Source organism: Bidens hawaiensis, unplaced genomic scaffold, assembly GCF_021521415.1.
Source record: "Bidens hawaiensis isolate Kalapana, Puna unplaced genomic scaffold, B.hawaiensis_p1.1 tig00039908_1, whole genome shotgun sequence".
NCBI classification, from domain to species: Eukaryota; Viridiplantae; Streptophyta; class Magnoliopsida; order Asterales; family Asteraceae; genus Bidens; species Bidens hawaiensis.
The window spans coordinates 8,202-152,380 of record NW_027497017.1 but is presented as its reverse complement, the minus strand read 5'-3'; the positions used below and the strand labels follow the sequence as shown (position 1 = coordinate 152,380).

Here is a 144,179-nt window from a genome sequence, read left to right as displayed (position 1 = left end):
CTGTGACGGGAACTTGATTGGTTTTGGCTTGGCTCATTAAAGGTACTTAAAAAAATATTTTGAGACAAAAGTTGAAAGTTAAATGACAAAAGTTTTGATGGTGATTTTTTTAATTTTAGTGATCAAAGTTTGAAAGACATAAAGTTTGATGGCCAAAGTTTAAAAGGTAAAACTAAGTCTGGTTGTTAATGTATAAAAAACCAAAGTTGGTGAGTAAAGTGTATGACAAAGTATAGAATCTGAAACTTATCAAGTTGATTTTTAATATGCACAAACTTATGTGGCAAAAGTTTGGAATAACAAATTCAGTTGGCAAAAGTCTAAAGGAAAGAACTTGCCAACTTGCATTTTAGGGTATGTTTGACAAGGAGTTTTTAGAGCTTCAAGCTTCAAGCTTTTAATAAAAAACTCATACTCAACTAAAAGCCTTGTTTGGTTGGAGGAGTTTGAAGCTTTTAGGTCATGAGAAAAAGCTCCTTTTTAAACGCTACTACTAGCGTTTGAGAACAAGCTACAAGCTTTTGAGACCAAATTAGCGTCAGAACGAACTTGGGTCAAATCGAGTCAGACGAGCTTGGGTCAAATCGAGTCAGACGAGCTTCGGTTATGATTGACAACAAATCGAGTCAGACGAGCTTGGGTCATGTGTAAGACCAAATTAGGTTCGGAACGAGTCGACACAAAAAGGGTTAATTTAGTTCGATTCGTGTTGGTACGGTTTTGAGTCGAAAGGGGCCAGGACATAACATGTTTTAGATTAAAACGGTGCCAGGCCAGAAAGGGTTTCAGATCAAAAGAGGTTGGTTTAAAAAATTATCTATTTGAAATTACTGTATATTTCAGTTTTGTTTCTTGATTTTCGCCATCGGTTACACGCTTACTGCCTTCGCACGAATTAAGCGTCTGGATTCGGGTTATGTGTGCACTATTATCAAGTGAATCACATACCTACACTGGTTATGTGGTTGATATTAGGTTGTGCGCGCACTCGGCTGCACCGCGCGGGCGCCCAACTAGTTTTATTAAAAGCTCTAGCTACTCTGCCAAACACCTAAATATATCTAAAAAGCTACCACCTTCCACCTACCAGCTAGTTTTGGCAAACATAGAGTATAAATTATTATGAGCTTATTGGGTCTTAAACCAAAAATTTCCGCTCATTTTCCCCGTCAACCACCACGCTTGGGGTGAGAAAAAGTCCACTTTCTGACTTTCTGCTTATCTCATAAATATTACGCGTTATGTATGCATTTATATTCCATGATGCATCAACGATGTTGAATATGCTACAGCAACAATGCCCGGAAACAACCAAGGTAAGTTCAAAGTTAATAATCTGTATTATGCTATAAGATTTTGTATCATTTTTATTCCAGCGATTATTTGAATAATTGAATTGCCCAAAAAAGAATTGAATCTAGTATATATAGAAGGAACTAAATGCCAGCATAATTATGCAATCATTTGGTTGATATTCAAGAAGAACGAATTGATATAACCATCAAAACGTAAAAAACGACGAATTTGACTGGATAACACTCATTCCTGTAACCAAAATAATATAACTTTACAAACTCATAACCATAATCACAGGTTTGATTAGTATTATATATTGACCGTATGACTCGACACAATAGAGACAAACATAATAACCGGTTTAGAACCTAAAACGGTACCAACCTAATTGCCTGAAACCGGTTTGGGACAAACAAGTTTCCAAACCGACCCAGCCCGGCGGTTCGTATAGCGGTTCGGACATTGAATAACCAAACCGGTTTTAAAACCGTCCCGATTTGGAAAAAAAAGGTTTTTTTTGCATCAAACCGGATTTTTAACAGTTAACGGTTTATAAACCGAACCGAACCGAACCGAACCGGTTTGATCGGTTTGAGCAATTTTACTCATAAATCGGTTTCTAAACTGAATTGGTTTGAGTCAAACGGCTAATTAGACAATAAATTAACCCACATGTTTATCTACCAATCTAATTAGATATCAGAAATCAAATACAACTCATTTAATTTATCTCTAAAAGATTTTATTAATTAACGCAATTTCCATACTCGGAAATTACGTTCAACATTAACTCTATATTATGATCTGTAGACGAAACGAAAAAGAAAGATTACCGGCTTCTATATAGAGCTGCATTGGGTGGCCACTGGGAGCTTGCTGAAAACTATATATTTCCACAAAATCCAGAAGCATATAATGCTCCAATTACAGGAGATTCAAAGACAGTGCTTCATGTAGCTGTTGGAACCGGGACAGCGAATGGAAACCATTTTGTAAGCGAGCTGTTGAAAAAGATGAGCACGGATGCTATTGTTCTGTGTGATGATAAAGGTGAAACAGCTCTTTCGATTGCGGCTGAAATTGGGAATTTGAAAGCAGCTGAGATGATGATTGGTAGGAACAGTAATTTGCCTTACATTTGTGGGGAAGATGGTTACTTTCCGATTCATCGAGCTGCTCAGTATGTTCAGAAAAAGATGGTTGAGTATCTTCTAGATCGTCCCACCCCTAATAATATCGGGATACAAGAAAGTCCTTATGAAGGAGAGTCTGATTTTATACTTTTAAAGCTTGTGATCTCTGCAGGATTCTACAGTTAGTAATGTTTGGATGTTGTAATAATCTGATAACTAGTGGTTTGAGTGTTTAATGAATTATGGTTATTAAGAATCGGAAACATAAATTTTTTTAATACTTTGGATTAGGATCAAAGATAAAAGGAGAGGACCGATTTTGTGAAGACAAATATTTAGGTTCGAACAAATAGATTAGTTAGATTTTGATTGGTTTGATTAATGTTCATCTGTTTAAATTTGTTTATTGGTGTAATAAGTATTAGAGTGATGGTAGGATTAGTAATGAGTTAGTATAAATAGTCATTTAATGCAAAGGAATAGGCGGGTCGTGTCGAGTTGAGTTTATTTAATAAAAACGAGTCGAATCCGATTGTTGTAATCAAAACCTTGTGTCTTACAATTAACCAAAAAGGACATTTTTTTTGTTAAAAAGGAAAAAAAAAATCATTCAACTGTTGTTTTATATGTTGTGATATTGCTTTGAAATTAGTTGGAAAATATGGTGAGTTGTTGAGTTTGAAGTACTTGGATCGTGAAGATTCTCCTTTGGCTTTAGTAGCTGGAAAGCCGGAAGCCTTCTTAAGCGGAATCACCTTCAACTTTTGGCAAAGTTGGGTATATTATTTTTGTAAGTAATTTATAACTTACTAGCAAGAAGGGCTTTTTACATTTTATTAAAGTTTGAAAAATCTAAATTTGAGTTTTTATTCGAAAGTTTATACAAAAATAACTGATCCTGCACAAGAACAACAAAATGACACAAGGGGAAAAGAAATGCAAGGCATGAGAGGTACTTAATGAAATATTTTGTAATACTCGATACTCGTTTTCAGATGTTAATTATGCATAACTTTTGACAGCTGGTGCTGAAGATAAACATGACGAAACCACTATTCTAGTTCGAGCTGATAAATAGTTCAGTAGGTGAGAGGGACTTGGAGGATGATAAAGATGGAGGTAATTTATAATTATACATAATATATGTAGTCAATTATTGTTGTTAACATTATTGGCTTGCAATGTTTGTATATGGAGCTTATTGATTCTTTCTATCATTTATATTTTTACTCTTAAACAATGATTTTGTATCATTACTTTGAGCCACTAAATATGTCCACTCTAATTTAAATACATGAATTCTATCTAAATATGGCTTATAATATTGGTAGAGTTAGAATATTGGCCCATAGTATCTAGAATTTTTATGCAAAAATAAGAAAAATCTTCTATGTCACTATTAAATATGTTTGTATTATTTATGTGTAGCTAGTATACCATGGCATAACATGCAAGGAAAGATTCAGGGACTCATTGACAGCATAGGTACCATATAACCACTTTTAACATCAACGAAATCACGTTTTCAAGTCGTTTCATTGATGATTAATTTTTCCAGTCTCTGGTTTTTCACAGCACTGAGAAACATTCGCAACACAAAGTTGAATCATGGTCATCTCTTGTTACTTATAGAGAAATTCTGTAACATAATAAATGCTTTGGATCACAATGAAGTTGCGAAAGCAGTCACTAAACCTTTCTTTTTAGCAACCAAATTGGGAATAAATGAGCTAGTAGAAACTATTATCATGGAACTCCCTACTGCAATTTGGTTAACAGACGAAGAAAATAGGAATGCGTTACAAGTGGCGATTTTAAACCGTCATGAGAAAGTGTTCAGCCTCATATATCACATGAGTCATTATAGGCAATTGGTTACCAAACATAAAGATGTCAATAATAACAATATACTGCATTTGGCTGGAAAGCTAGCACCCATGGATAGGCTGAATCTTTTTCCAGGGCCTGCTCTACAGATGCAACGGGAATTACAATGGTTTAAGGTAAATTTTCTCTAACATAACAACTTGTTTACCAAATAGGGGTTAGCTAATTATTTACTGAATGGGTGTTTTTAAAACACTTATTTACCAACACATTATACTTCTATTTTTGTTTTTTTCTTTGATCAATTCGTTATTTTATTCTTTTTACCAACCCATTACATCTATCTGATACATATATTTAAAAGTACACCAGTTTGGTTAATGAGTTTTCCACTAATATCCGTTTGGAAAGAAATAAAAATTGATCAGTTATTTGCTAGATTTAATTATTACAAGTAGACTATTTCAACTCGAGTTAAGATTTTTCTAATGACAACTTGTCATATTGTTTAGCGTTTAAACACTTAAATAAAAAGGAATGGCTGAGGCGGATCAAATCACTATAATAAGCATTAAGAGAAGCGTGTATAATGGGTCAAAGCTATACGAAGTGTTTTTTCAATGGCTACAACTTACAACCTCCAAAATATTAATTTTCTTGTGAAAATAAATAGATTATTATTGTAACGTTGTTTTTTATCACATTAAACACAATAACTATATGTACAGAAGGAAATTGTTTTTTTTGATTGGTCAGTCCAACCCAAACCCGTTTTTAAAAGAATATTTACCTGAGTTGCTAATTGTTAGCATATGATCATGTGCAGGCAGTAGAGACATGTGTAGAGCCGAGTTACAAATACATGAAGAACAATGCTGGTAAGACCCCTTTAATGGTGTTCACTGAAGAGCATAAACAACTAGTGAAAGATGGTGAAAAATGGATGAAAGAAACAGCTTCATCATGCACATTTGTTGCATCACTCATAGCCACTGTAGTTTTTGCAGCAGGCATCACTGTGCCAGGTGGCACCAACGACACCGGTTTTCCAATCTTCACCAACCAAAAAGCATTCACAATCTTCATAATAGCAACCGCGGTTTCACTCTTCTCGTCTATATCTTCTGTTTTAATGTTCTTGTCTATCCTCACTACGCGATACACCATTAATAACTTTCTTTACACCCTACCAAATAAGCTAATACTCGGTCTTTTTACCTTGTTTCTCTCGGTGACGGCAATGCTGATTGCATTCAGTGCTTCCCTTTACCTTGTAATCGCCACTAACAGAATGATAACTATTGTTCCGCTTTACGTGTTGGCCGGATTAACAGTTATGTTGTTTGTGTTCTCACAGTGTCCATTATTATGGAGAATGTTAAATTCAACATATTATAGTTGTAATATAGTGAGCAAGAAAAAGATAGCAAAATTAAGTGACATTCATGGGTGAATTTGTATTATTTTGTAAGGCACACGCTCTTATTTTTTGTTTACTGGCTTTGAAACTTTTGTTGATATAACTTCTGAATTGCTCATATGTTGCGGGAGATGCGATCAGTTATGTTTGAAAGTTAATCTTGAATTAGTAATAAAGTTAATTAGAGGTTTATTTTGATATGCTTTATTTTAGTTAATTGAATTGTAATAGGTTTAGAAAATGTTTTGTCTTTGAGAGAAGGTTTAATAATTGTCTTGGAGAGGAAGCTAAGCAGATCTAATGTTTTTAATTAAATCTCTTTCTTTGTAAGTTCGTTTGATTATAATTAAAGAGTTGCGGGTCATCACCTCAATATCTTGTGTTTGTTTGTTTGATCCGTCTGGGCCAACAATGTTTGATACTTATAACTTATTCCTATATAGAAGCAACAATTTTTAAAGTTGGGTCTGTCTCTTTTGAGTCTAATGGACTGATTCTAGCCTTTCCCGAGCCTAGATCCAACATTGAGAAACTTTGTTGGAAGGAGTCTCGAGGGTGTAGCACGCAGACCACTTCTGAGTTCTGACGATCAAATCTGTATTTATAATATAAGGACGTATCTTAAATGAAGGAAGTTTAAAGAGAATATAGTGAAGAGGAGAGTAGGTGATGGCAAGCCTCTTGGCAGGTAAGGTTATTCTCACTTTCTCATATATATGAAAGCTGTTGAGGGTTAAGTTGCGCGTAATGAGTCGGAAGTTCGGAACGTACCTTCCTAGACTAGATTGATGTAGTAAGAGCATGTTTGGGATTGAGTTTGAAAAATGCTTATTTGCTTATTGGTTTTTTCAAAAAGCCATTTTAAAAAGCCAGGATTTGAGGCTTTTAGAAAACTACTTTTTAACCCTTTCAAAAAGCTAAAATAAGAAGGATTTTTGTAATTGCCAAACATATTTTAATTTATTGGCTTTTTGAAAATACCAATAAACCAATAAATATTTTTCAAACTCAATCCCAAACATGCTCTAAGTAGTGGCAGTCGTAACATAGAGAAATGGTAAATCAACCTCCCGAGTTATTGAGGATTTAGTAGGGTGTATATATATACAAGGTAACAACAATCAACTCCTAAAATTAAAGAGTTTAAACTAAATTAAAGATTATACAAAATATATTCCAATATTATCTAATATCCCCTTTCAATCAAAAGGGTGGCGTTTCAAGTCGAAGCATAGTGCGAAGTTTGTCGAATTGAGCACACAGGATATTTTTGATGAAGATATGTAGTTAACAGTTGAAAACCAATCGATCATAAACTGATCAAACTGCATGAATCGATTTTACAAAACATGTGAAATTACAAAAGACAATGTGTGGCATGTGGGGTACAAGTGATGATTATACATATAAGTTATAACTATTGCTGTATATGTGATTGATGAACTGCAGATGTTCATAATTTGCATAAGTTGGTGGAATAACAACAAAAGAAATAAACAGCTTGGATCATATCTGAGAACTGAAACAATTTGATTTGAAGGGAGTTCGGTGGGAGGACTAGTACACGATAGTTGTTATGAAGCCCCAAAATTTGAGACAAATCATCATTTGGATTGGAAGGCACAAGTCAATAAAGAATCGCAATACCAATATTCAATTAAAGTTTATTGTTATAAGGTCATATTACAAGTTAGGTTAATTTTTCTTTAAAACTTGCAAGTTGTATTTTTTTGGTAAATTCGGAATGCGTGAGTGGATATGTTGCATATGTTATTGAGCACATATGCTATGCGTTATTAACATATGCGCCGCATATGTTGACGTATATGTATTGTTTGTTTGTTTTCATTGTTTTATAACTTCTGATTCCGAAGCAATAAAAAATTCTCTGTCTTCTTTATTTCTATTTTCCTTTCGTGCCATCATTTTATATGATTACATGGTATCAGAACACTTTTGCGTGATTTGGCTAATAAGAAGTGATCCATTCCCATTAATCTTACTTCATGCCCACCGTTAAAAACCATACACACGCACATTTAGGCTTCTTTCATGTTTGTAGTTTATGGGAGCGATCAATCTTTCTTTCTTTATTTTGCTAATGTTATATAACTTTTTTGTACCGTAAGCTATACCGAATATAAAATTTGTTATAGCAAATACCTGTGCCATACTCAACCGAACTGTTACCGACCAAATCTCATTGCGTCCCCGCCGCACGCTTGGGCTCTTTCACTGGTAACTAAACTGAAAGCTACAAATAAATATAAAATCTTGAGTGTTACATCAAATGGACTTTTCGAAGACTGGCTAGCCATATATTTACTATATTCATTTGGGAAGAAAAGATTTGGTTAGAGTTAACTTTAAAAAGTTCTCACAATTAATGGAGTTATCAACGATTCTTATCGATCTATTTACATAATCGAAAATACAATAGCCTTTAACAACTGTATGCATTACATCTTATACATAAAAACGACTAGGTTTCGCGTACCACCTCCTTTTGAAGTAGTGGGTCACCTGAAACCATATGGTAAGAACGATAACACATAACACAACTAACGCCCAATAAAATAGGTCTAACCGACTATTCTCCGTGTCATGTTGGAACCAACTTGGTCTCCCACCCATCTGGCTAATCTTTCCAACTAAACACACAACCAACGCGCTATTTATGATTCCAATGCCAATGAAACCCTCAAACACAAATACTTTAAAGTTTCTCATGGGAAAAGGCATATCTTCATCACTAAAGATCTGAAGAATTGGACCTAAACTTGAGTTAAAATAACCAACCATCAAAAATTGTGGAATCATCCAAAAACTTGACATTGGATGATCTCACCAGCTTTGTTAGCTAGACCATGTTCTCTTATCACGCCTAATCTTGATGTCTCGACTAGTGCTGCTATTACACAACACACTATTGCATTGATCATAGCGTCTATCACGAGTGTACCCAACATTTCCTTGTTTTTGTACGTATAGCTGTATTTGAATTTGTTTCTTACTTCTTCATTAAGATAAAACCATGCAATGTATGAGAAATTAAATAATAGAATTCCCAAAAAAACTCATCAGTTTTAGGCGCTTGGCTTGTTGAAGAAAGTAGGTGTTAAAGATTGTACTTATTAGCACAAGGAATGCATAAATAACTGATCCTGCACAAGAACAACAAGATGACACAAGGGAAAAAGAAATGCAAGGCATGAAAGGTACTTAATCAAAAATTCTGTAATACTTGATACTCGTTTTCAGATGTTAATTATGCATAACTTTTGACAGCTGGTGCTGAGGATAAACATGATGAAACCACTATTCTAGTTCGAGCTGATCATCAAAATAGTTCAGTAGGTGAGAGGGACTTGGAGGATGATAAACATGGAGGTAATATATAATTACACATAATATATGCAGTCAATTATTGTTGTTAAATCATTATTGGCTTGGCTTATTGATTCTTTCTATCATTTCTATTTTTACTCTTAAACAATGATTTTGCTTCTATAATATATGATTGTTTATTGGATTACATCAAAACAGAAGGCAAGCGGGCAACAAGCTGCGCCGCTACTCCTTTTTGATTGTAATGATTTTGTATCATTACTTTGAGCCACTAAATATGCCCATTCTAATTTAAATACATGAATTCTATCTAAATATGGCTTATAATAACTTAAAAGGGCTTTTTTTTGTATAAGCAAGATATGGCTTATAACGACGAAAATTCCTTTAAATTAGCAACAGGCCTATTTTGTTTTGAAGTAGCAGCATTTTACTTGATTACTAGTTTAGGAGGTTATTCCAGTCTTACTCTATTTTTGCTTCTTCTGTGTAATTCTTTCTAAATTTTATAATATGCACAGACAGACAATTGCTAGAGTTAGAATATTGGTCCATAGTATCTAGCATTTTTATCCAAAAAGAAGAAAAATCTTCTGTGTCACTACTAAATATGTTTGTATTTGTTAATTTGTAGCTAATATGCCATGGCATAACATGCAAGGAAAGATCCAGGGACTCATTGATAGCATAGGTACCATATAACCACTTTTAACATCAACGAAATCACGTTTTCAAGTCGGTTCATTGATGATTTTTTTTTCCGGTCTCTGGATTATCACAGCACTGAGAAACATTCGCAACACAAAGATGAATCATGGTCATCTCTTGTTGCTTATAGAGAAATTCTGTGATATAATAAATGCTTTGGATTACAATGAAGTCGCGGAAGCAGTTACTAAACCATTCTTTTTAGCAACCAAATGGGGAATAAATGAGCTAGTAGAAACTATTATCATGGAACTCCCTACTGCAATTTGGTTAACAGACGAAGAAAATAGGAATGCATTACAAGTGGCGATTTTAAAAATCGCCATGAGAAAGTGTTCGGCCTCATATATCACATGAGTCATTATAGGCAATTGGTTACCAAACATAAAGATGTCAATAATAACAATATATTGCATTTGGCTGGAAAGCTAGCACCCATGGATAGACTGAACCTTTTTCCAGGGCCCGCTCTACAGATGCAACGGGAATTACAATGGTTTAAGGTAAATTTTCTCTAACTTATTTACCAAATAGGGGTTAGCTAATTATTTACTAAATTGGTGTTTTTAAAAAACTTCTACCAACATACTTATTGTTAGCATATCATGTGCAGGCAGTAGAGACATGTGTAGAGCCGAGTTACAAATACATGAAGAACAATGCAGGCAAGACCCCTTTAATGGTATTCACTGAAGAACATAAACAGCTAGTGAAAGACGGTGAAAAATGGATGAAAGAAACAGCTTCATCATGCACATTTGTTGCATCACTCATAGCCACTGTAGTTTTTGCAGCAGCAATCACTGTGCCAGGTGGCACCAACGACACCGGTCTTCCAGTCTTCACCAACCAAAAAGCATTCACAATCTTCATAATAGCAACCGCAGTTTCACTCTTCTCATCTATATCTTCAGTTTTAATGTTCTTGTCTATCCTTACTATGCGATACACCATTAGCAACTTTCTTTACACCCTACCAAATAAGCTAATAATCGGTCTTTTTACCTTGTTTCTCTCGGTGACGGCAATGTTGATTGCATTCAGTGCTTCCCTTTACCTTGCAATCGCCGCTAACAGAATGATAACTATTGTTCCACTTTACGCGTTGGCCGGATTAACGGTTATGTTGTTTTTGTTCTCACAGTGCCCATTATTATGGAGAATGTTAAAGTCAATATATTATAGTTGTAATGTAGTGAGCAAGAAAAAGGTAGCAAAATTAAGTGACATTCATGGGTGAATTTGTATTATTTTGTAAGGCACACGCTCTTATTTTTTGTTTACTGGCTTTGAAACTTTTGTTGATATAACTTCTGAATTGCTCATACATTGCTGGAGATGCGATCGGTTATGTTTGAAGGTTAATCTTGAATTAGCTAGTAATAAAGTTAGAGGCTTATTTTGTTATGTTTTATTTTAGTTAATTGAATTGTAATAGGTTTCGAAAAGGTTTTGCCTTTGAGAGAAGGTTTAATAATTGTCTTGAAGAGGAAGTTAAGTAGATCTAATGTTTTTAATTAAGTCTCTTTCTTTGTAAGTTCGTTTGATTATAATCAAAGAGTTGCGGGTTGTCACCCCAATATCTCGTGTTTGTTTCTTTAATCCGTCTGCCTAAGAACTGAAACAATTTGATTTGAAGGGAGTTCGGTGGGAAGACTAGTACACGATAGTTGTTATGAAGCCCCTTTTGATAAGACGTTAAGATGTTATGAAGCACCGAGAGAAATCCTTATTTGGATTGGAAGACACAAGTCAATGAAGAATCACTATATCAATATTTAATTAAAGTTTATTGTTAAGGGTCATATACAAGTTAGGTTAAGTTTTCTTTAAGACTTGCAAGTTGTATTTTTTTGGTAAATTCAGAATGTGTGAGCGCATATGTTGCATATGTTATGCGGCACATATCTCGTGTGTTGCTTAACATATGCGCCGCAAATGTTGATGTGTGTGTAGTTTGTTTGTTATTGTTGTTTTGTAATTTTTGATTCTGGAGCAATAAAATTATCTTTCATCTTCATTTCTATTTTCCTTTCGTGTCATCATTTTATATGATTTCATGGAATCAGAGCACTTTGCGTGGTTTGGCTAATAAGAAGTGATCCATTCCCATTAATCTTACTTCATGCTCAACGTTAAAAACCATATACACACGCACATTCAGGCTTCTTTCATGTTTCTAGTTTATGGGAGCGATCAATCTTTCATTATTTATTTTGCTAATGTTGTTACATAACTTTTTTGTATCATAAGTTATACTAAATATAAATTTTGTTATAGCAAATGCCCGTACCATACTCAACCGAATTGTTACCGACCAAAATCTCATTGTGTCCCTGCCGCACGCCTGGCCTCTTTGACTAGTAAATAACTAAACTAAAAGCTACAAATAAAAATAAAATCTTGAGTGTTACATCAAACGGACTTTTCAAACACTGGCCAGCCATATATTTACTATATTCATTTGGGAAGAAAAGATTTGGTTGGAGTTAATTTTAAAAAGTTCTCACAATTAATGGAGTTATCAACGATTCTTATTGATCTATTTACAAAATCGATCATACAATAGCCTTCAACAACTGTATACACGTTACATCTTATACATTAAAACGTCTAGGTTTCGCATACCACCTCCTTTTGAAGTAGTGGGTCACATGAAACCATATGGTAAGAACGATAACACATAACACAGCTAATGCCCAATAAAACAAGTCTAACCGACTATTCTCCGTGTCATGTTGGAACCAACTTGGTCTCCCACCCATCTGGCTAATCTTTCCAACTAAACACACAACGAACGCGCTACTTATGATTCCAACGCCAATGAAAGCCTCAAACACAAATACTTTAAAGTTTCTCATGGGAAAAGGCATATCTTCATCACTAAAGATCTGAAGAATTGGACCTAAACTTGAGTTAAAATAACCAACCATCAAAAATTGTGGAATCATCCAAAAACTTGACATTGGGATGATCTCACCAGGATTGTTAGCTAGACCATGTTCTCTTATCACGCCTAATCTTGATGTCTCGACTAGTGCTGCTATTACACAACACACTATTGCATTGATCATAGCGTCTATCACGAGTGTACCCAACATTTCCTTGTTTTTGTACGTATAGCTGTATTTGAATTTGTTTCTTACTTCTTCATTAAGATAAAACAATGCAATGTATGAGAAATTAAATAATGGAAGTCCCAAAAAACTCATCGGTTTTAGACGCTTGGCTTGTTGAAGAAAGTAGGTGCTGAAGAGTGTACTTATTAGCACAAGGAATGCATAAATAAAACCTACAGGTAACATCCTTACAAAGGTTTTCGCATCTTCAATTTCTTGGACGCTACAATGTGTCCACCTATTTTGCATACCTTTGTCATTTGCTGGTCGAATTGCAGAGCTGCTACGTAATGGCGAGGCAAGTCTTTTGAGTTCCTTGGGTATCCTTAAAATAGTGGCCACAAATACCCTTAAAACCCTTGTAACCGGACTTCTTTCAGGATCATTTATGTATATTCTTTGTGACCATGATTTCCCCTTCAAGAGATAAGCGGCCATGAAGCTATACACCGCTGAAAACCCGAAAATAAATGACCATGGTGTTAGAAGAAGAAAACTAGCTTGCACAGCTGTGAAATTACTCCCAGATGTTACAAAATTGAACATCAACTCTTGTTCAACAGCATTGCCTTTAAAATCAAGTGTTTCAATGATAATGTCACAACCGGATCTTCCAATCATTATCAACACTAATGCAAAATAGAAAAAAGATTGTTGTGTTTCACTAATGCATTTCATTTTGTATTCGCTACATGATCCAGTAATGAGACTGTAAAGCCAAGATGGTGTTGAAATCGAAAGCATTCCCATTCCCTATCCAAGAATTAAACCATAACATTATTAGATATAATACATTTTACATAATTAGGATAGGATTCAAATGAAATTATACTAATCCACATATCGTTAATTATTATGGTAAAGATACTTATATATAACCATAACTAATATGTTATCTATCCGGGAGTAACAATATTGTAGAATAGCAAACCAAATTTCAAGCTTGTTTCAATTAAGTCAATCAAACTTATTTATTTATTTTTTCTTCTTAGTTAGGTTACTCAACCCTCAATTTTGTTTCAACTAGGTCACTCATTTACAATTTGTTTCACTTAAGTCACTTAACTTTTAATGAATATTCTAATACTATCTTTTCTACCTTCTTCTTATATGTTTATAAATAACTAAAGCATCATTAAAACCAACAATCTTTTTTATCTCTAAATATATCACTTATGATAATATAGTAGTCGTCCCCTTGTTTTAAAACACAAATTATAAATTGAGTGATCTAAAGACAAACTAAAAATTGAGTGGCATAATTGAGACAAATATATACATATTTATGAGTGACTTAAGTAAAACAAACTTAAAACTTGGTTACTATTCAATAACAATATGACTAACCAATGCAGAGGCTGCGGTGGAGAACACAAGAGTCGAGTAGGTGTCGACGTAGTTATCCATAATAAAGAGAAAGACCAATGGCATGATCTTTGTTATGCCGGCCCAAATGTTTATTAAACAAGCAGCATGGGTGATTCCAAGACCCCAAACGTTGGTTAAATAGACCATCAACATCAGCAGAGCATAAGTCTGAACTATTGTAGCATTATGTATCACTGTTGTTCCAAACACAAGATCAGAAAGTTTTGAATATTAATTAATGTACGTATAGTGACACGTATAAAATTGAAAGGAATTGAAGTGGCTTACTATTTAGTGCATCCAAGAAATTCACCATTTTCGTTTTCAAGTTTACAGCCGTAGGAGCTAAACAAAGAGGAAGAAAGTAAATATGGTACCGAGTATTCGTAGACGTGGTTTCGTTGAAAATGCATGCCAGAAAAACGCGTTTGACTTCTTGAAGGGTGTTATCAATGTAGTAATGTGAACATATAATAACAAGTGGGGATATATAATAATTGAGTTTAGTACCACCATATTTCTTCTTTATTTTAACGGAAAGAAAAAACCCTAGCAAGGAGTTATTTATTTCCAACAAAAAATACACCTTGTTAACATCAGTTTATAGTAAAAGGTTAAAGTTATGTCACTACTAGAAAACAAGTTATGTTCCTACGAAATTTCCAACAAATTTCCAACGACAAGTAATTTAACAAATTTCAAGTGAATTTTCAACAAAAATAACTAGTTCTAAGTTTTCAAAAGATATAAACAAAAGAAAAAATATGCATAGCAATCCAATCTAGTGGGTTTTTGTGGTCCAGCAGAGTAGAACCGAGTAACGTATATCGTGGACCTCTCCTTTGCTTCAACACCATATATTGGAGTGGACTCCTTCGGTTGGAAAATCGTGTCTATTTGAGGTTGTCTTCGTTTAATTATATTTTGACTCATATCCTTATTTCGATCTAAGTTCTGGTCATCTTTTCGGGCTATATTTTACATCAATCGACTCGTGTATTTCTTCTGATCAAAGCCTAAAAAAATCATTTTGAAATACGGAAAAAAGTGAGCGTCGTTAGGTTTTTTTTAACGAGGGGCCACTGATAGCCAATATTTTTAAAATTAGGGGTTAAGACCACCAATAACAATAAACTAAATTAAAATTATTATTGATCAATAACATTTAGTTGTGATTATTAAAATCCAATAAATCTTTAATATATCTCCTTTCTTGCGCAAAGTCAAATAATGCATCCAAGATGCTCGTTGTCACCATTATTAAATTAAGTTAGTTTATGTTTAATGAACTTTTCATCTTTTGTTTACAAAACAAATACTTACGTTTTACAAAAAAAATATATGTAAAAGTTAGTAAAACCATCTTCATTAAACAAACTGTAAGGCCAAAATATAACTTGCTATATCAAAGTACGAAACCGGTTATATATTTATGATCAAGATAATATTTAATGTCGGCGAGCAAAACTGAACACGAAACGAGAGCTTCAGGACGCGCGTTTAGCTTCAACGGGGAGTAGATTTTCTAGAATATTTATAATAGGCTATAAATAGGACTTCATATGTCATGTTTATGTGTGTGTTTTTAATGGTGTAAGTCATCCACCCAAGGACTTCATATGTCACTTTTTCGCATTCCTTAGTTATATTATCTTTATATTATGTTCGGTCGTTTGTTTCACCGCACCCGTCTCGAGCGTTTATCAAAAACAAAGTCGTTCGTTGTCGGATCCGGTTTCGGGACCTACAATTGGTATCAGAGCGGATCGAATCTTATGATTCACCTTTGTTCTTGATATTCGGGTTCTATTTCCTCTATTATCCGAACCGAGACGTTAAAATCCGTTGAAGTTAGAAAATAAAGTTTCTAGATCTAGAAACAAAGTTGGAAATAAAGTGGGAAATAAGCGTGTTTGAAGCATTCTCCTTGTAGATCCGGATGTTTGGGATCTATAAGTGCCCGATCCGAGCATTTCGGGAACCGTTTCATCATACGCCGAAAATCCGACGAGCCGGGTACCTTCTCCGGCGGCGATTCTAAAGATTGAAGATGTATATCAAACTCCGATATTCAGTTTGCTTTCGGTGAGTGTCGGTTATCTCTGATTGTTGTGGGAGCATGGTTTTCCGGTAGCGGAGTCACCGTGGTTGTCGGAAACGGTTTTCCAGCTAAAGAACCGCCAGTGGTTCATATTGTGACGGTGGTTGGGAGTGGGTTCCAGGAGGCTGTCGAAGATCCGGCTCGACATTCCGGTACGAAGCGGCGCCGGTGACGATGGACGGTGATGGCTCGTTTTTCTGGTGGCTGTTAACGGCGGTTGGTTGTGACGGTTTTAGTTGGTTGGAGTGGCAGTGGTAGGATGAAGAAGGTGGTTTCTTGGAGCTGTCGGAATACGTTTTCTGGTTGGATGTGGCGGCCATTGTTGTGTATGTGTGGAGCTTACTGGTGGAAACCATTTTGGTTTGGTGGGTTTGGAAAAAGTTGATTTTTGTTTAATGATAACTAATGTGGTGACGTAGCTCTCATCTCTGGCAAAATGTTGCTGGCCGGAAAATGCTTTTCAGCAGAGGCCGACCGTTTTCCGGTCATCGGTTATCCGGTGATAGTCTGATGTTGATGGCGGCTAGATTGGTGCACAACATAATTTTTTAAATGCCCTAATGAAGTAAAAGAAACTGGGTTGGGCCAATATTGCCATTTGGGTTAACAACTTTATGGCCCACATGCAAATTAATTTTCAATCAGATTTTTGGACCATGTAAGTCGTTTACTTATGTTCGGGTTGACCAAACTGAAGAAAGTCAAATTTGTTCGGGTTTCGTCTTGTTTAACCGTGTTCAAAGCTCGTTATTTCTAAGGCATTCGAGAAGTTGGATCCGAAAGGTGAACTTCGAACGAAATAATAAGTTTTGTTCATTTGATCGATGAAGCCGGTAATTCGAGATTGATTTATGGAAATTCGAGCTCATCTCATGCCTATATACAAGCGAGAACTACTTTAATATTAAATATAGGTGGGTCATACCTTGAGGGGGTGAATTGAAACAAAGAGGCTTCGATTTATCGGGTGACTTGTGAAGATGCGAGACATGGTTTGACAAAGTTTTGATATCACAAGTCAAGGGGGTGATTGTAAGGCCAAAATGTGACTTGCGATATCAAAGTACGAAACCGGTTATATATTTATGGTCAAGATAATATTTAATGTCGGTGAGCAAAACCGGACACGAAACGAGAGCTTCGGGACGCGCGTTTAGATTCAACGGAGGAGAGCTTCTAGAATGTTAGTTGTTTGGCTATAAATAGAGCCTTATGTTGTTAGTTTTAGTGTGTGTTTGTATGGTGTAAACATCCACCCAAAGGGAGCTCACCTTGGGTGGGTCAGTTCGTATTTAATATACTAAATCTTTCAACCGATAACGAGATCGTTCATTTATTTTATCTTTATATCATTTATGTTCGGTCGTTTGTTTATACCGCACCCGTCTCGAGCACTTATCAAGAACAAAGCCGTTCGTTGTCGGATCCGGTTTCGGAACCTACAATTGGTATCAGAGCTTCGGCTCACTAGTTGAGGGTTTTTGGATCACAACCTTGGGTTTTGATCTTGAGAAGAAGAAAAGAAGTGTTCTTGACAAGAAAATCCACAAAAATACAAAAGAATTGGCTTCTAGTTGATGAACATGACTTAGATTGTGTTCTTGGTGGAAATAAACAAAGTACTTGCTTTAGATCCAAAAGTTGTGGGTTGAAAAAGTGTTAAAGTTGGTGTTACATGGTTGAAAATCCGTTAAAACATGTTAACTTTTTCGCTTCGCATGGCATAAAAGTTAGTGTACCAACCTTCGATCTAGTACTGACAAGTTTGGTGGAACAGATCCCAATAAAGATTTCTTCTAGAAAAACTGAACTTTTTCGCATTTCTTAGTTTTTCGCTTCGCTTGGGATTTCGCATCGCCTGGATTTTCGCTTCGCCCATTTTTTCGCTTCGCCAACTTTTTCGCTTCGCCTACTTTTTTGCTTCGCATCATTGTTCATTTGCACAACTTTTTCACATCGCTTGAATTTACTTTTTCGCTTCGCTTGGAAAAGGTTTTTCGCTTCGCTGAAGGCTTTTTCGCGCGAAACAGTTGACTGTTTCTGAAATTTGAACTGTTTGAAGGTTGTTAAGTATTTGAGACTGCTAAGACCATGGCTAGCACTGATTCTGAGTTATTAAAGGGGTATTTACTGTTGGAAAACCAAGTGGGAACACCTCAAAAATTCATGACCTTAGAAGATAATTTTGCCCACTTCAAATGGAGATTCATGAATTTTATCTCATTGACTGATTCTGACTTAATGAGATGCTTTGTACAAGGTCCTCATGTTCCCGTGACTGTCACTCAGGCTGGGGAACAACTAAAAACTCCTGAAAATTATGACGATAATGATAGGACCTTGCTGGATCAAGACAAGAAGGCATATCTTACCTTAACATTTTGTCTTTCAAATGAGATTACTGAGACCCTATAAGAACATACAACTTCCAAGGGTTTGTGGGATGCTCTTTTTGAGAAGGTGGAGGGAAATGCTGAAATTAGGAAAAACAAGAAAGCCCTATTGAAAGAAGAATTCAACATGTTCAATCATCGTCAAGGTGAAAATGTGTTGGATTTGGTGAAGAGGTTTGAGAAGTTAATGGTAAGAGTCAGAGCTGCAAGTGTCAACATCACCAACTCTGAAGTCAATCACAAGTTGATAAACTCTCTGCCATACAGCTGGAGTACCAACACAATTACAATCAAGAGAACCACAAATTTGAATGCCATGACAAACTCCGATTTGATCTCAACCATCAAGTCATTTGAAATGGACGAGCAGATGAGAATGAATAATCATCTGAGTTCTCTGAATCAAGCTGAGATGAGCAATGCATCAACAATTCCAACCGCTTTCATAAGCAAAACCCAGCAGAATGTGTACCCTGTGAACACTCCGAAGTACTCCTCAAGTGTTCCTCCACAAATGACTGCCTTTATCTCAACGGGAAATCAATCTGGATCATCTGAGTCTAGCTCATTTCAGAAGGCAGTCGATAGTGCTGTTGAGCAAGCTTTGAAAGCCCACGGAATTTCATCATCTTCAAAACCTCAATCTAGCAAACCTTCAAGCTACTGTGAAGCTCTCCCGTTGTTGAATGATTCAAATGTCTCAATAGTTCAGGCCTTACTATCAAGCCATGAAGAGTTGTTGCAAGGAAATCTATTGCCACCACAATTTGATATTGGGGATATGAGAGATATTAATCAAAAGGATCTTGAAAAGATGGATATCAAGTACCAAATGGCAATGGCTGTGCAAAGAGCTACAAACTTCATGAAGATGTATGGAAAAGACAGCTTCAAAGATTCAGACAGGAAGAGGATCGGGTTTGACAAGTTAAAGCTACGGTGCTACAATTGCGGTGAGATGGGTCATTTTTCATGAGAATACACGAATCCGTCAAAGCCAGCTAACGATATTTGTGTGACTGAGGTGACTGAGGAGGAAAACAATAAAGCTGCCAGAAAGAGGCATGAGGTGCAGAAGCCAAGCAGCTCAGCTCAAAGAATTGGGAATCATCCACACAAGGGCAATTCAAGTACAAGCACAAAGGCCATTGTCTCCCAAACGGAGGTCCAAGTTGGTATGGATTGGGATGATCAATTTCAAGAGCTACAGAATCGTCTCAACATGGCAGGCACGGCCTTCACCTCAAACAGTGAAGCATCCTCATCCACAGCTGCAAGTTCTGATGAATCACCCATTGATGAGGTAAATCATAATCTTTGCACTCAAGCTTGCATAAATAAGGTTACGTATTATAGATATCTTCAGGACGAAGTTTTGAAAGAAAATGCAAAACTTCGTCAATTAAATGCTGAATATGTTAAAGCGGACAAGATTTATGTTGAAAAGATAAAAACTCACCATGATGATGTAGCAAATCTTAAACTTAAAAATTTTGTTAAGGAGCAAGATGTCATCTATTATAAAAATATAATTAATGAGTTGAAAGATGAAATTGAAAAGTTGAAACTTGATGCTTCTAATAAAAGAGAAAAGGAAAAACAAGTTGGAAGATTTGAAGCATCATCTGAGCAATTGGATGATATTATCGGTGCACAAAGAAGTACTAAAGTTAAATCGGGGCTAGGATATGATTATTCAGTGGTGCCTCCACCAATGAATGATAATTATACTAGTTTGCCCCACTTTAGCTATAATACTTCTCCTGATGAAGAGATGGCTTATGGGATTGGTAAAGTACCAAAACCAGTGAAATTTGTTCCTGCTGCCTCTCCATCAAATGCTCCAATTCCATCATCTGATAAGTCTAACGTCAACGTGTCTTGTGTAGCAGGTGATGTAAGTAGTGATTGTGGGAAGGTTAACCAGGGTTGTAAGCCAAAAGAAGAGTTAGAACCCCGTTTTGAATCTTGTGTGGGTCTAACAAAAACGATTAACAATCTTGTCTGTAATAAAGTGTGTGAGTCAATGTTAAGAAGCTTAATGTCAGGATCAAAAGCTTTATTTTGTGAAACTTCCAGTGATGACAGTTGTACAAATATTTGTAATGAAAGTGAATTCTCTTCTTCTTATTCAGAATGTGAAACTGTTTTGATGAAACCATTGAAGTCAAGGTTAATGAACAGACTAGCTAGAGTTGCTCATCAACTGATCATAATGTTGAGAATTTAGTGAAAGAGAAATTAAGTTCTGTAAATGAAAAACCAAGCACTTCTTGTAAATACGTGCCACCGAAGAAAACCTCATTTTCCCAATATACAAATTTAAACAATAGTTCTCAATATTATGATTAGGTTGATAGTAACTGTTATTATTCTCAACATAAACCTAGACATTCAAACTATTTTACTTCAAAATTTTCAAATGATCATCATTATCAGACAGATGCAAGTTATAGACATGTTAACCCAACTGCATCACCCTATACCACATATCTCAATGACCAAGATATCTATAATTGCAACTAGAGAAAATGTTGTTTTGTATGTGGCATTGCAAGAGCTGGCATAAGCAACAAAGAGACTTCAACAGTAAGTTTGGTCAGACATTTTCTAAGTGTAATGCTCAAACCAAGAAAATGCCTAAACAAACTTACACTTCAGCTAGTGAGATAGATTTAAGACCCAAAAGAACTGAAAAACCCAAGAAGCCGTTCTGGCTAACCCAAAGGGAACGAAAGCGGTTAGCGAAGGGGTCTGAAGCTGAAAAGCCCAAGAACCCTTCAAAAGTTTTCACCAAGGCTAACCAAGAAGATTTTGTAGTTAAGCCTAAACTGAAACGGAGGCAATCCAGAAAACCATTTCAAAACCGAGGAAATCATAATTCAAGTTCCTCGAGAGATTGCTCTTCAGATTCTGACTCACCAAGAGATTACATTTTCAGAAATCGTAAAATTAAACTTGGTGATTTTGTGTTTAATTTCCGGAGACAAGTACGTCTCGGGAAACCCTCCACAAACTGGTTGTTCGTGTGTGTAGGGTCAGCCTGGATGGCCTGTCAACAGTATTTGGTACTTAGACAGTGGCTGCACCCGACACATGACAGGAGACGAGTTGCTGTTGTTCGACATTAAACCATTCGACGGTGGACATGTTTCCTTTGCCGGTGACATTGGAGGAGAAATAACCAAACAAGGGAAGGTCTCAAATGGTACTTTGACCTTTGATGAGGACAACCTGGTGGAACAGATCAACCACAACCTGCTCAGCGTATCTCAAATTTGTGATAAGAAATTCTCAACCCTATTTACAGAAAATGAATGTTTTATATTGAAACTAGGTTTCAAAGTCCCTGAAGAGTGGATCATGTTGCGTACTCCGAGGCACAACGATGCATACATTCTGGACATGAGAAGTAATTATTCCATGCGTTCTGCTTCTTGCTTGATGTCCAAGGCCTCGGAGAACGATTCATCATTATGGCATCGACGTTTGGGTCACGTCAACTTTAAGAACTTGAATAAGTTGGTTAAAGGTGACCATGTGAGGGGCTTACCTGTAAAATCTTTCCATTGTGCTGAAAAATGTTTATCTTGCTCTAAATGCAAACAGCCCAAACTCCCTCACATACCCAAGACCGTCAATTTCATAACCTCCACTCTCCAGCTGTTGCACATGGACCTCTTTGGTCCAATTCAACCAATGGCAATAGGTCGAAAAGCCTATTGTCTGGTTATTACTGATGATTTCTCGCGTTTCAGTTGGACATTTCTGTTAAGACACAAAGATGAGACATCGCAGTTTCTGCTCAGGTTCATTGTGTTGGTAGAAAATCAAACTGACAAGAAAGTAAAGTGTATCAGGAGTGACAATAGTACGGAATTCTGAAACAAAGTGGTGAATGAATTCTGTCACAACAAGGGAATTATTCATCAACTCAGCGCACCTTACACTCCCGAACAAAATGGGGTGGCTGAACGAAGAAACCGTACGTTGGTTGAAGCCGCTAGAACAATGCTGTCATATTCCAAACTGCCATTGATTTTCTGGGGTGAAGCTATTAACGCTGCATGCTTTACCCAAAATCGTGTGCTTCTGAACAAAAGATTGAACAAGACTTCTTATGAAGTCTTCTATGGTACAAAGCCAAGGGTAAATTTCTTTAGAACGTTTGGATATCCCTGTACCATACTCCAAACCTATGCTGGAACAACCTCCAAGTTTGCTGAAAAGGCGGGTGAGTGCTATTTGGTTGGTTACTCTGCTGACAAATGTGCTTATCGGGTCTACAACAAGAAAACAAGAGTAATCTTGGAGTCTTTCAATATTGACTGGCAAGAACTGAACCCAACTGTCATACCCCGACTATAGGGCCTGGGTACGACGCCCGTTAGTTGATATCTAGTTTTGAAAATATATCAGAGTTGCGGGTTATTAGCGGAAGTCTTTTAAAATATAATATTCATTTATAAAATGTCGGGTCAGAATACCTGTTTGATATTTCAATTAACTGTCTTTTGACAATATAATTTAAAATATCTGAGCCATCAGATCACCTCTAATGACTATGTCTCCAATCTTCTATCAGTCTTGCCTTTTAGTTCTATTCTTTACAGTTTTCCTAAAATGTGGGGGAAAAATACGTCAGCACACAGCCAGTGAATGACGCTGACTCAATAATACCAGTGTGTAAACAATAACAATACCTTTGTGACAATACTCATTAGGCACCCAACTCAATTGGGTTACAATTACCCTAAGTACATGTACAATTAATCATATACACAATATCATTTCTCTGATCAGTCCCGTAGACTACCAGAGGCGTGTTTGATGATATGCATGGCCTCGGGGAACTCCGAGTCACCATGTATGTATGGATCCAGACACATGTATACTCTTAATTTGAGTATGCCCGTTTCTCATTATTGTAACACAAAGTTTTAAGGATTCGTAAATCCCATGCAAACAGTTCAGACTCTAAAAGAGTTGTAAAAGTTTAGGGCGTATTCACCTTTTATGATTGTAATCAGTTTCTGACACTGATTCCTGTATATTGATCAGTTTCAGTTACTGACCCCTGTCTGTAATTCAGTTTCTGTTACTGATTCCTGTTTCTGTTTTCAGCTTTCAGATTGATTGATTGGCTGCTATCTCGGACCTATAGTACAAGTATAACATTTGTATAAATATCTAGATCAACGATCTAGCTTCAGACCTCGTAGACTGTTTTGTATAGATGTAACCTTGATAATTTATTTGTTTGTATAAAACATGTGGACCTTTAGTCCTTTTATTTAATAATTATATGTCAGGTTTCTTCTTCAGGAAGAAACATCTATACCAGGTTTCTTTTTCAAGAAAAAACATTTTAATTATAACCTGTGTGAATGAATAGTATATTTCTTAATCATTAAGAAATACTATTTAACTATTCCCTTTGCATGTAAATGATTGCGTTTCTTAATCATGAAGAGACAATAATTAACTATAACCTTTGCTTATGAAAAGCTATATTATATTTAACAGTGATCAAGGTTTGGGCTATACCCCCGACTATGGTCTAAGCTATTATAATAATAATATAATAATATTTAAACAGAAGCCCTACCTCACACGGGTATTTGGAGTTATATGCCTATTACTGACCGAACGACACTTCTACTCTATATCGCGTTCTACAGCTGAACCCTTTGGAGCTTCGGCGTTTGGCACATTCCACGAGGTCGGCACGTAAACCGAGGCTAGTGTGTGTAAAATGTGTGTTGAGGTGTGAGTTGGGAAGTGCCGTGAGCCTCCCCTTTTATAGCCAAAATTGGGTATCATCGCGTAGCGCGATGGTCCCTTAGCTCAGGGCATCGCATAGCGCGACGCCGCAACGTTGAGATACTACCACGTATTGACACGTGGCTGGACACGTGGCACCGGTTGCTTAATGAGGTCATCGCGTAGCGCGGCGCCCCTTATCCCTTGATCATCGCGCAGCGCGGCGCCCCCTTTTTCTGATTTCTGGGGAAGAGCATCGCTTAGCGCGATGATGCTGTTCCTGGGCTCATCGCGTAACGCGATGGGTCCTCGAATCAGATTTTTCACTTTTGATCCTTTGTCTTTAATAACTTGCCACTTCTTGGTTATATTTCCATTTTCCAAAAATACTAAAGCGGCCCTTATGCGGCTCGCGGCGAAGCGAGCGTGCGAAGTGCGCCATCAAAACGCCACATTACGCCCATCGCCCGAGTCCGTGTCCGAGTCCGTGCGCATGCGCGTCGGGTGCTTCGCACCCTCCGCTAGGACCGTCGGGTGCTTCGCACCGTCCGTGCGCATGGTGATAACCGTCGTTTGAGTCATGCAAAAACCTAATTAACCTAAGCAGCTAAGGTAAGTCAGGTATCGTATCCACCAGGAGTATATGGTCAGTGTGAAGTGAAATCAATTTCTAAACTTATGAAGTAATTCAATTAAAGTGCTGATCACACTAGCAAATGGTTTATATGTTGTAACAAGCAAGCAAGTAATCACGTGTTCAATCAATTAACAAAGATAAATCACACCCGGGAATACAAGTAATTAACCTAACAGCAAACTCATGCAACTTAACAGATTAACAATCACAGATTAACACCGATTGACTAACTAGACAAACCTTAGGCATCAACGCTTACTAACACACGGCACTGGTAATCAAACAGTCCCTGCCAGTGTGACTCAACTAAGGGAAGTGTATGCTTCATCACATTCAACTAGTCAAAACAATCCTATAAGCAATTATAATAGCAACTAGCACAATAATCGTTCTGATCGAAATAAACCTAAACCAACTGAGTGCACAATAATACTAGACATCAATACTCATAGATTAATCAAAGATCATTACAATCAATTCATTCTAAATACATGAGAAAAACTGAAAGATACAATACTCTACATCCCGGGTATGACTCGAAGAAACTAGCCGCGCATCAGCATCTCTCGGGCCTTGGTTATGATCTGGTAGGCCATGTATGATGCTTAGAGATGATTGGAAGTGATGGGGGCTCTCTCTTCTGCTCTGAAAATCGCCTGGAAGGTGGAGAATGGCATCTAGGGTCGTCAAAACGAATATAACATAAAACCCTAAATTTCCTGTCTGTGCGGACCATCGCGTAGCGCGATGGTCATATGACCATACCATCGCGCAACGCGATGGTAAGTAACCTCATTTTTGGATTCCTCTCGTCGAGAAACCTGAAATTCATATATTTTGGATTCCGTGACTCATTTTCTAGCCCAGGATATGCTCGTTTTACTTCCTGGTCGCTTTTTGTGAACCCATCTTGTTCAGTTTTAGCATCGGATTTAGGTTTCTCATCCAAACTCCTCCCGAATCCTTCTAACACTTCCTAAGACTTCAATTTATGCTCCGGTCTTCCCGAGATATCATTCCATGCTCGTAAAAGTCTCCAATTTAGCATCTTTAACGATCAATTACCTGAAACACACAAGCACGTATGAAGTACCAAAGTTCTAACAATATACTAAACAATACTACATAATTAACACACCAATATATGTACAAAATACCCGAACATCATATCCCCACACTTATCTTTTGCTTTCTCTCAAGCATAACTCTAAAGCAAACATCAACAGCCATCATAGTTTAATCAATTATCACCATTAATACTAGCAAGGTTTAAGGTCATACCCAGTTTCCCAGACTGACACTTTCTAAATTGAGAAACCACAAATAAAGTTAATGCTACCATAAAACTATAGAATCGCCCAGACAAGTGTACTTAGTTTCCGGTTAGAGCATACATGTTCACACCCCTCACAGTATCAACACTCCTCTCGGTTTAATATCTGGACTGACAAAAGATGTGCCAGTATATCTCTCTGCCCTCAATATACCTAATATGAGTTACAACTTAATATGCTTGCAGGTCAGTCTTATCTCCACCCATTAACCACCGGTTGCATAAAGACTCGGACTAAGGTTTTGCTGAGGCTTAGGTTTGATGCGGATTAGGCTTATTTAGTGACTCAGATGGATGAAACCCAGTTAAACAACCCAATATACAGACTCACAAATACAAACGAACTAGATACAAAATCAACAGCTAATAACAACTGCAATACTGAAATGATAACTTCTTTTTGTCTTTTTGTTGATTTTTTTTTTTTTTGCATCAATAACTGATATTTACAACTCTGAACTTTACAACTCATCTGACTAAGTACAACTCGAAATATATACAACTCGATAACAAACTGGATTTCATCACACGGGTAAATATAAAATAAAGGCCAAGGCTGAAATGGTGTGTAATGTTCAGTTTAACAAACGAAAACGGAATATGGTCCAAACGGGCTCCTAGGGGATAATGTCGGGTAAGGAATTTATTTAGTGAGGAAAATATGTATGGAATGGGTTTTCTAAAGTCCTAATCTCCATACAGGTGGTGGTATTAAGATCTCGAAAAGCATGTGACAAGCAAGTTCTAATTCTGTAAAACATACCGGTTTCCCTCAATAAATGACAAGACATGTTTTATATCTATTATATAATATGTGTATTAAGTATAGGGGCTAATCTCACAATATGTCTGGAAATATGGGCTGCCGATATGAAACATGTATACCCGTCCCCTTGACTCGTTATCCCGGCCTAAACGATTCCATTTTCAACTTCTCATTTTAAAAACATTTGTCGAGAAAACTATCGAGAAGCTGAAAAACCAACCATGACCAAAAACCTCTAACTTGGCATTAATAGCAATAAGTGACAGTTAACAACTTAAGTTTTTGAATACTTTTCGAGGTACTATCGGGCTAAAAACTTTCAATTTTCCCCCATCCCCACACTTGAGGTTGACATTGTCCTCAATGTTAAAATAATAAAACAATTAATAATCATTTGGGGGACGGGGTTGAACTGACAGTTTGACCACTTAAAAACTCGGGGAACAAATGTGATGAACTAAAGCAAAATATACAATTACATTTCTACCAACAAAACTAAAAAAATAAAAAATACAACTACAAAATAGTTTATGAAACCGAAATCACCTGATAATAATGACAATGCAATGCTAACTCGGCCCACAACTCTCAACACACTCGTAACACACGTCTCCACCACTGACCAATTATGTGTAACCAAATCTGCACAAATCTCGAGACATGTATAAGTAACCACTCACAAGTATAAGACTTAGGTCTTTCGAGAGTTAATATTATTATTATATTATAAAAATCATTACCGAGCCGAGTTAGTCAATTTCATAAAAAATTTTGTTAATTAATTAAAAATAATAAAAGACCTAACTCACTTTTGTAGGAATCACGGTTGTATTTAGCGTATGCAACAAGCCCTTTAAACCCCACGGTAGCCTGGGTGGACGAGTGAGGTCTCGTGAGGGTTTATAGTGAACACACCCACAAAGTTGCAAAGTAACACAAACAAAAATACAAATATATACAAGTATACATATCAAATACAGCAGACAAAGTGGGAGCGCTGTTATTTATAATTATTATTATATTATTATTACTTATTTATTTTAAATATTTTTTTTCGTTTTTTTAGAGATCCGAGGACCCATCGCGTAGCGCGATGGGTCTGGTAAGCACACGTTGCGCTATGCGACCCAATTAATTCAAATTAGGGTTTGGATCCCATCACGTAGCGCGATGGGATTGGCCATGGCGTCATCGCGCTATGCAATGACGTCAGATGTCTGGGAAGTCCCAGCCACCATCGCGTAGCGCGATGGTGAGCTGTCCAAGGCCATCGCGTAGCGCGATGGTCCCCAGTGAACAGAAAGTTTTTGCCGAATTGGGGTCGGGCATTTTCCGACCCAGTCACTTTTCGACATCCCGACAACACCCTGAACATGCTTCCGAAGTTGGAATTTGCAATACTTACCTGGAAAGCCATGAAATTAACCAATTACTTACCAAACCTCCAAGACGCACACTACATCAAAAGCCTCCCCACACTTGAGATATGCTGCACAGAACTCGAGACCAAAGTCAAACAATGACACAACAAAAAGAAATTAAAATGGAACACACTTACAAACCCCGGGTTGTCTCCCGGTCAGCGCTGAATTGCGTGTCTACAGCTCGACAATGCCTCGAATGCTTCAAGTAGCTTCATAAACCGGTGAGGTCACCATAGAACTCACCGATTTCTTTCCTCTCATTCCTTTCCTCTCACTGCTACCCTTCAGGTCGTTCCTGTCAGTTACAAAACGTCCCTCTCGTGTATGATTTGTGCACGATGGTACGCACTTGTCAACAAGAGGGTTAGTAACATTTTTAAACAATAATAACCGCTTAACACGGTTCCCACACTTAATGCCCAAAAATCCCTCAGCACAATCAATTACCGCATGTGCTGTGGCAAGGAACGGCCTGCCCAGTATGACTTCAGATTGTTTAATATTACCTTTAGCATAATCAACTACCAGGAAGTCAACTGGGTAGCTAAAATCATCCACTTGAACCATTACATTAGTGATCATGCCCCGGGGGTGTGTATGAGTTTGATTCGCCAACACCACGGTGGTGTTTACACTCTCTAACGGGCCAAACTCATACTGATCATATAAACTGCCGGGCATGACACTAACACAAGCTCCAAGATCTAGAAGTGCCCGATCAGTTTTAAAATCACCAATTTGAATTGATAAAAATGGCACTCCCGGGTCTTGGAGTTTACTTGAAGTGGTATTATCCTCCACCTCCTCATATTCCGTATTGATCAATTTGACATTTAAACATTTTTCACAAGTGCAGTTTTCACAAAAAATTAATTCATCTGTTTTTAATTTCACTTCATTTTGGAAAACCATTTCATTTTGACCAACACCTTCATTCTCATCACTAACATCATTCACCACTGCTTCAACAAACTGCGGTGGCGACTCAACTTCAACACAAGTAATTTCAAAATGAGGTAAAAGACTTACCGGTTGATGTGCACATTATTTCCTTTCTTAGAGCTTGAGCTAGCATGTTGCGGGTTTACTGTAGTATCGCTTGGTAGTTGACCCGCGTTCTTCTGAAATCTTGCCATGTCTGCTGCGAGCTGACCAATCTGCTTTGACATTGCTTCTGCTGACTTGTCTCTCAACTCGAACTGTCTCTGAGTTTCCTTCTGATTATCTGTCACAAGCTTCAACAATGCATCGAGTTTTGAATGAATTGACTCGTCTGAATTTCCCGAACTACCCTTCTGCTGGTCCTGATTCTGATAACTCGACGAACTGTTACCCAGGTAACCATCTCCGTTATATCCCCGACTATTATATTGACTGTTCAAACCACCCTGACGGTAGCTGCTCTGCTGTCGGTTCTGACTGGACCCCTGAAAGTTTGGGTTCGACTGGTTCGACGCATTCCCGTATTTGAAATTCGGGTGATTCCTTAGGCCCGGGTGATAAGTGTTCGAATTGAACCCTTGGCCCTTGGACTCCCCGTACGCGTAACTGACTTCCTCCTCATTGGTATACTCGTCATCATCGAACCTGGGGCAATCTTCAACCTTATGCCCCAATCCACCACAATCTGAACAAACCGGGAATTTCACCCCGACTTTACCAACCTCCTTCTTTTTCTCTTTCCGATAACCCGCGAGTTCCCGTTCCAACTCTGCAATTCTGTCTGACTCGCTCGAGGCTGATTTAACTGTTCGGGTGACCCCGACTTTTCGTCTTCAATCAGTTGCTGCTTCTGACTTGGAATCCTCACACATAAACTCAAGGAAATCCCAATCATCCTCTTCTGGTTGGTTCAATAACATTCCATTACATAACGATTTCAAATACTTTCGATCCTCATAAGTCAACCCGTCAACGAAACATTTCACTAACTCCCACAACTCAATCTGGTGGTGCGGGCATTTCCTGATCATCTCCTTATAACGAATAAATGCCTCATGAAATAACTCACCCGGTGATCGTGCAAAATGTCTAATCTCCATCCGGGCTTCATTAGTCTTCGACTGCGAATAATACTCGTTAAGGAAAACCTGCTGCATCTCGGCCCAGCTCTCAATACTGTGCATCGGTAGCGAGTTGAACCAGTGTTTTGCTTTGTCTTTTAATGAAAACTGGAACAACCGCAACCGAACCTCATCTTGATCATAAGTACCATCACCAATAGACCCGCAAATAGCTGAAAAATCTGACAAGTCAGAATACGGGTCTTCTGATCCCAGTCCGTGAAAATCGGGAACTATGTTGATGTAGGACAGACGGGATTTAAATGTCAGCTGTCCCTGCACACGCACCTGTGGGACAATCGGTGATGCACCATCTGAAATAGCCGGTCTGAACCGACTGTTAACACCCTAAACCGAAGGCCTGTAATTCCTTTGTCTAGCCTTCGGTTCCTCAAAACCTCCCCAATTATCCTGAATCGGCTGTCTCTGTTCCTCAAAACCATCTGAAATAGCCGGTCTGAACCGACTGTTAACACCCTAAACCGGAGTCCTGTAATTCCTTTGTCTAGCCTTCGGTTCCTCAAAACCTCCCCGATTATCCTGAATCGGCTGTCTCTGTTCCTCCCGATACCTGCCTATACCACCTCGATCAAGATTTCTGTTCCTCCACCTGTTACCTCTCACCCTAACTGGTTCCTCAACCTCATCAACCTCTTCAACACGCAAACCCGCATTTTCATTTCTCAGGCCAAATTCCTCCCCATCTCCCTCTTCTTCATCATCAGTGTGAATACTGACATGGTCAAACTCTAGAATAATCGTCTGTCGGTGACGAGGGGTATTGTTCGGGGCTGATGGCCCAGGTCTGTCATGGTTTCGGTTTCGGTTTCTAGAGTGTCGGGCTGAATTTTGGGGTTATTGATTGGTGTTTATTGGTGGTGGTGGATCATTTTTTGGTGGATTCAGTTCAGATTGGAAAACGTTAATTTCGGGTGGTGGGTCTTGATTTTGGTTTTGGTTCTGACCTTCCATATCTGGCTGTCTGATCTGAGCTAGGTTCAACCGAGCTAACCGTTTGATTTCTGGCTCGTAAATCAGTGGAGAATTTCTTCCTGAATGGCGGGTGTGTATAAACCTGTTACCTGCACAAATAACACACCCCGCGTAAAATGGGAAAATAAAACTAAACTAAAAATAAAAATAAAAATAACAACTAAATTAAACTAAATTAAACTAAGAAATCAATTAACACAAAAACACTAAGCGCACTAACTCCCCGGCAACGGCGCCATTTTGATGACCGTCGTTTGAGTCATGCAAAAACCTAATTAACCTAAGCAGCTAGGGTAAGTCAGGTATCATATCCACCAGGAGTATGTGGTCAGTGTGAAGTGAAATCAATTTCTAAAATTATGAAGTAATTCAATTAAAGTGCTGATCACACTAACAAATGGTTTATATGTTGTAACAAGCAAGCAAGTAATCACGTGTTTAATCAATTAACAAAGGCAAATCACACCCGGGAATCCAAGTAACTAACCTAACAGCAAACTCATGCAACTTAATAGATTAACAATCACTGATTAACACCGATTGACTAACTAGACAAACCTTATGCATCAACGCTTACTAACACATGGCACTGGTTATCAAACAGTCCCTGCCAGTGTGACTCAACTAAGGGAAAGCGTATGCTTCATCACATTCAACTAGTCAAAACAATCCTATAAGCAATTATCATAGCAACTCGAACAATAATCGTTTTGATAACCTAAACCGACTGAGTGCACAATAATACTAGACATCAATACTCATAGATTAATCAAAGATCATTACAATCAATTCATTCTAAATACATGAGAAAAAACTGAAAGATACAATACTCTACATCCCGGGTATGACTCGAAGAAACTAGCCGCGCATCGGCATCTCTCGGGCCTCGGTTATGATCTGGTAGGCCATGTATGATGCTTAGAGATGATTGGAAGTGATGGGGGCTCTCTCTTCTACTCTAAAAATCGCCTGGAAGGTGGACAATGGCATCTAGGGTCGTCAAAACGAATATAACATAAAACCCTAAATTTCCCGTCTTTGTGATACCATCGCGCAACGCGATGGTAGGTAACCTCATTTTTGGATTCCTCTCGTTGAGAAACCCGAAATTCATATATTATGGATTCCGTAACTCACTTTCTATCCCAGGATATGCTCGTTTTACTTCCTGGTCGGTTTTTGTGAACCCATCTTGTTCAGTTTTAGCACCGGCTTTAGGTTTCTCATCCAAACTCCTCCCGAATCCTTCTAACACTTCCTATGACTTTAATTTATGCTTCGGTCTTCCCGAGATATCATTCCATGCTCGTAAAAGTCTCCAATTTAGCATCTTTAACGATCAATGACCTGAAACACACAAGCACGTATGAAGTACCAAAGTTCTAACAATATACTAAACAATACTACATAATTAACACACCAATATATGTACAAAATACCCGAACATCAAATGGTTAGCCACATTAAAACATTTCTATGAAAACTTGCTTCCTTATAAAGAGCTTCCATTTTTTTGTTTGTTTCCATGTGGGATAAAAGTATCTTTTCCTTATTTATACCCATGTGGAATGCTTCCACTTTCTCCATCTTTCCATGTGTGATGGATTTTTCTTATTTCCTTAACATAAGAATGCTTTGTTTATCTCATTCTTCCCATTACCTGCCTTTGAAATTATGTTTTTAATCCTTCAACTTTCAAATTTGGCAACTTTAACCCAAAATAAATATGGGTTTTTCCTAGATGTTACACCTACCGATGCACACAATGGTCCAGACTGGATGTTTGATTATGAAAGATTGTTCAAACAGCTTCATGGGATGTATATGACTCCCGTTGTACCAACGTTTCTCCTGTTGTTTCTCCACTGGTTCAACCTGCGGATGATCAATCTATTCTGATGCATGCTGTATTGAGAGATCTTGGAGATTTTAATATAGTTACTGCTGCACCCATACTCAATGTACAACCCGTGGCAAATCAACCAGCCCCGGTAAATAATGAGCAGCCCTCTACGGACACAACAGAAATGCAGTTGTTGAAGACATGACTGATTCAGGTTCTGATTCATATGTGTCAGCCGACAACAATGAAAATGTTCAAGTTGAACAAGCAGAGCCACCTCCTGTAGAACCAAGTGTGGTGGAATCTGTCCCCACACCTCCCTCAGAAGAAGAAAATCAAGGTCCTGCAATGGAGGTCGTTGCATCAAATGTGCAGGTTGATCCATGTGCGAATGAAGCTTCCGATAACACCAACACAACCTCTGTTCCAGCCATTAGTGTCCCATTTTATGAAAACCTATGGGAAGGTCCCATTACTCCAGAACACTTGGTCAATCAACAAGAAGGTGAAATTGATCCTCAACCAAGTGCTTCTGTCCCTACGACCACTGTTTTTCATCCCATAGAGAGCTTGACCATTCAGCTTGAGGCAACACCAGTCGAGTATGTCGACCAAATTCCAAAGTTACCAATTCATCGTCGACATCCGACTGAAAACATCATTGGAGATCCATCCGCTGGCATCCAAACACGCAGTACTTCCTGTAACATTAACATATGTCTTTTTGCATGTTTTATTTCACAAGTGGAACCCAAGGACTACAAAGTTGCACTGAAAGAGAACTCCTGGGTCAAAGCCATGCATGAAGAGCTGTTACAGTTCAAGAAGTTGAATGTTTGGAGGCTGGTGAAGAAACCAAAAAATAAGAAGCCGATCGGAACAAAATGGGTGTTTCGAAATAAGAAAGATGACAAGGGGTGATCATTAGAAACAAAGCCCGGCTTGTTGTGCAAGGATTTTGGCAACGTGAAGGTCTTGATTACGATGAAGTTTATGCACCGGTAGCCAGATTAGAAGCAATTCGCATCTTTCTGGCATATGCGTCGTACATGAATTTCAAAGTGTATCAAATGGACGTGAAGACTGCTTCCTTGTACGGGAAAGTAAAAGAAGAGATCTACGTCTGTCAACCCCCAGTTTTTGAAGATCCAAGTCAGCCTGATTACGCTTACCGACTTGAAAAAGCACTTTATGGTCTTCACCAAGCACCTCGTGCATGGTATGCCACAATGGCCGATCATTTAGTGAAGAATGGATACAAGAGAGGAATCGTCGATCAAACTCTTTTTGTCAAGAAGGTCAAGGGTTATTTGATTCTGGTACAAGTTTATGTTGATGATATTTTCTTCGGGTCTACGAATAAAGATCTGTGCAAGGAGTTCTCTGAGGTTATGCAACAGCGATTTGAAATGAGTTCCTTAGGGGAGATGACTTTCTTCCTGGGCTTACAAGTTGAGCAAAAGAAGGACGGGACTTTAATACACCAACAAAAGTACGTTCATGACATTGTTCAGAAATTTGGATTCAAGGACTTAACTGCTTTCATGACACCAATCGCTACGCGACCTGTTCTCGCTCCAGATCCTTCAGGAAAACCAGTCGATCAACACCTCTATAGGTCAATGATTGGTGCACTGATGTATCTCACTGCAAGCAAACCGGAAATCATGTTCCCTGTTTGTCAGTGTGCTAGATATCAGTCAGACCCGAGAAAATCCTACATGACGGCTGTCAAGCGTATTTTCAGATACTTGAAGGGGAGACCACGTTTGGGTCTTTGGTATCCAAAGGAGTCACCCTTGGAACTTCATGCTTACACCGACAGTGATTATGGGGGATGCAACTTGGACAGAAAGTCTACTTCGGGTGGATGCCAATTCCTGGGAGATCGGTTGATCTCGTGGCAATGCAAGAAACAAGTCACTGTGTCCACCTCCACAGTAGAAGCTGAGTAAATTGCCGCATCCAGCTGCTGTTCTCAAGTGATATGGATCCAGCATCAGCTACTGGATTACGGTTTGAATTTCTATGGAACCACAAACAAATGTGATAATGAGGTGGTCGTTACTATTGTTAAAAACCCGGTCCAGCACTCAAAGACAAAGCACATTGACATTCGAATACACTTTATTCGTGATTGTTATTATCGTAAGCTTGTCGATGTAAAAAGGGTCCACACCGATTTTAACTTTGCAGATCTCTTTACCAAAGCTTTTTGTCATGCTCGATTTTTGTTTCTCATGGAGTCATTGGGCATGATTTCTTTTGAGTAAATTATAACTTTGTTTTAAAATTGTAAATATTTTTCAAATATGTCACAATTTTAGAGGGAAAAAATGAGTTAACTTTAACTCACCAAAAAGATTTTAAATTTATTTTTAGTAAAACAAAAATCAAGTCACTTGACTTAACAAAAAGACTTCTAGTTTCATATAATATTAATTTTATCTTTACTCCTGTCTACGAAAATCTTAAGAGAATTCTAAAAGCGTTATCCCGTTTAGAGAGAGCTCCTGCTTAGAAGGAGTCAGATAATTAAAATTTAACATTTTCAAATTTTAAGAATGTGATCCGACCATGTGGAAAGTGATAGTACATTAGTATGTATTGATCCTAGCACGTTAAAAGAGTAGAACAAAAGACTACAAAGTAATTCATTGATGTGTAGATAGGCTTGACAAGCAATTAAGTGTTGGGTGATATAAACTTAAACTACTGCCATTGCTAGTGGCTATACATTTAAGAAGCAGTTGCATGAATCCGTAAAGTCATATTCATGAAGGCAAAAATGTAACTATACGTGTCATACCCAAGCCTCTCTTTACCTGATCACAGTCGTCTTATGAAATAAGTGTCAATTTTTTATTTTTATTTGAGTCAAGTAAAGCCTCATAGAAATGCAAGAAAAAGGAAAGAAAAAGAGTCAAGAAAAGAAAAAACAAAATGAAAAAATTAAGATAAAGAGTCTTTTAGGTTTTTAATTCTACTTTATTTCTTCATTTATTTTGATTCAAGTCTTGGACTTTCTCTGTTTGTAGTCATACAAGATCTGATTGTTAAGACCCTGAATCTTCTGTTTTATTTTAACTTTTCTAGATCAAGTCAAGTGTGCAAAGCACAAAGTGTAGAGTGTACAAAGTAAAAAAAATGTCAAGTATGTTAATAAGAATACTATAATCAACTAAGAAAGGTTTAAGTCAAGTTGAGGTGATATGTTAACACAAAGTAGGCCCGAGATATGATGGAATCAGTAACATGTCTGATTAAGTGGGGACCACATAAGCACTGTGCCTAATCGAACTTCAAATGTATCACTTTGGCATCAAAACACTTGTCAAGTTAAAAAGGTGGACAATAACTGCAGTCAATAATGAACTTGTGTCACAATAATTTCAAAATGAAAACGCGATCTAGGGCTTTGCAAATCAATATGATTCCATGTCGCGATCGTTCTTTGTAAATTAACTAAAGAAAAAAACTATGTAAATTAAGTCAATATTATTTTTAACTGCAAAAGGTTTTAAATTTTCTTTTATTTTAGTTTATTTTGTTTTGTTTTTGTTTTCTAAAATATTAAGTACCTTTATAGTTCAATATTTTAAGTTTTATTTTTATTTTTATTTTATTTTTCATTTTACTTTTACTTATATTTTTATTTTTATTATTATTATTGTCTTCTTTTATTGTGTTTTTATGTTTTATTTTGTCAAAGAGATTAATCTTGCAAACGTTAACAGTCACGGACCGACAAAAGAAAAAAAAACAGATAAATAAACAAGTGCTCGAATTCGGTGGGTAAATGTTTCTCGGGGATTGAAAATGCAAATATTTTAAAGACCGAGGACCGAGAGTGTATTTTTAGGTGAATACTCGCGATGTTTTGACCTTATTGCGAGATAGGCTGACTCTATATATAAGGGAAACCTAAAAATATCTTTCACTATTCACCAAACACTTTTACTTTTCACTCTCTCTCTTCTCTCTCATCTTCAACCTTCAAACCCTAATCTTTCTCAAAATTCTCAACGATCCGTCCCTCATTATCAAATATGCCGTTGAATCCAGATCATACTCCCTCGGTATAACTTCATAAACATCCTGTTTCCACCGTTTCATCTTTGTTTCTGGGTTCTCGTGGATCGAGATGGCGGTTCTTATGAACCGTCGGCTAGATCTAAGACAGATCTCATGAGTTGTGGTGTTCTCATGGTCATAACCTGTTATTAGGATCTTAGATTTATGATTATCATCATTACTTGTTAGTTTTAGGTTTGTTTGTGTACAGTTTGTTGTTATAGGTTTTGTTTATGGATTCTGAGGTTCAATTGACCATGTAAATCAAAAGGTTTTTGGTTCAAACTTTCTAGAAACCTAATTCGTGACTAGGCGACACCAAAGGAAGGAGAAGAAAGAAAAAATTAGACAAGTTAACTTTTTCACATGAAAGGTTTTTTCGCTTCGCATGCCCATGCGAAGCGAAAAGGCTTTCTGTTTCGCTTCGCATGGGCATGCGAAGCGAAACTGGACTCGGTGCGAAATTCTCATGCGAAAAAGGCACACTTAGCAAATTTTTCAGAATTTTGAAACTGATGGTACTGGACTGGTTTTGACTTATGGACTGTTTGGATTTTTAAAACATTTTGAACTTTATCTTTGTACATTGGACTTAGTAACCTATTAACAGGCTAAAATCATGCTTTAACTTAGTAAACTAAAATGTAAATATAACTTGAAATTGAATAAGTTTATTTATAACTAAGTTAATTATCTTGTGCACATTTCAAACTCTTGTTTGTATCTATCTTGTTTAATTTCTTAGAATTAATGATGATTCTCATATTCTCAACTTCTAATTTCAGGGTCATAATCAATTTTGTGCCCTTGAGCTTCCAAAATCTAAAAAGGACAAAGTGTTCACGTCTATGGTCAAGGGGCTTAAGCAATCACCCCTAGCACATGTTATTTCTGCTGATCCAGCTATTTATTACTAGTGGGTTTTGGACTTCTGGGCATTTGCCAAGACTGCTGATGATTCTCTATCCTTTACAACAAGGGTTGTCGGAAAAGAGTTGACTATCACTGAAGCAGATATTAGACAGGTGTTAAAGATTGCAGACGAACCAGATTATAAATATGAGAAGGGAGACAGAAAAAATTTGGTTGAGTTTGTTACATAGATGGGATACGACACCGAGTGGAAGAGCCTCGAGAAGAAACATCTCCCACCATTTTGGAGGTTTCTTTTCCACATCGTGACTCATTGCTTTGCGGATATTCGTGGGGGGTTCAACAGCATGAGGGTTGACTGGGTTCGTATCATGTTTGCACTAATGACCCGGGAGGAGTTCAATTACTCTAGGAGTATATTCCTATGTATGTTGGGAAATATCAGGAGTGAGGCTACATGGCTTATGTACCCAAGATTTGTACAAATGCTTTTAGATGATTTGATTCCAGATGTTCCAAGGCCGGGGTCAAAGAAAGCTAAGGACAAGAAGTCACTTCCCGAGCCCTATCATGTGAATGAGATCAAGACTTCAATTTTTGGTGTGTTGCTGATCACCAAAGGAAGGGGATATCAGTATGAGGGACCAAGGCCGGGTCATAAGTTCGGTTTGTTTGAGGAAACTGAGGCTGCGGGTGATCAGTCTGTTGAGAGTGAAGAGGATGATGAGCCAGAGGTTGAGGCAGAACAAGATTCAACTGATGAGCCTCCTGAGAACCGCACGAAAGCCAAGCATGATCTAAAGAGGAAGAATATTGAGAAGGGCAAGGTTGTCGATTTCGAGGAGGAAGAGGAAGACCAGTCGCCCTTGAAGCGTCTGAGGAAACTTGGGGACTCCTAGAAGTCATCCAAGCTCATTGTCAAGATTCCCTCTCAAGATAAACTCTCTAACCAACCCAAAATCACAAAAGAAGCCCTAGCCAAAGCCCTCAAGGACTTTGATGTAACCAAAATCCGAATCCCAACATATAAGAAACCCAAATCCAGAAAGAAATCCAAAGTCATGAAAACCAAAACCTTACTCCACGATTCACCCGAATCCTCACCCGAACCCACTCCAATAGACCAACCAATATCGACCTTCCACGACCATCTACACCGAGACCAACCACGACCATTTACACCAACTGAACCCATTCAAATAGAATCCATAACCACACCACCTACACAACCTACCTCAGCCTACCGTAGATCCTAGTGTGGCTACGCAAGGAGTTCAGGTTGTGGCGTCTGAAGAAGAGGCGACTGTTGGTCGGTTGGTACAATATGGTGGCCAATCTAGTGGTATTGGTGGTGGAAATGAAGAAGAGAAGGAAGATGATGATGAGGAAGAAGATGATGATGGTGAAGACGATGAGGACGACAATGTGCACGACAGCTTTGATGACGATGATGATGGTGGTTGTGGAGATGGAGAAGACGGAGGGGACGGGGCAGCAGGAGGTGGAGGTGGAGTTAACACTCACTCACCTCCACCCAGTCAACATGATTATGAAGACCCTGTTGCCCATGATTCAGCTGGCAAAGTCAGGGAACACGACACACAAATCAGTGACATGTACAAAGAGATATTCCCTGAAGGTGATTTTGCATGTATGTTGGAAGCCTTTATTGAAGCAAGAGAGGACTTGGAGCAGTACATTACAACTAACACGGAGGAGGCAGTAGAAGACGAATACATCAACTACTCGCCAAATCCAGATACACCTCCAGCTCAAGTTCAAACTTCAGAGACTCATGCCGCTGATCCCGTCTCCGATCCAACCGCCTACTTGACACAGGAACCACCAAAGAAGAAGAGAAAGACTCATATGGTGTCAAGTCGTGCATGTGCCCGCGAGCTCAACTATCCTTACCATGACGATTCGCTGATCGTCTACGCGAAATATAATAAGGAGAACAATTGTTGGGCAATCAGACGATATAGCGGCGATACGATTTATCTCAATCATCGCGAGCTAAAGACGTTACCAGAGCTTGACATTAACTATCTCCGAAAAGCTCTAGGCCATGGTGCGGTTGGGAGTACGTTAGAAAGTTGGGTCCCAAATTATCTACATCGTCAATCGAAAGTGGACTACAAAGATTTCGAGCTAAATAAGGGTTGGAAGTACAAGAACCCAAGGGAGATAGACCCAGCCACCGGAGAGCCGCGAATAATGTGGAGATACAGGGCACCAAAGGACTGTCATATCATCTACCATGGTGAGCCCTATATTCCTAACATCCTCCGAGACTTCATTGGGTGGGAATTCGATAACACGACAAGGGAGGCCGTCATACACTGCAAAGATTTGCCTGAGATCCGTATATTTGACGAGCACGAACTAATGGGGCTCCATATAGAAGATGTGAAGAAGCTCTACAACTCAACCCTGGGAACCGTCGAAGACATCGGTCGTCAGAACACAGACCGGATAGTTGAAGCCTTCAACAAGTTTGTTAAAAGAGTTGTTGAACTTCCACTACCCAAGGACGGCTGGATAGAATACGACACCGACGGTTTTCAATACTAAAGACTAGAGGGAGATTGTTAGACCTCATTTTGTTAATATTAGTCTTTTGTATTGAATATATTTATTTCTTTTTGACTTTAATAGTTCATTTTGTATGTAATAGCCCAAGGGAAATGGCCTAAGGGAAAAACTTGTAATCAAGCCCATTGGGCATTATGGAAATAAAGAAATCTATAAATAGAGAACATGCCATGAGAAGCACATCCTTTTTTGCCAATTTGACTAACTCACATATTTTCCCTTCTCTTACTTTCTTTCGTATCTCTTTATAACCACACCCGAAAATAACATCTCAAGATCCGAGACCGCTTAGGTGGCTTAGTGTGATTTCCGCTAGCACTAAGCTCAGTTGATCCAAGAACATTGTTAGATCCACCCGCCAAGGGACCTACACAAACAAAATAGGTCGCTACCGTTTGCATTCACATAATTGAACACCAAGTAAGAAAGCTTTTAAATTACATTAGGAAAACTAGATAGAATCCTAAGATTAAATTTTAACACTTCCAAGTAGTTACTGAAATAGATTATCCCTTAAGTACCATTGAGACCCGGCCTTGATGAATACTACATTACTTGCAACATAGAAAATCAAAGCAGCACTACAAATCTTGGTGGCAAAGTGGCTAAGTGAAGTCATAACTCCATAAACCATTAAAAATAACTTCATAAACCATTAAAAGTTGTCTTTTTCAATAAACCAAATATACATTGTGTCTAATTGATTTAGAGTTAGCTTGTTAATGAAATTATTAAGAAGCTACCATATAACCGTGAATTAAAGAAAAAGCTAAAAAGAAAAATGAATAGTTTTGAATATTTGGTAATTACCCTGAAAGGTTAGGTTCAAATAAGAAGTTTGATTTTTTTTAAAAGGCTATGAAGGAGGGTATTTTAGTCTAACACTTTAGTATCAAAACTCACTTACTTTAATCTCAAAACACACTTAAATTAATTTCAAAAACCCACTTACATAAAACCCAATTACATCTTCACTCTTCTCTTACAACCACCACCACTCCATCGCCCACCGCCACCACAACCGTCACCCACCGCCACCACCTCGCCGGAAAAGTCCGAAAAAACACAATGAAAAATACTATGAAAAACACAATGGAAAAATACACTGTGAAAAAAAAAACACAATGATAAAAACACAATAAAAAACACAATTGTATGACACAATGTAAATAACACAATGGAAAAAACAAAATGAAAAATACTATTGTATAACACAATTTTGTAAAACACAACTTGCCGAAAACCCACTAATTTTTTTTTTAATTTTTATATTACAATATGGTACTCATATAAAAGATAAAAAGACACTCGTTATTATGGTGAATTTGTTTTTCAATAAAAACGTCGTAAAAAAGTTATGGACGTTTTAAAATGATGGGGGAATTTGGCATGTGTCTTGCATGTTGAGAGAGAAAGTCAACAAATGTGTTATTTCTTTTATGCTCTTTACCTTGTGTTCACACTTGATTTTCCCCTAAACTAATCTCAACCCTGTATATTTAAAATCAATAGACAAGATTACTTCTTATCCTTTTTACAAAAACTATTCTTCCTATTATAATATAATTCTTACCCTGAATTAAAGCAGAAGTATTATGCCGTAATAATCAATGATCAGATTATTCAACTATTTAGTGGACCTCAGTATATGTCTATTTGCTTTGATAACAACACCACGCAAACCTGTTTGCTTTCCACCGACTTTAATCACAAGAAAAATAAAAAATATTCCTTACTAAAATTAAATAGGCCTTGTTAAATCATTTTTGTAGCAATGAAAAGACAAGTTTTGTTAAATAGCATTGGATGAATGAATCAAAAAATTCAAAATATGTATATAGAAAATACGGAATGACGCATGAAAAGAGAAACTTATATACGATACTGGTATACAAAATCTTATTCTAAATAGCAGTGATTATAATAAGTCTTAAACAATAGCTAGCAGAGTGACTAGAACATTTATATCCGATGGGCTGGGGCCTCGATCATGACTGAAACATAAATCAAATATTAAGTTCTAACACTACAAACATGTATAATTCTAGTTTAATTTCTTTTAGAAACTATCACGGTTTATTTAATGTATCCTTTCAAAAAAGCATACCTATAATGTCAGTGGATTTTTATATTCAATTTACCCATGTTAAATTATTTGGGATCTTAAGTCTAGTTTGAAACTTGACTTAAGGAGGCTCTCTTAGAACACTGGGTTTAATTTCTATTTTTCTTTTTGATTGTGTTTTTGAATGAGTCAAATCTGAAACGTCAAAATTATTGTAGACAGTTAACATCCCATCTTAGAAAAGATAACTCGGGTAATACGGGTAGCATCAAAAGGGAAAAAAATTAAACATTTATCGGATGGTAAGATGTAGCATCAAAAGATCAAATTAGATTTATGAGTTGACACTTAAAAAGTTATTAACAAGGTATATATTAATTAAACTCAATCGTTATCAACTTGTTATAAGTTATATATTAATTAATTAACACATTAAATAATTCGCTTAATTAAACTTGGTGCTAGTACCAACACGGCATGTTCAACGAAAAGTCGAAAACACGTCTACATATACTCAGTCAAAACATGCAAGTGGAGACAACAAGACGAAAATGCTAAACTTCTTGGATGCTCTGAAATGTGAGTCACCTTCTTTCAGTTTTATGATTTTCTTTTTTAAAGCTTGTGTTTATGATAATCTGTTTATTACAATGGCAGTGATCCATAATGCCGGAGTATTAGAAAGTTATGCTGTGATGTTCTTGATCCTATATTTAACCAATGTTTGGGGCCTTGGAATCACCCATGCTGCTGGTTTGATTAGCACTTGGGTAGGCATAACAAAGATCTTGCCACTGGTCTTTCTCTTTCTAATGGATAACTACATTGGCAGCTACTCGATGCTCGTCATCTTGGCTACAACCTCTTCATTGGTATGTCTCTTCCTTGTAATATCTTAAAAGCAACCACTGCTACAAAATTGGGCTTTTGCGACCACAGTTGCGGTCGCAAAGCAGTAGCAATTTCTTTGTTGCGACTGTTTTGCGACAGAAAATGGGGTGGAAAAATGGACGTTGCCTTTTTGCGACCAATCCGACCACTGCTATGCATTGCGACCAAATTTTGCAACTAAAAAGCCACCGGAAATGTTGCAACCGGATTAAAGCGGTTGCAAATGTGGCAACTGGTTTAGAACGGTCACAACTTTTGCAACCGGTTTACAGCGTTCGAAAATGTTGTAACCGGTTTTTGCGACTGCTTGCTTTTTTACAACTTGCAACCATTTTTGCAACCGTTTGCTTTTTTACAACTTGCAACCGTGGAATTGGGGGGGAAGAATAGAACTATAGAACGAGGAAAAATAAGGAAAAAAAGTAATTTATTTAACCTGTTATTTCTTATATTAGTTTTGCAACTTACTTAAACGGTCGCTAGTTTACGACAGATTTGCAACCAGTTTCGTATTATGTTTTAGTTTCCTCATATTTTCGGTAGCTTTTTTATAATTTAATTTGAGACCGAGAAAAGAGCGGTCACAGATTTTTCAACCGTTTTCCAATCGAAAGTCGGCTAGTCGTAAGTTTTCTACCACTATGATATCCGTAGCAAATCGGTCGAAAGTTTTGCCACCGCTTTTTTCAATTGCATACTTTGGTCTCAGTTGCCTAATTTTCTAGAAGTGAACTTAACCACATAAATGTACGCATACGATGTTTTTAGTCAATAGGTATAAAAATTTTCATAAACGGAGGGGTTCGAAATTTTCATAATAAAACGGGTAAATTTACACCATACAATCAAATTATCCTTCAATTTTTCTTTCATTGCCGGTGACTTTGCATCTAGAACCTCTTCTGATCCTACCACGCTTTCACCTTCTCACAATCAAATTGTCCTCTGAAATTACCTTTTACCTTTCTAATTCATTAGGACATTCTCCAATATGTTGATGGTTCGTTGCCTGCTTCTCCCACCCTTACCTTAAAACAGTCTCCAAATCATAGATTGATTGAGTCTGATCAATGACCTTGCTTATCCATCTATAACACCCTATAACACCCTAAGAGAATCTCACATCGGTTGTGGATTGGAGAGACTGTAGGTTCATACGGAATGTCCCACCTCAAATATCACCAAGGTGTATTGGGCTTCATAGCTAGTGGATGAGAAGATACTCCACAGTTAACTCTGCTCAAGTTGGAAGTCGCCACTTAGGACGCCCTGGCCCATAAGAAGCTACACCCATTCTCTTTAACCAAAGATGCTATGGTAGAAGTATTGGTCTCGCCACTTCAAATCAACTCCCCCCACCCCACCCCCATTGAAGTCGTCTACCACCATGAGTCGGGAAAATGTGTACACACTCTTTGCGACTCTCTCTAAAAAGCAACTTCAGAAAAGCACCTTATCTATCGCCGAATATAATTGTAAATATGTTTGTGGCCACATGTTGGTTACTGGTGAAACGCCTTAAATCAAGGGTGTATTAGAGGTTGGGTTTACACATGCAAAATAGTCTTTAAATCTCGATTTAAACATAACAACGGAAAATCTCATACAAAGTCAAACTTTAAATGTGACACAAAACATTGTCGTTAAAGCATAAGCAAACAATAAAAGTTCAAGTAAAATGGATGTTAGTCTTCAGTGAATTTTAGATTTACTACCCTACTCAATTAATTTAGCAATTAAAGGCACAAAACATAAGTATATAAGAAAACTTACTATACCCCATTCATAGGCTCAATTATATAAAATAAATTCATTTATGAGTTTAGAATTAAATGTCTAAATCTACCCTGCTACTACTATATAGGTCGTGACGCACGTACTTAACTTGCAAGTTAATATATATGTATTTCTTTCTAACATCTAGTAACAGCTAGCGAGTATTACCAACCGTTATCAGCCTCTCTCTTAAAATATTAGATAAAGAACACATACAAACTTGCTTATATGAGAGAGGAGAATTGATGAAATGTTTTGTTTTAACCTTGGATAGGGAATGGGGCTTCTGTCGATTTCAACACCATCAAAGCTTTACAGTCTCATTACTGGATCATGTAGTGAATACAAAGTGAAATGCATTAGTGAAACCCAAAAATCATTTTTCTATTTTGCTTTAATGCTGATAATGATCGGAAGATCTACTCGCGACGCTACCATCGAAACACTTAATTTCAAAGGCAATGCTGATGAGAAAGATTTGAAGGAACAATTTATAAAATCTGGGAGTGGTCATGTGGTCGTGCAAGCAACTCTTCTTGTTTTATTACCATGGTCAATCATATTTGCGGTTTCATCACTTTATAGCTCAATGAGTGTGTTTCTCTTAATGGAAAAATCATGGACACACAAAATATACATCGATAATCCTGAAAGAAGTCCTGTTACCGGTGTCGTAAGGGTATATGTGGCCTCTATTTCAAAGATAGCACAGGAAATCAAAAGTGGTGATTTGTCACTACGTAGGATCACTACTTTCAGGTTCAGGTTTCTTCTTTTCTTAGTGAATGCTTTAATAAAGAAAATTCACCTAATCGAAATCAGATTTTCTAAATGTTCTATTAAAAATTTAAAATCACTTGGAACTTTTATGTTCCAATAACACCCAAGCTAGTTTACTGTGCTCCAATCATATACAAATTTTTTTGTAGCTTTTTAAAAAATAAGATCATAGGCAAGTTAAAAATATATATATTGATGACTAATATTAAAAAACTAAGATATGCAATGCAGTTGAAAAATATATAAATATTGGTGACTCATAAGTGATATGTTAGATTTCCTTCGCTTAATGGATAACCATTTGCTACCAATGGAGAATTGCTTCTCATTTTGAATTGAGGTGAGTGGATTAAGTTTTAAGTAGATGGTATAATAGTGAAGAAAAACAATTTACTAACCAATAACTAAGTTTCATAATTTTTAAAATATAATTCAAACTGGAAAAAAAAATAATTATCTCTTGTTAGTAACCTAGATTCATATATGTTCGATTTAGCTAATTTAATTTTAAAAAAAATAAAAATACAAAAAAAAAATTATATGGGATTGGAAGAATATATAAACTTTGAGTAACTTTAGTGAAACACTTACGAAATTTGACTAGTATTCAACAAGGTAACCCCATTTTTTAAATATTGGTTTCTTTTTTTTTTTTTAACTTGAACCTAGTTTTGTGTTTAGGTTCATAGAGAAAGCTGCAATTCGACCACCAAATGACAAAGGTAGGCAAAATAGGTGGACACTTTGTAGCATCCAAGAAGTTGAAGATATGAAAACCCTTGTAAGGATGTTACCGGTATGTGTTATGTATGGTTTCCTTGTGCTAATAAGCACACTTTGTGGCACTTACTTTCTTCAACAAGCCAAGCGCATGAAGCCCCTCACGTTTTTCACATTTTTCGGAGCTGAAGTCATGATTAGTGTCTCATACCTTGCATGGATTTATCTTAAAGAGGAAATAAGAGAAAAGTTCAAATACAACAATATGTATCGAAACATGGAAACATTACGCTGCGGTAGAAATGGACGCTACGATCAATGCAATTATGTGTTGTGTAATAGCCGCATTAGTCGAGAAGTCAAGACTAGGCGTGATAAGAAACTATGGTCTAGCTAATAAGCCAGGGGAGATCATCCCAATGTCAACGTTTTGGCTGCTTCCACAACTTTTAATGCTTGGTTATGTTAATGCGAGGTTGGAGCAAATTCTTCAGATTTTCTTCAATGAAGATATGCCTTTGCCTATGTTAAACTTTAAAATTTTTGTGTTTGAGGGCTTCATCGGGGTTGCGAATATAAGTAGTGTGTTAGTGGTGTATGTAGTTGGAAAGATTAGCGAGATGGGAGGGAAAACAAATTGGTTCCAACATGACACAGAAAACAGCCGGTTAGACTTGTTTTACTGGACATTAAGTATGTTATGCGTTCTCGTTTTTGCCATATGGTTTTTGGTGTATCATGCTTCAACAAGAGATCGCACCCCTATTCTCGTCAACGGTGTATAAATGTATAGGACCAAATGTAAATAGTTGTTGGCCACTCTGGTTGACTTAGTGAATGAAGGTTGTTTTGCAATGGGCCAACGGATATTATCTAATTAGTATAAAGGGAGAGTTTGGCGCCATACATGTTGTAACATACGAAAATTCGAAAACCCTAAAATATTAAATATCTTATTAATGTGTCGAATATTTATGAATAGATAATAAGTAGAGCCGACCGAGTAAAGATGTCGACTAACGGAATGTGATAAAATAATAAAATTTTGCATGTCGAACTGTAATTTCGATTATTATAAGAGTTAATACCTCGTAACACCAAAAGACCGTTAAGTTAATTGAGCATTTTAAATGATTGTAGAGCTAAGTTAACTTTTGCTAAACTAAAAGGTCTAATGTACAAATTATCAAATAATTAAAAGTATAAGTTAAAGGGCTACTAGTGCCATCTCTTAAAAGTCAATTTGGAAACATGCATAATATACGTTTTCTTAAGACGGAGGAAACGGAACTTCCATGTGTGTGCTTCCTTCCAACTTGTATAATCGTATTACTAATAAACCTAAATCAACGAACGAACGGCATCTTCATCTAATAACCCTAAATCGTTTTACTCTCGGCCACCACCCGACTCACCGGAAATAATTCCATATTCATCGCCGGCTTCGACCATTCCCCTGCAGCTTGTTGGAATCCACCACCACTTGCCGGCAACAGGAACACCACTCGCCATCACCGCCACTGCAACGGATTAAGTACCGCCACCGCTACGAATCTGCCACCATCGAAGGTAACAGCCTAATACGCGATTGATTTATGTTCTCTATTTTGTTCCTACCGTTTTGAACAAAGTATCCAAAATATAAAGTTATTGGGTTAAAAGATGGAGCAAGGTTAATAATTTTTGGAAAACAGTTTTCATCCATGATCATTTGTTAATCCATTTGTTTTCAAATTGAATTATACATGTTTAAACCGCACTTCGCGAACCATACTGACTGTTTAAAACAATAATAATAATAATAATAATAATAATAATAATAATAATAATAATAAATAAATACATAAAATGTCGTGGGCTCTATTAGTATACACCATAATTCCACATATGGCCAATTGATTCCTTTTATTTTCTATAAAAAACGTTAAAAGGTTTTGGAAAAGCTGACAAGCACATGTGATAATATAGTGCTTCATTTGTTTTTGTAAAAATATACAAACCGGGTATTAAATAAACAACTCTATAAATAACAATGATTGTTAAGGGAAAAAAAATAAAAAAATAAGGTAACTTCCGAAGACAGAATGAGAGGCAATCCCAGTTAAAGCTATAACATAACTACCGGATTGACTAACTATAGTGAAAATGGATAAACATACAGTGAACATAACCAAATATTTAATTAATGCATGAATACTAAAATATGATCTAAGTTGCAATGAAATATTGTAGGATCACGTGCCAGTTAAGGAGTACTTATATTTATTGTGTTCTTGCTCATCGGTTAAGGTGCGGATTCTGTGGTATTTAAATTATAGCGTAAATATTGTTTTCATCGATCTCATAGTGTATGGGTTTTGTGGCCTTACACTGGTAGCGTCAAATTATGTCTTGTTTTCGTAATATATCGTTTCTTGAGTTGTTAGTCTTATCATAGTTTTTGATCCGTTTCATAGTATCGTGTCATTGTCATCCTTATTAAGTCGTTTCATTATATATTGCAAATTGTTATATTGCTATTGTTAAATTGATAACTGAAGTGCATGCAATAGAATATATTTTATTGCGATCATTATTGCATGTTCCAAATAGACCATTGTACATTGACTTATTGTTATTGAGATATCTTATATTGATATTGGTTATTGTTAGTGTCTTCTATTTGACCTCAATACCCAAGCATTTATCCACCTATGGGGACATAAGGCGTCAATCGAGGCACCTTTGACGTGCTCTATCTGTGGCGGAGCGATTAGTCCACAGCGTCTTTATATTATTGTGCGACGAGAGCACTTATTGATTTACTTATTACTGAGAGGCGTATGGATCGATCCTAGGTAAACTGTTACTAGGGTGAGATGGTTAGGTGTGTGTGCCCACATTCCTATCTCACTTAAATTATTGGTGCATTAGTCTGCAGCTAATGTGCATACTATTATTGTTACTGTTACTGGCTCACATGGGTATTTCCTTAGATATATTGTTATTGTACTAACTCATAACTGATCGTTCAGCGTATTGTTACTGTTACCGGCTCGCATACTTTATTGGTTTCTCTCTTGATCATTCATTGTATCGTATTGTTCTTCATCATCCATTGTTATTGTTACTGTTTTCTACGTTACTGGGCAAATTTTGGCTCAGCCGTGTTTTTTTGTTTTGTGTTACCTTTATTTGTTTCAGGTACTCAAGGGAACTGGGGAAATGTGTGATAAGAGAGTAAAGGGAAAATGGCTAGACGTTGGAAAACAAGGGAACTTAATAAAAGATCTTTTGAGTGAAACAACTTTAATTTTTGTCGTTTTGTCGAGCATTTTAATTTGAATGTTTTGAACCGTTGTGCGATTATAAAATTAGGGTTAAGATTTTATTGAAAACGTTTTTAATGTCTATTATTACCGTATCGAGTGACACGTCAGCCCTAACCGGGCCGGGGTGTTACACATGTTTTTGGTGAGTTTCGTATTTGCTATTATTGTTTTGTGCTTTGACAACAACTTTTACTTTGGTTGGATGGTTCCTTTGATTGGTAGTAAGCTAGTTAACGTTTCGAAACCCACGTTCAACCTTCTGATGGGGCATAGGCTGTTCTTTTTTATTGTACCAGTATTGGACTCAGGTTTGTAGGTGGCCTTATTTTAGCTTGGTGCGTGGATGGCAGATGCTATTATTTCTGCATATTATCTTTTTTTGATTCACTTATGCTGCATGCTCTTTGAGTCTCGCTTATTTTTTTCCCTCTTAGGTTAGCATCCTTTTCATCTTATGCTCCTCTTCTTTGCAATGTTTTGTATTTTGGCATCGCTTTCTTTTATCGGTACTAATTTTTTTTTGGGTTTGTTGAAGTTGAGTTATATTTTTTTGTTCTGTGCCTTCAGTTCTTTATTTATTTTGATGAAATGTGGTACGTTTGATAGTTAAACATTCATGTATGCCTTTTGAGAATGCTTAATTGTAAATTTTATCTGTCAAATTTAGAGTTTATGGGTCATTGAGGTGCTATGCCTATGGGTTGGCTGGTTTTTGGTGTTCAATCTGTTAGGAATTTTGGTTGTTGATGTTGTGTTTGTTGGTTAAACATACATGTATGGTTTTTGAGAATGTTTAAACATACATATATGGTTTTTGGTTTATAGTTCAGTTTCATATAGCAAGTTAACATCTAATTGTTTAGTCAAACCAACCTCTCCAGACCCGATTTTTATAACTTTGGTTTTGAGTGTCTATTATCCAGTTTCAAGCCAGTAAAAAGATAAACTAAACTGACTCGGGCCAGTTTATTAAACCTATGTACCATTTCGGTATGGATTTCTAACCTGGCACCTTGCTGAATGTGCGGGAGTATTTTAACATTTAACGTTAAAAGGGGATTGATGTTAATACTGATTTTTTTGTGTTTCAGTATGTATCTTTCATGGATAACTTGTAGCGTTTTGCTCAGCTTTAATCTAAGCTATGTTTTCGGTCAACTTAATGTCCGTCATGTTTATTTTATCTTGTCTGGTGTTTGTTTATGTGCTTCTTTGGGTTTTTAGACTGGGTTTACAGTTCAGTGTTTAACCGAGACAGAATTCGTTACTTGGTTTACAGTTCAATTGCATCTAATAACTTTGCATCCTCTTTTTTAAATTACATTTAATGGAGTTCATTATTCAGTTTAGTTTCCTGGCTATGGACTATTTTTTTGGTTTAGTCTTAAACCAGAACCAAATTCGTTATCTTCTTTAAAGTTTGGCCGCAGTTGAAACCAAATACTGAATAACTGTTTAACATCTTTGCTTATAACTCGATCCGGTTTTAAAGATGATTAAAAAAGAAGCTTTTTAGTAACCAGACCCGTTTTTAATAATTTTGTTTACGAGTGTCTATTATCTAGTTGTAAATAAATCAGACTCAATAACTTTGTCTAATTTGAATTGTTGTAATATTTTACACTTGGTTCTTTTAATTTTTATAAATCAAATCATTTTTCCTCCCAAACAGAAATTGAAATGAAATAGTTAATCTAGACTTAGGTGCATATGTTTAGGGGTAGAAGTTATGTATTCTAAAGTATAAGGGCATTTTTTATATTTACGTTTAGAGTTTCGTGCGTGTTCCATTATTAACATACAAGACCTTGAGCTTTTAAATTACATGACCCAGATTTTTATAAGTATTTTGATAAAAGTACATGACTTATTTTTTGAATACAAGTGTTGAAATTTAAAACAAATACAATCTTCACATAACATGAAGCAAAGTTACCAAAATGCCCCTTTGTACAACATTTTTACTTAAAGCTTTTTTTAAATAAGCTACTATGAACTATTTGAAATGCATACAACAATACTTGAATATCACATTACAACAACGTTCAAGCAGGAAGGTGGTCCTGCAAACCATACATTCATGCCGGCTACATTTGAACGCCTGAGCAGTTGGCGTAGTCTTGTGTAAAACCCCTTTTTAACTTTGCGTTTTAGGTTAATTACATGCATTGGGAGTGGCCAAATTATCCCACAAGTTGGCGTGGTTAACATCATGAGGTAATAATCTAAACCTTGTCGTTTGGAGTTATGAAGAAAATGTGGTCTGTCATAGTAAATCCTTGTCGTTTATCCTCATCAAAATATAAAATTAGAAACGTTAGTTCCGTTGATGTATTTCCTTAGTGGGCCATAACCAAGAGTTTTCATTGGCCCAACTACCGATAGCACGTTAGCACATTTGAGCTTTAAACAAGAGAAATTAAATTAAACATCATCTATTTGAGCGAAAATATTAGCATAATTGAACATACTATCTATTATTATCTAATATATAGAAGATATATTGGTTTTTATTAATTCTAACGTTTATTTTTGGTCGTTGTCGGTTCTAACTAATAAATTGGCTGCTGATGTTCCAATCTTTTAACGTATTTGTTCCCAACGATCCGCGACTAACAGAATCCTAACGGCGTTACTTGCAGGTTGCCAAAAAAATGTATTTGGTTGAAAATGTTACATTTTATGCCAGAAAACTCAACCAGAATACCACCACCAACTGACTCACCACCAACAAATCACCACCACTTGAGCACCACCAACCGATTCCGGCGATGGTTATAAGGTTCCGGCGACCTCAATAATTGGGGATTTTACTAGAAAAAAATACCTAAATGTCTGATTCAATGTTACAAAGATGTTTGGGACAAAAATATTGAGTTTCCGGGAAAAAAAATATGAATTTTCTGGGAAAAAAAACAAAACCATTTTCCGGCGACCTACAAGTAACGGCATTAGAATTTTGTTAGTCGAAGACCGTTGGAAAAAAATATATTAAAAGATGGGACCGTCAACAGCCAATTCGTTAGTTGGGACCATCAGCGATCAAAAGATGATAGTTTGGATATAAATAGCAATACACCTATACATAATTAAGGGTTTTGGTGTCATAAATAGGGTTGTCACTTTAACCCAAAACCTGAAACCCAACTTGAGAAAACCTGTACCCAAACTCGAGAAAAGGCTAACCCGAACCGAAGTAATTTGGGTTGGTTTTTGGTTCCAAATTCTAGATTTCGGGTCAACCAGAATAAACTTTTAGTTTTAAAACCGTATATATTTTTAGGTATTATAGGCTAAACCTTAACCGTTGACGTTATCATAATTTAGTTCAACTTAACTATTCTCATTCCACCTATTATAAATCAATTGTTTATTGTTTATTAGTGTTGCAATTTATGACTAAAAGGATTTATAATCCAATACCCTAATCACGACATACTGAAGACGATTATGTCGATCTTCTTTATTATGGTTGAACTTTGTTAAATTTTACTCTTTTTAGAATGTTTTATTGGTTTGTTTTTGTTTTGTTATTGCTTTATTTACATTACGACTAAAGAAGTCTACATTACATTTAAATTTAGCAATGTAGTTTTTTTTCATAGGATATTCGAAATCTGATTAATCAAACCCGAAAAAAACCCAAACTCGATTTACCCGAACCTGAAGAAACCGTGAGAGATTTGCATAGGTTTCGAGTCTGGATTTGAAAATTTGAAACTCGAAGAACCCAACCTGAAACCTGAAAAACACCCCTAGTCTTAAGGACCCCACCCCAGTGGTGGATTCAGGATTTTTTCCTTATGAGTTCATGTTTTTCGGTGTTCAAATTTCATACAACCAAGCATTAAATTTTTTTGGGCCGGTCGGGCCTTGCCGGAGAATATTATATAATACGATACCATAATTAAACAATACGTTAATTTAAAAAACATGCAAGGTCATTAAAACTGAAAAAAAAAATTACAATAAATGGGTTGTGAATGCGTAATGTGTGAATATGTCTAAAAATAATCAGAAGCGAAAACGTTTTTTTTTAGCTAATATGGTTTACCAAAAAGAAAAAAAAAGTTACCAAAATGGGATTTAGAAAGACTTGAACTTAAGACATTTCAAATAAAACCCAAACTAATAGCACATTGATTGTTTAACGAAAAGAAAAAAATATGTAATTAAAGTGGGCTTTGGAGAGTTTTGAACTTGAGACTTTTCAAAATTCAAAAGATTGGAAAGGTTTTAAAGGAGTTTACCATCACACCATATTAAACTTTTTAGTAAGGGTTCACTTCTAAAAAACTTATGGGTTCACTAATACTTTTTGCATATCCTCTTAACCTTAAAATTTGAAAATCATTGGGTTCCCGTGAACCCGAGAAACCCGTATTAAATCAGCCCCTGCCCCACCCCATTGGACTACTTGACGGCATCTTTGTAGCACCTCGTATAAAAGTACATATACTTATATGAATATTTATCCAAGAATTTTAGTATATTTCAAATATTGGATTAAAGTTATTAAGTTTTTAGGAAAAATCTACCTGACCATGACCATGGTTTCCTCAGCTATGACCGTGGGGATTGAAAACCAAGAACCATGGTTAAGTGCAAACTTCAGATAGTGAAGTTTTTGAACTGCTGCATGGTGACTTGTCGGTGAGTAAAACACCTGGTGGATAGATGTTTAAGCCTCATAACATCCTTGAATCTCCATTACCCTATTTAACACCTCAAACAACAATCATTCTTTCATCTTTCAAGAGTTCCAATGGGTCTTCATCCTGTTCTAGGGCGTTCTTCATAGGATTGCTACTAATTCCGCTTGTGTAGTAAGAATCAAAGTGAATTCACACGACCCAAGAGCATAACCAAGCTACATTTCATCATCAAGCAAGTTAAACTAAGTTTTGGTAAGAAATCCAAACATAATTTGGGTATTTTGGGGAAAAGATAAACAAGGATGGTTCATAATCATTTTGAATGAATTTAAAATAGTTTAACTATGTTATAATATAAACTTGTAAGGAAACAAGTTAGTTTTAACAGCAAAATGATTAGATTATGTTTTGGTCAAGAATTGGAGTTTGAAAGGCACAAGTCGACCACGACCATGATGCTATAATGACATAGAGCGAATACATGACAATTTGTCGGAGTCGTAAAACAGGTGAGTTCTATGAAGCCCTCTTTTAGATGTTGTAAATAATTGTAATGTGTTAGGGTTGTAATACATGCTAACTAAGTTGTTAGATTTAAATTGTTTATTTATGAAAATTGATACTATATCATATTTATGAAAACTGATGCTAGCTAGTAGCTAATAGCTAGCCGAATTACGAAAACTGATGCTAGTTGATTTCTAGCCGATTCAAGATATTGTGGAATATGAGTTCTACTACTTTTAATCTTCTAAAAAGGTGAATATAGATTAACTACTTTTCAATGAAAGTCATATCGGTAAATCTCCTGATTGTATACAGTAGTTTAACTAGTAAACACTTGAGCTAGTTGTGCATGTAGGACAACGTTGATCTTGTACGCAAATTGATGGCCATGTAAGCGCCTAGTAGAACATTCTGGGCAACTAGTTTGTGCAATTTAGTGAAAACACGACATTCGCTGGCTGATCAGGTGGTTATTCTGTCGTGATTGTTTGCTCAGGAATTGTCAGTCCAACTAATTAATCAAACTTAGTTTATTCAATAAACTATCAGTTAATCAAAATCACCACGAAACTTGTTTACATGAACACTATTAAATTCTGACACTATTTTTTGGTTAAAGGGGATAAAACTCCGGCAAAAACCAAAATTATGACACTATTACTTGATGAATGTTTTGAAACACATTCGAAAACCAATATTATTGCCAAGCCTTATACTTAAAACTCACCTGTGTAAGCTGACTTGATTTAGCATTTATTTTATACAAGCCAACATTTGATGACTAGTAGACTTTGAGTGGGGAATTTGAAGGCACCGGATGGCTATTTGGCAAGGATAAGCTTTGGCAAGAAGAAACTGTTGAAAGACTTTAGACAATTTTATTATTGTATTATCTTTATTTTATAAGACTTCTGCTGTGATCATTGTTAAAAGCCTTTGCTTTTATGTAAATCCAACTGTTAGTTGCACCACATTTTGTTGGGGTGTGACAACCTTATTGGTGCAAGGGCGATTTGCTTTGTTTTTTTTTTTCAGTTCCGGTCCGTAATGAGCGTAAAACCAATTGAATGCCATTTTTTTTGTTTTGTTTTGCCTTGTTTTTTGTTTTAGTTTCGGTATCGTAACGAACATGGTGGAAACCGACTGAATTCGCGTAGACTCACCGCAATTTTGTTTTAGTTCTAGTAACGTAGCGAACATAACGAAAACCGACCGAATGCATTTTTTTTGTTTTAGTTCCAGTATCGTAACGAGTGTGACGGAAATGATCAAATTTGCGTAGACTCACCGCTCAACGTCCGGGATCAACAACGGCCGGCGGCTTTACTATTGCTCGAGTTTTACCGACCGATAACACCCCGTTTGTCCACCTCAATGTTTATAATGTTTTGTTTTATTTTAATTCCGGTACAATAACACACGTAGCCGAAATCGACCGAATTCGTGTTGACTTACCGTCTCAACACTTGAAATCGACAACACTTAGGTTTTACCACTATCCAAGTTTTACCAACATACCACAGAACAACTCTCGCCGGATAAAACACTATTATTAGGATATATGTCTAATTAGACATTTAGACCTTAAAATACGGTTCATATGTTATTTATTTATTTATTTGAAATTGAAATAAATGTGGTCAATGATTTACAAAGAATGGAAACATGTGTGTGGCCGAAAAGACCCCTTATACGGGTCTTATAAGAAGCAGCCTGTTACATTCAATCCTTTCACTCGTATTTAATTTAATAAGTGGGTACACTAGTTGAATATAGCAATTAATTAATATTTGATCATTCGATTGAACTACGTTTAACAAAGAGTTTCGAATATTTAGGATATTGAAAGACTCGTGAATTACAAAATTGATCACTAGAATAGCAGAACTCTTATCACTAGAATATACTTTTCTAGTAAAATGTATGTTGTTGCAACACTACATTACTACATCGTTTACATTGCCGACAATATTAGGTCTCAATGTATGATTATATTGTGTGTGGGTATAATAAATAATTTGAAGGCACATTTGAGAAATAATTTTTGTTGTTTATGAAGTAGAATTTGTGTGATTATAAGTTTGAAGTAACCATAATTGATCTCTTTGTCTGCCTTACAACGAATTAAATTTCTGGGTTTTTTTGTTATTTTTAACGAATCTTATTGCTATTTCATGATTGAATATGTTTGGTTATTGATTTAAGATAATAAAGTAAAACTTCTAGAGATTTCTTAATAATTTGAAGGTTCTTTGTTGGCTTTAATGATTTCTTTGACATTCACAACGTGTGGTTTATGTAGTTATTAGTAAATTTGTGATCCATGGTTAGAATGTTAGGTTTTGCAAGATGAAAAAAAAAACAGAGAGAGAGACAAACAACCAAAGACGTTAAAAATAGTCACAAGATCTTATTCAACAAGTGTAATCGGTGATTAGAAATTATGAAAGTTGGTTAAAAACATTTGTTTTATGTTAACAAGAATGTGGATTATAGGCTCTTTTTTTCTATATTAATGTAAGTGTTGGTTATGTTTATGTTTTTTTGTAACGACGTATATGATGATATGTTGGTTATATATTGGATTTTTTTTATACTTTTGTGAGCAAAATGAACTTGTGACTTATAGTTATTTTATTTATTTATCTTTTTATTATAATTATTTAGATATGTGTAACATCTCAATTGAATTCTTGACATTTCAACAAACACAAACCAAATACTTCTTTTCATTTAATTGACGAAATCCTTGTAAAAAGTATACTAAATTACTTACACTTTCACGATCGGCATAATCCAAAAACCCTACAAGTGTTAGACAACTCATGAATATACCTTGGATCTTCACCATCTCAAACAAATAAACAACCCTACAAGTGCTAGATAGTTCATGTGCAATATCTCAGTTACACATATGTAATCATCATTACATATGTCTTCCTCAATCATACTCGTATGTAAACTTCTCCGGAAACCATAATAGTCACTTTAAATTAATAGTTTATCAAATCAGTAGTTCACACCAATGTTTTTTGACCATAATGGTTGCTAATATCTACATAGTCTGATTGTCATCTATCTAGATATCGAGATCGTAGAACTCTATGCTCCACTCATTAATGAGATGTTACACATATGTAAAATGGCGATTATATATATGTAATGCCTTTGTATTGTCAACTTCCAGACCTGGGTCCCCTACTAAGAGACCGCATGTAAGTTATAAGGGTTCATCTTACATGTTACAACGTCCACACGAAAAAATCCTCCTTATTTGATGGTGATCAACAGAAAGACCATTCAAAATCAGTTAAATATATGATGAACTTTGCTTGAATGGTGTTTTGACTTTTGACACTTGATAAAATCCTCTGTTTGTAGATATATAACATATTGTTATATTACTTAAAGCTCCCTTACTATGATTTGTGTCATCTAAATACAACGTATGTTGTTTAGTACTTTTCGAGTCCAACCATCCGCTTAATCTACAAAAGTCAAACTAGCAATATATATTAACATATTTGAATCCTCAACATATGTTTTTTTACGAGGACATCAATAATACTTACAAGAGTAAAGTGTCAAAATCGTCATCAAGGTTTAGTCAATTATGCAACTTTAATCCAAAAAGTTTTTTTTTTTTTTTTTTTTTTTTGCAACTGGACCATCACGGGTTCTCACGTTCTGTCAATTACATCCAAATCTCTAACCCCGTTAAATTTTTATAGTTAAGTCAAGGGTAAAATGGTCTTTTCAGTTTATTTATTATTTTATTAGTTTTTAACCACTACACACCCACCAAACCCTGTTCACCATCTTCATTAACTCCGGCCACCATTAAATCCGACCAACATCAACTCCAGTTACTACTGTGCATCATTAACAATGTTAACCTCTAGGAATCATGTACAATTGGGGAATCATGATTTATATGAAGGTGGAGAAAGAGGAACAGTGATATTTTTTATGACTAGGGGTAATTTCGTAATAAAGCATAGCTGTTAAAAGTCTTATTTAAAAGCATAAAGCATTAGAGTCTGACAACTTTTTCTTTTAAAATATTAAAGCTTGAATATTTTTTAATTATGTGAAATATTTTTAATGATAAAATAGAATTAGCATAATACGTTTTTTTCCTTTTTATTTTTAATTTAAACACCACCTTTTATTCTGCTAGAATTATTGCTTTTTACTTATTTTTTTTTGTTAGGTTATCGGTTTCTTAAAATTGTTTAGACATGCCTTTTTGAATGATATTTGATGAAAAAAAATAGATAAATCGTTCACGTTTATTATATTTGTTAACTTCCACCAATAAAAAAACGAGCATGAATTTCAATTCTAATAGGGTTAAATTGTTAATAAAAAGTTATTCGATTATGTGACCCGATCTGACTCGACCCATACTGGATCCAAAAACTTTATAATTTATATATATTTAGCCTCACATCCAACCCTTTAAAAATTCCGTCCCTTGTGAAAAAAATTTTTGGGTCCGCCACTGCCCATAACCATTTTCCATCTGCAATTAAAACCGCCACACACTAATTGGGAGTTAACAGGTGGGGGTACGCTAGAAACTCGCTGGCCGGAAAAGGAATAGGGACGATGGTTGTATGCCTGGAAAGAAGGCTTATGTGTTGGGGGTGGGGTGGGGTGGGGTGGGGTGGGTAATATAATTTTATTATTTTTTTGTTAAAAGATTTAAATAAGTAATGAATTAATAAATAAATTGAGAAGACGGTATTACCCTTGACTTAACGTGAAAAGGTTAACGAAGTTAGCAATTTGGACGTAATTAGCAAGAAGTGGGAAATCTCGATGGTCCAGTTGCAAAAACAAAACTTTTTGCACTAAAGTCGCATAATTGATCAAACCTCCAGGACGATATTGGCACTTTACTCTACTTACAAGTTACAATATATATTAACATTCTCATCAAACCCCAAATAAACTGAATTTTACTTCGTTCTAACATAAAAGCAAAGCTTGTGGATTTAGATTGATGATAGTTTTGTAAATTACTTTACGTCATGTTTATAAGCTGTGATAAATGAAAATTGGTGCAATTGATGAAGCGGGGCAAAGGTGTTGCGGTCCACCATTTCTCAAATCTATTTTAGATAACAATCAACCACATAACGAAAATGGAGGACATCAACACCCTTCTTCTTCTAATTAGATTCTTCAAGGCTAGATACCGAGATTGAAGAACCTTATGATCATAGTAGTATTAAACAATAGATGCAAATTCAAATATGTTAATACATATTGTGAGCATATATGATCCTCATAAAAAAAAAGCCAATTGAATGTTTCACTTCTAAGCGTTACGTATGTGTAATTGATCGCATACGTAAGATTTTTAAAAAATGCACCTCATATATAGTTTTCCAACTTACACTACGTATAGAACAATACGATGCATATGAAAGCCATTACTTCCAAACACGGGTGAAAACATCTAAAATATATGCTCAAGGCCAATACGTCATGTTTAGGCCTATACGCGGCGTATTTTTCTAAGTTTCTGAGTCACACAAGGAATGTCGGACTCTGGGATTTGTGATATTAATATGTCACGTATAAACTAATACGCCGTGTATATGAGGAATCCAAATAAGAGGGCCCTTTATTGTTTCTGAAGTCTCAAATTAATATGAATTTGATTATATACGTTTAAACAGACTTCAGTATAGTACATATTTATATAATGAAAAAGATTCAGCGGTGAATCAAAATAAATACGAACTATTGACAGCAGGATTTTGTACACAACTTCCGCATGTCTCTTTTCTTATTTAATTGACTGAAACGACACATATGTCTTTATAACCATTCTAAACTTGATATTCAAGTTCCCTATTTGAATTTAAAAAAAAAAACTGATCAACTTGAAAAGCAGACAATTCAAATTTAAATACTAATCTCTTCCTTCTTTACTGTAGCATCACAAAAACTTTCGTGCCAAAATAGCCAACGTATAAAGTTGAGGGACCAAATTGTCATTAAGCCAAACCTAAAGTCCAGGGTCTAATCTGTAAATAAACAAATTTCAGATGATACGAACCGTCTCATCTTTAGACAGCCAAATGTCAAATGTGATATGGGTACTAAGTTTTCAATTGTGACAGACCATTTCAAAGGCCTACTATTTTGTAACAGACCGTCTCAAGCCAATCTTAATATTGAAGTTAAGAATGAGATGTACCATCTCATTTTGATATGGTCTATATCACCGCCCATTTCAACAAAAGGAGTCAAAACTCGATCCTTGCGTGTTATTTCGCGATTGTGACTTATGTTAGATGTATGGGCCTATAAAATTAGGGCACTTCACGTCCATTTCCACCACACAACTTCTTATCATCACACACTCAAAAATCAAGTTTAAGCAAGTGTTCTTGAAGTTCTAAGCAAGTTCAAGTAGGTTCAAGGTGTTCTAAGGTAATAGAAGGCTTTTGATCAAGTTTCCAGAGAAGTCATTCCTAAGTTCTGTAATTTCTTGAAAGTAAGGTAGGCATGTTCTAGCACTCATTTAAAGTTTGTTTTATTAGCTTAAGCGAGTATCCAAGCATTTATCGATCGGATCTCGGAAAAAAAAATGATTTACAGCAGTTACATAAGTGTTTTCAAACATGTTCAAGGACATATAACACTTAAAAGAATCTCGAAAGCATGTTAAAATGATTTTTAGCCTTAACGGGCCAAAATAGAATATTAAGCAAACCGTCTAATAATGATGCGGTCCATCTCAACCAACTTTGATACTAGTCAAAGTCAATTATTTATACAGCCTGTCACAAGCTTATACGGACCGTCTCAAGCATATGACACCCCCGTGTTAGCCTTTATCAGTCAGAAGGATCAAACTAAAGTGATGCAGACCGTCTCATAATGATAAAGTCCGTCTCAAATCAAATTTTATTATTTTAATGGAAACTAAGTTTTAAACTTATAAATCGAACCAGTCTTTATAAACGATATTTCAAACGATAAAACCATGCCAGCGTAGTCTACAGCTGGATCAAGAGACACGATTTAGGTATTTATGTAAACTTATTTATTTATAGGTTAAGCATCACACAAACAGAAGGTTTCCAAACGAGTCACTACCGCAAAACAAGACAGGTAAATATGTTAAACCTTTACAAGTAATCAAACAATTTTTCTCTGTAAGATGAATAGGTTGTTTATCTTAAAGGGTTAGTCAAACATTTACATGAGGGTGCGTGATTTCTAAAAACGTTACAATGCAAAATAGAAAATAAAAGCAACTTAGACCGATTATACATGTGTCTAGACCCGAACATAACTGACCAAGCTAGTACGCTATGTCAGTCATAACCAGTTCTCCAGCGAGCGCAACTCTTTGAGGACCCTTGAATTATGTGTGTAGGGCAGTGGTACAAATCCTGACGAAAAAAGATATCCTCGTTGAGTTGTATAGAAAACTATCTTTGTATTTAACGAAAGATTAATTAAACTTTTAATCGAGTCTATCAATGTTTCACTAGTATATCATTGACGTATTTTATAAACATTTCAAGTAACTAAGATTAAGAAGCATATACGAGGATTTTGAGTAATTTATGAAATTAGACTATCGCAATACGAAGATGGCTCGATTTTGTTAATTAAAATCCTTGTAATCATATGAAATAAATATTTTGTAAAAGAATACTCGGGTATTAACTTTCCGAGAGATTTCAATATAAATTAATATTTTAATAATTAAAGTCTTCCGCTAAAGAAAACCGCAACTCTGAAATATTTACAAAGTATGTAGAGCAATCGGGTGTCATACTTCTAGGCCCTCACACTTCTAGGCCCTTAGTCAAGGTTTGACATTTATTAGCTTATTGATCTCAATCCAATTCCTTGTTAATCAGGTGATGATGTTATGAAACCAAATGCATGAAGTAAATGGATGATAAACAAACCTTTCCTAGAAACATTACATAGTATAAACGTTAACAACATTTCCATTGCTTTGGTTGTGTGAGTAATTTGTAAGATCCGACCCCTCGTTTCAACAATATTGTTCACTTTGCGCCTGATGGGTTGCCCATTTAGGAACCCATGGATTTATTTTTTGTTGTCCCGATGAAGCCTTCCGAGGAGGTTACCCATCCTAATATGACTCTCATTTGAGCATGCTTTACCGTGGAGTTTTCATCTGCGCCATAACCAACTAAGCCCAAACTGTGTCGGTGAGGCAAGGACATTCCATATGAACCAAGAATCTCTCATATCAACAGCCAATGTGAGATTTGCCTACGGTGTTATAGTGGGCCATGTAAATCTTCTCTGTGTCGTTACATAATTAAAATAAAAACTTTTCCAAGACTTATGCGGGCCATAAGATTAGCTTCAAGTTATATGATTGTAATCAAATTACCTTCAAGAAACACACAAATATGCAACAAATACATCACTTTGATCATTTTTTCATAACAGTCAGACCGAAATTGACCTGATAAACTTGAGATTGACTTAATTATACATGGTTGGGTCCTTGATATTGAACTTATTTGGTTTTGGTCCAGGGCCTTGTACGTTGATCCATTAACATACCTGTTCGTCATAGTTGTGTAATTACTGTGTGTGATTTATTTAATATTTAACTATGTGTGTAATTATAGCACATATACCATTTGCCTCAACCACGTGTCGCATTTTGATGGGCTTCGTAGCTTGTCACGGTAGTAACCCTTTTTACAACTCAACTCTCTATATGTATGTTATATGTATATATGTATGTATAAGTGTACTAGAGGGATAACACATGTTTGTGTGAGACATATTGGGTCACAAAATCATCTTAGATTTTTGAAAGTATGTGATATTCTAGAATTCGATGCGAGTACACCCAATCCTTTAAAAAAGGACGATAAACAAAAGGACGACAAACAAAACATTATAGTGATTTTTAATTATTGAAAACTGTTGATTGATTACTTTCAAAATATATTGCCACCTTTATTTCAAAGACACAATATTTAATTATTTATAAAATTCCGGATCCGAAGTTTTGGTTAGACCCGGTTTTCCGCACTTTTAGAACCCGTGTAGGTGTAGGGTACACTGATACAGTGACGTAGCGACCCATAAAGATTCATCCCTCGTTGTCATGTCATGTTACAGCATAGCACTAGTATATTGTCTATCGTTCGTATATTTTTATTTTATTGTACACGCATGTAATGCTTAAATGTTTTTATTATATATTTTTTTGAGCTGAAATGTTTTTATTATTATTATATACATATAAGTATAAGACTATTTAGCTACAAACAAAATATGATGCCTCTGAGCTATCCAGAAAGCAAAACATTCTGGAAAGTTTAAGGAAGTAATGTTAGCGAAACCTACGTGTAATAACTCATAATGAGTTAGGATCAAAACATTTTTTGTTCATGTTTTTTAAGTTTGATGACTATCATATGTATTAAATATAAATGTAACAACTATTTTAGAAACTGGCTTAACATTTTTAAATAATACAGTGTCGTAATTGTATGTTATTAAGGACATACATTTATTTTTTTTCGTTTGTTTACCTAACTTAGATAAATCATAAATGAGTCACGTAATTTAGGAGTGTCGTTAAACGATGGCTTAATATTTTAAATAATAAAAAATGTCATAATTTGTAAGCTATTAAGTATCCTTTTTTTTATTTTCTTTCACGTGTTTTTGTAACGAGATAAAATAAGTTGCATGGATGATGTATATTACCTATAGTTAAAAGTACAAATAAGTTGCTTTTGAATTAGGATTTTACTAGATCCTTTTGTTTAATTTTATATATATGTGAAGTCATGTAACGTTTCATCAAAACCATTATCCTTTGGCTCTTGCATACATGTTGAAAACTTGAGGTTAACTTTATTGATATAAATCAATGTAATTTATATAAATAAAATATAAAAAAAAGACTAGAAAATAACACACGGTGAAACCAAGGTTTTAAATAACAGGTGAGGTGTGGAAAAAGTCTTGAATAGTATGGCCCATCATTTAATAAGCCATGTTTCCACCCCTCCCCATGTCTCATTTGCTATTCATTATTCATTACTTATTCTTCAGACACAAGTCATCTCCATACACACACCAAATATTAATATCAATCTTCCCTCAAAAACCATAAAAGTCTCTAAGAAATATGGTCAAGTTTGGGGATATGAGAAGTGTTAAAAGACCCGGCTGCCCTTCATTGCTCATATGGATGATGTTGTTGATATTAATATGTTCTTGTGTCACTAAAACAAAAGGGTCTTCAAGAGGAGTGTCAAAAACAGAATTCTTCAAGACAATGAGGCCTCAAATGCCTCCAAAAGTTAAGTATGTGTATGACGGTGCCACCGTTAACGGGTTTCTTCCAAAGGCGTTACCGATACCGCCATCGGGACCTTCACACCACCACAACTCCATCGGCGTCAACAGCATGCATCCATGAACAAGAACTATCGTTTTGCAAGGGTATATTTGTCTTTTTGTATATGGTTAAGCGATCTTCAATAGTTAGCTATCGGCCATTGTTCTTATTTTGTTCCTTGAATTACTTGTTTTACTTTTTTTGCTTTAGAATATGAAACTTTATACTATATAGTTCACTATGAAGGTTTTTTTCTCTATCTTTCTTTTAAAAATTACTAATTTATTTATGACTTCAATGGTAACACAACTTGTGTATTATCATTCTTTCTATGCTACTTCTGAAAAATGAAGTAATGTTTCTTTTCATTAAGAACTGGTTTGTATCATGATAAAATTAATTATAAATAAAATAACTAATATAAAATAAAAACATTTTAATCTCAATGTTAATTTAGGTGGTTTTGTTAGAGTCGGTTTTATTCTTCATTTAATAATATTTTACGTATCATTTGTCTTGACTAAAAAAATGTATCAAATAATAAATCTGTGAATAAAAATGTTAGCCATTTATAAATAGTTAATATTACATTTTAGTGATCCAATACGATGAGAAACTATGATGGGATTTCTAAAATTCAAACTATTTATCCTAATTAGATATAATAATGATATAATATTAAGAAAAGTATAAAAAATTCATAAAAACTTGTCCAGATTATTTTTTGTCTAAAATAGTCGTCCCGTTCTTGAAATTTCTTAGCCTTAAATAGTTGTACCGACCAGTTGACACCAAAAATCCAGTCGTCACGACTAGTTAAAATACTCTTTGCAAATGTACCTAAAATTTAAAACTTGTTTTTGAAAATACCTATTATTGGGATTTTCCCTTATTTTTTTCAGATATTCAGATAACTGTAGTTATCGGAAATGCTGCCAAAATATTTGTAAAAGGGTCCCACTATGGACACCCAGACCCCCCCCCCCCCTATACGCCCTGTATAGGGCTATACGGGACGTATTGGGTCCCCTATATACGGAGGTATACGTGGACCCAATACACCTCGTATAGCCTCATACAGGACATACTGATGTGTGTTTTAGCAAAAAATAGGGGTGTCCCTAGAATTCCCCTTCTAAAATTCTTGAGAATAATAGAGCATTATAAAAACAACAAAAAATATACATATATTCTTAGTAGTCCTGAGGTTATATGTAACACTGCTATGACTCCAAAAACAATCAATATAGTTTCTAAAAAACATGGCTTTGCAATCCAAAAGATAGCTAGTGATATAATTTGTTGTCCATGTACCTTCTAATTCGACGTAAAAACATATAGAAGTCCGAAAAAAATCAACATAGTCGGATAAAATCCAAACTATTAACAATTAGTTAATGAGTGGTTTATGTTAGCACGCATGTTGCGGCGATACTGCTTTAAATAAAATTTATATAGAAACGTAGATAAATATAAGTAAGTATATTTAGAATTTTACAAATCGTGATATTTGATAAGAAATAAAATATGGATGTTGATCGAAAACCAATAAAGCGAATATTAACACTGGTCTTGATAATATCAATACAACACAAATAAATGCATTATGAAAGAACACGACTCAGTTCGCTACGATACAAAAGAAAATGCTTATTAACAAAGGTTTTGTAACATAAAAGTTGTTTGATGTAGCCTAAAAAATAAGGTTATGTTTTACATCGATTAAAAATCATAAAAACGAATTGGTATTGGTTTTAATAATAATCATAAATGCACAGATGTTGTTCAGTTGGTATCAATTTCGTTCATCACGGTATCAATACGTTGTCTGCCCTTGATGTACCTTATGATAACAAAAAATACCCCATTTGAATAGAACTCCTTTTTTCAACAAATATTGAGAAAAAAAAAATTAAATAGAACCGCATATTCAGCTTTTTAAAAATAAAAATTAACGAACAAAAGAAAATTCAAATTAGAAACTAGTTAGATGAATTATAGGCGTATATATTGTATATAGTAGTATATATTTCTTTTTTTGAACGGACAGCGAATCCGTCAAATGGTTACTAGCTAAATTCATCGCATTGGGATACACTCGCCTTTCGATAAGGAAAAACCCTCACCTAAGGCCAACGCCCGTAAACACTCGCCCGAAGGCACGAAAGTGCTGTGAGAAAAACCCGTTCGGCTCAAAGATCCAACAAGTGAAATCCACCTAGTCGCCTAGTCTCCCATCATCACCATAGTGCCTCTAAAACTAAATAATGTGGGAGGAATTGAACCTGGGTCACATGGTATACCAAATCTGTTACTTACCACTCCACCACTATTGGCAAAGGAGAAAGGAAACTTAAAATGAAAAGTTTTTAACATCTGTGAATACTCGATGTAACAACAATTTTATATTTTTATTTTCCAGACACATGTGATATATCTTATTATATTTAATAAAAAAATAATTTGAAAAATTATATATCGGATTGTTATATACGTGTTACACAACATCAACTTTGCGTATAAACTGTGAACTTTTTGGGATAAAGAATAAATAGCAACAATAAGATTATAACAGAAAATAAATACTAGAAAGTAGCCATTTTCTTTTCTTCGTGGTACACTAGGCATGTCTTACACAACATCTAAGTTTGCGTATAAACTTTTTTGGGTTACAATGTGAAAAAAAAAGACATTTTTAGGGATATGTACATCCATTCGATATTAAGATACGCGAGTTTGACTGAACAGTGGCTCTATCTCTAAAGTTTATATTTTGGCATTTATAACACGGACATTTTATTTCACATATGGTCTCACCACGCATATTCACCCTCGTATCAACAACATCATTAGAAAATGCAAAGTCCAAAAACAAATCCACATTGTCACAATATTCAGAATTAAGAAATCCGTCACTATCAATCCTTTCATACATCCACTTTTCGATCGGTGTACCAAGCCATTCCAAATCAAAGTGTTTGGAAACTATCCACCTTCAAAACTTCAATACACCACAAAAATTAGCATGTCTCAAAACAAGAATTACTAAAAGTCTCCAAATAAAGTAAAAGTTTGAGTGAGTGATTATCATGAAAAATCTTGAGTGGTAATTTATTCATAACCGACTACAAATTATGAAAACAAACTTAAGGGTATTTTCTGATTCTGCCTAAATGAACCTAAAAACATTATTTTTAATTCGGGTTTCTTTCAAAACACCTTCCGATAAAAATATCACTTGGACATTTCATCAAACACCTGGTGTGCACGATTGAAATAGGTGAAAAAATAAAGTAATTTCTATCATTTAAGCCATAAAATCACATATAAACCTAGCTAAGAATCTCATAATTAAATTAAGCATGCAATCAATTGACATCTCATAAACAAATAAACTGTTGTAGACGAAGGTGTTCATACACAAATTCAAAAAAATACTATACTCACCTTGTTAATAACTGTTGAATCTGAAATCACATGCTCTGAGTATGCTATGGTATGCTGTAAAGTGTTAATCTCAAGTCAAAAACCACATAGTATTGGTTGCTTGGTTCTATTAACATGTGATACCCACCTTGTTAAGAACTGTGGTATGCTTTGAGTATGCTGTGGTATGCTGAATTCAGTCAACTGTTGAATCTGTTTGCTTGGTTCTATTAAATGTATGTATACTAATTTATGTAATAATAAAATAACATGTTAAAAACTACGTACGGTGTCAAAAGGTTAAAAACTTCGACCCCATAGTATTAGTTGCAAAAACACCGACCGCTGATTGCAAAAACACCGACCGTCTAGTCATCGGTTGCAAAAAACTTCGACCGCCTAGCCACCGGTTGTAAAAACTCCGACCGTCTAGCCATCGGTTGCAAAAAAACTCCGACCGCTAGTCACCGGTTGCAAAAACTCCGACCGTCTAGTCATCGGTTGCAAAAACTCCGACCGCCTAGCCACCGGTTGCAAAAACTCCGACCGCCTAGCCATCACGGTCGCAAAAACTCCGACCGCTTAGTCATTGGTTGCAAAAATTAAATTTCGGTAGCAAATATGCTAAATTGGTTGCTAAATTTGCTACCGTTTTTTTCTATAACAAATTTTGGTAGCAATTACCTAATTTTCTAGTAGTGAAAATCATAAAGATATAAACAATTATAAATTAAATTTTTTAATTCATAAATATTTAAAGTCCTCCTTTAATACAACATTTAAAGTTACATTTGTAATTTTGGTAGTAATTCTATAAATAATAATAGTATTAATTGGCATCTTAGTTGACTACTTTAGTTGAATGATATCTGAAAGAATTGTTTTACTTTAATAGTATAAATCTAGCATTTCTTTCATTCACAATTCCAAATGTTTTGAAAACTAAGACTGTTTAATAATATCATTTTTGCTATGAATTCATTACTTAAATGATATGTATCTTAAAAGACAATTCGAATACAATCGAGTATGATTTATTTTTGAATTGTTTGGTAATGTAGAAGAATCTTACCATTTCACATTTCTTACAAAAAAATTTTAAAAAAATATATGATCACGACATTATACTATATATTAAAGCGAACATACTTGCTACAATAAAGACTTTGACAATTTCAGACCTTTTAGTTTTAAAGTGTTTTAAGTTAACCTTCCAAAGTTTTAAACTATTTTATCTTTAATACATAACATTTTCTTTTATTAAACTTTGTTTAATTTACAATTTACTCAAAGTTTTCAAGATTTTAAATTGTAGACATTTTTTTTTTCATTTTTGTTATTTTTTATAGATTTTAGTTATTGATTCATTTTTAATGGTTAACATAGTAAGTTTTTAAAATTTTTAGTATCCCGTTATGACATGCATGTTTCTTTTAATCTATGTCACGCTGTTAAAACTGAAGTGTAGTGGCAATAAAGTATATAAGTTTGATTGAGAACGGAGTTGTGTTCATAATACTATAATAGAGTGTTTTTTTTATATCGTAAGCTATATACCAAGTGTCAGTTCTACATCGATATCGTAATGAGCCGAACTGACACGACCAAGTTCTTTTGATATTTAGATAAACTAATTTTTTTTGTGTCAAAGTTATAGTCGTTATGATGTATTTGTATATCCGTGTTTAATATATACGGGCTCCCGTGCAACTCGTGTTGGGAACACAATAGTTTAAAATAAAAGGTTATTAGGAACAGTTGCTATTGTGAGGTCCAGCGCCAGCTCTTGGGTGGTGCAACCCGGACAACCGGCCGGGGCACTTACTTTCCGGGGGCACAAAAATTTATTTATATATATATATATATTATATACAGTAGCATCAATGGAGTTTTCTGGCGTGTCTCATGTCTGTAATTTTACTTGAGGACCAAAGGTAGAAGATGAAAAGATAAAATAATATATTTAACACAATAATTTATACTAAAGATATAGACTCTAGGCTAAAAGGAAATAATGGCCACTCATTCTTAGTCTTTTTAGTCTATATATGTATAATGTATATGTATATGTCAATAAAAATTAATACCCTTTGTGTTTATATTTTTATTTATTGTTTTCTCGCTTTGTATAATTTTGTCATACATACACAACGTAATAAAATTTTCTTATAATCAGGAGATGACTTTTTTTTGGGTAAAAGAACTAAATCAATTAGCTTCATCAAATCTGTTAAATGATAATAAAAGCAACGATAAAAGAGTAAGAGAATAAATTGAATTAGTGGCGTGGCGGATTTTCTATTACGACCCTCCAACTGAAAAGTTCTGGTTCCGTCACTGGTATCTCCCTCCTGTTTTATGATTTTTTACATTTTGAGTCTGGCCCCCCGGCCCTTACGTTCAAGCTTCGCCACTGTGTGTATATATATATATATATTAAATTTCTTTATACAATAGGAATAAATTTTAATCCCCTTATTACATATTGGGCCCAATGATGTGTTACCATAATCCATTTGTGGTATTGAGCCCAAACTAATAAAAAAATGATAATAACTAATAAACCGATTGATTGACTTCTTCAAGGATTTTAGAGAAAATGGTTTTTCAAAAGCGATTGATGAAGCTGAGAATATCGCTTTTGAAATGGGTATTGACCCGATATTTGCACAAAAACGTGTATTTAAAAGGAAAAACAAAGTGATGAGTGTTCAAAGCCAAGAAGCTTCATTTACTACTCAAGAGAATTTTAGAGTAAATTATTTTTATATATTATTGATCAAGCTATTACTTCTCTTGAGACAAGATTTGATCTATTCAAAAATTATGTGAAATTATTTGGATTTTTGTTTCCACAAAACTTGAGGGAAATTGAAGAGCTTCACAAATTATCAGTTAAACGTTAGCTATTATTGTATTTGAGTTTATTACTATAATTTTGCTAATTTTATCGTTATAACGTATGTTAATGTCGTTTAAAAAAATATCTTATATATTTCGTTACTTGTTAGGGCCCACGGGTCTTTTTTTTATACTCGTCCTAGGTATTTATATTCTCGGAGACGGCCCTGGTGAGGTCCTTTTTTCTTTCGTTGCCTCCTTGGCTGTAAGTAAACATTTTTATGTCTTCCAAAATGAGAGATTTCATTCTTATGTCAAGGAACTATTAAGAGATTTTATTCTTATGAAAGGTGACGTATTACTTTTTATTGTGTCATAAAATTTGTCTTACTTTAAATATTACTAAAGTGTTTTGGGTGCTCTGAATGAGATGAGAATGTTGTATTTAAACGTGTTCGTGTAGAATAAATTTCAGAATGAGTGGCATTATTGTAAGCCTTCACTCATTCAACTAAAAACATAGCCATGATTCATGAATTCTAAGATTACGTGTAGTGGTTTTAACTAGTTGTTTAGTTAGAATGCTATGTATTTAACATGTAAACAAAAATAAATTCACTAAAGCCCCTCCTAAATCAAATCTAATGGTTTTAACTAATTGCATTTACTACTCGTCATTTTTTTTATTACTTCGTATTTTATTATTCAATAAACATAACACTTTAAATAATAAAACAACACATGCAATAAAATACTATAACATTTTAATAAAATAAAAGTTACAATGATGTAGGAATAAAAAGACGATACTTGAAATAAGAAAAAAAAGAAGAGAAAAAAAACAATGGATACTTGATGTTTGGCCGTGCTTAACTAAAAGTTTTGCGTAGTTGATCCATTTATTTCTAAAATATTAGAGAATTAGAGAGTGAATTATGAGAGTACGGTAGAAAATATGTGAAAGTAGTATGTGTGTGTGTGCGTGTGTGTGTGTATATATATATATTGATAAATTTATTTTTTTAAACAAGTTGTATTGTTCAGCACCCCCAACGGTCATAATATGAATCTCATCACCATGTTAAACTCCGTTAAAGCAATGGCGGAAATATTAGAGGGCCGAGGCGCCATATTTGGAGGTGGTGTAATGGGGTTTAACTAATTGTCTAGAGCTATATCAAGTTTGGCGCCATTCAAAGTTCCAGTACGTCCAGTCTAATGGATAAATAAATACTATTGATTGGTATGATTGATTAAATGTGTTCCGGAACTCATATTCTTGTCACATTTATGTTATTCATAAGAGATACATTTTATTTTAGTTTTCAAGCTTCATATTCTTTTTTTTTTTTTTGAACGGCAAACTATTCATACAATTTGCGAGACGTTAGATATTCTCTTAACGTTTATTTATGGTATTGATTAACTATATAAGTTAGTAGTTTCATTCACTTGTTATTCATCAAACATGGTAACATACTAATGCGATGTCATAATTGTTAGGAAAAACACTACATAAAATACAAAGATAGTGGTGATTTTAGTCAAACGAAAGTGATGGTCTTGAATTTTGGTCATCATAAGAAGTCAATCATTACTGCAAAAATCTTGAAAAGTCAAAGTAGCAGGATAGCAAAATAAGTCAAAACTATTATTTAAATTGTTTGAAGATCTTCTTGATAATGAAGAAAATATGAGAAAGAGAGACTTTTAACTCAATGTGGACCCTTTCATTATTTCATATTTTGGTTTCAAAATGTATAAATAAATAAAATGTACTAATTTTAATATAATTAATTAATAAATTAATTCCCCTACTTCTATTACTACTAATCTTGTTCATCTTGTCATCTCTTGTTCTTCTGGTGGTATCAACCGAAATATTGCTACTGCTTGTCTTTCCCTCCTCTTGTTTTCATGCCATCCTAATTTACACAATATAAAATAATATAATTAAAAATAACAAAAAAGAAAAATAGAAATATGATCAACAAGTCAAAACTGGCCCAAAACCAATTATCCTTAAATAAGGCCCATTTATAAGCATCTAGTTTTGGCTTAAATTAAGGGGTTTTTTTTTCATCCTAAGTTTGTACTAAAAGAAATGTAAGATTTCATTTGACACAATAACTAATGAAAGTTAATCAAGTACAAAAATATTAATGGGTCGAAGGTGTGAGAGTACCTATGGATACGTTAAACCCTTGATGATCAAGCTCGCGATATTCTTGACATAAGGCACACCAACCACAAAACGCATTAATCGCACAATCCTGAATCAAGGTTCCTTTTAACTTGAATTTTCTTCTCATTTTGACCCGATATAGGCACGTGTAGGGGAATGTTAGCCACAACAAGAATACAAAAATAAAGCTCGCGGCTCCTAAACATGCACACAATGTCGCCGGTTCATACCACGCTGCATCCATTTTCCCAGTCAAACATAAGTAAATGTGCATAAATTGTATTAAAAATTGATGCACAAAAATAAAGATCTCAATTTGAAACAGTGTAAGGTTTAAAATTGATGCACAAAAATAAAGATCTCAATTTGAAATAGTGTAAGGTTTAATTAAGGGTGTAAACGAGCCAAGCTGCTCGCGAGCTCCTCGAAATTAGCTCACAAAAGAGCTCAAATCAAGCCAAGCGTAAACAAGCTCGAGTCTAAAAATACGTTTGTTTAATAAATAAGACGGAGCTCAAGTTTCACTTATCACGCTTGATTTGACACCTGAGCCTAAACGACCCCTGTTAACTTTTTTTTTTATCAAATATGTTAAATATATCTTTATTTAGTAATAATTATTATATATAAAATTATGATAAATAATAGGTGTAATGTTATAAATAAAATTATATTTAAAAAATATATGTATAACATATAAAAATTAACTAATAAATAATAAACAAGCAGAGCTCGAGCTTGAAAAGGTACTCACGAGCTAAGCTTGAACTTTAGAAATAGAGTTCGAAAAGAGCCAAGCTCGAGCTCTCTGTTGGACGTAATTTAATATTCCAAGTCACAAGTATGTCATAGTTGGTTATGTTTTCTAATTACAAAATGTTTCCTAATTGTTATGTAATTATAATAGGTAACGTCTAGCAAAATTAGATTAGTCTATATAAACCAAGTCATGGTTCAACATTAGAACACGTGAGATGCAACGGAGTTAGAGCTCATCTAGAGAAACACGAGTTTTGTGTAATAGGGGTTTTTGAGTTATATTTCCTCTATATAATATTGAGACTTGAGAGTTATTCAATATTAAATTATTAATTATTGTGTGTTTACATTTTGATGAGCTATATCAGTTCGTCCTTAACTCTCCACAAGTTAAACGAACCGAGCTCGATCCCTGTTGAGCTCTGGCCCGGACTAGCTCCTTTACACCTCTAATTCAAATCCAACTTTCCACGCTTTCTGTCTTAACCCGTTAAAAATCACATGTCCAACAAAGTATTGGTGTGACCCATGAGTTTTTCCCTCGTAACAGGTTCTCGTAATCAATTATTTCTTTCATGAAATGTAATGCATTGTGGATGACAATCAATATTGTGTTAACAAAACATAACATGTTGAACATAAACTTACGCGTATGTCCTTCCGTCAATATCTCAGCGATCTCCCCAAACGTCACGCACGGACAAAGTGTCGTCACAAAACCTAAGCATTTATTTGTTTATTTATTAATAATTACGCCAATTGTAATTGGAACTTTTTATTATTATAAATGTTACATTTATATATGTTTGATGACGTACAGTTTTTCATGTTGGACGTACATTGGAAAAGCCCGGTGGACCAATCCCGTTCATGATCAGGGTACACATGATTCGGTGCGGGCGACTGCGGCATGTGGTGGAATTGCGGTGGTGGTGGTGTTCCCATCGGAAACATCGTTGGAGGGTTGTAGTGTCGAGGTGGTGGCAATACCATTGTTGATGGTTGCTGCCATGGTGGTGGTGGTGGCTGAGGATTCACCGGTGGTTGTGGTGGAGGTTGATCATGTTGTTGGGAAGAAATGGGAGGCTCGTTGGGGTGCATGTGGGGATATATGGATGGATGTGGGACCCCCACCGAGTGTCCAACAAGGAAAAATGGATGAAAAAGATGAAGATGGAAGAGGGGATTAGGGTTGAGGAGGTTAATTGGGTGGGACAAATTAATGTATGTGTTTTTTTTTTCCTTTTTGGGGAGGTTAAAGATGATGTTGGTAATGGTGAAGGAGAATTTGGATTTGGAGATAAAGGATATTAAGGATTGAAAGTTATATTTAGTTTGATGATGCCAAATCAAATTTGGATTTCATGGCTAATTTTATGTAGTTGTTTTAACAAGTATTGTAATTTTTTTTAAAGTTATCATTTGATTTTATTTTTAATGTGTTTATGACTGTTGTGTGAATGAGGTTGATAGAGATTATAGAGGGCATTGCAATGCTCTTTTGAAAATTGGTTTTAAAGAATTATAATTATATTTTATTAACAAATAACAGTTTCAATTTTATACTTTACTGGTGACGGTCTCAACTAAAGGTGTGTTTTTTTACCGACGGTCCATGACTAACGCATATAAGTTTATTACATATAGTAAGAAATTTATTATTATTATTATTAACATGATATACAAAAAAAAGAAGTTAGCCTTAGAAAAGCATGCAATCAAAGAGGGAGTTAATATATATTTTAAATATATATAAATAAAAAATATCCAACCCGGATGGAGATTCGATATTTTTCACAGTTACCGGGTGAGTTATTTCATGAGGCATTTACTCATTATAAGGAAATGATCAGGAAGTGCTCGCACCATCAGATTGAGTTGTGGGAGTTGATTAAGTGTTTCGTTGACGGGTTGACTTACGAGGATTGAAAATATTTGAAATCGTCATGTAATGGTATGTTATTGAACCAACCCGAAGAGGATGATTGGGATTTCCTTGAGTTTATGTGTGAGGATTCCAAGTCAGAAGCAGCTGCTGAACGAAGACGAAAGGTTGGGGTCAGCCGATCGGTTAAATCAGCCTCGAGCGAGTCAGACAGAATTGCAGAGTTGGAACGAGAACTCGCGGGTTATAGACGAGAGAAAAAGAAAGAGGTTGGTAAAGTCGAGGTGAAATTCCCGGTTTGGTCAGATTGTGGAGAATTAGGGCATAAGACAGAAAATTGCCCCGGGTTTGATGAGGATGAAGATTCCGATGAGGAAGAAGTCAGTTACGTGTACGGGGAGTCCAAAGACCAAGGGTTTGATTCAAACACCTATCACATGGGCCTAAGGAATCACCCGAATTTCAGATACGGGAACGCTTCGAGTCAGTCGAATCCAAACTTTCAGGGGTCCAGTCAGAACCGACAGCAAAACAGCTACCGCAAGGGCGGTTATCAGCAGGGTTCGAACGCTCAGAGTAACAGTAGGGGATATAATAGAGATGGTTTCCGGGGTAACAGTTTTTCAGGTAATCAGAATCAGGACCAGCAGAAGGGTAGTGCAGGAAATTCAGACGAGTAAGTCCATTCAAAACTCGATGCGTTGTTGAAGCTTGTGTCAGATAATCAGAAGGAAACGCAGAGACAGTTCGAGTTAAGGGATAAGTCTTCAGAGGCAATGTTAAAGCAGATTGGTCAGCTCGCAGCAGACGTGGCGAGATTTCAGAAGAACGTGGGTCAGCTACCGAGCGATACCACAGTGAACCCGCAACATGCCAGTTCAAGCTCTAAGAAAGGTAATAGTGTGCACATCAACGCGGTAAGTCTTGTACCTCATTTTGAAATTACCTGTGTTGAAATTGATTCACCACCGCAGTTTGTTGAGGCGGTGGTGAATGATGTTAGTGATGAGAACGACTGTGTTGGTCAAAATGAAATGGTTTTCCAAAATGAATTGAAATTAAAAACAGATGAATTGTCTTTTTGTGAAAATTGCACTTGTGAAAAATGTTTAAATAGCAAATTGACCAACACGGGTAATGAGGAGGTGGAGGATAATACCACCTCGAGTAAACTCCAAGACCCAGGAGTGCCATTGTTATCAATTCAAATTGGGGAGTTTAAAATTGATCGGGCACTTCTAGATCTTGGAGCATGCGTTAGTATCATGCCTGGCAGTGTATATGATCAGTATGAGTTCGACCCGTTAGAGAGTGTAAACACCACTGTGGTGTTGGCGGATCAAACTCATACACTACCTCGGGGCATGGTTACTAATGTAATGGTTCAGGTGGATGAATTTAGCTACCCAGTTGACTTCCTTGTACTTGATTATGCGAAAGGGAATATTAAACAATCTGAAGTCATACTAGGTAGGCCATTCCTGGCCACATCACATGCGGTAATTGATTGTGCTACGGGAGTTTTGGGAATTAAATATGAGAACCGTGATAAGCGGTTGTTACTATTTGAAAATGCTACTAACCCTCTTGTTGACAAGTGTGTATATGTAAACAAGGATCAAACGAGAAAGGATGGTGCTGTGAATGACAGGAATGAGTTGAATGGTAGCATGAAGGTGAAAGGATGGAATGAGATATTGCATGGAGTTAGAGATGATAAGGAAGTAGCAACAAGAAAGGGAAAGAAGACGAAAGGAAAGAGGTAAAGAAACCACCTAAATGTGATTTAGAATGGAGGTTGGAAATGTTTGGGCCGGATTCTGGTGTGTTAAAAGGTTGGGAGCAACCTCTTGAGGATGAGCTTTTATGTAACGAGAAGACTGCATGGAAACAGGCCAGCCGCCCACCTTGAATGTCATAAAATTTTCAAAAGGGTGGCAATTGTACATTTTGTATATTTTTAGTTTGCATTTTTTTTATATTACTAATTGTATTTCAAGCGTACCATCATAGAAAAAGCTAAGTGTGGGGATACCGCAAGGAAAAAGTTGGGATTTTGATGTGTGCGGTAAACTTATGTCAGAAAACGAGGTTTCGGTTAAGCTACTCAAAGTGCTTTCATGTTACGTGTATATTTTGTTGTATTGGAATTTTGTGGGTGTAGTTCACTATAAACCCTCACGAGACCTCACTCGTCCACCCGGTCTACCGGGGGGTTTAAAGGGCTTGTTGCATACACTAAATGCAACCGTGATTCCTACGAAAGTGAGTTAGGTCTTTTAACATTTTAACTCATTTAACAAAATTTATTATGAAACTTAACTAATTCGGCTCGGTAATAATTTTTAATAAAATGAACTAATACTTCATGTTTTGCAAAACTCTTAAAAGACATATGTCTTACACATGGTGAGAAGCTTGCTTCTATACGTTTTGAGATTTTGCAGATTCAGTTTTAGTCTTTGGAGAAAACGAGTTTTCACGAGGGTTTGCGAGCCATTTTTTTAGTATTGCCTTATCAGCCATATTAGGTGATTTCAATTTCATAATCTATTTTGTTATTTTAGTTTACATGTTGAGAGTGTAATTGTAGATTTTTGGGTTAGAACTATCACATTAGAGCCCGATTTTTAAATTGTTAAACATTCAATTTCAACCTCGTCCCTCAAATGTTCGTTAATTGTTTTAAAATTTTAATATTGAGGACAATGTCAACCTCAAGTGTGGGGATGGGGAAAATTGAAAAATTTTAGCCCGATAATACCTCGAACAGTATTCAGAAACTTAAGTTATTAACTGTCACTTATTGCTATTAATGCCAAGTTAAAGGTTTTTAGTCATGGTTGGTTTTTCAGCTTCTCGATAGTTTTTCCGACAAATGTTTTTAAAAATGAGAAGTTGAAAATGGAATCGTTTAGGCGGGGATAACGTGTCAAGGGGACGGGTATACATGTTTCATATCGGCAGCCCTTATTTCCAGACATATTGTGAGATTAGATACTTAATACACATATTATATAGTAAATATAAAACATGTCTTGTCATTTATTGAGGGAAACCGGTATGTTTTACAGAATTAGAACTTGTTTGTCACATGCTTTTCGAGATCTTAATACCACCACCTGCATGAAGATTAGGACTTTAGAAAACCCGTTCCGTACATATTTTCCTCACTAAATAAACTCCTTACCTGATATTATCCCCTAGGAGCCCATTTGGATCTTATCCTTTTTCGTTTGCTAAACTGAACATTACACACCATTGCAGCCTTGGCCTTTATTTTATTTTAACCCGTGTGATGAAATCCAGTTCGTTATCGAGTCGTGTATATATATATATATATATATATATATATATATATTATATCGAGTTGTATTTAGTCAAACGAGTTGTAAAGCTGTAAAGTTCTGAGCTGTAATTATCAGTTATTGGTACAAAAAAAAAGAAAAAAAATCGAAAAATCAGCAAAAAGACAAAAAGAAGTTATCAGTTTAGTATTTCAGTTGTTACTAGCAGTTGAGTATGTAAATAGTGGTTGATTGTGTAATTAGTTCGTTTGTATTCGTGAGTCTGTGTATTGGTTTGTTTAACTGGGTTTCATCCACCTGAGTCACTAAATAAGCCTAATCCGCACCCAAACCTAAGCCTCAGCAAAACCCTCATTCCGAGTCTTTATGTAACCGGTGGTTAATGGGTGGAGATAAGACTAACCTGCAAGCGTATTAAGTTGTAACTCATATTAGGTATTTTGAGGGCAGAGACATATACTAGCACATCTTTTGCTAGTCCATATATTAAACCGAGAGGAGTGTTGATAGTGTGAGGGGTGTGAACACGTATGCCCTAACTGGAAACAAAGTACACTTGTCTGGATGGTTCTAGAAAGTGTCAGTCTGGGTGTGACATTCGTCAATTTTCGATTCATTTTCGTATTTGTAAACCCGACCCGTTGGGTCGTTTCGATGTATTAAATATTTTAATAAAGTGATCCTCGACATTTAATGTTCATTATTCGTTGTTCGTTGTTATTCAATTGTTTATAAATTCCCGAGCCTTAACGTACGAATAAACGCGTAAATAATCTAAAACCGAACACTATTTAATTCGATTATTAAGTTTAGGGTTAAAAGTGTAAAACTTGAAAACTTTATTTAACTTAGAAGATATTTATATTATCATTTAAAGGTTCTTGAAAGTTTAGGGGCTAAAACTGTAAATTCTATTTAAATTATAATATTATAATAACCCAACCCTATCCCTTCCCCTCCCTCCCGTCACGTTTTTCCGATGACCCTCCGGCCGCCGGAATCCGACGCCGGAGTGGCCGCCGGCCACCCTAAACCTTCTTTTTAAACCAAAATTTAATATTAGAAAATGTTTCTCCTCGTTAATACATCATAACCAACCCGTTAATCACGTTAATCAACCCGTAATCGTGTCCGTAATGGTCGCCGGAAAATCTGGATAATCAAATCAACGAATTAATGTGAAGACGCTCCTCCACCTAGTATAAATAGACGCCTAAACTCATGAACAACTCGCTCATTCCTCTCAATCCCCCTCTAATACACCGATTTATCTGTAATTGGGAGTTTTCTTATTACTTTTCCGGCAACTGGGTTTCGGTCAAAACAAAACCTTATAAGGTAATTAATATATGCCTGTTAATGTCGTTACACCAATAAACAAAACCCTAATCTAATTATAACGAACATGGAACAAAAACCCCAATTGATAAATTAGGGTTTATGTTCTTGAAGATGAAGAAGATGAAGTTGAACATCTGTTTAAAGTAAACTGTTTCCATAACTTCATCGAATTGCTTCCTAGTCCAACTGGTTAAATCATTAACATTGTAAACATGAGACCCGGGTTCGAAACCCGGGTCAAGCGCTTCTTTTCTTTTTGTGTTGGGCCCTATTGTTATTATTATTATTATTAAAATCCATTTCAAAGCTAATGGTATATTTAAGTATTAAAAACCATACCATAAACGAATATTGTCACCAGAGCAGTTGGATAATACCCAGAACTTATACCACCAAGACTCGGGTTCGAAACCCGGGTCAATCCCATATTTTTTTAGTAAACATTTTTCCAGTTTATTAATAATTAATAAATCATTTTAATCAATTAAAAATCAAAATAAATTTATAAAAACCTTTTTAACTTAAATAAAAATTATGTAAATTAAATATAAATTATAACTCACCATTTCACACTTAAAACCAAGTTTTCTCGTTTTCGTAAACCGTAACTAAAAATCGTTTGTTAATCGTAAAGTAAACTTTAATTTACTAAAAATCGTTCCGTTAACGCAATAATTATAATTATGACTTATAAACAATAGTTCAAGTATATCGAACGTTTAAACTTCATTTTCCCGCCGTTAGAATACTTAAACCATATTAATAACCAATTTCCGTTAAAACATAAATATTAATATAATAATCAAAGAGCCGTAAAGTTTGTAATAAAACAATAACTAACTTCTAATCTATTCATATGATCAACTTTAAAATCTCGATAGAGTAGTCGTTAAACGTCGCCTTTATTCTTATTTATAGTTCATACGGATTGATCGCTTCGGTTCCTTTGACGCCTTCAAGTTATTCTTATTTTCTTTTTCACTTCATATACTGAGGTGAGTTTTCACAACCCCTTTTTAAATGTTTTAATGTTTTGGGGTGGCATATGTATCCATTATGAAATTCAAGTATTATTACTTCGATTACTTACAAACTACAATTCAATCATGGATTTGTGTGCTTATTTGTTTAATTGTTATATACGTGGAATTCAAGTGGTTGCCTCATTAAGTATGATTATACGCCCCCATTTGCACTCAGGTCCATTTGTATCGAGTGGAAAAGGGACCTCATTATCCAAGTACGTTGGTAGCCCCAACTGGAAAGGACCTACGTTTGTTCTTTACACTCAGGTCCATTTCATCGAGTGTAAAGAACCCTTATGTGCTTTTCACAAGTTTTCATGGAATTGTATGGTTTTTACGTAGTATTTAAACTGTGGAAATCTCACCAACTATATTTATAGCTGACCATATTTTATACATATGTTACAGGTACTGTGATTAGAGGATGAAGGACTAGAAGACGCTTAGAATACCTAGGTTATTTAATAAACGAGACAATTGTTTTGATTATTGTTTATCGTTGAATTAAACTGGTATTGTTTACTTGATTGAACTTGTGTACTTGGCTATTTAATGAATTAATGTTATTATGGTCACTTAATAGTGCCACGTGTGTTTGAGAAATCTGTACGTCACACTCGGGCGTTTCCGCTTTAGCCGGGGTGTTACACTGAGAAACTGGGTATGACCTTAAACCTTGCTAGTATTAATGGTGATAATTGGTTGACCTATGATGGCGGTTGATGTTTACTTTAGAGTTTTTCTTGAGGGCAAGCAAAAGATAAGTGTGGGGATGTGATGTTCGGGTATTTTGTATATATATTAGTGTGTTAATTATGTAGTTTTGTTTAGTATATTGTTAGAACTTTGGTACTTCATACGTGCTTTTGTATTTCAGGTCATTGATCGTTAAAGATGCTAAATTGGAGACTTGTACGAGCATGAAATGATATATCGGGAATACCGGAGCATAAATTGAAGTCTTAGGAAGTGTTAGAAGGATTCGGGAGGAGTTTGGATGAGAAACCCAAAGCCAATGGTAAAACAGAACAAGATGAGTTCACAAAAAGCGACCAGGAAGTAAAACGAGCATATCCTGAGCTAGAAAATGAGTTACGGAACCCATAATATATGAATTTTGGGTTTCTCAATGAGGTTACCTACCATCTCGTAGCGCGATGGGATGGTCATATGACCATCGCGATACGCGATGGTCCGCACAGACGGAAAAGTTAGGGTTTTTATGTTATATTCGTTTTGACGACCCTAGAGGCCAGAATTCAGTTTTCAGAGCACTTTTAGAGAAGGAGAGTAGCCTACCATCACTTCCAATCATCTCTATGACATTTGTCAATTTCGGGTTATTTTATACTTGTATTCTTAATGTAAACCCGACCCGTTTTGTATCCCGAACCTTTCGATATTATCAAAATGATGAATTGTATGTTAAGTATTTGTTTTATAGTTGTTGGATAAAAAAAAACACTCTTTTCGGTTCTTAAAATTCCCCGAAAACGCTCAAAACAAACTCCAGGGACTAAAACAACCAAAATGGAGACTTGAAGGACCCATTTGTAGTTTGTGCTTTCTTGGGTCTATAACCAACCCATTTTCATGAAACACCCTTTATGAAAGACCCATTCAACTTACCCTATATATACACACCCATCTTCTTCATTTGTGCTTGCTCATTTCTTCATTTCTCTCTCAAATTCTTGAATTATAAGGTTGTTCTTCATAAGCTAATCTTTCATTTTAACTAACTTCTCAATACTTAAAGCTTGATGTTACAACATATATATAATATACACTCCTTGTTTACCTTCGGTCTTTCATTTCTCCGGTCTCGGCCGGTTGAAATGTCGGACTAGTAAGGCAAGGTTACATGGAGGACTTGGTAGTCCTTGTTTATATATTTAACAAATCTAACCATATAAGTTGCTATACTTGCTTAAATTCTACATATTTTAGTTTATTTTTCATATTTGTCAAGTTCCATGGTATTGGGTATGTGGTGACTAGCCTCGGTTTCATCCCGAGTTGAGAACCGAACCAAAAACCGAACTTTTGTTTAAAAGCATTATTGTTAACTTTTTTAATGTAAAACTTGAGTATGATTATTTATAAGTTATTTTACAAGTTCCATGGTAATTGGGTATGTGGTAACCATCCTCGGTCTTATTCCGAGTCAAGGACCGAACCAAAAACCGAACTTTTGTTTAAAAGCTTTATTGTTAACTTTTTGAATGTAAAACTTGAGTATTATTATTTATAAGTTATTTTACAAGTTCCATGGTAATTGGGTATGTGGTAACCATCCTCGGTCTTATTCCGAGTCAAGGACCGAACCAAAAACCGAACTAAACCGAGTTCACTCGCTTAAGACACACAAGTGTGTTTTTAGCCACCAAAACTCATATTTTTCTTCAAGATTATATTTTAAATCAATTTTAGTTAATTTCTAAACATACTTGGCATGTCGGTAACCAACTTGATCTTATAACAAGTTCGAACCGATAAGGTCGTATACTCGCTTAACGAACGTTAAGGTTCTTCACAATAGAACTACATACTTGGTTAAGTCTATTTTGATTTTATTGAGTTATCTCATAACATTTATTATTTTGGGAAGTTAACTGTGAGCTTGGTCAATTGTCAAGTCTCGAACCTACAAACCCGAACACTCGTTTAAACCTCGTTTTGGTATTCTTATAACCAAAGGTTTTGCAATATCGCATTTTAACCCACATTATTACTTAACATAGGTTGAGTAAAAAAAAAGAAAAAAACTAATGAATAGAATACCGAGACCCGGTTTCGAGTAAACTTATTTTACAAAACTCGTTTTTTTTAATTTCTCAAATATTTACATTTTAAATCCTAAACTTTATTTATTTACTTTATTTGTCATGTATTTTATTTTAAACCCTTCCAAGACTACCTACTAACACAAGACCCGTTTAATATAGGTCTTGCTCGTTAAACCGATCTCTCCGATTATTCACGACACTATCTTTCAAGTTACTTGTTAATGTGAGTACTTTTTCATCCCCCGTTTTCCATCTTTCGTTTTGGGGGTGGCATTGCATACTTATTCAAATTCAAATGATTTATACTTGAGTCTTAATCCACAACACGTATTGTATATGTTTACTTAAATAAATGCTCGATTTGGTGTTATATGCTTTACATAATTATGTGCAAATTCTTGAATGCTAAGGCGGGTATCCTCTTGAATGCTAAGGCGGGTAGCCTCATCAAAGTATGATCATACGTTAATTCCGAGTATATATGGTATCCCCATATAGAAAGGTGTCGTCAATGTATTCTTATTGACGATTTCATTATTGTCGTCAATGAATTCTTATTGACGGTTCGTCAATGTATTCTTATTGACGGTTTCATTTATCTAAATTGTTGCTATTATTTATTGTTTTCATATACTAGTTGTGGATTTCATACTATATACTTATTGTCCAAAACTATGAAAATTGTTCACCAACCTTCGTGTTGACAAACTCTATTTTATGCAATGTTACAGGTTTGATGTTAGCTTGATTGGATTACTTGAAGAAACTTATTATCTTGGCTTTAGGATATTAGAAAATAAAAGAACAAGTTATTTGTTTATCTATCTATTTGGCATTTTGTATGAACAATTGTTGTGTTATTTATGATGATATGGATTTAAATGAGTTGTTTAAATATTCTAACTTTATAGTGTCATTGTGCAATGAGCAATCATGTCGCGCCTCGACGTTTCCGCCTTCATTGGTCGGGGTGTGACAGATTGGTATCAGAGCCATCGACTATAGGATAGGTGGTTAGACGTAACAGCCTAGTATAGTTTATGCTCTAGGGTCCCTATACGTGTGCTTATACGTGTTTACCCTACTTGATTTTTTATTGCATTTATTAATTATTTATAAACTTGTTTAAAAATCTATCTCATCATAAATGTACACATACACACACTTTCAATAGTATTCTAAGGTATTTTTACCTTAAAACAAAACATTAGTTTTTATATTGTGTTTTATGGATCACAAGCTTAACTTGGATCTCGTTGTTTACAATCTCCTTAAAGCTAGGTTCTATAATTTGTTTTGTGACGACCGTAGGGAACGAAACACTTGATTCGATCATTTGACAAAAAGATTCCAAGAATCGAAGGTGATTTACTTACCTGGGATGATTGGGTTTAGTGTTGGTTTCTAGGTCAAGCAACTCGAGTTATATGAGCCGACACTTTAAGTTGTCGTATGCGAGCGTTCCGGTCGCCTCCTTATTTTTGGTGTTGAAAACATAAAAGCCACGATGATACGTGGACAAGTGTTTTTAACATCTCGTTGTATCTCCGTTTTATTGTATGTTATTATCATGATTTGAGTCAACAACATGAAAGACGTGGTGATACGTGCACATGTTCGACTCCATATATATTACTTTTACATAAGTTTTTATTGCAGGGATATCAAATCATGGTGGTTCATGTACGATTTTCCCAACTATATATATGTTTTCAAGAAATTTTGTTGTTTTTTTTTCGGAATATCAAATCATGGTGGTTCATGTACGATTTTTCCGACTATATACAAATTTCAACACTTCAAAACGTCCAAATTTTAAATTCTCGAAACTTTGAAACATATACTTATATATACGTTTTTATCATTTGGTTTATGTATAAACTTTATTTCTACTAACATTCTCATCCTTATGACACTAGGATTCACGTAAAAAAAATGGTTACATACATCTTCTATTTAAACTCAATGCCCTCAAACTCACTACAATTCTTTATAATTTTTAGAATGCCTCCGCTACGACGCCACTACCGCAAGGACTCCAGACGCAAGATGGCCGCTTTAGTAGCCGAACAAGTCGCCGCTGTGATTCCCGAACTCCTAACTCACTTGCAAGCAAACCAACCTCCACCCGTTGTAGCACCCGTTGAACCCACACCCGCTCCCTACTTGTATAAACAATTTACCGGTGCTAACCCAACCAAATTCCTTGGTACGAACTGTGTGACTACCTTGTTGCAATGGTTTGAAAAGATGCAAAGTGTGTTCCGACACAGCAAGTGCCCTGAAGCGAAGAAAACTAATATTTTGCTTCGAGCATGTTTGAGGAAACTGCTCTTACGTGGTGGGGTAGTGTTATGCATCTCCAAGGGGCGGAAATTGCCATGGCGCTTCCATGGACCGAACTTAAGGAACTCATGATGAAGAAGTTTTGTCCCAAACACGAGCTCCAAAAGCTTGAAGCCGAATTTTGGGAATTGAAACAAGAAAGTGGTGATAATGCCACTTACTCGCTCCGTTTTCATGAATTGAGCACTCTTGTACCTCATTTGGTTACCCCGCTCGAACGTAAAATCGACAAATACATCGGGGGTTTACCCATGCTAATTCGGGACTCGGTCATGAGTAGCAAACCCGAGAACCTTGAGGATGCAATTACTCTAGCCGGTGCGCTATCGGAAAACCATGTTAAGGCGGGTACCCTAACCATCAAGAAGAAAAGTGATAAAAGCAAAACCGAACCCTCACCTCAAGCCAAAGTTGACCCACCACCTCAAGCCATCAACTACTCAAACTCTTCCCACCACAACAACAAAAAGAAACCCAAAAAAAACCACCGAAACTATGCCGTTACCCAACCGCAACCGCAACAACAACTCCAAGCTCCCCCACAAAATCGAAAACCCTATACCGGTACTTTTCCACTATGCAACAATTGTCAACTTCATCACCCATCTCACTTACCTTGTCGCCATTGCACCATTTGTAACCGTTTTGGCCATCTAAATAACACATGTCGTTCCGCACAACGTACTCAACCCAACAAACCAAGAACCACTCCACAAAACACCCAAAACCGCTTTGCACCTTACCCGCAAAACCCTCCTCAACAACCCCTAGCTTGTTTTAACTGTGGTGACCCAAATCATTTCCGCAACAATTGCACACGACTCACTTTTGCAAACCAAGCCCAAACCGTAACCATACCCTACTATCAAACCCAAGCCTACCAAGTCCAAACCTACCAACCTCAACTTCCCCAACTCAATGCACCACTCATCCAACCCATGCAAGCCATCCAAGCACCTCCTCCTCCACCACCTCATGCACCTCAAGGAAATCCCGGTAACCAAGGACGAGCTTTTATGATGAATGCTAATCAAGCTCAAGTGGCAAACGATGTTATGAACGGTATGTTTTTAGTGAACGAGCATTTGGCTTCTATATTATTTGATACGGGTGCCGATAGAAGTTTTATTTCATTAAAGTTTGAATCTACTCTTGCCGTACCTCGCACTAAACTTTCTCGACCCTTTTCTGTCGAAGTCGCCAATGGAAATTCTATCACCATAAACTCGGTCCTTCGTAATTGTTCTCTCACTCTTTGTAAGCGTAAATTCTCCATCGATCTCATTCCGATGCAAATGGGAAGTTTCGATGTCATAGTTGGCATGGATTGGTTATCTTTGCACCGTGCCGAAGTCGTTTGTTATGATAAATTCATTCGGATTCTGCTTGTCAACGGTAAAACTCTCAAGGTCTACGGCAAAATGTTTCCTAAAAGGCTCAATCTCATGTCGTGTTCTCAATCGCAAAAATACTTACGCCAAAAGTATGTTCCATTCCTAGCCCAAGCGATGGTAAAAGACCACAAGGAAAGAAAAATCCAAGATATCTCCATTGTTTGTGAATTCTTCGACGTCTTTCCAGATGATGTTACCGGTCTTCCACCCATTCGTCTGGTTGAATTTCGAATCGATCTTGTGCCCGGCGCAATGCCCGTGGCCAAGGCTCCTTACCGTTTAGCCCCGTCGGAAATGCAAGAGTTATCAAACCAACTCGAAGAACTTTCCGACAAAGGATTTATTCGTCCAAGCTCCTCTCCTTGGGGCGCTCCCGTCCTCTTCGTGAAAAAGAAAGATGGCTCATTTCGCATGTGCATCGATTATCGTGAACTCAATAAACTTACTATCAAAAATCGTTATCCTTTGCCACGAATCGACGACCTCTTCGATCAACTCCAAGGCGCAACGTGTTTCTCCAAAATCGATCTTCGATCGGGATATCATCAGTTGCGTGTTCGCGAAGAAGACATTCCAAAAACCGCATTCCGTACTCGATATGGACATTTCGAATTTTTGGTCATGCCCTTCGGGTTAACCAATGCACCCGCGGTATTTATGGATCTCATGAACCGCATTTGCAAACCGTTTCTAGATAAATTCGTTATTGTCTTTATTGATGACATTCTCATCTTCTCTAAATCCAAAGCCGAGCATGAGCAACACTTGCGTTCCATTCTCGAAGTCTTAAGAAAAGAACGACTTTACGCCAAATTCTCAAAATGTGAATTTTGGCTAGAGGAAGTTCAATTTTTGGGACACATCGTCAACGACAAGGGTATTCATGTTGATCCCGCAAAAATCGAAGCCGTCAAAGATTGGAAGACTCCGACTACACCCACGGAAATTCGATCTTTCCTCGGTTTGGCCGGATATTATCGGCGTTTCATCCAAAATTTTTCCAAGATCTCTTTACCCCTCACTTCCCTAACTCACAAAGGACAGCCTTATGAATGGGGATCCAAACAAGAAGAAGCATTTAATACTCTTAAACACATGCTTTGCAATGCTCCCGTTCTAACCCTTCCCGATGGAAACGACGACTTTGTAGTATTTTGCTATGCTTCTCATCAAGGTCTCGGTTGCGTTCTCATGCAACAAGGTCAAGTTATCGCGTATGCTTCAAGGCAACTCAAGGTCAACGAGAAGAACTACACGACTCACGATCTTGAACTTGGTGCCGTCGTTTTCGCACTCAAAATTTGGAGACATTACCTTTACGGAACGAAATGTGTGGTTTTTACCGATCACAAAAGCCTTCAACACATTTTTGACCAAAAGGATCTCAACATGAGACAACGAAGATGGGCTGAGTTACTTAGTGACTACGATTGCGAAATTCGCTACCATCCCGGTAAAGCGAATGTCGTGGCCGATGCCCTTAGTCGAAAGGTTAATGTCAAATCCGTCTTGCTTCTTAGCGTCACCGTTCAAACCGATCTCCAAGCCAAAATCTATCAAGCGCAACGTACCTCTGTTGACGAAGGCAACATGTACGACGAAATGTCTTGTGGAGCCGAGCTTCAACTCGAAACAAAACCCGATGGCTTATTGTATTATCTCAATCGTTTATGGGTTCCCGATCGCGATGACCTTCGTACTTGCATACTCGATGAAGCTCACAAGTCACGATATTCTGTTCATCCCGGTGCGGATAAAATGTATTTCGATCTTCGTTCTACCTTTTGGTGGCTGGGTATGAAGAAAGACGTAGCAGCGTACGTATCGAAATGTCTTACTTGCTCTAAAGTCAAAGCCGAACATCAAAAACCCTTTGGGTTACTCGAGCAACCACCAATCCCCATATGGAAATGGGAAGACATTGCTATGGACTTTATAATGAAACTACCCACTACACAAAAAGGCAACGATAGCATTTGGGTGATTATTGACCGATTAACCAAGTCCGCTCACTTTATTCCAATTCGAGAAAAATACTCCGTTGAGCAACTTGCCCAAATCTACATTCGCGAAATCGTGTGTCGCCACTGTTTACCTTTGACTATCATCTCCGATCGCGATGCTCGATTCACGTCTCATTTTTGGCGATCACTTCAAGAAACCGTGGGAACTCGTCTTGATCTTAGCACCGCTTATCATCCTCAAACGGATGGACAATCCGAACGTACGATTCAAACACTTGAGGACGTGCTTCGAGCGTGTGTACTCGATTTCGGTGGGAATTGGGATTCTCACATTCCTTACATTGAATTCTCTTACAATAACAGTTTCCATTCTAGCATCGGTATGCCTCCTTTCGAAGCTCTCTACGGTCGCAAATGTCGTTCCCCGATTAGTTGGAACGAAATCGGGGAAGCTCAAATTACCGGACCCGAAATGGTCCAAGAAGCCACCGACTATATCGACCAAATTCGCAAGAACCTACTTGCCGCTAGAAGTCGACAAAAGAGCTACGCCGACAAACGGCGAAAACCGATCGAATTCAATGTCGACGATCTCGTCCTTCTCAAGGTATCCCCTTGGAATGGAGTTGTTCATTTTGGAAAGAAAGGAAAACTAGCTCCCCGTTTCGTAGGCCCATTCAAGATTCTTGAACGATTCGGAAAAGTAGCCTACCGACTCGAACTACCGGAAGAACTCACCGGTGTTCATCCGACCTTTCATGTTTCAAATCTCAAGAAGTGCTTAGCCGAAGGTAGTCTCCATATACCTCTTGACGAAGTACAAGTCAATGAATCAATGATTATGGTTGAACGACCCGTTGAAATCATGGACCGCAATGAAAAGAAAACCAAGCGAAGTCGCATTAAGTTAGTTAAAGTTCGATGGGAATCACGGCGTGGCGAGGAGTTTACATGGGAACTAGAAGACTCGATGAAGGAGAAATATCCATATTTATTTACATCATCTTAATTTCGGGACGAAATTTCCTAAAGTAGGGGATACTGTGACATTTGTCAATTTCGGGAGGAGTTTGGATGAGAAACCCAAAGCCAATGCTAAAACAGAACAAGATGAGTTCACAAAAAGCGACCAGGAAGTAAAACGAGCATATCCTGAGCTAGAAAATGAGTTACGGAACCCATAATATATGAATTTTGGGTTTCTCAATGAGGTTACCTACCATCTTGAATTCTAAGGTTGTTCTTCATAAGCTAATCTTTCATTTTAACTAACTTCTCAATACTTAAAGCTTGATGTTACAACATATATATAACATACACTCCTTGTTTACCTTCGGTCTTTCATTTCTCCGGTCTCGGCCGGTTGAAATGTCGGACTAGTAAGGCAAGGTTACATGGAGGACTTGGTAGTCCTTGTTTATATATTTAACAAATCTAACCATATAAGTTGCTATACTTGCTTAAATTCTACATATTTTAGTTTATTTTTCATATTTGTCAAGTTCCATGGTATTGGGTATGTGGTGACTAGCCTCGGTTTCATCCCGAGTTGAGAACCGAACCAAAAACCGAACTTTTGTTTAAAAGCATTATTGTTAACTTTTTGAATGTAAAACTTGAGTATGATTATTTATAAGTTATTTTACAAGTTCCATGGTAATTGGGTATGTGGTAACCATCCTCGGTCTTATTCCGAGTCAAGGACCGAACCAAAAACCGAACTTTTGTTTAAAAGCTTTATTGTTAACTTTTTGAATGTAAAACTTGAGTATTATTATTTATAAGTTATTTTACAAGTTCCATGGTAATTGGGTATTTGGTAACCATCCTCGGTCTTATTCCGAGTCAAGGACCGAACCAAAAACCGAACTAAACCGAGTTCACTCGCTTAAGACACACAAGTGTGTTTTTAGCCACCAAAACTCATAATTTTCTTCAAGATTATACTTTAAATCAATTTTAGTTAATTTCTAAACATACTTGGCATGTCGGTAACCAACTTGATCTTATAACAAGTTCGAACCGATAAGGTCGTATACTCGCTTAACGAACGTTAAGGTTCTTCACAATAGAACTACATACTTGGTTAAGTCTATTTTGATTTTATTGAGTTATCTTATAACATTTATTATTTTGGGAAGTTAACTGTGAGCTTGGTCAATTATCAAGTCTCGAACCTGCAAACCCGAACACTCGTTTAAACCTCGTTTTGGTATTCTTATAACCAAAGGTTTTGCAATATCGCATTTTAAACATTATTACTTAACATAGGTTGAGTAAAAAAAAAGAAAAAAACTAATGAATAGAATACCGAGACCCGGTTTCGAGTAAACTTATTTTACAAAACTCGTTTTTTTTAATTTCTCAAATATTTACATTTTAAATCCTAAACTTTATTTATTTACTTTATTTGTCATGTATTTTATTTTAAACCCTTCCAAGACTACCTACTAACACACGACCCGTTTAATATAGGTCTTGCTCGTTAAACCGATCTCTCCGATTATTCACGACACTATCTTTCAAGTTACTTGTTAATATGAGTACTTTTTCATCCCCCGTTTTCCATCTTTCGTTTTGGGGGTGGCATTGCGTACTTATTCAAATTCAAATGATTTATACTTGAGTCTTAAACCACAACACGTATTGTATATGTTTACTTAAATAAATGCTCGATTTTGTGTTATATGTTTTACATGATTATGTGCAAATTCTTGAATGCTAAGGCGGGTAGCCTCATCAAAGTATGATCATACGTTAATTCCGAGTATATATGGTATCCCCATATAGAAAGGTGTCGTCAATGTATTCTTATTGACGATTTCATTATTGTCGTCAATGTATTCTTATTGACGGTTTCATTTATCTAAATTGTTGCTATTATTTATTGTTTTCATATACTAGTTGTGGATTTCATACTATATACTTATTGTCCAAAACTATGAAAATTGCTCACCAACCTTCGTGTTGACAAACTCTATTTTATGCAATGTTACAGGTTTGATGTTAGCTTGATTGGATTACTTGAAGAAACTTATTATCTTGGCTTTAGGATATTAGAAAATAAAAGAACAAGTTATTTGTTTATCTATCTATTTGGCATTTTGTATGAACAATTGTTGTGTTATTTATGATGATATGGATTTAAATGAGTTGTTTAAATATTCTAACTTTATAGTGTCATTGTGCAATGAGCAATCATGTCGCGCCTCGACATTTCCGCCTTCATTGGTCGGGGTGTGACAATCTCAAGGCCATAGATATGATCCATAACCTCGTAATCGAAGACTGAGAGATGCCGAGACGCGGCTAGATCCTTCGAGTCATACCCGGGATGTATAGTTTGTAATCTTTCAGTTATTTTCTCATGTACTGGAACGATTGATTGTAATTATTTTGATGTTAATCTATGAGTATTGATGTCTAGTATTATTGTACACAACGTCAGTTTATGTTTATTTCGATCAGAACGATTAGTGTGCCAGTTGCTATGATAATTGCTTATAGGATTCTTTTGACCTGTTAATTGTGAGAAAGCATACGTTTGCCCGTAGTTGAGTCACACTGGCAGGGACCGTTTGTAACCAGTTCCATGTGTTAGCGAGCGTGGATGCCTAGGGTTTAACCGGTTAGTCAGTCTGTAGTTGACACAGGGATAGTTTATCTGTTATGTGCATGAGTTTTATGTTAGTTTGCTTACTTGAATTCCCGGGTGTGATTTGCTTTGTTTGATTGATTGAATACTTGATTAATTGTTCGTTTATTATAAAACACAAACTGTTTACTAGTGTGATCAGCACTTTAATTGAATTACTTCATAATGATAGGAATCGTTTACACTTTACACTGACCACATACTCCTCGTGGTTCGACACCCTACTTACCCTGACTAGTTTAAGGTGATTAGGACATTGATTTATATTATTTTTTTACTAGATAGCGACAGTCTAGCATCAGGAAGCGTAACAACACACACAAACGAGCACAAACGATATAACACGCGGTACAGAAAATAATAAACGACACAAAAATTTTAACATGGTTCGGCCCCAGTGGGAGGCCTACGTCCACGAGCTGCAACTAGGGTTTCTCTTTATTAGCACATAACCAAATGTTACAATTACATGACATGATTATATATAGAGATAGAATTAGGGTTTCTATCCTGGTGAACAAGAAAACTAAATGGACCCTTAATTAACTTAATAAAACCGGCTCACCATTAATCTTCTAACCAAAAGCCCAATGGCCAAGGACTTCAAACCCAACAGTGGTATCCCAAGGTAACGCCCAAACCAAATTCTGAAAGTCAGTGTGGCCCGATTAAGATAACATAATCTGGCCAAAATGTGACAATAAGACTTCCTAAAATTAAGAAGTACGATGACCTAACACACAATAAATTCATTGTTTATAAAAAATATTTTAACTTGAATAGCATGTAGTACAAATAAAGTTGAAATTAGGTAACCTTCGTTTCCTAATTAATATAGGGAAAATGGTGGACATAACATATGAGAACAGAAAAGAGAGAAATGTTTGTTTGTTTTGTTATTTATTTATTATTATTATTATTATTATTATTATTATTATTATTTTGTATTAATGTAGAATTTGAATCATCAATTTTAGTTATATGACTCTCACCACTTCTAACTATCAAAAAAAATATATATATAGAGAATAAATTTGAATCATCAATTTTTTTGGTCATATGACTCGCCACTTCAACTACCATTTAGAGAACGACGCGTCTTTTCCTCATTTGCTTGTTTTCTGGCCCCGAAAGCCGTTAATTTTTTTACTAGAGTCCAACGATCGTATATGATACTTTTTCGGCCTCTAAGTTCTAAAGTTCGGTTTTAACAGGATCGGGTTTACTATTTAAAAGTGAGTTACGACGCAGCTTGTTATTTATTTACCCCTAGTTAATGAAAATGATTTCATTAAAAAAAAATGAAACAACTTACGATTATTTGCTACACAAAGCAGAAATGTTAGATGAGTTTAGTGAGATCCTCATCTTAAAACTAATTTGTAACATTTTTGGGTTAGTGTGTGTTGAGTCCGACAAGTTGGTTTTCATAAGCCGAACCAGGGTCAACTCGCACCTCCATCATTAACTTGATTCAAGCGAGCCAACCTTTGCTCATTTACAAACCAAGATACCTAGACTCAGCTCGAAAACTCTGTCAAGCTTATTTTAACTCCCCTAATAATATTAATAAGTTTTTTCATGCATATCTAACTTGCCATTCTTGTTCACTCACCCACACAGTGGTGGGATCATAAATAATTGAGCTCATAAATAATATATACGCTACAACACTATTCCAGTCACTAAATATATATTACAAAAATGTAATAATTGAAAAACTAAAAGAAAAGAGGAGGGTGGTGGACTGGAGGGTATCTATCTTTACTTTGTAACAATCATACTGGTAGATGTGATGCTTTTAGTTTAATACCGAGCTGGCAGTGCAACCGATTCACCTGATCTACGGTCCACACCAGCCGAAGAAACCGATGACTTATTTGATCCACGCACATTATATCTCTCGTACACCTGTTCACGGTTTTCTGACCACCATATTTCCGCCTGATGCTCCCCAAATCTTCTCCGACTGCAAATACATGTACATATAAACATCCAAAAAATCCACCGCAAATACAATTATTTATTTATTATTTAACATATAAAACAGCCTACCTGAAGCGGACCCGCTTGAGATCTCGGGTCCCGTCACCGAGAGCCGTGAGGGTTATATACACACCAGGCTCATATTGTTCAATCCATTCAGACTCCACATGATGAGTAGTAGTTACAGTAGTAGTTGTAGTGACAGTAGATACCGGGCTGCTAGGTTTGTAATTATTATTATTTTCCTCGTTTTCTGGTGGTGTGGGAACGCTATTTTCGACAGGATTACGGGTTACCGGTTGTACCGTTGCTCCGTTTGGATACTCATCTCGCATAGGTTCTGCAGTTTCTGTGGTTCTTGTGAGTGTTTCAGTGGGGCCCGGTGATCCGTTTACATCAGCAGAATGAAGAACACCGTTCTGCTTCAACATGTTTGCTGGCATCATGCTTTCAAAGTCGTATGACCCGGGTGGCAGTCTCTCTGCCATATCCTTCAGCTGCAAATCACATAGAACCATCAGAAACTATAAAGTGAAATTAAAAAACATTTATTAAAACATATATGTTTATAAAAGGAATCACCTGAGCCATAAGAGTTTTTATTACATCTTTTGCAGCTTTGCATTTAGCAGATTCTTCAGCTGCTAACATCATAGCCTCCTGAGCTTGTTTTCTTGATTTTTGAAGCTCTGATTCTTTAGCATCACATTGATTCCTCAGGCTTTCAACCTTAAAAACATCAAAAATTGAAGTTATGATGTATCATAGGGAATAAATAGTGTATCCTCGTTTAACATAAACACAACAAAAATCCAAATAATATAGGGATCATAAATCAAGTCGATATTCAACAACTAATCAATTATCAAGTAACTAAGATTAAAGTGCTATACTGTATAAATGTATTTCAGGGAATGGATTTACGGTAAATCGGCTGTTATAAATACTCTAAGCGATAGGCCCGGTTTAACTTATGAAATATTAAAAAGTTAAATTAGGATGGGAGTTTTATGAAAAATATATATTTTTTAAGATTCTTTCACTTACTAGGTTATTATTTATTATTGAAAAATTAACGGTGGTAACTCGATTATCAGAAGAAATTAGGTGTGTAAACGAGCAAAGCCACTCTTGACTCGTGAGCTATTCGAGATCGGCTAGCTAAAAGCTTGAATTGAGCCGAGTTAAAACAAGTTCAAGCCTAAAAATAAGCTTCTTTAATTAACGAGCATGAGCCTGAGCTTTACTTATCGAGCTCGAGCTGTCTCGCGAGCCTAAATGAGCTTGTTATTTATATACTTTTTATATAAAATATTAAATGCGCATTCATATAACAATTATTATTATATATAACTTTTTAATAAAAAAGAGAGAATAATATATCTTATGATTTATATAAATTATAAAGAAAAAAATATAAATACTTATATAAATGTATGAAACAAATAATAAATGAGCTGAGCTTGAGCCTAAAAATAAGCCTCTTTAATAAGCGAGCCCGAGCTTCACAAATCGAGATTGTTTAATAACGAGCCTATGCTTTATATAATTTTTATTTGTTAGTTAGTTCATATCGGGTTTTAGCCCGTATATAGTTAGATGGTTAGACAAAGCCCATGGGCCGATTATTTGATGTCATTAGGGTTTATTCCTTGTATATATAGGAGTGTTCACAATTGTATTAATCATTCAGTCAGTAAACATCCTCTTCTTTACATGGTATCAAAGCTACGGCTCTCGATCCAAACCCTAGTCTGAAAAACGAGTTCTAATCCCCCTGCACAAACCCTAGCCGCCACCTTTTTTTTTCTGCTCAGTCACAAACCCTAGCCACCACCTCCTGTTCTGTCACAGATCTTTTTCCGACACATCCCAAACCATCACCGCCACCACCATCGTCCCCGGACACCCTCGTTTTAGATAACCCGAAAACCCGCCGCCAAACCGACGCCACACACGCCCCCACGCGCCACCCTTGTTCCGCCGCTGCCACCCACGCGCCGGCGAGTGACGGTGCATGGCCCCTTTTCCGGCCACCGGACTTTTTCCAGACGTCTTGTTTTTCACCTCCGAACCTCCCTGTGGTGATAGTTTTCCGATTCGGACACTTTTATTTTTTTGCCCCGGCTCGTGTATTAGTTCTTGCTCGGTGTTCAAATCTTACACTTTTAACTACTTCTGATCCTGCTCCTACGGGTCCACCGACAGACCCTCCACCTCTACTCTTCACATATAGTCGTCAACGTCGTAATCACTCGTCACAGCCTCCTGATTCCCAACCGGACCATGATTTGTCCTCAGTTCCACCTCCCGCTTCTGAGACCAACCTCCCCCCACCCACTCCCAAACCTATTCCTACCTCCACTACACCATATGATCCTCCAGGTGCCCCTTTTCCTGATATACCTATTGCCTTTCGCAAAGAGCCTCGATGTTGCACCCGTTACCCGATTCACGATTATGTTGCCTATTCTCATCTGTCTCCTGAATCTCATGCCTACACTACTACCCTTGATTCCTACCCGATTCCCAGGAATGTGATGACAGCTCTTGCCCATCCAGGATGGAGGCGGGCTATGGAGGAGGAAATTGGGGCTCTTAGATCCAATCATACATGGGATCTTGAAACGCTTCCTGTAGGGAAGCGTGTTGTTGGTTGTCGTTGGGTATTCACGGTCAAACTGCACCCGGATGGCTCTTTACATCACTTAAAGGCGCGATTGGTCGCCAAGGGTTATTCTCAGGCATATGGCATTGATTATGATGAAACTTTCTCGCCGGTTGCTAAAATGCCATCTGTCCGTATTTGCATTGCTCTTGCTGCCATTAATCATTGGCCGCTCCACCAGCTTGATGTCAAGAACGCCTTCCTTAATGGTGTTCTTGAGGAGGAGGTGTATATGGAGCAGCCACCAGGGTTTATTGTTGAGGAGGCATCGAAAGTTTGCAGACTACGTCGTTCTCTTTATGGTCTTAAACAGTCTCCCAGGGCATGGTTTGGTCGATTCTCGAGTGTTATGGGACAGTTCGGGATGACTCGTAGTGCATATGATCACTCTGTTTTTTTTAGACACCACAAAGGGAAAAGGATTATTGTAATTGTTTATGTGGATGACATCATAATCACAGGTGACGATACTACTGGGATCACTGAACTCAAACAGTTCCTTCAGACTCAGTTTCAGGTTAGCGACTTAGGTCGGCTACGGTACTTTCTCGGCATAGAGGTATCTCGCTCTCCACAAGGAATACTTCTCTCTCAACGGAAGTATGTCCTTGATATGTTGACTGAATGCGGCTTGCTGGGTTGCAAACCAGTTGATACCCCAATGCTTCCTACAAAGAAGCTCCTCCCAAAAGAAGGGGATCCGATGAAGGATCCCGAGCGATACAGACGGTTGGTTGGTAAACTTAATTATTTAACTGTCACGCGACCGGATATTTCTTTTTCTGTCAGTGTTTTGAGTCAATTCATGGCTGAGCCATGCACCAGTCACTGGGATGCTGCTCTTCGTGTCTTAAGATATCTCAAGGCCACACCAGGCCTTGGCATCCTATATTCTGATCAGGGTCATTGTCGAGTGGGAGCTTTCACAGAAGAGGGAGATGGTCGGATAACAGGTTTCTCAGACGCAGACTGGGCAGGTTGTCCGATTTCACGACGATCTACTACTGGGTATTGTGTGTTTGTCAGAGGAAATCTTGTGTCATGGAAAAGTAAGAAACAACACACGGTTTCTAGATCGAGCGCTGAATCGGAGTATAGAGCTATGGCAGATGTAACATCGGAGATGACATGGATTCGTCGTCTTCTAATAGAACTTGGAGTTGTTTCTAAAGACTTGATGCGGCTATACTGTGATAATCAATCAGCCATTTATATAGCCAAGAATCAAGTTTTTCACGAGAGGACGAAACACATTGAGGTTGATTGCCATCTTATCAGAGATCGGGTAGTAGGCACACAAACAGATCCTCCATCCATTCAACCGATTCATATTAAGACAAACTTTCAGCTCGCGGATATTCTCACTAAGCCTTTTCGGAAACCTCAAATAGATTTTATTTGTAACAAGTTGCGCATGATTAACATATATGCTCCAACTTGAGGAGGAATGTTAGTTCATATCGGGTTTTAGCCCGTATATAGTTAGATGGTTAGACAAAGCCCATGGGCCGATTATTTGATGTCATTAGGGTTTATTCCTTGTATATATAGGAGTGTTCACCATTGTATTAATCATTCAGTCAGTAAACATCCTCTTCTTTACATTATTTAATATATTATTGATATTTATGTAATAAGTATTATTATATATAAAATTTGGATAAAAGTAACTAAATAATATAACTATCTTTTACAAAAATTATAATTAAGATATCTATAAAAAATAGCAATAAAATGTGTATAAAACTCACAAATAACAAAAAAGCTGGGCTAGGAGCTTGAGAAATAGAGCTACAAATGACTCGAGCTCTCGTATATTAAACGAGCCGAGCTCCTCGAGCTCGGGCTTGGCTCTATTATACCCCTAACTGCAATTAATCAATCAAAACAAAAGACTAAACACCCTTTCATGAGTTCATAATATACCTGCCTACGCAATGTAATAACTTCTTGATTCAAGTTTTCATTTGTTTTCTTAAAACTGTCTGCTGCACCTTTAGAGAATGAGAGCCCGGAAGTAGTAGGAACCGGTGTTGCAGAACGTGGTGGGCTCGATCTTCTCGAAAACGGGGAAACTGACCTCGAACTTACCCCAGACGAAATATTAACCGGTTTTGGAACCATTTGGCGAAAATCACTTAATAACACGACATCTTTGAGCTGCATCAAGGTTTGACCTTGAGTTGACCGACCAAGAAACACATCACCCTTTCTCCCTTGTTTTACAGCTTTATTATCCAAAAGCTTAATTAAATCTTGATTTGAAGGCACACCCGATTTTGCTAATTTTAACTCGGTTTTATCGAGCCTATCTTTATTCTCACCTGATAACCGCGGCTTTACATTTCGTCTGCTACTGATCCCGGTGGGCCCGGTTTCAACAGTCTTACTTAGCTTTGTGAAACACGAATCACAAATGCGGTACGGTTTTCCAGGGTTCGGAGCTAACGCGGCTCGTGGGGCCTTTTTTGAGCTACACGAGTGGCAATGCACAAGCCCACAGTTATAACAATTATGTCGTTTTCGAGTGAAACCGAACGCTTGTCGGCAAGACGAACACTGAGATTGCTCGGCACCCGAAACCCATTTGTGAACACAAATGGCAGTTGTGTAATTTGAGCCACACGATATGTTTTTAATGTATCGGTCTTTTAACGATTCGACAATGGTTGGTGTTTTACGGTCTTCAATGTCTCCATGTCCTAACCTTCCGTTAGCTCCTTTTCCCCATGTATACACCTCGTTTTTTGATGTTAGAACCGCCACGTGATACGCGCCACATGAAATCTCCTCAATGGGTGAATTCACCAATTTACCCTCAACTAAACACGGTAATTTCCCGTCACAGTCGGGATTTCCGAGCTGACCGTAAACCGTGCTTCCCATTGTGTAAACATGTCCAGATGTGGTCAAACCGACGGTCAAACTATGCCCACATGCCACTTTATGAAAATTGTAATCGATAAGTGCGGGCACGCATGTGGGTTGAAGTCGAGCCTCTTTGTCACCATGACCTAAACGGTTTTTGTCTCCGTCACCCCATGTGAATAACTTTCCCGAACTAATATTTGAACTTGATTGAGTTGCGATAACATCAACAACGGCAGCTGTATGCCATACGCCACATGCAACCGAAACCGTCCTCAAACCCGAAAGCGATTCAACTTCTTTCGGATACGATACGTTAACCCGATCACCATGGCCCAAAACACCAAATGTTCCATCACCAAACGTAAAAAGCCGGCCCGTTAATGTTATCAAAGCCGTATGCCATGGGCCACACGTTACCGAACCGACTTGAACACCTTCAAATGAGCCTGAGATTCTCTTCGGTATCCAGTGACTGACTTCGGTCCCGTGCCCAAGAAGCCCGACATTATGCGTCCCATCGCCCCATGTGTAAACCTCACCCAACAATGTAACCGCACACGTGTGAAACTCACCACACGCAACCGAATTAATATTGGAGGATAACGATAAAGATTCGACTAAACGAGGGTGAGTCACATCTTTCCCGATACCGTGGCCCAACCGACCACCGGATTCTTCACCCCAAGTGAAAACCTCACCTTTTTTAGTTACTAAACCTGCGTGGCGGACCCCACACGCAATAAAACTAACATCTAAAGCTGTATTTGACTCCAAAGGTCGGGGAAGAAGAACATCAGTTCGTGTAGATGAATAATCCGTTTCAGATATTATTTCACCCCATATATACACATCACCTAATGAATCATTATCATCCGGACCCGACCCATGACTAGAAGTACTAGGCTGACTAGAAACGCTAACGCGAAATGCATCCGAATTGGAACCTTTTAGTTGCATGTTTGTGGGAACCACTGGAGAAGTAGTTGGATTTGAACTAACCGAACTGTCACTCGCACTGTTTGATGCTAGATCTTTATCATCCTGTCGTTAATTAACCAAGCATGAAAAATACTATAACAGTGGTAGTAATAACAATAAGAGAAAATTGCATAAATGGTCCATGTGGTTTAATGAAATTGCATGTTGGGGGCCCAACTTTTGAAAACTACAAACTTAGTCCAAATATTTGTGAGCAGGTTGCACATTTAGTCCCCCCATCTTTAAAAATTATGTTTTAAATAAATAAATGAAAAACGTAAAATGACAAGTATACCCTCACTTAACCCTAAAAACTAACTCGGATTAACGGTGGGAACTAAACGTGCAACCCTCTCAAAAATGTTTGGACTAAGTTTGCAATTTGGTCAAACCACAGGGACCATCTGTGCAAATAAGTATATTAATAATAACAAACAAGAAACTTAAACATACATAAATGTAAAGGCCTTCATCATTCCATCCATCGATTTTTAATCGGCCTCCTTGTAAAGATGAAATTAGTGTTTTAAGACCTGTTATCCACACTTCAGCCTCTACTTTGTCCTTACAGATCTAATAAACACAAAAGTGTAAAAATAATAAATAAATGAACAATTTATCTGCGTGTGACAAATGTGATATAGATGGATAAATCACTAACCAAATCAAGAGATCGTTTCCCATTGTTGTATATGAGAGAAAATGAAAGATAATCCTTTTCAGGACGCAGGTAACGTCGGAAGACAGCCTAAAGATCGCATTAAACGAATATATTATTTTTGTTTGTGCTCATGACTAATTACTGACGATATCTAAGAAACTAAGAGATTAACGATAGTGGAAGTCTCACAGTTCTTTGTCCAGGAATAATTCTAGAGATTGTGGCTAATTTCAAGCTCTTTTCACCACTGCTAGATATCCAAATTAAAGATGATTCATCCTGTGGATTTAATCATTAAAAATTCAAGCCATTAATAGTATTTAAAGATGAAAACAAAGAAATAAGCAGAAAGCAAGTTTAATTATCATAGCAAGTAATAGTTGTGGTATAAGTCGATGGCCGCAGTTTTCATAGTCTTGCCTAATACAAACATCGGCATAATTTACTGTTGATCACTTAGCAAATATCAGTTATTATTTTTTATTATGCACGTATACTCAGATAACCCATTTGGCGTTTATGCTATGTTTGCAGTTGGTATTTAGAAAGAAGCACACATTTAACATTATCCATCTATTGCATTCATTATGCATATATGATATATGTGTACACTTGTAAATACATAAAACTCAATGTACACCAAAACGTGCTTCTTTTTCCCTACAATTACGCATATAAACAAGTATGTTTATTGTTAATAGTTTACTATTCATTATGCACTTATCAGTGGTTCGTGAATTTTGCTTTTTAAATATCGCATTGCATGTTTTTCTTTTTTAAATGATTAAGGGGATCAGGGATTGAATCGTAAAAATAAATAAAAAATAGTAATAACTAATAAGCAAAAGAGCGGTAAGATGAAGAAAACATGATGAAAAACTCACATGAGAAATTCTAAATGAACAAAACCTCGGTTTCCCCTTGCGACCATATTTAAGTAAGTGTGCACCTTTCTTCAGAGCAATTAACGCCTGCAAAAGATAAGAGAACTAGATAAGAATGATGAACATCATTAGAGATACTCTAATAGATTTACTTTAATCACTAATGTACTTCCGTTTTATCAGTAAAGCGCGATGCAAGTCCCACACACCACGCCTTATTTACTAGTTTGCGGCTTTGTGTCATTAAGACCATGGTTATCATGTGGATTACAAAGTTTAAAAATCAATACAAAAGTTTAGCATTATATAAACTACAAACCATTCAGAACTCAAATCAACTGTATTAAGAAAAATGTTACGCTGATGGTAACAGAAGAATACACCCTAAGACCCTAGGCTAAATGTAAAAATGAAATATTTGACCATTTTAAGGTAGGTCGACAAGGAAATGGTGCAACCTTAATGATTATTTCTAGGGCTGTCAATTGGGCACCTCTTAATCAAAAAAGAGCATGTTTGGGATTGAGTTTGAAAAATGCTTATTGTCTTATTGGTGTTTTCAAAGAGCCAAAAAGTTAAAATGTGTTTGGCAATCACAAAAATCTTTTCTTATTTTCGCTTTTTGAAAGGGTTAAAAAGCAGTTTTCCAAAAGCCCCAAACCCTGGCTTTTCAAAATGGCTTTTTGAAAAAGCCAATAAGCATTTTTCAAACTCAATCCCAAGTCTGCTATGTGATTTTTTTAAATAATTGAAAATTGTAGGCTAGGCTCCATTATTTCATTTCTCCTTATTGGTACATGAAACTTAAAACTGCCTTATAGCCATAACATAGTCATTTTCATGTTTGATACTTGTGTCAAGAGTGCCGTTTCTAACTTGGTAAACACGATAAGACCCGAATCGACATTTATTTCAAAGTGCAAACCATATAAGAAAAACACCACAAAGTTACAAAGCCTAACACTTTTTTATGAACAAACTCCCCAACATTATCAACTAAATAAAATTTCTCAAAAAAGGCCTAGATTTTCAAGTTGTTACAACAATATATATATGCGCTAAAATATCCCAATTAAACAAGAATGAATGAATTATATTAAAATCTAGTAAGATCAAGCATTTCAAATATATATCCATAAATAACATAGACCTGGTGAATGTGAGGATCGGCGTTATCCATTCACCGGACCACCTGTAATCTCCGTCGGTCATTATGAATCAATACCACACACAATCGCCGTCATCAACCTTTCAGTTTCAAATTCACCTCGTAACAGCAGAGCTTAAAACAGTCCAAAACTTAGATCTACACGCGACCTGGATGATCAGCTTGAGCTCAAAGGGATGGTGTTCAGTTGAAATTGAGATGATAACAGACGGAAGATATTGTATGTATGGTATAGAATTTGGGGGGGGGGGGGGGTATTTGAGAGTCAAAGATGGCGAAAACGAGAAGAAGAAGAAGAAGAAGAATTCGTCCTTTCAGCAAAGAAAATAAATGAATTATTATTATTATTATTGTTAATATTAATTACAAGAATAATGAAATGAAGGAGACAAGTTCTATTTCCAAAGCTTGCTTTTTCTTTTGCCTCCCTTTATATTATTATTATTATTTTCTTTCTTTTTAACTATTCACAAATTATTATACACTAATTCAAATGGCAAAAAAATCATTCGCACGGTGGTAAAACCCATACGTCTTAAAGATCGAATCAAAAATCATAAATATATCTTCTTTCATTAAGTTATCTATGTCTCTCAAAATATTACATGTGAGGATCGACCATGGGTTTCTATTAAAAAAAAAAGATAAAAAGATTTTCTATGTGAAATAAAAAAGAAAATGCTAAAAAAAACATGTTAAAACCTTTAATTTAATAAAATATGAAATTTGAGTAACTTAATTGGAACACTTTTTAAACTTGAGTGACCTTATTTTAAAATTGGTTACTATTTTTATGAAATTACCCATTTTTTTAATTATCTACCTATTCTAATAAAGTAAAATAAATGAGGACAATTGTCATGTTTTTGTTAATTCTCATAATTTTTTCCCTCCAAAACTAATATATCCTAATAAAAGTAATTAATCAATAATTATTTACTTTTCTTTTACACTATATTTATATAATATCTATATATTTTTATAAATATAAATATTAACATATTATTTTACTATATATTTCAAAATACTTGGTGAATTCCAAAAATCAACAACAAATCATGTTTCTCAAATGAAAATTGTTTCGGGTTTTTTGTGGAAGTTAAATTTGATTTTATGGGTCAAAAGTTGGTAAATAGATTGTTTGGTACAAGTTAACTACATTTAGGTCAAAATTTGTTACAGATCAAAAATAAAAATTTTAAGTATTTTTAAAAGTTTGAGAATGCAAAATAGATTTATCGTCAAATTTGTTATGGGTTCAAAATGTTGACTTTAAAATGTCAAAAGTATGAAAGCTAGAATTTTAAACATGATTCGGGTTTCAAGTTTATTTTTAACGGCGTTTTTGAAAAAATCAAAAGGTTCGAGATTTGGAAAATTGAATATTTTTCCCTCAACTATTAAAATTTAAGAAAAGATTGCGAACACTTTCGACATGCCACCCCATGCCTATCAATGCTTCTAACTTTTATCAAATTTGAAATATTTATGTCAACATTAATTTTTCCTTCAATGGTGATCAGAACGTTGTATGGGAAGCATGTCATGCAAAACTATGCTCAAATGAAACAAAATATTCACAAAATTGAATGGGTTAATATGTTATTTTTTATGTTGTTATTATGACAAAGTCGAGAAGCCCTCTAAAACTTATCAAAATCTTTTTTATGGTGTAGCTCAGAAAAACATAGTTCTTGAAGAGCATCCATTGCTACAATTTAATATCCTACTTTCCTTTGATGGGTGGTAAATTGATAAATATATCAATAAAGGTAACGCTTCTTTTGTATTTAAGCTGAGTGGTTAGAATTACTATCGTATGAGAAGTCTTATTTTCGAAATTGGTTCATAACCAAGATTCTTTCAATTATACATATATGACACCGAGAATGAATTTTTCAATAGAAATAAGCATTCTCGGGTACGATTTTGCACGGACATTTTTTTTATTAAGTTTATTTAAAAAAATCGTTTTATGATATAAATAAAATTAATTTATATGCACATTGTATAGATACAAGCATACATGCAATACATTTTTTTTTCATATACGCTATGTAATTATTTGTTTTACTAATAATTTTATATTTGAATTATTCCATATATGACACGGGCTCTAAAACTAGTAAATTAATAAAAAAGAATTAAAGTTAAGAATATAATGTTTTATTATAATTCACATCGGTTAACTATACACGCATATATGTCATGCTCCTGTTGTGATTTGATTCAATATCTATATACGGACGTAAAGATAGAGTTATACGGCCAGATAGATATGGTTACACATTCATGTGTTCATGTATACGGACGTATATAGATGAGATACACGGTGGCATATTTAATGTTATAGACACAATATACGAACATACAATAATGAGTCTAGAAAAAATTAAAGGGTGTCTAAAAGAAACATTTTAAACCTAAGAATATTATAATATTTGCTTAGAGTACCCGACATATAAAACAGAGAAGAAAAAAAATTACACTGATTTTACACTTCGCTAAAAAAGTTAAGAAGTATTTCGGTATTCGTTTGCTTGTGTGCTACATCTGCCACAGTAAAACATGTTGAAGTTTTTGTAGGAGAGTATAGTTGTGCTAATGGTGTTAAAATTAAGAGGTGAGCTACATTTTATTTTAATAACTTTCGGTCCAATAATTTACAAGTTAAATCTAACATTTTATACTTCATACGTTCAATATTGAACAATGTTTTAATTCAACAATCTTAACTCATATGGCCACAACATAACCGACCAAGATATGTTTAAACTAAAATAAATGTTTTTGAAAAGTGAATAGTATTTTAAAATGTTAATTTAAATTATAAAAAATGTTGCTTCAAATATGTTTCAAATGATGTCATTTTTTTAGGTGGATGTGAAGTCACAATTTATAAAGTATTCATATATCATATAACAAGGTCGAGTCCTTTTTGTTGCGGGGTTTATTTAGGTTATGTTTTTAATTATTTTATATTTTGTAATGATTTGTTCTGTTTTTTAACGTAGTTTTAGTTTGATTTAATATAGATGTATTAGTTTATTATGTTCATTGTATTTATTTAACATTTGAGCTCTTTCTAGTGAGATGTATAAGTTTTTTAGATTTTTACGAATGAACATAAACGAACATGAATATGTTGATTCTTTTTAAACGACCAAACGTGACATAAATATTTGTCTTATGAGAAATGGGCGGTTGATGTGGGTTACAATGGTGGCTGATGCATGAGAGATGGGGTTGACGATGGTGGGTGGTTATAGGAAGTTAACCGATGATGAAGATGATAGACCGACAACGGAGAATATGTAAATGAGAGAAATTAAATTAAGGTTTGATGATAAAAGAGTTTCAAAAATAAGCGAAATGTTATAATTGGTTTAAGAGTCATCTGAGTTTTATGAGACCCATGACCCGTGAAAACTATTGTATGATGATTAAGGGGTTATTTCACAAATAAATGAGTCTCTATGACTTGTTTAAAGGCTATCCGCATTAGTGAAACTCATGACCCACGAAAATTATTGTTTGATTATAAAATGTTTCACAGATAAATGAAATGTTATAACCCATTTAAGGGCAACACGGGTTTTGGTGAAACTCATATCCGCGAATTCGGGTCAAATACATGAAAATATTCAAACCACAAATCAAGCAATATGGTAGTTTGAGAGAGGGTGGGAAGCAACTAAAGAACAACACCTATGAATTTTTTGTTAGACATTTATATAGATTGATAGTTGTATATAAATATAAGTATATTGTATAAAAGAATTTTTGAATAGACTTATAGATAGGTTGTTTATTATAGTTACAAACCTTTACACTTTTATAAATTGCAAAAAAAAAACAAAAAAAAAGTGTCAGTAATTCAATTATGGACACAAAATTTTTAGATTTTTATAAATTAGTCATATTTTTTTTCACTTTTTAATCCCGATACTTTTTCATTTTTTATCCCGTCACAATATAAAGAAAAGCCACCCATATATGTTGACATATGAATACCATCAATTTTTTTTACATAGGCACACGCTTTATAATAGACTAAGGAGTTGTTTGTTTACATCTGAATGGAACCATTCATATGAAAAAATCTGACTTATTTATTTAGACTTCAGCCTGTTTTGTTCCAGACAGAAAAACATCTAAATAAAATTAAGAGTCTGAATCATTCAGACTTAGGGGCTGTTTGGTTCATTTAGATCTGAATGAGCCAGATCTAAATAAACCTCTGTCCCATCCAGCAACAACATGAGTATGAATGATTCAGACCCAATTTTAACTATTCAGATGTCTTTTTGTCTGTAACCAAACAGTCTGAAGTCTGAATGAAACAGATGTTTCCATCTGAATGGTTCCATTCAGATGTAAACAAACAGCCCTTAATGTGTTACTGAATGGGATAAAGGCTTATTTAGATCTGACTTATTCAGATATAAATGAACCAAAACATATGTTAAACTCTCAAAAATATGAAATGAAAATATAATACCATCAAATTAAATACGAAGTTCATTAAACTAACATTAATAATCACCGCACCCCATAATTACCGAAACGCTCACTTTTGATTTGAGGTGTTACATTGAATATAATGAAAGCAATCTATTTCTTTTTTCCAAAGATATCTTTTATTGATGAAGCATGTTAAGTAAACATGTTAATCAAGTGAGTAAGTTGTAAGAAGGTGGATTAAACGGGTCATAAATGGAATTATTACTATAATATGATAGTGGCCCGTGTTACATACGGGTGGAAAAAATTTCAAACGTTATATATATATATATATATATATATATATATGCTTAAATTTATAAGAGAAGTCATCTTAATGTGAGAAATGCAAGAAGCCATTTTAACCAATCAAATAATTTCTCTTGTTTTTTTCTTTTAATTAAATCTAAGGACACAATGGTAAAAGTTTAAATTATTATATTTAGTAAGTATTAAATTTTTGGAAGTTTTAATTTTATTCTTTAATGAATTTATTTATGTGTTAATTTAATTTAAAAAAATATATAATTCTTTTATTCTAAACAACCTACCTCAAATATGTAACGAAGTTTAATTAATTATAAAACACTTGAATTATATATATTTTCAAGCTTACTTAATTTTATACATTTTTTTTTCTAAACACTAGTACATATAACAACACATCATATTAAATTAAAAAAACTTTCAAGATAAACCAATACTTCAAAATAATCCAGAATCCATAAACAAGTCATAAACACTAACAAATTGTATGTATCATAAAAGTATATTGTCTTTCTGACGTCTCTGTTGATAAACCAAAATGTTATTCCAAACTTAGAACAAGATGTTCAATTGCGCAATTTTTGTTGCATGTTTTGTCCATAAATTGAGTTGTGTTTGTCTCATTGAGTCCTCTCCTAAACTACAATGTCATTTTATAATCCAAGATCTCTCTATGTATGTCCTCCACAACAAACATGGCATTCTTACTTAAACATCACATCTTACACAACAACATACACATCCAATAAATTAAATAAACATCATAATTATAAACACGGCATCCTACACAACAAATGATCTTTCCTACACATAAAATATCACTACATAATGTCATAGTTACTACCTACACAACAATAAGAATGCTACACAAATACAAATAACCCATTCAGAGTGTCATATACTATACCTACACAACAAAGTATTTATCCTACACAAATAGTAACTCATACACACTATTAGTAATTAAAACACAGTTAATGAAACTATACCTACACAACTAGTGTATGATCTCCAAAATCAGTAATACATGACTTATATATCCTACATAATATAATTGGTAGATCATATATGTTGTATACCCTATATCAACGTATCCTACACTGGTATTAAACTTCCTACATAAATGTTAAAACGTTTAAAAGCATTATTTAAATGTAGGAAAAAATGAATTTCATTAAATTACCCCTAGAGTTTAAAAGCTTAAAAAATTCAGAATCTTTTAACAATACAAATGAAGCTAATATATATTATAACTATTACTAAGATTAGAATTTAAAATTCATCCTTCACAACGTCTATGTGTAGTTGAGCGTAAGTATGTGAAATAATATGCAGACAAAGGTATATCTACAATTGAACTAATAAAAAACCCAATTAACGAAAATTTAATGCCTTTATGTTTGGTACTATTACAAGAATTCAGATGTAGGCATGTAATATAATGTTACAGATTATTTGAGGTTTGATTTTAAAAATTCACAAATTAGAGTATCTCATAATGATTGAAAATATTTTGAAACATGCCATTTTGCTAACTAAATCGTATCATCTTAAAATTTAAAGATTGATGAAATTAATGTGTGAGGTCTTCAAAACTAATTAAGGCAACAAAATTGGGAATTGACTGCTACGTTTCCTTTTTTTGCTACACAAATTAGACGATTTTACCCTTTTCATATAAAATTAAGTTATAAAAAACTCTTTATAATTACAAAACTGCCATTTTTATTATGCACCGTAGATTACACTTAATCAATGGTTAAGATTGATTTCTCACACTTCTCATAATAAAATGACTTCTCTCCTGAACCATCCCCTATAAATATATATATATATATATATATATATATATGTAGCTATCCTAAGAATTCTTTACATTGCTTTCTGTAAAACCACAAGATGTAGGAAAAATATGTATAAATGGTGTGAATGAGAAACTGTATAAATATACAAATCATTAAATTGCTAAAGTAATAATCATACTAAAAAAGGTAGCAAAAATTAGTTATAAATAATTAATTGTAGTCAAAATCAGTTTTTAAATCGTTTGAAAGGAAATAGTTAGTTATGATTCTAGAAAACATTAATTAGTGAGTTTATGATTCTAGAAAATGTAATAAAGTCAAAATAAATGTTAAGTTATGAATTCAAATATTTAAATGTTAAATTTGACCACTGCTTGTGTTATATATTGGTTTCAATGTTAATTAGCATTAAGATTAAAATTAATTGATTAATTATGTAGAAATTACAAGGATGGAAAGTGGATGACATGGAACATTAGATGGATACTCTAGGAGAATGGCAAGTGAACAAATTGGTTTTCCTTTAATATATTAGTTAGATTAGATTAAATGTAATAAAGTCAAAGTAAATGTTAAGTTATGAATTCAAAATTTTAAATGTTAAGTTTGACCAATGCTTGTGTTATATATTGGTTTAAATGTTAACTAGCATTAGGATTAAAATTAATTGATTAATTATGTTGAAATTATAAGGATGGAAAATGAATGACATGGAACATTAGGTGGACACCCTAGGAAAATGACAAGTGGACAAATTGGTTTTGCTTTAATATATTAGTTAGATAGATATAAACAAGAAGTTTGGTGCCGTAAGTGGCCTATTGTGCCACTTGGCGGCACCGTATTGGTCGATAAGTTTTGTTTTTTAGTTCAGCTACCATAATAAATGTAATGGAAACCGACCAAATGTTAATTTTTTTTTTGTTTTATTTGTTCCGGTAACACAACAAACTTGAAAGAAACCGACCGAGTTCATGCATACTCGCGGCCTTATTTAAAGCCCATGCCAGACAACGCTCGGGTTTTACCAATAGGCAAGTTTACTGATCGAATTCATGTCCATATCATAACGAACTCAACCGATACTGACTAAATTCGTGTCGATTCATCGTCGCAACGCTCGGATTTTACCAACGCCCGTGTTTCAACGCTGCGGTTTTGCCAGCTGCCCTGGCCCAACGTGCCGGGTAGAAAAGACTAGTTCCAAATAAATCAAGCTGGATTAAACGATATTTAAAAACAAGGTCTTGTTGTAAAAAAATTACATGCTTTCACTCTAAATAAATCAGTTAAATTTTTTTTTTTTTTTTGCAAATACATGAGTAATGCAATTTCTCACACCTTTTCATACAACAATACATAATTCAGATTAAATGTCGCTCAAATCACACGTATTAATTCAAATTCCTACAAATGTATAATTATTAATTTTGTTTTGAAAATTAAAGATCTTAAAAAATAAAAATAAAGATATAAAGCTCTAGATTCATTTTATTGTACCTAGAGATAACCTGCACGTCTTTTATTAATGAGAAAAGGTCCTTATGTGACTCAAGACCAAAACATGGTAGGTGGATTGAATGGTTAGTGCTAGTGTTCATAAACATATTTAATGAAACCAGCATTGAAGTGGATGATGAGGTACGTGTGATATTAAGCCAAGTACGTGGATTTCAAGCCACCACATTCATTTATCGATAACTTTTAACAGTTGTGTTTAACAATTGCAGACTATTTTTGATTAACTAAGTTATAGTATTATAGAATAATATTAATTAATCAGTGTTAAATTTAAAGAAACATAAAAAAAAATCTTTAAATGTAAAGAAGAAATAAAACATGTAACTCTATTTTTTTAATAGCAATAAATCAACACTAGGGATAAGCTCGGTATCGTACCGGTACCGAAAATACTGATCCCAAAAATCACAAATTTTTGGTACCGGTACCGAAATATCCGGTTCGGTACCGGTACTGTAAGGTAAAAATTCGGGAAATACCGGTACCATACCGATTTCAGTACCGGTACCGAATTTGCTCATCCCTAATCAACACCATTTACCTATAAGGAGACTTGAACCCTCACCCCACTTAAGTGACATCATATTTTTACGTCTAGATACTAATAAGCTACAATCCCTTTACCATATACTAGGTTAGATCCCGTGTTACACACAGACGGAAAATATATAAAACTTCATATATATGTGTGTGTGTGTGCGCGCGTGTGCGTGCGTGTTTGTGTTTGTATGTGTGTGTGCGAGCGCGTGTGAGTTTATACATTTTAACAAATTGTAAACGTCAGATATTATAGCATTATTATTATTATTATAAGGTGTCACATTGTTATTTTAATTAAAAGAACCCAACATACAAAGACAAAAAGAGAAAAATAACAATTTAAAACATAATTCTAAGTTATATCACATATTTCTAACTTATAGGATGAAACAAAAAAGACATATTAGTTAAAACTTCATCGTCTACTGAAGTCATATATTGTAAACTATAAAACGTAAACATGTAGATGTTGTAACATAAGTTGTGTGTTATAAAAACTATTTTTATTGAAATTATAAAATATTTAAGTACACAACATAAAAAATGCTAAAAATATGAATATGGCAATGAGATATAATTATTATTAAACCGCATGATTAATAAAGCAACAATAAAAACTAAACATCGTGACTTAAACCACTATTTCAATCCAAACATCCAGCCCAAACATTCATAAATAATTTCCCAAAATCCAAAAAAATAATAATAATAACAAAGTCTCAAAATAAAAAAAATTACAATAAAAACAATTAATTGTCTTTATTACACAATAAATAATGATTATAACAATATATTTTGAAACTTTCTTTAACTTAGGAGTTTATGATTAAAATTAATGTTGAAATTAACATATGGAAATTATATAAATGGAAAATTAATGAGTTGGAAGCCTATGTGGAAATGATAGATGAATACATTGTGGAAACCTTATATTGTTTTAATAGTATAGTAAGATTATTATAATGTATCATATTGTTAATTTATTAAAAGAACACAACATACAAAGACAAATAGAGAAATAGAACAATTTAAAACACAATTCTAAGTTATGGCAAATATTTCTAACTTATACCATGAAACAAAAAAACATATTAGTTAAAACTTCATCATCTACTAAAGTCATGTTATAAACTATGAAACGTAAACATGTAGATGTTATAACATAGGTTGTGTGTTATAAAAACTATTTTTTTATTGAAATTATAAAACATTTAAATACACAAGATAAAAAATACAAATATGAATATAGCAATGAGATATAATTATTATTAAACCGTGCGATTAATAAAGCAATAATAAAATCTAAACATCGTGACTTAGACCGCTATTTCAATCCAAACATCCAGTCCAAACGTTCATAAATAATTTCCCAAAATTCAAAAAAATAAACAACAAAGTCCCAAATTTTAAAAAAACAACCATAAAAACAATTAATTATTTTTATTACTCAATAAATGATGATTATAACAATATATTTTGAAACTTTCTTCAACTTAGGAGTTAATGATTAAAATTAACGTTCAAATTAACATGTAAAAATTATATAAATGAAAAATTGATTAGTTGGAAGCCTATGTGGACATACTAGTTGAATGCCATATAGAAATCTTGTATTGCTTTTATAGTATAGTAAGATAATTCTACACCAACTTATTATTGAATAAACATGTCACATTTTAGTTTGACATTATTAGGCGGGATAAGTAGACTGTATTGAAACTAATTTGGTTAACCTCTCAACTTATATAAAGTTAAAGTTACACAACTTATATTATTTATAACTTATGTGTTCACCCATCCAACCGTTTTACAACATGTCATAACCTCTCCATTCACTTGGGACGTATTTTACTCATTTACAACTTTGTTACAATCCATCTACTTTATTTATTTTAGTGTCATCAAATCATTTTTGTTAATTGAAATTTACTTTTAAGACGAATGGGAAATCCGAATAAATATTGATAACAATTAGGAGGGGTGAAAGGCACGCTCGTTGCAGACTAATTTGATTTTTAACACCAAGGAACCTTCCTGTATAAGGAGGCAGCACTCCTTAGCGAGGTCCATTGGTAGCGCCCTTCTGGGGTCCAAAGGTTGAGCCCCTTGAAACATCCACAACAAGCAGAAGTTAGATTACAAAGCTAAGAGTGCGTCAAACTTGCTTAAGATCACGTCGTTTGGTTGATCCATTAATCAGTCATCTATAAGAAATGATAATCCACGGGAGCTTATCATTAGTACCAAGTAATCTACAAGCAGGAACTTGTCATCAATATGAACTATTGATTGGTAGGAACTAACTAATCAACAGGGTAACATACAACTAAGTTACTGCTGACAGAAGCAGTCAATCATACGAAGTAACAACAAACAAAGTTCTTGCTTACAATAATTATAAAAACTTCCAAAACTCTTGCATGAGACATTATGTCATTCAGTAAATCTTATGATGGTTCCTAACCTATAAAATGAAAGTCTTGGTATATTTCAAGAGCACGCAGTTTCGTAATATAAATGTATATTCTGACTATTCTTGATTCTTTTATAAACTATCACAATGAGATTTCAAGAATACCATTGAAATACTTCAATTTAGAAGATCATCCAGAACATTGCTAACCATATAATCTACATCACATGTATAGGCAATCAACATGTTTGGATATTTCAAGTGTCATTTTGGGGATACATAGTTAACTATATGAATCTAAAATTAATTTTTTAAGCATATTTAACATTTGTAGCTAGTATTCGATTTCGTTAACTTAAACTTAAGAATCTAGTATATAGATCATCTCTTCAATGACATATCAACCTTTAGATGGGTGTAGTGGTAAACATCTTATTCTTCTCTAGGAGGCCTCGGCATCGAATCTTGCTTCCACTTATTTAACTGATCTCGTTGTTAGCAGAGTATTAACCAGTACGGTGAGTTTTTCCATGACATCCTTGACATCAATAATGTCCTTTATGACTTTTGAAACCATCTATATTTGCAATTTAGTTCTTCAAGCCTTCAACTAGGATGAGGTAAAGAACTTCCTCGTGAGTCTAGTTTTGAGGCATTTTGAGCTTAAAAAAAACTCTCAACGTTTCTCTACACAAGGCAACTTGAAGAGAAAGGTGGGGCCAAATAGAGAAGCCAACCGATGAAGAAGTAGGTGGGGGTGTTTTGACATTTTTCCACTACACATGTTCTAACCATAATTTTTCTTTGGCATCATATTTTTATTCAAAATCAAATTTGTCTTAAAATTATGTTCGAAAATTTTAGGTTCCAGAAGAGATCCTAATATAACAACAAAAGGAAATATATATATATATATATATATATATATATATATATATATCTTTATCTCCCCCAACATTTACCAAACCTTTGTCTAGTCATATTCGTCTGTGGATAGTGTTTGTTTTCTTCATTCATCAAATTATTTAAATTAGTATCAATATCCATAACTTCATAAAAGACAAGCTTGAAGCTATTACATACGTTGGACCCGTAACCTTTATAGTTGTACACTAAAGATTTTTAGTAACTCCACAAACTATCTTGCATAAACCAAACACGTCAGTCAATTAGGACACGTCACTTCATATATATACAGAGAGAAGATTTCAAATGAGAACCCCTTTGAGTTTTAAGAACTCAAAAGAACTCAGTGTAACGATTTTTTTTTCGAATTTTTTTTACACATGCATAATATATGTAAGTTGTATACACGTAAAAAAATTACAGAAATTTTTACGCGCCGAGTTGACTTATTACACATGTGTAACGGACGTAAAAATTAGTGTAATCACTTGCAACTTTATTCTCTCTCATACTTTGACTTTTTAGTCAGATTTAATCTCAACCACACAATCCAATCCATTTAATAAAATGTGTTGCTAAGAATTGAGTTATTAAGTTTTTAAAACACAACATAGTTCTTAAAATATCCCTCCCCTATATATATATATATATATATGTATATATTTGATTTAGAGCTTTAACCTCAAATAGGCCAAAATGTTTTCAAATTTTACAGCTCTTCTAAGTTCTAACATATCATTAGTAGAATTGACAGAGATTTTTAGTCATACAAAATTTAAAGATGCCACGCCTAGTAAGTGAATGTGTGACATATCTAACTGTTACATATCATGAAGATGCTTACTATTACGTATAAACTTTGGTATTCTTTTCCTTAAAAAAAACAAAAACAAAAACAAAAAGAAAAACAAAAAAACAATTGCAACGTCATTTAACGGTGCATTATTCATAGTTATTATTAACAAATTCTGTCTCACAATCATCAAAATAATCAATAATAGCCTCCCAATCTTGTCACCATCATGTCTAAAAATAGGTTTGAAGTTTATAATTATTTTGTGTGAAGTCCAATCATAATCATAATCATAATCATAATTCATAAAACGTACAGTTAAAGACGCATGACTCTTTTAACTACGGATGAGCAAATTCGGTATCGATTTGGTACCGTCGGACGTCGGTACTGAATCGGTACCAAAATTTTGAGTTTCAGTAGCGGTACCAATTGGTACCGGTACCGGAATTTCCCAAAATTTACCTTAAATACCGGTACCGTACCGGTACTGAACCGAAAATTTCGGTACTGGAATTTGCGATTTTCGGGATTGGAATTTTTGGTATAGGTACCGGTGGCGGTCGGTACCGATCTCATCCCTACTTTTAACTAAAGCATATGTATCGTGTAAAAAAAATTCTGTTTATTTTGTTTAAAGAGAATCTTCTAATTTCTTCGTTTCTTCCAAAAGAGGGTATACCAAAAGCAGGACATAGTTTCATATATTCCTTAAAAATCCACATGTTCTAAGGGGAGAAGAGTAGCAGGAAATTAAATTCTAAGAACAAATATTAGGAACTTATTAAGGTAAACATCATGTGGAGGTCCAAAACATAGATTATGCCTCAAAAATCAAAATGCCTCAGGTTTCTTCAAGTCACAGCAAATACAAGAAATTTACCTTTCAAAAGATAAAAGAAACACACTTATCAATCAGATATATATGACTTGATCACCCATCCACACTTTTGGACAACTTTATATCTATTTATTCACATTGCTTCTCTTCTTCATCACATATGTTCACGCCTAATTTTCAATCTCTTCATACGAGCAATGCCGCACGCTACCAATTAAAAAGAAAACAAAGACCAACATGCCTAGAATAACGAGGAAAGTTAACGGATGCTCGTAGAAGTAAATTTGATCTGTACAACATGCCTACTTGCCATTCGGTGTTTCGCCCGAGTCCTGTCAACCAACCCACAATCATAAATAATGAGTTACAATATTTACATAAAATATTTTTGATTGATCTAGATTAAGACCGAATAATTTTGGTTATTATTGTATGAACTGATTGGTACAATTAAGGTGAATAGTGATTAAAGTTGCTTCTATGATTGAGAAAAAAAATCACAAACTACTTTATTATTTTTGTATGATCATACACATGTTTTATATGAAGAGGAGTGCGTAGTTTTGTTGGACAAGCAATATGTTTTTGTTGAATGGGCAACATGTTCTGGTTACATGTTATATTGGGTGTTAACCTCCAACATGACAAGAAAACACATCAAGTACCTCACACAAAATTCATGAGCCAACACGTCTAGCTAAACAGGCTGGCTTCAGATTAGCAGGTACACCCATTTACTTTATATTTTTAAATTGTGTTTTATGTCATAACTTAAACTTACTTCGGTTCAGTTTTTACTGCAAAATTTAAAAGTTGGGAAATTGGCATTATACACTTTTTTTTTTCCTATTTGCAGTTTTAGAGTATTAAGGCCCCACACCACTACCGGTGGGGCGTTTTTCTTCAATTTTGGTTCCAGGCATTTTTTCCAGCTGCGTTTGGGTGGAGAGTTTGATCAAAGGGCCAATCACATCGTTTTCTTTTCTTTTTTAATTTTTATTTGGTTAATTGATTTAAACATGATTTAATCATTACATGACTTAAAACCATTACACATAAAACTAGAAAAAGTCTCATGTCTACGTGGCGAAAAGTTTTTCACTTCCACTACGTATACCCTTAATATACAAAAATAGTTTTGAGAGATAAACGGGCCGTGTTCGTGTCAACCCTGACACCGACAAATATATGTGCCATGTAGACCTAAGTGCTAAGGTCCTGTTCGTTTCAAGGATTTGGAAGGAATTCTAAGGAATGACATTTTAAATCCCATAAATTGATATGTTCGTTTCATTAAATGAAAGAATGAGAATGGAAACTAAATCTCATTAAATCCCACATTTCATGGGATTTTAAAATCCCGCCTATTTGAAAGGATTGTTATGAAAAATAAAAACCCCTAAAAAAAAATTCAAAAAAATTAATAAAAAAATCATAAATCAAAATATACATCAAAAACGAAAAATGTAAAAAAACTAAAATGTTTCCGCCTTTGCCCTCGTTCTTAAAAAAAAACCGAGGAATGAACTGAAACCGAAAGTCGACGAAAACGAAACACAAAACAAAACTGAACCGAATTGATAGAAACCGAAAAAATCAATCAAAACGAAACAAAAAAACTGAAACCGAACAGAAATGAAACTGAAAAAACCGACCACAACGAAACAAAAGGCCGAAAACGAATCTGTAACCGACCAAAAACAAACAAAAGAAGATTCCAATTCCAATACATACTAACCAACCAAACACATGATAGGGATTCTCAAACACTCCATTCCATTCCAATTCCAATTCCAAATCCTTTAAAAAAAAGTCCGTGAAACGAACGCGCCCTAAATGTTTTATCAATAGTCCTACTTTTGGGCTAAATACATGTAGTAAGAAACTTTGGCCACTATACAATAAAGGTTGTCCCTCGTTTCCCAACCATAGCTGGTCCTATTTTCCTACTAAAGAAGAAAGTGTCCAAAAATGTAGGCCTTTTTTTGTAACCGATGATTGGAATATAATACAAAGTACAATAATAAAATAAACTATTTCTCAAAAGTTATTTTATTTAACTGTAAAGGAAGCATACCATTATTTCTGTACTTTTAACAAGTATTGACATGATAGTATTTGGGAGTGGACCTAAAAGATATTAAATGGCTATTTGACAAGAAAAAGAAAAGCACTTTGAAAATCAAGAACATGAAAATGGAGCGACTCTACACCAATAATATGAACACATGTCATACTAAAAATCTCGTTAATTTTTGCATATCATGAAATTCTCAAGATACTAGATGTTCTTCAAAAGCTTTGGAGTATTTTGTGTATGTGTCAAGCATTGTACATTTTTCTTTGGTGGTTGTACATTTATGGATACCATGACCGTCTAAAAGAATACCACGAAAGAGTATGCCATATCGCGTTACTTTCTCCATCTAAAACATGTCACCCTCTTATTGGTTTCAAAATCTAAAATAGCTCAAGTTGCATTTTGTGCTTTCAAACATATTTTATGATCAAATGACGACCATTTTATGGTTAGCGTGGCCATACAGACGGTTTTATAATACTAATTTTTTCACTTTTTTCCTCTATAAATAAAGTAGAAGCTGTATGAACAAAGTAATAATTACAAAGAGTTCCAAAAGTTTTTACCTGAATTTCCTTTAGTCCTTCAAGTTCAATTTTGATTTCAGAAAATGAAGGGCGGTTATCGGGATCAGAATCCCAACCCCTCTGCATCAACTCCACCAGTTTCGGGTGAGTATTCGTAGGAACATCTGGACGAAGTCCCTGCAACATACATTTATTATTATTATTATTATTATTATTATTATTATTATTATTATCAATATTAAACATGTGGAAAGCTTTGACCTGTCTTACTCCCAAGGCCGCTTGCAATGGTGTCATGTTTTCATACGGTACTTACATTATCAAATACATATTAGTTTTATATCAATAAGAAATTAAATAGATATTAATATTATGTGTTACCTTAGCTGTCACAAGCTCCCACAAAACAATAGCAAAACTGAAAACATCTGCCTTTTGATCATATAGTTGATGATTTATAACCTGCAAACAGAAAGAACGTATAAAAACAACAATAAATAAAATCCAAAAAACCGATAGTTCATAGAACGGGAAACTAAAGGAATTTAGAAACCTCGGGAGCCATCCATCTGTATGTTCCAGTCTCAGCAGTCATAACACCCTCTTGACTCAGAAACCGAGCCACCCCGAAATCAGCCACCTTTACAACCTAAGATATTTATGAAACAAAATAATAATAATAATAATAATAATAACAATAATAATAATAATGATACTTAATAAGGTGAAAAAAGCTAAGTGCATCCTTTACAATATTTCTAAGAGATGAATAATGTAACACTTACATTTTGGCTGTCCATGAGCAAATTTGCAGTTTTCAGATCACGATATATTATGTTGCTTTTGTGCAAGTAATCCATTCCTTTGCAGACATCTATAGCAAACTTAACTAACTGGGGAAGCATCAATGTGTGATGATTTTTATGAAGATACTCATAAAGACTCCCTCCAGTCATGTATTCTGCACCACAAGTTTTTATATATCTTCAAAGAACATCAATACTGACTGCATCAAGCATTAGCAAGGAATTTGCAACTATCCAGGTAATAAAAGTATAAAATAATCCAAAAAAGTATTTAACAGAAGCAAAAGAGAGCTGAAGAAATTTTTACCTGTTATTATGCACAAAGGAGGTTGTTTTGTGCATGCACCGATAAAACGAACAATATTACTGTGTTTAACCTCCCTGCGAAGACACAAGTAGGTGTAAATAAGCCTAGTCGTTTGTGACCTACCCAAAATCGGCTAGCTAAAAGCTCGAATCCAGAGCTTGAGCCTAAATTGGAGCTCGTTTAATCGGCGCAAGCTTCGTACACCAGGCTTGACTAGGCTTTATACAAATATATAATTACATATTAAATATTATTATTTATACAATTGTGAAAATAAAAACAAAATAATGTATATCTTGTTATATACATAAAATTTAAACCTTTTATTGAAACGGCATAAAATAAATACATATACATATATATATAAACACACACATGGTTTGGATCTATTAAAACTCAAACAACACTTAACAACTAATCACTTTATTTAATTATTATATATACAAGGGTAGTTCTATTAAGAACTCTTAACAACTAATCACTTTATTTATTTATTATATATATATATCTACCTATTCTAATAAAAGAAAATAATTGTGACACGTGTCGCGTTGTGGTTAAACCCCACAATTTTTTTCCCTCATAAACTAATATCTTAATTAATCTAATATCTGTTATAGATAAATGATTATTCACTTTCCTTTTACATTTTATTTATAGTATATCCATACATTTTAATTAATAAAAATAAATATTAACATATTATGTTACGATAAATTTCAAAATATACTTATCGAAATCCAAAAATCAACAAAAAACCATGTTTGTTAAAGATTGTAAAGAATATAATTTCAAATGTCATCGTTAACATATTATACTATGTATATTTTGAAGATTGTAAAGAAAAACATAACTCGAATATGCTTCCTTTTTACAAAGGGATTTTCTTAATCATTAAATTATAAATATATGCTTAAAATTCAATCTATTTTTTTAAAATCAATCCATTTGACAATTATTATTCTTATTATTATTTTGTAAATTGTTCTATAAATTTATAAATTCTAAAAATATGTTTTAAATCTATCCATTTATTTTTTTGGTTAATTTAGTAAACTATATATATTTTACAAAGCGATTTTTTAATCACTAAATTATAAATATATGCTTAAAATCCGATCCAGTTTTTCGGTTTTTTTTATTATCAAGGATTGTTTTGGGTTTTTTTGTGAAACTTAAATTTGATTGTTATAGATCAAAAGTTGGTAAATAGATTGTTTGGTACAAGTTAACTACATCTGGCTCAAAATTTGTTACGGGTCAAAAATGGGAAATCTGAGTATTTTTATAAGTTTGAGAATACAAATAAATTTATGGTCAATTTGTTACGGGTTCAAAATATTGACTCGAAAATGTCAAACAAAGAAAGTTAGAATTTTAAACATGACTCGAATTTCAGATTTATTTTCAATGGCATTTTTGAAAATAATCAAAATATTCGGGATTTGACAAATGGACTATTTTCCCCTCGACTATGCAAAAGTATGCTCAAATGAGCAAAATATTCACAAAATTGAATGGGTTAACATGTTATTTTTTATGTTATCATTATGACAAATCGAGAAGCCCCTTCAAACTTATCAAAATTCTTTTCAAGTGTAGCACATATAAGCATGGTTCTTGAAGAGCATACGATGTTACAATTTAACGTTCTCATTTCCTTTTATGTGTGGTAAATTGATAGACTTATCAATAAATATAACGCTCCATCTATATTTAGGCTTAGTGGTCATAACTACTTTTGTATGAAAAGTAATCTTCTCGAAATTAGTCCATAACCGAAATTCTTTCAAGTATATATATGATACCTAGAATGAATTTTCAATAGGAGCGTTCTCGAGTATATTTTTCCATATACCTTTTTTTATTGAGTTTATTTAAAAAAGTCACTTTGTGATATAAATAAAATCAATTTATGTACCCATATTATAGGTACAAACATAGATGTAATACATTTTTCCATATACATTATGTAATTATTTGTTTTACTTGTAACTTTATTATTCAGATCATCCCGTGTGTTACACGGGCTCTAAAACTAGTATATATATATATATGGGTAGTTTTAACATTTGTAATTAAATATACCTTCACAATATATATGTAATCAGAAGTTTACACATGTGTAATAACCAATTTACATAAATGCTATCATAAAATAACATATAATAATAGCAAAACTACCCTAAAGGCCTCAAATAATATTAAACATATATAAAATGATTGTTGTTGAAGAGTTCTTAAGTTCTTAAATTATTTGAAAGTTCTGAAATGATCATGATCCTACACACACACACATCTTTGTAAATAAAATAACTGAATGTATATTAAAAATAAATAAGCCAAGTTGGAGCTACAAAAATTATTAATGACCCAAGCTTGAGCATTAGGCATAAGAGCTTGAAACGAGCCAACCTTGAGCTTGGGCGAGCTAGGGCTCAACTCGGCTCGTTTACACTAACGCCTCATATGAAAAAGAATCAACTAATGACAACAGCTATATGCCTATATCTATGGTGGAATTGTTAAATACCACGTGGTATGTAAAAATATATTATATACTTGTGTTGTGAAGGTAAATTCAATTATAACCACTAACGTCATAACATGCAACCTCAGTTATAATAAGAACACTACCTGAGCATGGCTACTTCATGAGAAAATTCATCCTCCAATGTTTGATTTAAATGTTCAGATCTAAGAATCTTGATAGCAACATCCTGACCCAAGTATTCTCCACGAAATCCATCCAATAGCATATTAATAGTAAGTTAGATCAAGATACTAACAAAAAATGTAACTAGAAAATATTATCGATTACAAATCTCCACAAGATCCCGATGCAACTCTTTCCCCAATCTTTAGGAATCTTCTATCTATCTCTGCATCAGCATGATCAGCTTCTTTCTCAACAGCTGATTTGAAATGTGAAGAACCAGACCATGAACCCTACAAGAACATAACAATTTCTTCCCTTTTCACCCTCAAGAACATAATAAAGGAATGCTATTGAGAAATTATGATTTTACATCATAGAACTAACAAGCATATTCTAAACTCCAAGACATGTAGCAAAGGCTATTCAAGTTTCCATGCGCTCATGTAGGTTCATTCCTTGACTAAAAATTGGTATATCCAAATGTTAAAGAATCCATTCATCATTATCTTCCAAATGATAGATTTTAGAAAATATATTAGATTTTTCAGATGCACATTTATATCCAGAGTAGGGAGTAGGCCTAGCAAACTGGCGGATCGGGTGCGGGTCAAAATGGGTTCAGGTCGATATGGGTTCTAAGCAAAATGAGTTCGGGTCAAAACAGGTCATTAAAAAAGGCATCGATTTGGTTCGGGTCAAAACGGGTTCTGGCCAAAATGGAGTTAGATTCAAATGAGTAATTATAGAAAAAAGCTACCAATATGGTTAAAACAGACTACATATGTATATGGCGCTAAGAAGTAAAAAATTATTTTGTATTTTTCCATGTTGTCCAAATGGCAATTCTACTAAATATGATAGTTATATAATCTACACAGAAGTCAACATTTTTGCTTGTTGCATTACACGCACAAATTAGACTGTCTCTACTCAAGTGGTGGTAGAGCAGTGGCGGTGCCGGATGTAGTGGCGAAGGTTTCGATGGCGGAAATGGCGGGCAGTGGCGGCAACAGTGTTGATGGCGGTGTCATCTGCGTCGACGGTACCAGTGGTGGAGACAAAAATGGTCATGGTGGTGGTAACCCATGTACAACTTATGTTTGCTCAAATCAACCCATTATATAAAGAATGGTTCATGATTGCGACCCATAACGAAACTCATGAATAACAAATAAGATGGCAAGAAATGAAGTACCTCGTTTCTAGCAATTGCTTTCTCCATTGCTTCATGTAAAGCCTCAGTTTCCTGACCATAACATTAAAAAACCAGGCACATTGAAGCTCAGTAAAAAATTAAATATCAAACAATATAAAACGAGTCATAATTAGTACCTTAAAGGGCCATCCATCCACAACAAATACATCCAAAGAATAACCATCAGTTGTTGAAAACACATGTGCTTCACGGATGTTGAGATCTATGTCTGAAAGCAGAGCTGAAAGCTTTAACAAAATAAAAGAAACAATTATGATCGTGTTTTATAACATAGCAAGAAACAGATAAGATGTGTTTAACATTTAATACTTCAATTTTATACCCTTATTACATTATTAACTCAACTTCCAAACTGAAATTAATCAAATGCTAGATAGGCATAGCCATGGGAAATAAGAGTCGCCCATGAAAGATTTTAAGGAAATTTGATCAAAAGAAGGCACGCAAAATGCTGATTTGCAAAAATGTGAATGCAGTGAAAAAATCTGATTAAGTAAAACATGTAGTCTTTCACCCAGATACCTGACTGAGGAGCTTAGGCTTGTCAATAGCAGAAAATATGACTTCAAGAATTGGTATATCTGGAACATCCACTCTGCAGATATTCATTGCATGGCAATTCATTCTCCTCATATAAAGAAAAAATCTATGATCTAAATTAAAAAATCAACAAAAGATAAACACACAGACACAACACCAAAAACATTATATGTATATTTATATGTGTGTGTGTGTTTATACATGTATATATAGTATACAAAGATTCCAAAGTACCTACTAAACCAGGTTAATTATTTCTGTAATTTTAAAAAATCCCTTAACAGTGAAGATGACATAATAAAAGAACACTATTAGTGAACAGTAAGAGAATGCATACACCCAAACTCTCATACACAGTACCTTCTAGAAGATTCTCCTTCAAGATTCTTTATATCCTTATCAATACAACCTTTTCTGACCTCCAGATTTAGGTCCTCAAGTTTAAAACAAGGCTCAAAACCCACCTCTGTTAATTCTTGTTGATCACCATCATCACCTCTAGTCCAAAAGTTCTACAAAGCACAAATTGAGGGCCAAGCTTAGAAATGGTAGAAGATAAAACAATATTCATGCTAAAACACAACTAATAAGAAAATTGCTGACAGAATACCATACATTTTTACTTAAAGATGAGGAATATAACATTCATAGTGTATTGTGAAACCTTAACTTAAAAAGTTAGATTCATTACCTCCAAAAGGCGAACATGAAAAGCTAATCGATTCTCAGGATCTCTTGCAAGCACAAGTAGTTTCTGATGCAGAAGCACATCTTCAGCTCTGTCCAAGTTCACATCCAGTGCATAACTGGTGCATTAAGAGTGATAACTATTTTGAGTAATTTAGTACATATAATCCTCATATTTCATAATTTTCAAATGAATACAAATCATGAACTAAAAACAAACTTAGCATAAACATATCATTGATTATCTATCCAATTTTGGTGAAAAAACAATTTCACAATAATCTTCCTGTTCAAAACAAAATTTTAACTATGCAATAATTGACTTGGTATTGAAACCCCAATTAAAGAAGTATCATAAACATGATATGTGAGTAGTTTAGAGAAAAAGAAACCATGAAGTCATGACTCACTCTTGCAATTAGTGTCAAAGTACCCCACCACCAAAAGCAGTGTACAGCATCCCTTTACCATTTGCACACCAAATTTGATCTTCTTTCATCTAGAATCTAGATTAACACTATTTCCTAAATTAATATGAATTTATCAGCATATTACCACACCTTTCACATCACTAATCTACCCCCCCCCCCCCCCAAATAGATTCAAAATTCAAGTCCAAACATGAAAAACGATGAAATTGAGTACAAACACACACTCATTATTACCGAATTTGACTCCAATCATGCAAACACAAAGCGGTCACAACACATTATCCTATCTAAAATCAACTTGAACCTAAATCGTGCTATGAAAACAAATGTGCTATCAACAAATCGATACAAAATCCGTAACAAACTTATATACCTAGCAGGAAACTCACTGAAGTGAGCTTCCAACTGCTCACGAAACTCGGAACAATTAGCAGCACTAATTTGCAACATACTATCACGCTATTTCCTTAATTCATACGAATTGTTCAACAAACTACCACACCTTTCACATCATTAACTTGCAATGGAATACAAACACGCTCTCCATTAACAAATTATCACTGAATTTGACTCCAATTGTCAAAAACCAAAGCGTTGGCGAACAAATTCTCTTATACAAAATCAATTTCAACCTAAATCGTAATCCTAATTCCTAAACACATGCACTATGTAATATAAACTGATACAAAATCCGTAACAAACTTATATACCTAGCCGGAAACCGACTGAAATGAGCTTCCAACTGCTGACGAAACTCAGGACAGTTAGCAGCATCTTCGTTGCCAATCTCCAGCAACCGATTAAACACATCATCCACCACTTCATTACCGCTAAAGCTTCCGAAACTCCTCGGCGGCGATGAACTCTCACCGACTCCTTCAACCAAATCCATAACCTAATCGTGTAATTACCTCTGTACGTATATATGTATATATGTCTTCAAATGCACAACCGTTTAATTACTACATATCTATCTACAATCAATGATATTATTTGACGGAAAACGTTACGGTTACGTCGCCGTCAGAGAAAACGGAGGTGAAATTTGACGGTTAGGTGACGGAAGGATTGAGGATTATGAAAAGTGTTTGGGTTGGGGAAATGGCAGGAGAGCAAGAGAAGACGTCACTGTGTGTTTATGGTGTTTGTGTGTGAGAGAGAATGAGTTGAAATAGTGGATAAAGAGAGTTGAAGTTGACGTGAGACGGAAATGGGTAATGGTGCTATGGGTTTATTTCATTTACCGTGAATATAATAAGCACGGCCTCGTTTACTTTACTTTACTTTACTTTACAACTGGATATCTTATCGACATTTCACCGAGATTTTTGTTATTTGTATTGTACATGTAAATGTGAATTTTATAGATATATTTCTTTTCTTTACAATTTTTAATATGGAGTGTTTTATATTTTTATAGATCATTTTTGTGGTTTAATGGTCTTTTTAGAGTTTGATTTGAAAATTGTAATTGACTATCAGTTGATTGTTTAAATATTTTTCTTAATCACTGATTGTTGCATTATTGCATTGCTGTCCAGATATATACGTATCACATATATGAACCACTTTTATTTTTTATGGAATTGATAGAAACTTAGTCGGTTTCAGTACACTCACTTACAACTGAAATAGAAATTCCAGAAATATAGTTGTAACAAGCCTAAAAATTTACAGATTATTCATTTTTCTATTAAATCTTAGTTTAATAATAAAAGAGAAAAGTCATTTCGTAAATTATTAAAAAGGGTTTAGATAAATTTAAGTAATATAGGATAATTAACTTAAAAAAATACATAAAATTAAACAAAAAAAAATTTTTAATTTAAAAGTAAAACATAAAAAGAGACAAAATAAACGCGGGAGGGAGGGGGTAAAAAAGGGAGACCGGCACGCCTCAAGTTGTAACATCTCGGAAAACCCATATTTATTTTGGGCTAAAGTTGTCAACTTTGAAAGTTAAAGGATTAAAAAATAATTACAAAGACAAGTAATGGAAAAAATAAGATAAGAAAAGGAAAGCATCATATCTTAAGGAAATAACAAAATTTTCCATCTCACATGGAAAGATGAAAGAAAGTGGAGGCATTCCACATTAGCATGAATAAGGAATGAAATTTTCATCCTACATGGAAACAAAAAAAGAAATGAAAGCTCTTTATAAGAAAGCAAGTTTCCATAGAAATGTTTTAATATGGCTAATCACTCTCATAGTCCTAGCGGAGGGTGTGAAGCACCCGACGCGCACGGACACGGACGATGAGCGTAATGTGGCGTTTTAATGGCGCACTTCGCACGCTCGCATCGCCGCGAGCCGCATAAGGGCCGCTTTAGTATTTTTGGAAAATGGGAGTATGATCAAGAAGTGGCAAGTTATCAAAGACGAGAGACTAAAAATAAAAATTTGAGTTCTGGAACCCATCGCGCTACACGATGGTCTATGATGACGCAGCAACACGTGTCACGACAGGGGGACACGTGGCAGACGCTAGGGATTAGTCAGCAGCCACGCGTCAACCCCCTGCCATCGCGCTACGCAATGGCTTAAGACAAGGGACCATCGCGCTACGCGATGGTACCAAATTTCGGCTATAAAAATGGAGGCTCACGGCACTTCATTCCACACCTCAAACACACACATTTACACACACATTCTCACACACTAGTCTCGGTTTACGTGCCAAGCTCCGAAGCTTTGACGGTTTAAGCAGTAGTACGCGATATAGAGTAGAAGTGCCGCTCGATCAGTCTTAACTAGCTAACTCCAAATACCCGTACAAGGTAGGGGTTCTGTTTAAATAATATTTTATTATGGCTTAGTCCATAGTCGGGGGTATAGCCCGAACCTTGATCACTGTTAAGTATAATATAACTTTTCATAGGTAAAGGTTATAGTCAAATTATAGTTTCTTTATGATTAAAAAACGTAATCATGAACATGCAAGGGGTATAGTTAAATAGTATTTATTTATGATTAAGAAACATACTATTCATTCACACAGGTTATAGTTAAAATAATGTTTCTTCCTAAAGAAGAAACCTGATATATAATTAATAAATAAACAAAGGAACTAAAGGTCCACATGTTTTGTACAAACGAATTGTCAAGGTTAAAGCTATACAAAGCAGACTACGGGGTCTGAAGCTAGATCGTTGATCTAGATATTCATACAAATGTTAATCTCGTACTATAGGTCCGAGATAACAGTCAATCAATCAATCAAAAAACTGAAAACAGAAACAGGAATCAGTAACAGAAACTGATTTACATGCAGGAGTCAGTAACCCAAACTGATCAATATACAGGAGTCAGTATCAGAAACTGATTACAATCATAAAAGGTGAATACGCCCCAAACTTTTACAACTCTTTTAGAGTCTGAACTATTTACATAGGATTTACGAATCCTTAAAACTTTGTGTTGCAATAATAAGAAACGGGCATACTCAGATTAAGAATATACATGTGTCTGGATCCATTCATACATGGTGACTCGGAGTTCCCCGAGGCCATGCATATCATCAAACACGCCTGTGGAAGTCTACGGACTGTTCAGAGAAATGATATTGTATATATGATTAATTGTACATGTGCTTAGGGTAATTTTAACCCAATTGAATTGGGTGCCTAATGAGTATTGTCATAAAGGTATTACTATTGTTTATACAATGGTATTATAGAGTCAGCGTCATTCACCGGCTGTGTGCTGACGTATTTTCCCCCCATATTTCAGGGAACTGTAAAGAATAGAACTGACAGGCAAGACTGATAGAAGATTGGAGACATAGTCATTATGGCTCAGATATTCAAAATATTATAAAGAATAATATTTTCAAAAGATATGTATTCAACTCCCAAGTTTTTAATATAATAATATTTTATCTGAAAAACTTCCGCTGATATTTTATTATACAATATTCAACGGGTATTCTAACCCGACATTTTATAAATGAATATTATATTTTAAAGACTTCCGCTAATAACCCGCAACTCTGATATATTTTTGAAACAGGTACCAACCCGGGATGTCGCACCCGGGCCCTAAGTCGGGGTGTGACACAAGTTAAACCCGTAACCTCAGTGTTGGAACACCTACACGCCAACCAATCCAATTAAATTATATTCAAAACGACAAAAAACCGTATGAAATTACCCATGTTATGTCTTAAACAATCAATTAGAACTCTAATATGCGACGATCCTGCAGATATAATGAATAACTAGGCCACATGCTCCGAAGCAATGATGTTAACTTCGCATGTTTGGTTAAACTCCACAGCTAACTACCAGATCTCAATGGTATGTACACATGATCCATATCTGGATCTCTACAATCGATAAATATACTACATGACGCACTCTTCATAACCTTAAACATTTGGATTTCTACGCTACATAAGAAGCGTGGTTGGCATTACGGAACTTAACAGAATAATGGCCCTATAACCGTCGACAATCCTAGTTACAACCAATGATGGCAGGAGAAAAGTCCTCAGCATATAACATTAAATTGTATCACCTGTCACCAGATCACACCATCGTAAATACAACACCATCTTCCAAATACTTGTCAGGAGACCTTTGGCCCAACGACATTGGTAAATTCTTCCCATACAAGTGGTGAAGATTGAAAAGTTATTTATGTATTTAGGTGGTGTGAAATTAAGAAGTGCGTGTAATGCCCGTTCTATTTTTTTATATTTTTTTTTTTTGAAGAAAGTACTAAATAATCATTCATTGTGATATACTTTCATGCTCTAAATACTTAACAACCTCATGCTAGAACAATTATTCTCATATAAAATATAAATTTGTTTTGTTTTAATATATTCTTTTTGATGTTGTAAAAATGTAATTATCAACGAAGACATTCAAACCATTTTATATAGTATATTTTATACCCCATTAACTTATGTTAACAATTGCAAGTTGGGCAGGTTTTGATTGACGGGCACGCACAATAGCTGGACTGATCCAAAATTCAATCGTGACAACATTGGGAAATTCTGTTACAAAATTTGCAATAATTTTATTTATTCAAATTTGCAATAACTATGTATTCAAATTATTTAATATATATTTATTTTAAGAAGATTTATATAGTTATATGCATACAACATTTAAAATATCAGAAAAAAAATAAAAATAAAATAAACCAAGACACATGATTCATGTGGCTCAACGTTGTCCATTTTTCCATAAAACAAATGTTTATTAGATCACTTTGTTCGATTAAGGGAAAGTAGTATTAGATTTTAAAAAAATCTATTTAATTATTTTATTACTTTTGTATTCACAAAAGAAAAGTTGTCGTCGGGTAATCCATTCAAAATCGATCTATATCTATATGTCGTAATGTAGACTGGGTTTTTATTTAAAGTAAATTAACCTTAGGTGTGAAATGAATCTTTGGAGCTTAATGTTAGCTATCTTTCATATATAAACCACAAAACAATTTGTTTTTTTATGAAAAATTTTGTGCCAATTGTAATTGTTAATTGTTGTAAGCACACACATCATTGTCCAATTATATTTCATGGCATCATTGATAATTCACAACTGCTCGTGTAACATGTTAATTAGCTTAAATATATGGAAATGGAAACTCCTAACCTTAGCAAGCACTTTGGCCAACTGGTTTAAGTACTTCTCATGAGGTAGCATTGGTAGATCAGTAGATGAGTCTCTTGATATATGATTAGTGGTTTCACAATCTTTTCGTTCTTGGTTATGAGGATTAGAAGAAAACTTACATGAACCTAAAATAATCACAACAATAACCAAGTAATACCTCTTTTTTCGTAGACTACTCATGATATTGTTTAATCTTTATGCAAATAGTGCACTGATCCTCGTAAGAATACTCAATTTATTTCATATTTATCAATTTTGTTAATTATTTTGAGGTTAACATATGTAATATGCTCACTTTCTGTGCCATAAAGATGTTTAACTATATATGCATTGGAAAAGAGAAACATGTCACTCCGACATATCTTTCATATATATCCAAAGCATATATATATATATATTCCATCTTCTCTCAACTTTGAGCAAGGCATCATTAATTAAAAAGATTTTTTCGGGTTGAAGAAAAGAAGTAAATAAAATGAGTTTAAAATCGAAGTTTTATATAATTTACTATAAAACGATTACAATAAAGTGGCAGGCAAACGGGCAACAAGCTGCGCCGCAACCCCCTTTTGAACAGCAAAGCCAATCCTGCTAAAAACGAAGCTTTGAGACCTAGAAGCTGAAGAGGTTCCGTGTATGACGCGCTGAACCCTACTCAAAAATTTCACAGCCTCTGGAGCCAGAAAACCAAATGTATCAAAGGCAAATGGTAGAAAGACATGTTGATTATCTAAACAAGCTTTCTCGTGTTTAACAACTTTGCCCGATTCAGCCTTCAACGCAGCCTGACCCACAACAAACCCACGGTCCCTGAGCCCAACAAGAGGAGACACTCCTGTAAGATCCACACAGGCGTGTTTCCCCCCTGCCCACCCGAACACAAGAATATCAGCTGGTCGTAAAGTAGACCTCCCTTCAATAGGATCCGTGAGAAAGTTAACAGGGGCCTCCTTTTTAGCAGAAATCCCTGCCCGTTTAAGAACATCACACAGAACATCCCTAACCAGATCATGTCTGTATTTAAAGCCAGGCAATTCTTTGCAATGCACCGCATGGTCACCAAAAGAATCCAAACAGACCTTGCGACAAATTGGGCAAGGTTCATCCGTCGGGAACATAGGGATCATTAACCGGTACTTAAGGATAGCCCGATACTCCAAACCCGACATACGTTGGCCTAATCCTTCAATGGGGATAGCCGTTAGAAAATCCTGAGCCCGAGGAGCCCGAAGGCATTCAAACACCGCCTTTTGGCGAGGGGATAGATCAAACTTCACTTCTAAACTCTTGACGATTCCACTAAATAAGGCACTCGCCACAACATGTTGGGCTTTAGGGGGGGCGGTGTCCTTATTAGAGAACCCGCTAAGATCAAAATCTGGAAGTGAAGTACGTAAACGATCCATCGCACACCCATAATCAGACTCCAACTGAAGAAACACTAACCGAACCCCGGACAGATTACTGGTAACCTGGGGGTTGGATAGCTGTTTCCCACGAGGGGTTAGACCCTTGGAAGATGGTTCTTCTGATAACCTGCAAAACAGACACCGTGAGCTCGTCACTGAGAAGGGGGGGGGTTCCTCCTTGTGACCACCCTCCGGCGTGAGAATCAGACTAGATTGCTCTTTAAATATAAAAGTATATTAAGAGATTGCTAGAGCAGATATCAGGTATATTATGATGATATAAGATAATGTAATGTGTTGAGATGATCATACCATTTGGGGTATTTATAGCCGAAGGTAGGTTTCCAAGGAGGTATGGCCGGCTGCTACAGTGTTCCTGTTCATCAACAGTAGCCTACGCACGTGCCCTGCTGGTAGTTGGTGGGTAGGCAGCGGCTGATAGTGACCAGGCCTGCTGTGTACTATTCCCTTTCCACCAACTGCCGGCTATGCACGTGGTATGACAGTAGTTGGTGAGTAGGCAGCGGCTAATAGTGATACAGTACAGGAGCATGCTGCTCGCCATACTGTATCAGTGAGCTGTCGTATCTCTGATCAGATCTTTCGCCCATACCTCGTCAGGTACAGTAAAAGATCCTTCAGTATACGGACTGGCTTATTTGGGCGGGAGTATTCCCCCTCCCGCCTCTGTGCGGGATTGCTCCCGGCTTGGCTCATTCCTTCAGGTGACACTGAATGATCGAGAGCTAAGTGCCTTGTGCGTGTAGCCATGCTGCGCGGGTGGCCTTCCCTAATGGCTTGTATCCGAGGCTGCGGGGACAGGCGGAGTCCTTCACCATTGGGAGGCATTTCCTGCGGGACCAGCTTGCGTACTGCGCGTAAGGACGTCACGTCTCTGAGCATGGTTGGTTCTGCGGATCCAGTTGGTCTCTGCGCAGACTTCCCTGTTTAAGGTGAGTCTTGCGGGTCCAACTGGGCTCTGCTGGGACCTACCTCTTCAAGTCCCCCAGTCCAATGTTCTTCTCATGAGTGTTTAATAAAGTGAGGTGAACTTTTGGACTTGAGCAAAGGGTTTTGAAAAGGGTTTTGTAAGGTTTTCCATGGGGATTCTTTCCGCGGAAGTCCTTGTCACTTGCAGAAATGCCCGAGTTTCCTGCTTGGTCTTTGGGTATGATGCGGGTAGGTCTGTAACCTCCTCGCAAGTCAGGAGCATTGAGTCCCAGTTGTATGGATTTTCCATGAGGTTTTGGTAGTTTTGAACATAGTGATCAATTATGTTAAGACCACCAATTCCATCCTGGAGCTTCAAACAACGTAGTTCTCGACGTTCCCGCTATGCGGGGATGTTATTTCCGTATCCGCAAGCATTGCCCAGAAGATCCTTCTTGGTTTCAATTCCCAGCGGAGCGCTAGGTATGTGAAGGGTTTTGCCTTGACACTGCACCTGCGCTCGTCTTACGGTTACTTTACTTCCAAGGTATTCCTGGCGTCAATTCCCTGCGGGTGCTAGGTATGTGAAGGGTTTTGCCTGAACACTGTACCCGCAGCCGTCTTATAGTTACTTGGTTGCCGAGGTACTTGGCTTCAATTCTCTGCGGGTGCTCGGTATGTGAAGGGTTTTGCCTTTACACTGTACCCGCATCCGTCTTACGGTTACTTGTTTGCCAAGGTTTATTTGGCTTCAATTCCCTGCGGGTGTTAGGTATGTGAAGGGTTTTGCCTTTACACTGTACCCGCATCCGTCTTACGGTTACTTGTTTGCCAAGGTTTATTTGGCTTCAATTCCCTGCGGGTGCTAGGTATGTGAAGGGTTTTGCCTTTACACGGTACCCGCATCCGTCTTACGGTTACTTGTTTGCCAAGGGGTAAAGGGGTATTTTCCCGCTTACTTTTTAATATTTTCGAATTTTGAATTTTGAAATTCGAAAAGTTGGTGAAAAGATCAGAACAGTCCAAACCTCTGAAACGTCGTGCGACGGTTTCTTCTGACTGTGTCAGGACGTGCAGGAAGTTATGGTGACGTGACAGAACATGGTCATTCCAGTCGCTTTTTCAGGCGCGTGGGCGCGATTTTTCGGGCGCGTGGCCGCGAAATTACTGGCACACGTCCTTTCAACAGCTGTTGCCAGCTTGCTTTTTGCCACGTGTCATAGTTTCATTGCACATTCGATTTCTCGCTCCTCCGCATTAAATTCACCGCATTAATTGCGATTACTATATAAAGGGGGAGAGGGTTATTTGCAATTCACACTTTTCACTTCTTCTCTTCATCTTTAAGGCGATTTCCGGCGAATACTCCTTTATTCAATCGAGCATTCTCTCGAAATCGTTCTCTTCTTTCTCTGCAAGATGTCTTCTCGTGATGCTGAAGCTATAGCTGACGACAGGGGTACTGCTGGCGAGTGCCAGTGTGCTCTGCCCGGCGATCAGTACCGGTATGTTGTCAGGAAGTTCATGCTCGATCATCTCGAGCCTGAGTTTCCTGAATCCCACCAGACCGTGTATGATGCCCCCAGAGGCAAGATCGGGGTTTATGCTGCATTTTTTGTCTATGGGAATCTTAGATTCCCGTTGACAAAATTTGTTTACCGTGTCCTTGAGAGGCACGGTGTTCATTTGACCGAGCTGCACCCCATGGCGATCGCCAAGATTCGCCATTTTGAGTGGGTGTGCCGGATTTTGGGCATCGAGCCCCATGTGGACCGCCTGATGACCTTCTATACCTGGAGGTGCATCCAGGGGTGGTACACCTTGACGACCCGTATTAAGGGTCTGAAGATTTGCGACACCGAGCGCAGTCTTCGCGCGTGGAAGCAGGAATTCTTCTACATTTCTGCCCGCGCCATCCCCCTTGCCATGAAGTTTAAAAATGGCCAAGCAATACCGAGCCTTCACGCCCCCAACTACCAGGAGGCGGAATGGTTTTCGAAGATATCCCGGATCCAATCTCCGGTTTACCGGTTTGCGGAGTCCGGGATGGTCATGTTAGGGATGAGCCGGGTGTGGAAGGATGCGTCTCAGGTTCCCATCCTTCTCGAATACGGTTTGAACTCTATTCCCTATGGTATGTCTTGTCTTTCTTTTTGATACGCGTTTGTCTTCTAACTGTTTATTCTTTCAGAGGGAAATGATTTGGAGTCGCTTCTGTACCCGCGGGAAACCGACGGTCCTGCGCGGATGGGTACTCGTGCTCTGGACGAGGGCGAGTTGCCCATCCTGGAGCAAACGGCGGATCGGTTTGTGGAGGTCTATCCGCTGGGCCACGAGATCCTGAGCCACCGGCGGCCAGGTAAGGCGATATTCTTTCCTCAATCCCTCAATGTTGTACCCGCTGCTGGAATTCCTGACCCGTCTTCTTCTGAGGAATCCTCAGATGCTCCTCCGTTGGTGCGGAAGAAGAAGGCTGCTGCCGGCGTGAAGGGGAAGGAGAAGGCCTCCACAGCTGATCCAGTGGTTCTATCTGACTCGGAGTCAGATAGTGAAGAAGTGGCGGGGAAGCCCGGTGGTGAGAAGACCACTGCTCCGGAGGCTACGACCGTTACCTCCGGAGAACCAACGAAGACAACGGTGACCGGTACCAAGAGGCCGGCTCCATCGGGTTCCTCCCCGCCCGTCCGTACGTTCAGGGTCAAGAAAACCCGTAAGTACAATTATAATGTCTGTAAATTTATCACTTCATTAATTTATCTAACACTTTCTTCTTTGTGCAGGCGTGGATGTTGACGCATTCCGGGGTGAAGCGCAGAGGAGTACCCTTCCGCCAATGACGGTAGGCTTGGTCAGCCTACCTGAGGCGTCGACCCAGGTGACCGCGCCTGCTTCCGCTGGTTCAGTTGCTCCTGAGCAGACTGTTCCAGCTGAGATGACGTCCCCGCCGGCCGTGAGTGCGATTTTTACAGCATCCTTCACGGAGCCGGCGGTTACTGCTGCTGCTGAGGAGGCGGCGACCGCGGCGGCGACCACAACGGCGACCACGGCGGCTGCCACCATGCCCGCGCCACCGGCACCTATGGCCGGACCATCAGGTACGCGCAGGGCTTCCCGCCGATCTTTGCCCCCTTCCCGTCTGCCTGACCTGTTGGATGGATTTCCTTTAGGTTCAGGTGATGGGTTTGGCGGCTATCGGCCTGTCATTGACCCTACAGGTGCGTGGGGTTCCTTTCTTTTTCCCTTGTTTTTTATCATCTTTTCCTTACTGCCTTTGTTTCTTTTGCAGTGTCGGATTCCAATGAAGTGTATGTTCCGCGATGGAACATACGCCGAGGAACAACCCTTCGTACCCCTGTGGAGTGCGTGGACTGGGCTCGCCACGCTGCTCCTCATGGTGCGTTGGGGGAAGCCATGGCTAGCTACCAGGAGGGTAGGCTAACCAATGAGCTTCGGGTTCTCCAAGCCCGGATGCAGCCGCGCGTCGAGCTACTTTGTCGTGAAAACGACAAGTTGAAAGCAGCTCGCGCCAAGGACGTATCTGAGGCGCGTGCTCTTCGGGAGGAGAACCAACAGCTGGCGGCAGCTGCCGCCGACAAGGAGAAGGCCTTCAAGGCCCTCGAGGTTGAAGTTCAGGCGCGACTCGAGGCCCGCTCCAAGGCTGCCCAAGCTGTGAATGAACAGCTTCGGCTGGCCAGGGAGACTGCGCGAAATGCAACCGAGAGGGCTGCCAAGGCTGAAGCCGTTGCTGAGCCTTTGCGTGTGGAGAATGAGGAGCTCAAGGCCAAATTAGAGGCTCTCCAACGCGCTCATGATGCCTTGGCAATGGAAGATGCCAAGAAACTCCAGGAAATCCTGGACCAGAGGGGGGTGCTTGACCACACCGAGCGGAAACTTAAGGGCGTCGAAGAGGCTGCCGCAAAGGAAGTTTTACTTGCCAACCTTAACAAGAGCGAAGCCGAACGCGCCCATAACGAAGCTCAAGCTGCCCTCCAATGGCTTCTTCGAGAAGCGTTGCCTCAGGTATGTTTAGTTTTATCTTCACGCTTTTCTTTTGTAAGAAAAGGTTCTAATACTTGTTTTTTCTTTGTAGGTTGTGCGTCGGGTCTTTTCAGAGACCTCTTACGATGATGCTATGACCGCAGCCCTCAACGCTTCTCATGAGGATGGGGAAAAGGCCGGCTTCCTGCTTGGTCTAGGGTTTGTTGAGAAAGGCGTCCCGCCTTCCAACTTCCCTTTGTTCGATGTGGATACCGAAGCCATTTATGACCAATCATTGAATCAATACGCCGCCTTCCCGCATCCAGTGGTGGAGAAGGTGGACGAAGTAGCTGCTGCTGATGATGGGTTAGCTGTCCTCAAAGCGTTCCTCGAACCACCCCGTTCTTCTGACGGAGCGGGTCCAAGTGGAAGCGGCCCTGAAGCTTGATCCTGAAGATCCCTTCCCATTGCTAAGATAGACTTGTATAGCTTTTTTTTTTTCTTTTAGGCGGGTAGTTACCCGGCCATTCTTGTAATATATTCTTGAAATATTAATCTTTTTGCGTATAAGATTGTTATTTCCTTCTTTGGGTTCCTTGCTTTATAAACTTATGACTTGCATACTTAGTTTAAATTAGCAATTTTCCAAGTGTTTAGAATAAGAACCTTTGAACGTGGTTAATGGGTTAAAGTTTCGCTTCCTCATTCGTGATTGTGCGGGTAGAACCGTCACTTGCACTTGGTAGGATGGCTAAACTTTAACCTTCATCTGACCTGCGTGTAGGTTTTCCTTTTCGAAATTTCTAAGGCATTAAGATAAGTTAACCTTTGAACGTGGTTGATAATAGGAAGTTTTGCTTCCTCTTTCGTGATTGTGCGGGTAGAACCGTCACTTGCACTTAGTAGGATGGCAAAACTTTACCCTTATCTGACCTGCGTGTAGGTTTTTCTCACCTTTTGAGGATAAGTTAACCTTTGAACGTGGTTGATAACAGGAAGTCTTGCTTCCTCTTTCGTGATTGTGCGGGTAGAACCGTCACTTGCACTTAGTAGGATGGCAAAACTTTACCCTTATCTGACCTGCGTGTAGGTTTTTCTCTCCTTTTGAGGATAAGTTAACCTTTGAACGTGGTTGATAATAGGTGTGAAGTTTTGCTTCCTCTTTCGTGATTGTGCGGGTAGAACCGTCACTTGCACTTAGTAGGATGGCAAAACTTTACCCATATCTGACCTGCGTGTAGGTTTTCCTCATCCTATGAGGATAAGTTAACCTTTGAACGTGGTTGATAATAGGTGTGAAGTTTTGCTTCCTCTTTCGTGATTGTGCGGGTAGAACCGTCACTTGCACTTAGTAGGATGGCAAAACTTTACCCATATCTGACCTGCGTGTAGGTTTTCCTTATCCTTTTTAAGAATTTTGTTTTGAACCGTTCGACGCGCGGTTGTCGATAGGTTAGTGTTCGGTTTCCTTTCATGATTCATGCGGATAGACTGGCACTTTCATTTAATAGGATAATTGAACTCTTCCCCTTCAACTGGCCTGCGTGAAGGTTTGTCAAGTTATTGGGTTCGTGCGGGTAGGACCGCCTTCCCACGCAACGACTTCACGTAATGTGAACGCCGTCACGAGTGTTGCATAGTTTTAACCGTTCGACGCGCGGTTGTTGATTGGTTATTATTCAGTTTCCTTTAATGATTCATGCGGATAGACCGGCACTTTCATTTTTGGGTGCTGAACTTTTTCCCAAACTGACCTGCGTGAAGGTTTGTCACGTTATTGGGTTCGTGCGGGTAGGACCGCCTTCCCATGCAATGACTTCACGTAATTATGCGGTGAAAACCGGCATATTAGTGTTCAGAAAAGTATGAATGTAAAATCATCAGCTTCGATGTTCTTAAAGAGAATCATTTCCATTAGAAGTGGCTCTTGGCCTTTTCTTTACAAATTGGAATTGATTTACATGCAGACTGTGTAAATGAGCTCCCTTCCATGTTGGGATGGGAGTGCCATCGAGCCGATACGCACCTGGTTCGGGATCTCGTTCTTTACGCAGCATGTAGTCTCGATTTTGAAGCTGGAATTGATTCGTGTCTTCCCAGCTGAGGTTCTATACGCACCCGCCTGCTCAGCCTTTATTGTGCCACGAGGTGCGCGAGCGTCCCATCTCTGACAAATGCTTCGACCATGTCCTTTACGTCTATGCATTCTTCAGTGTTGTGGCCTTTTGTCTTGTGGAAGTCACAGTATTTGCTCCGATCAGCATCGTGACGATGTCGGATTATTGGAGGCTTTGGCCATGGGAGCTCTTCAGTGGCGAATATCTCAGTGACGCTTTTGGTGAGTGGCGTCCATCTGGAGTTCCGGTGCGACCGTACATTATCCCTTCCGCCCACTCGATGTTGCAAGCCGGATGAGGTGTCAAAGTTTACCCTTGACTGCCAAATGCCTAGCTTTCGCTTTTTATTTAGTCTGGCGGTGAGGACGTTGTCTTCTCTCGTCTTCTGAGTGTAGAGGTTTGTGCTCTGTGGGAGATCTCTACCCAGTTGCTTCTCTGTTTCCGCATAGCGTTTCGCTGCTGTCATGATGCCATCCCATGTGGATGGCATGCCATCTTTACCCGTTAGGGTGCGGATGAGCTCTGGGTCATGTGCGCCCTGGATGAAGGCAGCGCGAACAAGATCTTCGCTGATATTGCCCAAACTTAGCTTCTTTGAGTTGAAGCGAGTGATGAAGTTTGGCAGAGATTCATCTTCCTCTCGTATGCATTTGAGGATTGTCCATTGCTCCTCGGTATACTTCCGTTGCTGGCTGAAGTGCTGGCTAAACTTCTGCTGGAAGTCTGCCCAGTCGTAGATGTGGTTGACCGGTAGGCGATCAAACCAAGCTCTAGCAGCCCCAACAAGCGTCATTTGGAACATGTAGCACCACGTGGGTTCCGTCCAATTGCTGACGGTTGCCCCCGCTATGAACCTGTTCAAATGATCGTCTGGATCAGATAAACCGTCATATGTGCCTATGTTGGGCATTTGTTTGGCACTCTTTGGGGCGATTGCTTCAGCAATGTCCCTTGCAAATTTGGACGTTC

The 144,179-nt window shown here is 36.0% G+C and overlaps 6 protein-coding genes, 1 long non-coding RNA gene and 1 pseudogene across 8 annotated transcripts; 4 read left to right on the top strand and 4 right to left on the bottom strand.

Annotated features, from left to right (window-relative positions):
* Positions 1-1,297: 1,297 nt before the first annotated feature.
* Positions 1,298-3,507, top strand: LOC143591563 (uncharacterized). The gene is made up of 5 exons (XM_077071745.1): positions 1,298-1,316; positions 2,107-2,610; positions 3,082-3,219; positions 3,307-3,381; positions 3,452-3,507. The coding sequence occupies exons 1-5, from the start codon at positions 1,298-1,300 to the stop codon at positions 3,505-3,507; spliced, it is 792 nt and encodes a 263-aa protein (XP_076927860.1).
* Positions 3,069-5,772, top strand: LOC143591567 (uncharacterized). Of its 2 annotated transcripts, XM_077071746.1 has the most exons (6): positions 3,069-3,219; positions 3,307-3,381; positions 3,452-3,548; positions 3,858-3,914; positions 4,005-4,432; positions 5,083-5,772. In XM_077071746.1, exons 4-6 carry the CDS (start codon positions 3,878-3,880, stop codon positions 5,707-5,709), a joined length of 1,092 nt encoding a protein of 363 aa, XP_076927861.1. In that variant the 5' UTR covers positions 3,069-3,219; positions 3,307-3,381; positions 3,452-3,548; positions 3,858-3,877; the 3' UTR covers positions 5,710-5,772. The 2 variants fall into 2 exon arrangements, with proteins under 2 accessions (XP_076927861.1, XP_076927862.1); XM_077071747.1 differs by lacking the exons at positions 3,069-3,219; positions 3,307-3,381; positions 3,452-3,548 and having other exon boundaries at positions 3,801-3,914.
* A 3,106-nt stretch (positions 5,773-8,878) lies between these two features.
* On the top strand, positions 8,879-10,972 carry LOC143591562 (uncharacterized). The gene is made up of 6 exons (XM_077071744.1): positions 8,879-8,894; positions 8,965-9,066; positions 9,659-9,715; positions 9,806-10,001; positions 10,100-10,235; positions 10,346-10,972. The coding sequence occupies exons 1-6, from the start codon at positions 8,879-8,881 to the stop codon at positions 10,970-10,972; spliced, it is 1,134 nt and encodes a 377-aa protein (XP_076927859.1).
* A 1,357-nt stretch (positions 10,973-12,329) lies between these two features.
* On the bottom strand, positions 12,330-12,944 carry LOC143591561 (protein NRT1/ PTR FAMILY 5.5-like). The gene has a single exon (XM_077071743.1). The coding sequence runs from the start codon at positions 12,942-12,944 to the stop codon at positions 12,330-12,332; it is 615 nt and encodes a 204-aa protein (XP_076927858.1).
* A 33,142-nt stretch (positions 12,945-46,086) lies between these two features.
* LOC143591560 (protein NRT1/ PTR FAMILY 5.5-like) lies at positions 46,087-48,094 on the top strand. The gene is made up of 3 exons (XM_077071742.1): positions 46,087-46,574; positions 47,271-47,605; positions 47,652-48,094. The coding sequence occupies exons 1-3, from the start codon at positions 46,087-46,089 to the stop codon at positions 48,092-48,094; spliced, it is 1,266 nt and encodes a 421-aa protein (XP_076927857.1).
* A 26,150-nt stretch (positions 48,095-74,244) lies between these two features.
* LOC143591566 (uncharacterized) lies at positions 74,245-76,097 on the bottom strand. The gene is made up of 3 exons (XR_013145705.1): positions 76,026-76,097; positions 74,619-74,852; positions 74,245-74,358 (listed from the first exon to the last, which is right to left on the bottom strand). It is a non-coding gene; the product is annotated as an uncharacterized LOC143591566 (long non-coding RNA).
* A 20,793-nt stretch (positions 76,098-96,890) lies between these two features.
* LOC143591559 (PH, RCC1 and FYVE domains-containing protein 1-like) lies at positions 96,891-105,225 on the bottom strand. Its single transcript, XM_077071741.1, has 8 exons — positions 105,133-105,225; positions 104,438-104,527; positions 104,249-104,335; positions 104,041-104,160; positions 101,665-103,650; positions 97,653-97,799; positions 97,140-97,567; positions 96,891-97,053 (listed from the first exon to the last, which is right to left on the bottom strand). Exons 5-8 carry the CDS (start codon positions 103,564-103,566, stop codon positions 96,891-96,893), a joined length of 2,640 nt encoding a protein of 879 aa, XP_076927856.1. The 5' UTR covers positions 103,567-103,650; positions 104,041-104,160; positions 104,249-104,335; positions 104,438-104,527; positions 105,133-105,225.
* A 16,559-nt stretch (positions 105,226-121,784) lies between these two features.
* On the bottom strand, positions 121,785-130,047 carry LOC143591565 (serine/threonine-protein kinase STY46-like; annotated as a pseudogene).
* Positions 130,048-144,179: the final 14,132 nt, after the last annotated feature.

Coding starts and splice junctions, on each gene's coding strand:
- LOC143591560 (XM_077071742.1), top strand. CDS start 46,087: ATGGGGCTTCTGTCGATTTCAACACCATCAAAGCTTTACAGTCTCATT. Junction 46,575..47,270: donor ATCACTACTTTCAGGTTCAG/GTTTCTTCTTTT, acceptor TTTTGTGTTTAG/GTTCATAGAGAAAGCTGCAA. Junction 47,606..47,651: donor CATGGAAACATTACGCTGCG/GTAGAAATGGAC, acceptor GTTGTGTAATAG/CCGCATTAGTCGAGAAGTCA.
- LOC143591563 (XM_077071745.1), top strand. Junction 2,611..3,081: donor GATCTCTGCAGGATTCTACA/GTTAGTAATGTT, acceptor CTTTGAAATTAG/TTGGAAAATATGGTGAGTTG. Junction 3,382..3,451: donor AGAAATGCAAGGCATGAGAG/GTACTTAATGAA, acceptor AACTTTTGACAG/CTGGTGCTGAAGATAAACAT.
- LOC143591562 (XM_077071744.1), top strand. Junction 9,716..9,805: donor GGGACTCATTGATAGCATAG/GTACCATATAAC, acceptor GGATTATCACAG/CACTGAGAAACATTCGCAAC. Junction 10,236..10,345: donor GGGAATTACAATGGTTTAAG/GTAAATTTTCTC, acceptor TATCATGTGCAG/GCAGTAGAGACATGTGTAGA.
- LOC143591567 (XM_077071746.1), top strand. CDS start 3,878: ATGCAAGGAAAGATTCAGGGACTCATTGACAGCATAG. Junction 3,915..4,004: donor GGGACTCATTGACAGCATAG/GTACCATATAAC, acceptor GGTTTTTCACAG/CACTGAGAAACATTCGCAAC. Junction 4,433..5,082: donor GGGAATTACAATGGTTTAAG/GTAAATTTTCTC, acceptor GATCATGTGCAG/GCAGTAGAGACATGTGTAGA.
- LOC143591561 (XM_077071743.1), bottom strand. CDS start 12,944: ATGAGTTTTTTGGGACTTCCATTATTTAATTTCTCATACATTGCATTG.
- LOC143591559 (XM_077071741.1), bottom strand. CDS start 103,566: ATGCAACTAAAAGGTTCCAATTCGGATGCATTTCGCGTTAGCGTTTCT. Junction 97,568..97,652: donor TAAAAACTCTTATGGCTCAG/GTGATTCCTTTT, acceptor TGTGATTTGCAG/CTGAAGGATATGGCAGAGAG. Junction 97,054..97,139: donor CTCAAGCGGGTCCGCTTCAG/GTAGGCTGTTTT, acceptor ATGTATTTGCAG/TCGGAGAAGATTTGGGGAGC.